The sequence below is a fragment of the Caretta caretta genome, chromosome 4 (assembly GCF_965140235.1).
Source record: "Caretta caretta isolate rCarCar2 chromosome 4, rCarCar1.hap1, whole genome shotgun sequence".
Taxonomy (NCBI): Eukaryota; Metazoa; Chordata; order Testudines; family Cheloniidae; genus Caretta; species Caretta caretta.
Window position 1 is genome coordinate 56,128,783 of NC_134209.1, and position 144,179 is coordinate 56,272,961.

The 144,179-nt window shown below is 38.8% G+C and overlaps 1 long non-coding RNA gene across 1 annotated transcript; it reads left to right on the top strand.

Moving 5' to 3' along the window:
* The first annotated feature begins 9,814 nt into the window (after nucleotides 1–9,814).
* LOC142071756 (uncharacterized) lies at nucleotides 9,815–117,582 on the top strand. Its single transcript, XR_012667947.1, has 3 exons — nucleotides 9,815–9,939; nucleotides 114,503–114,675; nucleotides 117,479–117,582. It is a non-coding gene; the product is annotated as an uncharacterized LOC142071756 (long non-coding RNA).
* The last annotated feature ends 26,597 nt before the right edge of the window (nucleotides 117,583–144,179 follow it).

The window sequence follows — 144,179 nt, forward strand, 5'->3', positions numbered from 1 at the left end:
ACCCAGGGGTGGTCAACCTGAGCCTGAGAAGGAGCCAGGAGTCAAAAAGCCACAGTAATACATCAGCAGCCCCCCATCAGCTCCCCACCCCGCTCCCAGAACGTCCCACCCACCGGCAGCCCTGCCAATCCATGCCTCTCCCTGCACCTCCCGATGAGCTGTTTTGTGGTGTGTAGGAGGCTCTGTGGGGGAGGAGCGAAGGCATGGCAGGCTCAGGGGAGGGGGCTGGAAGGGGTGGAGTGGGGACAGGGCCTGAAGAAGAGCCAGGCATTGAGCAAGATTACAAGATTAGAGACTACAGGTTAGACCAGGGGTGACTAACCTGTGGCTCTTCAGAAGTTAATATGCGGCTCCTTGTATAGGCACCCGCTGGCACATTGGAAAGTTGGCGCCTGTAGCTCCAGCCCCGGAGTCGGTGCCTATACAAGGAGCCTCATATTAACTTCTGAAGAGCCGCATGTGTCTCCGGAGCCACAGGTTAGTCACCCCTGGTCTAACCTGTAGCCTCTAAGCTTGTAAAAGTTAGGATTGTGGTATATAATCATGGGAGAGATGGGAGAAGCTTGGTTTGCTGGAACTTGTGCTGTGTCTGTTCAGTAGCTAAATAAAGAATTACATATTCCAATGATGTTGGATTGATAACAAGGAAGAGCATAGTATTTCATTTAACCTCAGAACAAGTAATGCTCAAGGCATCCTTGAAACATTTTGTAATAAAAAACATATTTTGAAGTCAACTTTATTTTAATGCATAGCCTGGAAGGTCATACAATTAAATCTTTTGTAAGTTGTTTATCTGGCTACTTCCTACCTTTTCATTCTAGCATACTGATGCTGTAAGCCATGGGGAAGAATAGCCATCCAATCAAATAATAGAACATTGAAAAGGGTCAAAAAAGTACAGTTTATGCCACATTTTGCATAATGTATGAGGTTCATGAATTTCCTCAAGGGTTTGATCCTGAGCTGTTCAGATCAATGGAAACTTTGCCACTGACTTCAATGAATGAAGGATCAGACCATAAATGCATGCATGAATCTGCACTTAATATGGGGGGAGGGATAGCTCGGTGGTTTGAGCATTGGCCTGCTAAACCCCGGGCTGTGAGTTGAATCCTTGAGGGGGCCATTTAAGGATCTGGGGCAAAAATCGGGGATTGGTCCTGCTTTGAGCAGGGATTTGGACTAGATGAACTCCTGAGGTCCTTTCCAACCCTGATATTCTATGATTTCAATTCAAATCCTTACAGAGATTCTAGGTATTTTTAGTACCTAAATAGCATGTCCTAGCTACAGTGGGTAGCAAACATTTTATATCCCCAGCATTACGTTGTATTCCCTGCTTCTCAAATTAAAAGTAGAAAGTTTGTGCCATCACTAATGAAAACAGACAGTTATAAATATTGTGCAGTTGAATCATTAATATCTTTAGTCTTTTAACAAGATTGTCTGATGAGCACTAAAACTAAAGTCAAATTGTCCTTTTTGTGCTAGGCTTGTTTTCCATAAATTGCCAGAAAACAATTTATTCAATCCGTCTTTCTTCTGGTAATTGATTATGCGGGTATTATTTATCGTACTGCTGCAAGCACATCTTTGCATAAATTAGATGTGCTTTATCATTCTGTGTTACATTGTATTTACAAATGCTCCATTTTCTGCTCATCATTGATGACTTTATTGCATGGTAAACTGGTCTTCATTAGACAGTGTTAAGCATTAGTATTCATTTATCAGTGAGGGAATTTTGAGAAAAGCCCCACCATGTTTTCTATCTTTATCAAATTCTTTTCCCCAACAAATGTGCTCTCAAATCCCCAGGCAGTCTTACATTTGTTTTTCCATTTATTATATTTTTATGTGGAGAAAGCATGAATTTTCTTCTCCTTATCCCCACCCCGAGAGAGTTCTTTTAACTAGCATTAAAGTTTACAAGCTATTCCAGTTTTACTAATTAATATAAAAGAACATAGCTTATATGTATATGGCTGCAGCCTGCTTGCCAATTTGTCTTGAGTCTTGATAACGGCTTTCATCAGGTTATCCTTGTTAGAGAGAAATGAAGTTCTCAGTGTAGCAATTTACTTCCTTAAAGGAAGATTTGATTGGGTATCTAAAATGTTTAATCTTCTTTTGATAGTCATGAATACAGACCACACAGAATGCATCAGAGTTTGGCTAAGTCTAGGGAATGTGCGAATGTGAATCATTCTTGGACATTGGAAAATGTTTTTCTGCTTGTAGGCTTTTACTACTTTGCTAGGAAAGCAGTATTTTGTCATGGCTTTAGTGGTATGTGATTACAGTAAGTCATCTATATTTGGAAAATCACAGGTTTGAAAATGACATGTGTGATTGTATGGGAATAAATGTTTCATTAAACATTGTTAGTGTAAACAAAGGGCTTGACCCTGAAAACGTTTCCTATGAGGTACTGAACATCTTTAACCCCCACTGGAGACATTGGGAGCTGAAGATGCTCAGCTCCTCACAGGAACAGACCAATAATAGCCAAATCTTGCTCCTTCCTCCATGGTAATGGAGGGCTCCAGTGCAGAGGATCATCTGCTACACTAACACACTGCAATTATTTCCTGTGCAGGGTTGCTGTAGTCCTAAGGACTCAGATTGGGTATTGGGTGGTTTGGGGAGGGGATGTTTTCTCCCCCAATTTCCTCACCCCGAGTCTGACCATTCAAGTCTGGTGTGTGTGCGTGTGCTCAGTACATCTTCACTCGAAAAGATTGTACCCATACTGCAGTAACAGCCAGCAACATGAAAGCTGCACTAGCAGTAACATGTTATGTAGACAAGGCTCAGGTATTTTCCATGGCACAGTGGTAAAAACACTTGAGACTTATCTATACTAGTATTTACACCACTACTACCGCTGGTACAACTGCACTGTTGTTGGAAGTTGCTATGATGTGGTTGTTTCTTTTTCAACAGTAGTTAGAGCCTAAGGTCTAGATTTTTTAAGGTATTTAGTCATAACTTTACTCAGTTTCACAAGGCCTAAGTGACTTGGATGGTTTAGAGCTTCTTTATATAAACATGTAGTGCACACTTGCGCTATCCTGCTAGATAAAAACACACTAGAGGCCTTGTAGTGTATGGCAGCAGGGTCACACAGACAGTTAGTGCTGCACACTAACTGCCTGTGTGGACTCTGCTGCAGTAGAAAGTCCCATTTCAAAAGTGATGTTGGCAGTTCAGGCTAGATCCATAAAGGGGACTTAGACTTAGAATCATAGAATATCAGGGTTGGAAGGGACCTCAGGAGGTCATCTAGTCCAACCCCCTGCTCAAAGCAGGACCAATCCCCAACTAAATCATCCCAGCCAGAGCTTTGTCAAGCCTGACCTTAAAAACCTCTAAGGAAGGAGATTCTACCACCTCCCTAGGTAACGCATTCCAGTGTTTCACCACCATTCCTAGTGAAAAAGTTTTTCCTAATATCCAACCTAAATCTCCCCCACTGCAACTTGAGACCATTACTCCTTGTTCTGTCATCTGCTACCACTGAGAATAGTCTAGAACCATCCTCTTTGGAACCACCTCTCAGGTAGTTGAAAGCAGCTATCAAATCCCCCCTCATTCTTCTCTTCTGCAGGCTAAACAATCCCAGTTCCCTCAACCTCTCCTCATAACTCATGTGTTCCAGACCCCTAATCATTTTTGTTGCCCTTCGCTGGACTCTCTCCAATTTATCCACATCCTTCTTGTAGTGCGAGGCCCAAAACTGGACACAGTACTCCAGATGAGGCCTCACCAATGTCGAATAGAGGGGAAGGATCATGTCCCTTGATCTGCTGGCTGTGCCCCTACTTATACATCCCAAAATGCCATTGGCCTTCTTGGCAACAAGAGCACACTGCTGACTCATATCCAGCTTCTCATCCACTGTCACCCCTAGGTCCTTTTCCGCTGAACTGCTGCCTAGCCATTCGGTCCCTAGTCTGTAGCTGTGCATTGGGTTCTTCCGTCCTAAGTGCAGGACCCTGCACTTATCCTTGTTGAACCTCATCAGATTTCTTTTGGCCCAATCCTCCAATTTGTCTAGCTCCCTCTGTATCCTATCCCTGCCCTCCAGCGTATCTACCACTCCTCCTAGTTTAGTATTATCAGCAAATTTGCTGAGAGTGCAATCCACACCATCCTCCAGATCATTTATGAAGATATTGAACAAAACCGGCCCCAGGACCGACCCTTGGGGCACTCCACTTGATACCGGCTGCCAACTAGACATGGAGCCATTAATCACTACCCGTTGACCCCGACAATCTAGCCAACTTTCTACCCACCTTATAGTGCATTCATCCAGCCCATACTTCTTTAACTTGCTGACAAGAATACTGTGGGAGACTGTGTCAAAAGCTTTGCTAAAGTCAAGAAACAATACATCCACTGCTTTCCCTTCATCCACAGAACCAGTAATCTCATCATAGAAGGCGATTAGATTAGTCAGGCATGACCTTCCCTTGGTGAATCCATGCTGACTGTTCCTGATCACTTTCCTCTCGTGTAAGTGCTTCAGGATTGATTCCTTGAGGACCTGCTCCATGATTTTTCCAGGGACTGAGGTGAGACTGACTGGCCTGTAGTTCCCAGGATCCTCCTTCTTCCCTTTTTTAAAGATGGGCACTACATTAGCCTTTTTCCAGTCATCCAGGACTTCCCCCGTTCGCCATGAGTCTTCAAAGATAATGGCCAATGGCTCTGCAATCACAGCCACCAATTCCTTTAGCACTCTCGGATGCAACAAGTCCGGCCCCATGGACTTGTGCACCTCCAGCTTTTCTAAATAGTCCCTAACCACTTCTTTCTCCACAGAGGCTGTCCACCAACTCCCCATGCTGTGATGCCCAGCGCAGCAGTCTGGGAGCTGACCTTGTTCATGAAGACAGAGGCAAAAAAAGCATTGAGTACATTAGCTTTTTCCACATCCTCTGTCACTAGGTTGCCTCCCTCATTCAGTAAGGGGCCCACACTTTCCTTGGCTTTCTTCTTGTTGCCAACATACCTGAAGAAACCCTTCTTGTTACTCTTAACATCTCTTGCTAGCTGCAGCTTCAGGTGTGATTTGGCCCTCCTGATTTCATTCCTACATGCCCGAGCAATATTTTTATACTCTTCCCTGGTCATTTGTCCAATCTTCCACTTCTTGTAAGCTTCTTTTTTATGTTTAAGATCCGCAAGGATTTCACCGTTAAGCCAAGCTGGTTGCCTGCCATATTTACTATTCTTTCGACACATTGGGATGGTTTGTCACTGCAATGCCTAACTTTAGTTCCTGGTGGAATCCACAGCCATGAGTTAGGTGCCCATATAATGGGGAGAGTTAGACACCTAAGAATTGGCTTCACAAAAGCGAGCATGCTGAGTGAGGAGCTGCCTAAGCTAGTCAATTGGGAAATGCTGAGGAGAGGACTGGGTTCTCAGCTCCGCCTCTCAAAGGGTGGTAGGTGCCTAACAGGAGTGAACAATGTGCAAGAATTAGGGAGCTAAATATTTGTTCAATAGCAGTAGCCCAAAATTCTATAATATCACTATAGTATACAGTACTGTTCAGAGCCAGCACTGTAGAATGATATGGTGTAGTTTTATAGGGAAGTATATGTGGAAATGATCCTATTCTGTTTTTGGGTCTTATTCTCCTCCTTTATTTCAGCCTACTGCTTTTTATTTTCTTTCACGTGAGCCTTTCACATTCATGTTGGCCGTTTTCCTCACATATAATGGTATTTAGTCCTAATCCTGGCTTCTGTGTCTATCAGGTTGCTGTGAATTCAAGATCAGTTTCAGGTCTTCTTTTTACATCATAAAGAAGTAAAGAAGTTCACAAGTCCAACAAAGTATTTTGCAGGTCACTATTAAACAACTGTAAGACTTATTGGATGGATGCAGAGTGCATACTTAATTTTTTCTCCATGATTTCACACAAAGGAAGTGTTTATGCACGTGCATTCCTAATGCGAAGGACACAATCCTTGTTTGGCATGTTTTAATGGCTACCAAGGCTCTGACGAGGAGTTTTAGCAAACCTGGTACCCTACTGTCAAGTAGTTGACTGTCTCATATAAAATCCAGCCTTCTGACATGAATACCAAGCTTGTGTGAGTTAAAAGTCACTTTTGACTAGCACTCAGGCAAGCAACAATTGCTTGCTTGACTGTTTACAGAGAGCAAGTGAGTATAAAAGGAGCCCAAGAATGACTGTGATTAATTTAATTTTAAATTTCTGCAGGTATTCACAGAAGGTTTTTGTAGTATTCATCTCTCCTGACAAGGGATTCACCTAGCTCATGATTTGTTAAGGGCTTTATTGCCAATTGTAATGTAACTGTGCAGAGTCCCCAGCGGGGGAAGGAAAAATAAAGGCCCAACTACACATTTTCTTTTCACATCCCTTTTCTTTATTTCCAAAAATTCAAACTCGAAACCAGAACAAATCAACTCAAACTGCTGGGTAGTAGCCATCCCAAAGCCTCCCCCTATGACAGCATCCTCTGCACCAGCTTTCCCTTTCCTTTTGTAACCCCACCCAGATCAGCAAGTAACCCTTTATGTGCTGGAGTTCCTTTACCTTTGTCACGCTATTCTTATGAAATAGCTGTGCATGGGTATTTACGTAGATAGGAAAGACATAGTACCTTCCTGTAGGAGCTCGCAATCTAAGATGACACTTCCTAAAGGACATTAGGCAAGGGATGAGGAGAGAGGGAGGAATATTAAAAACCACAACTGAGGATTCATAAATAAAGTTACAGCCTTGGTTATCCAAAAATGTATGTGTCTCATTGGTGAAAGATGCATAGATTCAGGAAGTTAGAATTTTTAAACTCTCTTGGGTGGCATTGCTCACCCGACACAATCGGGAAACTCCTCTGGTCCTGGAGGATGCTCCAGGTTTGTGGAGGCACATCCTGTGTGGTGGGGGCAAATACTTCCCAGACAGAATGATTGGGAAGGAACTCTTCAAAGAGACCAGTTGCACCTTACCTCTTTTTGCAGGGTTCCCTATGGGAGGGGGTAGTCTGGCCCAGTGTTTTGAAACTTCTTGGGAATGATGGGTGATATGAATGCTACAGAAGTCTGTATTGTTGGTCAGGAGGCAGGTGTGAGCAATATACAGCCTTCACAAATCAAATTTCCCTAAAGCTACTTCTGTAGCAGCTGAACAAATATCAGAGAGATCAAATGTGTATTACTATAAGTGGTTGTCTAATTTCTTCCAACAAGATCTTTTCACTGAGTGAGAATGTACCCATTCAGTATAGAGCAAGTTTATGATGATGTATTATGAGTTTATTGTAAATAAAAACACCATAACTTTCAAGAAATGGAAACTGCAGTGGGGTGTTCTGTGGTGCTCTATTGCCAAACTATCATGTTAAAAACCTGCTAACATTCTCCTTATCAGCACTTTATAACTGGAAGAGGTAAAAATCCACCAAACAAGAAAGCCTTCTCTTTAAAATAAAAACATAAAATAAAATAATGGAAATCTAGGGAGCGATTAATCGCAACAGAGAAATTAAACATGAGAAAAACTATTAGAACAACAAGAAAACATTAAACTCTGTTTGAAGGAATAATTAGATTGTATTAGCTGGCCAAGAAGCAAACTGCAAAAAATACCCCACACCACAAACAAGTTAAACAAAACATTCAGAGCCCAATCCTGACCCAACTGAGAACACTGATGAAACTAACTGACTGAATGGGAACCAAATAGGGTCCTTCACTTCACTTTAAGATCTACAAAATGTTTGTTTTCCCCTTTCTCCTTCTGTCTTCAATTATTGGGATAATTCCCAAGTCAGCCTGAGCATTGTTTAGTGCAGCATTTGATGGTATGAAAAAGATATCTTTGTGGCACATTTACACCTCCCCAATGTACAGGGATAGTTCATCTCCTGACGCAACTTAGAAAAGATTCAGAGCTGGTCTATTTGCTACCTATGGGACTATTCTGGCAACTGGGGATAGCTGGAGTATAATAGTGTTCTGACTATGCCCTGTGTAGCAACCTGCACGTATCTTGGAAGGAGGATCACAGGTTACAGGAGTGAAGAGTGTGGTGAAGGTACCAGGAAGTCGGTTTGTGTGCACATGGCTAGAATGCTAGCTGCAGTTGCAGCATGTCTGTAAATAGTTTTCTTAATAAAGAGTCTGTTTTGATTTACAAGCATGGAATCCCTTCATGCTATTACCCACTACGTTACGAATGTGGTGTAGAGTTAGGTTAACTGGCCGAGTCAGCTACATATTACCTGATGTTGGAGGAATCATCAGCTGGTAAACCAAGTGGGCTTTATGGTCTCTTGGTAATCGTGAAACAAAGGGCCCAGAGGTTTCCAAAGATCAAAGTAGCATATAGAGGGTACTAGGAGGTTAGGTGGCTAGCTTAACCATTGACTCCAATGGGAGAGGGATTAGGTCACTGGTAACATACTAAAGACACATTGATCTATAACAAAAGATAAGCAAAGATTAAATGTCAAATCTGCAGTTCTGTCCCGTAAGGGCAATGCAACTTTTTTGTTTGGCTTGTGTTTCTTCTCTGCCCTTTTTAATGAACAGTATCTGATTGAAATGCATCTAGAGTTTTGGAGTTGATCATTTATATTGAGGGAACAAATGCTGAGTGTCCACCACAGAAGAAAGGCTTTACCCTCGAAAGGAGAAGCACAAACATAAAGATCACCAACCCAGTAGTGTCAAAGTCTCTTGAAAACCTGAGAGCGGTTACAGTCCTTTTCTTTCCCACCCCTTAAGAGAAGGAAGATCATACTGGGGGAGAGAGGCCTTGACTTTAGGATCAGCAGGAGACAGCAGCTTGATAACCCATTGATACTGAATTTAAGGTGGCATTGTTCATATTTCAGCTTGAGCTCCTATTTTCAAAATGAGGTTTTTTTTATGGGTTATTTACTTTGCACAGTGGCTGCCTCCACTATTCCACTCACTAGTTTAGTGACTCCATGAACACTAGATTAAAACACACAGTTATAAATGTTCCAAAACTAAACCAGGGGAGATGGGGTGGTGTAATGGAAAGTCCCCCTTCATTCTCTCCTTTTCTGTGTCTGCTCCAGGCCTAGAACTCAAGTACAGGTATTAGAAAGGGAGGGTTCAAGGTGTGACTTCTATTTCTGAGCCCAACATTGAACAGAAAAAAAACTTCAGCCTGGCTTTTGAGTAGACTGAACGTGGGCTTGTGCAGCAGAGACAGAGTCTCTGGTGAACAGCTTGCTGCAGTTATAATTTTAATGAAAATTGAAAGCTTAAGCGCCATCGTTTCCCATATTACTTCTACCCCTAAAATGATTTATTGACCACTTATACTTGATACATTCTCCTGTCATGAATAACACACTATATATTTATTTTCCTGAATAATGGCCACCATTTTAATTGATAGTTTCAGACAGAGTAGTAGATTTATTCCTACAATGAATAAAACTACTTGCAATATACAGACTGCATAAATTATTTTAGCACTTATTCTAGTATCCCTTTGCAACCCAATATGCCCTTAATATTAACAGAAATCAATCAAACAAGATCTAATATATCACTATTCAGCAGCTTCTACAAAGTACACTAAAACATTTTTTCTATAATGTTTTTGAAATGTGTTAAATGATGTTGCCAAAAGCTTTTGCTGAACCAAGAAGCTTTTGACTTGTCTGATGTATCTGTCTGTAAGATGGCTGTTTCATTTTCCTTTCGCTTATTTGTCTTTCCGTCGCATCCTACCTGGATATGTAAGACATCTCTTTTACTTTCATTTATTATACAGGCTTTCAGAAAATCTTCCCATTAAAAACATAAATGAAGTTTGTCCCACATGGATTTTTAGATGGAAAGTTAAATTCAACTGAGATGATGATCAAATATGGATTCCTGAAATGTATATCCCTGCTTGGACAGGTGAGTTCTGCATTCATTCCTGTGTGTGATATACCAAACACAATAAGCCAAGTCTGTGAGGGCTTCTCTTAATGCTGAAAATGATCATGGTTCAATACTAAAATTCCCATTTCTTGCAAATGATTTCATTCTGTATTTAATGTTCAAGGATACATGTGATATGCTGTGTGCCCCAGTTGCGTGCTGCAGCACAACAGAACTATAAAAGAATGAAATTGCACATGTTCCTCTATATAACATAAAATCACAAAGCTCACAGTGAATCACTTCAAAACAGAATTAAAATGCTACAGAGCATACAGGAAGAGGTTTCATTAAAATACAAACAAACACACACAAAGCTTCTTGAACAAATTGCATTGTGATGCATTGACTCAAATATCATTACAATGTGTTCACCTACCAATAATTTTAGAGATGTATTGTTTCTTTTTGAAGTCAGGAATAAGAGTCTTTTCATTTCTTCTTCTTTAATAAAATCTTTTTTTAAATTGTATTAAGGTCAACATTTTCAAATATGGGTGCCTCAAGTTCAGCACTTAAATCCATATTTAGGCACTCAATAAGGTGTTTCTAAGTATCCATCATTCCCAACTTTAGTTTCCTTAATTGGAAAATTGTGACCTACATGTAAATAAAACACTTGAATATTTTTATGAACCAACAGATAGTTGACAAGAGAAGAACATGAGGAGGTATGATGGGGGAGGGGCTAAGGAGAAGCGACAGCAGTGGGTCATAAATCAAATGGCCGAAATACAGATCCAAGAATGTGTGTTAAAACATTATGGAGGTCTTGTCAAAGACAGAGTAGAAGGATTAATGTAAGGAGAGCACATGGGGTTAGAGTTAAATATTCTTTGTTCTATTCTTGGCTCTGCTACTCGATGTATGGTGTTGGGCAAGTCACTTTTACTATCTGGTTGCCTTAGTTCATTAATTTATAAAATAGCAATAATTCTTAAAGGCAGTTCCTACTTTCCATTGATGTTTGTAAAGCACTTTGAGATGCTTGAATGAAAGAGACTAGAACAGTGCAGAATATTATTAGTATAATGTGTCAAAGTATAGATGCAATCACATGAGCTATCCCTTTCAAATAAGGCAATCATAGTAGATGTATAGTACAGTAGATGCACTGCAGTTCTGTGTTTATTTTATTTAAAGTGTCACACTACATTTGCTGCTATGTATATTTTACTTGGCTAAAGCTAGGTTATTTGAAAAAATGAAATACAAGATCGTAAAAGGATTTGAATTGCTTAGTTCTATATCTGTATTAATGTTTCTTTTCTCTTGCTTTAAACTATGCAAGCAATTTCCATGACAAAACACAAACCATGTGATTGCTAGACACTATAGTTTGGTACCAGAGCTATGAAGTCAAGAGCTGTTCTAATAAAATACTGTAGTCAATTAAACTCAGTTTCTAAAGAAGGGAAAGTAAAGACTGCTGAAAGTCAATCAAAAGACACTACTCTCTGCAGGGGCGCAAGTTAAGCAGAAAAGAACTAGACCTAAAGTGATAGTTATTTCTATTAGGCAGCAGCAAAGTCATTTACATTCTTCATTGCACCTTGGAAAAAAATATTCATGAATAGTTTGAAAGGAATAGATGGAACCTAACAGACAAAGATTGCAGACATAAAGGAAGGGAGGGAATAAAAAGCAAAAGCAAAATACAATAATACTACCTAGGGGAGGCAAAAGAAATATGAAAGGGTTCTAGAAATACAGAGAGAATAGGAAATAAGAAACCACTACAAAAAACCAAGAAAAAAGAACATGCAAGTGAGGACTCCAAGATGGCTGAAAAATATTAAACTAATTTTTGCATAATTTTAAATGTAACGGAAAAATGAAGAAAGATAATGTTATGTGGGAGAGGAGACCACAGGCCAAAGTTTAGTTTACTTGTACATAGCGAGTTTATTCTTCCCCCTTTCTGACATGGAATAGTGCTTTACTTTGAGAACAGTCCCACTGAAGTCCATAGCGGGGGTGGTGGTATAAGGTTGGGCTCACAGAGAAGGAACTGTAAGGCAGGCAGAGTCAGACTTTTATGAGCAAGCCACAATATCTATAGGTTAAAATATTATGGGAATTCATTAGAGTTAATAAAGCTAAACATCTGTATAGCTTGATTAACATACATGAATTAAGAAAAAAGATCATTTTAAAAAGAAGAGAAATCATGCATTGCTGTTGTAGTACATGGTGAAAGATGTCCTCCACAGTTTTAGGTATGAATTGGTCTAACTTCAAGCCATTAGATCTTATGTCTTTGTTTCCTCAATTAAAGAGACCTCTGACATTAGAAATCTCTTCCCCATATAAGTACTTATAGAGCATGATCAAGTTATCTCTAAACCTTTTATTTGTTAGGATTAATAGATTGCAGTTCTTTACTTTTAAAGTAGGTTTCCAGACCCAGGGTCGTTCTTGAGGCTTTTTCTAAACCCTTTCCAGTTTGTCAATTTCCCTAATTGGTCTCCAGAGGAAACTGACTAGGGAATTACCACTAGTCAATAAATGGGGTAAATTGGATTCAAGAACAGAATGTCTGAACGGGGCCTCCAAAGACGAGTTTGTAGTTTAAGGCTACTGTGTGAAAAGCAAATGCTATTCTCTGATGTAAATACTGTTGGCCTGATTCAAAGCACATTGAAGTCAATGAGAATCTTTCAGTGGACTTCAATAGGCTTTGGATGTGGCCCTATAGAAGAGGATCATATGTAAAATTTCTGAGATAAAAGGGCTGCTTTAGAAAGCTTTGGTGCAGCCAGAACAAGAATATGCAGTTTTTCCCCCCTTCATGAAAGCTATAGAAACTACAGAGAAGGTGATAAAAGGAATAAAATGGGGATAAGATATACCTGGAGAAGCAGGTAACTAAAATTATACAGGTTTCAGAGTGGTAGCCATGTTAGTCTGTATCATCAAAAACAACAAGGAGTCCTTGTGGCACCTTAGAGACGAACAAATTTATTTTGGCATAAGCTTTCATGGGCTAAAACCCACTTCATCAGATGCCTGGAATGGAAAATACAGAGGCAGGTATCTATACATACCACATGAAAAGATGGGAGTTGCCTTACCAAGTGGGGGGTCAGTGCTAATGAGCCAATTCAAGGAAGGTGGAAGTGGGCTATTCTCAACAGTTGACAAAAAGGGGTGAATACCAAGGGAAGAAAAATCACGTTTGTAGTGGTAATGAGGCCAGTGTAATCAAGGTGGCCCATTTCAAACCATTGACAAGAAGGTGTGAGTATGAGCAGGGGGAAATTAGTTTTTGTAGTGACCCATCCACTCCCAGTCTTAGGACCTAACCACACCATCATAGGACCTAACCACGTCAGCCATACCATTAGGGGCTCGTTCACCTGCATATCTATCAATGTAATGTATGCCATCATGTGCCAGCAGTGCCCTCTGTCATGTAAATGGGCCAAACAGGACAGTCTTTACGTAAAAGAATAAATGAACACAAATCAGACATCAAGAATTATAACATTCAAAAACCAGTAGGAGAACACTTTAGTCTCCCTGGATACTCAATAACAGACTTAAAAGTGTCAATTCTTCAACAAAAAAACCTTCAAAAACAGACTCCAACAAGAAACTGCAGAACTGGAATTAATTTGCAAACTGGACACCATCAAATTAGGCCTGAATAAAGACTGGGAGTGGATGGGTCACTACAAAAACTAATTTCCCCCTGCTGATCCCCTTACCTTCTTGTTAACAGGGCTGTTCCATTGCTGTGTAGACATCTGGGCTTGGGCTGGAACCTGGGTTATAATTGCCAGCCACCTCGCAGGGTCCTAGAACCCAAGCTCCAGCCTGAGCCCGGAACTCTATACAGCAATGAAACAGCCCGGCAGCCTGAGTCAGCTAGCATGGACCAGCCATGGGTTTTTCTTTGCTGTAGAGACAGACACTTAGTGGCTACACTTGCATATTAAGCAAACACAGATGAATGGCTATGGTGGTGACAAGTGAATAGGCAAATTCTACATTGAATATGCAAATTATATATGATAACTTTGTTAAAGCTTATGTTCAATGTTTGCAAACTTGGGTATTTAAAGTTAGTCACTGAAATCTGAATTTAGGTGAAATGGCATTTTTTTCCCCTGGGGTGCTAAGCATATGCAGCCCCATGGAAGTCAGTGGGACACCACTTCTAGGAAGAAAACTATTTTTTGGTGGGAAGAATACTTTCTCTTCCTCTTTCTATTCTCCCCTACTACAAGACTGTTACAGCAAAGAGTAAAATCCAGCTCTCCTGACCCCCGGTCCTTTGTCCATGCTGCGTCTACAAGTATAATAATAAAAAGAAAAGGAGTACTTGTGGCACCTTAGAGACTAACCAATTTATTTGAGCATGAGCTTTCGTGAGCTACAGCTCACTTCAGCTGTAGCTCACGAAAGCTCATGCTCAAATAAATTGGTTAGTCTCTAAGGTGCCACAAGTACTCCTTTTCTTTTTGCGAATACAGACTAACACGGCTGTTCCTCTGAAAAGTATAATAATGTCATCTGTGGGCAGAACATCTTAATCTAGTTTCTATTTAATTTTTTTCTGGAATGTTTGATGATGAGCACGTGTGTTTGATAAATGTAATTGTCATATAATTAAAATAAAGATGAAGAGCAAATGAAATGAGAATTAAAAAAAAAACCTTTCCCTTATCTTTTATTACAGGTAAAAATATAAAGTTAAGGTGGGTTTTCAACAATTATTAATACAAGGTCCCATTAGTAAGACAGAAACTTCATATACTGTAGAAATATGTAAAATATTCAAGTCAAAATGCAAAATAAATTAAAATCAGCCTTCGCTTACAAAATGGCAGTGATTTCCCTATAATTTTTGTGTGTGGCTCTGAACATTCCATCAAAACCTTCTGCAAATGTTTGATCCACTTAGAATATTCCTGAAAATGTTGAAGCTGCAGTCGGCTCATCAACTTCAACTTGAAATGATGTTCCCTCGGAAAAATCATGTGAGTTCAATTGCACAGCATTGCTTATATGACAGCTACTACTTCCACTTCACTATGCCGTTGACTGGAATCCTCAGCATCTTCAGAGCAAATTGCCAAATCTTCTTCACAGTAGCCTGCTTATAATAACACCGCTGGAGAAATGAATACACTCTGTAAGTGGTTAATTTTGGCATATTGGTTTCAACCTCTGACTAAGAAGTTCCTGCAATTCAAGGAGTACTGTAGAGACTGCTTCCGAAAGCTGGTCAGTCTCTCTTGGTGCTGCTCACAGTGCAGGGAGGTATTCATTTTGCACAAGCTATGAGGATTGGCCAGGGAAAAGGGAAAACATGATCCAGCCTCCTTTTCCTCATTCTCTACACCATCCATCATCATCATCCATCATTCTCATCATCCAGCTCTAAGCAGCGAGCAGTATATGTGCTGCATAGAGTGCAGGGATGGATTTCATGAGTAGAACTAATCAAAACTCAGAATATCTGTTCCGCAAAAAATTGTGACATTTTGCACAAAATTTAGAACAAAATTTTAAAATGTCATAATTTTCCATGGAAAGGAAATTCTGGGGATTTTTTTAAAAGAGAAAATACATAAGAAACAAATTAGAGCAGCAGGTTTCCCCAATTCCTGGAGTCTCTCCGAACTGTCATAACTACCAAGGACTTTGAGGGATACCCTGGGTTGCTCTAGGAGTAGTCCAGGGAGTCTCCCTGAGTCAAGAGCAGCCCAGGTGGTCCCTTGAATCCTGGGACTCCCCCACTGTGGAGCCTAGGAGCCCTGAGAACCTTGTCTCCTCCTGGGACTTCCAGGAATTCCATGGTCTGGCTATGAGCCAGTCCACATGGTGAGGCTGCTCTGGACCCTGGAAGTCCTTAGGTCCCTGTCTCTGAAGCAGTCTACATGGTAGGACTACCCAGGTGCCATGATCCCTGAAAGTCTGGGTTCCCCGACTCTGAAACAGTCTGTATGGCAGGACTGCCTCGGCTCCCTGGCAGCCCACAAAGCCAACTGGCTAGAAACCAGTCAGGGTTCCGCCAGAACCTTGCCTGTTTTTTGGTGGAAGTTTGTTGGCACCATAACATTTCCATGAAATGACTCAGTTCCAATGAACTTATATATTCTGGTATCTAAAACCTATAAAAACCTCATAGTCAGAAAATTCCTGACCAGCTCAAAGCATGGTCCATGCTCAGCTGCACAAGAGTTGGGGAAAGTTTCTAACTCCCCCTTCAAACCGTGTGTCTCTGGGCCAGGCCCACTTAGAATCCAAGTAGCGATGTTCAGTGTTGGCAGACTAAAAGTATACGTAATATAGAAAGTGCTGAGGAGGATAAGTGAGTGAAGACAATGATGGTCTTGTTTATTAAAATAGAAGTATGAAGCCTTAGGTGGGACTGCCTGGATACCAATCAGTTCAGAGTTCAGTTCTTAACTCTGCTGTAGATTTTCTTTCTAATGAAAGGTTTTTTTCCTCCCAGCCAGTCTACATAAAGCAAATTACATTACTGCAAGATGGATGGCACTGATGTACGCCTTTATTTTTCCCTTATTACTAGCACAAATCACGTTGGTTTCCCGATACCTTATAGGATTTTCCCTTTTCAATTTTTTTCTCCTAAAAAATAAAAGGCTGTTGATTAATCCTCTGTGCTACCAAGCCCAATTCCAAGCCAAGTCTTATAGAAGAAAACAATGTAGTTATTTTGCAAAGTAAACTAGCTTTATTTCCATAGCACAATTATGTGAAATTAAGGTGTGAGTGAATGTTGTAGTTCACCTTCGATTGTAATCTTCTCTCTTTCTTTCACTTATCTCTTAATGATAAAAGAATTCTTTAGGATCAAACTTTCTAGGATTGGTCTCTAGTTTGTTCGGATTTTCTTTTCTTTTTAAAATGCTTGAGCAAAAAGAGTTCAGCTCTTCCCAAGTTAGATGGTCAGGAAGAAGATTGGTAGAGCCCCCTCAGACTGTGTTATGGGTGCCTGCAAACGTTTTAGAGAGGGAGAAGAATGAGGAAGGGTCCCTGTAGATTTTTATAAGCAGCTCTGCAGCTGGCGAAAGCATTTTGCGCACCTTCTCCTGGGGTGCATGGCAATGGAGCCTTCACTTCCATGTTCCTATGGTGCTATGGAAGTAGACCAGCTCTAGGTGATCCCTGAACAATTTGGGTCAAATGCTCAGCTGATATATAGCCATAGGCATTCATGGTCCTATGCTCATTCACAGCAACTGAAGAGCTTCCCCTTAGTCCTTACAATTAGATCTAACCCTATTTAACAAGAAATATGTTTGTTTGCCCTTAACACCACACATTATATTTAGTGGATGCTGCAATTTCATATGATACTGAAAAAATGTAGATACCATGTATGCAAAGGATGGTGATGGGTGAGTGACAGCTTTTTCTGTATTTTAGGATAGGTTATGTTCTATTAACATACATGTTTAGATATATATTTAGATGTATCAAAACCTATTCTCTTTGAATAGATAGGGCCTGACGTTTCACTGCCTTGCACTTTGTGTAGTCTCTTACAAATGCACAATGTGGGTGTAGGATGCCAGCATTCTGTTTTGGTAGCCTTTTACACCACCAGCTTTGTACAAATGAAAATGCCTATACATTGTACAAGGCAGTGAAGAATCAGGTTTATATTATTTAGAAAGGCAGGCCTGTGATGTGATATTTTTTTATCCTCATCTCCATTTCTTCATTCCCTACCCAGTTCTTTCCAGTTTTATCGTAGTGTTGGGATTTTTGGAGTTTTTTTCAGGGTACTTCACTCAGTCAGATGCAGGACAATATCACTTCTTAGGTGAAAGGGGGGCCATACAATGTCCTCTATGCTGCTCAAATCACATTTTGGGTGAAATTAGTTTGCTTTGCTTGCTGGTGAAGTGCAAGGGGGCTAGACAAGTGGACATGGTGTAAGCTGCAGGAAAGCACCCTCATAGCCGTGATTCCAACTTATTAGCTTGGGTAGAAGGTCATAGCTCCTCTGCCACTTGTGTGGTGTGTTGGTACAAATAAAACGTGTAAGCACGGACACTGTGTTCCTGTCTTGGCCATTCCCAGGCCTATTCCCATTGCTGCCTTTTACGCTGGCTTTCAGGGGGTTGGTGTAGAGACTCCTTTTTCCCACAAAGGGATGCAGCAGCTGTTCTGTGCTGCAGCTCATCCCATAACCTCAGTGCAGGTCTTAAATGTTTGGAAGGATGTGGTAGTGATGCTTTCTGCTATGCGTGAATTTCACTGTAAATGCAAATAGCTGATTTTGTCACCTATCTGTATCTCTATTTAGTACTTGCTTAAACTTATAGATCTATCGGCACTACTCTCCAACTATAAGATCAGCTGTTCAAAAATATGAGCTGTTACCAATGAACACTTATTTACAGCAAGAATTAGTCTAAAACCTTCCACTTGCAAAAAGCATCAAAACCCAGAATACCTCAGAGTAGATCATTTATATGATCCTAATGCAACTGCCATATTCAATCAGGAGAAACTGATTCAGAATATTAATGAACATCTGTAAACTGATTTCCCTTTTGAATGCCTCCCAGTGGCATAAACTGGCATCCATTAAATGATTGCTTCCCAGATATATTTCATATTAAGAGCTACATTTTCCCACTCTTTCTCATGTGGAGTATTCTTTACTCCACAAGTAATACCATTCAAGTAAATGAATGCTATTTAACATGAGGAAAGTCGGCATAATTTGGCCCCAATTGTTATCCAGTGGAATCAACCTTATATAAACAGTTTATTAATTGATCTAATAAATTATAAACATTTCTTTGGCAAAATAAAATGCCTCACAAGTGTTAAGAAACTTGAACACAAAGTAAAGTGGAATTCTCCAAACTATTAGCTATGATATACCCCACTTACACGTAATCATAGCAGATGATCTAGCTGCATTTGAAATCCTAGTGAAAATGTAATCCGACTCCAAGCTACCTTTATAACTACTTACAATTAAAATATTTCTTTAATATTTTCTCAGAGAGCACATCAGTATCATTAATTCTCACATCTAAGGAACTTTTGCAAGACCCGAAAAAGCAAGAAAAGTCTTTATCAAGTATTACAGTGAATGAATAATGACTAATAAACTGGCAAAGAATTATCAGTATAATTAGACTAGGGAAAGTATTTGGGAAGGTATATGCAATACCACATTTTTACATTGTATTTTTTGTTGATTGCTGCCAACATGTGCTTCACTTTACAAACAAATATCACACATTCCCTGCCAAAGGATTTATGCTGCTGTTATATATTACCATCTTTCATCTAAGGGAAAGTCTGCAGAGTCATTATGATAGGTCTCCCCACTCCACATTCTCCCCAGTCTCCACTCCACATTATGATAGGTCTCCCCACTCTCCCTGGAGGGAGAACCAGATTTGTCAGTCAAGACAAGCTGAAAGTGACCACACCCCTGAAGACCCTGCCTGTTTGTTCTGCCCACAGCAGCTCCAGGCAGGCTTCATCCTGCTCACTACCTATTCTTCCTATTTCATTGTTTAAGTAGTAATGTGGGTACACATTAGATGGCCCAGGTCCAGTCTCAGCACTTCAGATTGTATACTAATATGTATGTTGGCTCAATACCCAGTATTTAAAGAAGTACGTTCATAGGAAGAAAATCTTATGTGAGTGAGTGTAACTTCACTTGTTGCAATATCTCCCTCCATAAAGGTCCCAGCTCACAAACAATATTTTAAATGGGGGGGGGGGGGGGCAGGGGAGGCAGTGAAGCAAAATATCAGACCATTTACATAGATGAACAAACTAACTGTGAATAACTGGAGATCACTCTCAGGGCTCACGATAAGCAAGGCTGAATATTTTTTTGTGTGGTCATAAATTATGAAAAAGCTGCATTACAAAAAAAGAAGGAAACTTCACAAACTTCACAAAGAAAAAAGAGATATAGGATATTTTATTTTATTTTATTGAACATGTTGAGTTAAATATTTATTGCCTCTAATGTGCCATGATAGCTTTCCAAGAACGGAGAATCAGCTATCTCAATGGAAGCTCTTTGTTAGCATAAAACTTACTGTAATATATTAGTGATCTACATATCATTGCAATGCTCCACTAATAATGTCTGTCAATATCTGATAAATAAAGGAAAGGGGGGAAGCCCGATTGCTTTAGTCATTTAAAACTGGATCACACAAGTACATGAGGGAACTTGAAAGCATACCTAATAGATCCAGGTCCTCTCTAATTTTGATGTTTCTCTAATGCTTCCTAAATGTTGTTTTATTGCATACAAAAAATGTTATGTAGGTTGCCAAGTCAAGCAATCAAAAATCAGGAAATGCCACTTACCCATGCAGCCTTAATTCTGCCCCCTTGTGTATCCATCCTGAGCACAGTCCTGCAGAAAACAGTATTATGTGATCATGTAACTAAATATTCTATCATAATGCAGGCACAAGGGGGCTGAATTAAGGTTGCACAACCAGCTATAAATCTGTCATTTCTGAACATTTGAGTGACTTTCTTTTAACATAATTTTTGTATGTAATATTCGGGGGGTTATGTGTCAGGAAAAAGGTGAAAACAAATTCTTTGCAGTAGAACTTCGCCACCGTTTATGGATCAAAAGTAGAGACTGACCCTTCAGCACATCTTAAGCTACAGATGAGAGCTGTTAAACACACTTAGCTGACCGCATAAGAAGGCTGTTATGAAAAAAGGGGAGATGGACTTCTGGTGCTCGGTGCTGGGTCCTAAGGATGGTTGGTGTGGGGGAGCTCAACTCATCCTGGCCCAGTTGTCTTTCTCTCCCCAAGACAGGGTGTTGGGGAACTCCAGCCTGTGTGGTGCCCTATGAGATGGAGTGTTAATGTGCTGATGAGGAGAGGCCAGCTATTGGGTTGCGAGAATGAAGAAACTTGTCCTGGTTCTTGTCCCCATGTGGTGCCCAAAGAGGGTCACAGACACCTGGATCAATGCACCATGGCAAGGGGATCCCAGTGTGGCTCTCACCCCTCCTTCCAACAACTACAGCTGCTCTGGAAGCTCCCAGGTGTTCCCAGTACAGTGGTGGCCAGTGCTAATTGGGCTTTGGTACCAGTATAAGCCTGGCCTTAAAATGTTTGGGAGATCAGTTGTTATATTTGAACACTATCAATAGTTTCCTGAGGAATGTAATTCAGAGAAGGGAAATGCCATTTCTTGAACAGTTTAGATATCAGTAAACTTTAAAGGAATTTAATGAAACAAACAAAAAAGATGCCCCTCTAGCCCAAGCACATACCTCTACCAAATATCAAAAGCCTGTGGCAAACAAACAATGAAGATGGAAGAGCTTTGCAAAGAAAAGGTCACAAGGTTCCTTTGTAAGGGAAAGTGTTAGGCAACCTAAAGACAGAGGTTGCTACCAATGCCTCCTATAATTATGGGACAAATCCTGCTCCATCACTCAGTCCTTACTTGGTCAAAGCTCCCATTGAAGACTATGGGAATTTTACTTAAGTATGAACTGAAGTCCAAAGGTCTAATCCACATCTCATTTAAATCTTTCCATTGACTTCAGTGATCTGACCTCTGATTCACCTTTCACAGGTATGTAGGGCCAGAAAGACATAGAATAAGTACAGTTCTGCTGCACAGGTTGCCAGACACAGAGAGCCCAAGCAAGTGGACTTCTTCACTTCCTGCACAGCAGAGCACTCCTCTGCAAGGGTTCAATTGGCATCATCTCACAGGTGGAAGTTGGAGTAAAGGCTTGCCCAGCGGGTCCATGAATGCAAAACCACTAGCCAAAATTGGGCGCCCTCCCCCCAACCCCCACAGACCTCTCATTTATTTAGGCTTTGTTTAGGCTTTGTGCAGGGCGAGAGCATTAATATTGAACTCCTGTGTTTTCTGGTATGTGGCACTTCATCAGTTATTTCAGCCATTTTATTTGTTAAAGTTTATAACTGTGAGTAAATAAACATATATAATCAGAAAACAGAAATATTAAAGCATACTGTAAATGCTATTACTCTATGGTATTTGGCAATGTTGTTGTAGTCTTGTTGGTCCTAGGATATAAGAGATGCAAGGTGGGTGAGGGTAAGATGTTTTACTAGACCAACTTCTGTTGGTGGAAGGGGCAAGCTTTCAGTCTTCACAGAACACTTCCTTAGGTCACTATGTGTGGTATTTAGCATTTATTTTTCTTTTCTTTGCTTCACTGCAATATTATCACAATATAAGTTTTAATAAAATAAAATAGTTACAGTAGTTACAGTATTTGATGACAAGCACATTGCCAGGCACCATAAAATATCTGAGGTCAATGATAATTCAGAAGGAGGGGGGTGTTACCAGCTGAGTGCACCAATTAGTGAACTACGGCATCCGATGCCTAAATAGCCGTTTGAAGATATCAGTAGCTAGACTGAAGCAGGCACCCCCAAGATGGTCTAAATACCACATACTGTGTTCATTAGGGAAACCACTCAGAGCATTGTGTTTGGATTCACTGGTTCTGTGCTCAATTTGATCATCTTCAGAAGCACACAAGATCACAGGCCAGATTCATCAAAGCAAGAGATAAAAGAGAGATTTTCCTTTGTACAACTTGGTGGTGGAGTTATTTTAAATTAAACATTTTACCCAAATTGGTTCTCAATTATTAAAAGTTCTGAATTTTGCACTGGCCTGCTTCTAAAGCAGGAAAAAATTCAGGAAAGTTCTATGAGTACAATTTTATATATAGCAGTAGTTCTCAACCAGGGGTCTGGGGCTCCCTGAGGGGCTGTGAGCAGGTTTCAGGGGGTCCACCAAGCAGGGCCAGTATTAGACTTGCTGAGGCCTAGGGCAGAAAGCTGAAGCCCCACCATGTGGGGCTGAAGCCCAGGGCCCTGACCCCTGCCACCTGAGGCTGAAGCTGTAGCCTGAGCAACTTAACTTTGCGGGCCCCCTGTGGAATGGGGCCCCAGGCAATTGCCGTGTTTGCTACTCCCTAACACCAGCCCTGGTTTTTATATGCAAAAAAAACAAAAAACAAAAAAAACAGTTGTTGTGGCACAGTTGGGCAGTGGAGTTTTTATAACATGTTGAGGGGGTGGGGAGGGGACTCGGAAAGAAAAAGGTTGAGAACCCCTGATATATAGTACAAAATGATGCTAAATTGAGGCTGATCCAGTATTTGATAGCAGGGCCTTTCCTTGCAGGGTGTGTGTGGTGGTTTATTTTTTCTTGCATACAAAATTCACTATGATTACAAAATAAGTTTCACAGGGAGAAAAACTAAAAGTTTGCACTCTTAAATTGATAAAAGGATGGATAGAGCCTTGTAGTCAGAACTGACCTTTAGGATAATGAAGCTTGTGTCATTTGGTTCTTCTGGCCCGGAAGAACTAAAATAGATGAAGGAGCATGGTAACTTTTTTCCCTTTCTTTGTAAGGTAAATTTCTAGCCATTTTCCTTGCAAAGATAGCTTGGGAAAAGTAAACTTGAAGGCACCTCACGATTTGGAGATAAGCCAGACTTGTTATTGTCAGGACCCACTGACATCTGGGACTGTGCAGTTTGAAGTCTGCTAACTTCTTCCTTGGAACGCCTTAGCTAGGTGGTGACTAGAGCTGGCCTGAAAAAGTTGACTTTTCAGTGAAAAATTGGAAATGCTGGAAACTGAAAATTATGATTTGGAAGTTGTTTGGGTGCCTCATATCCTCATTTTCCCCTCTGGGCTGTATTCCTCAGCCAGACTACATCTCATATAAGGCATTATAGTCTTCTTCTTGCTGAGTGAATACAGTGCCTCTGTGGAGTCTGTGATCATGGTGCATGAAAGGCAAGTGTAGTCCATGAAGGAAGTGGGGGCACAAGGTAGCCAAACTACAACTCAAAATTAGACATTATGGTGATATTTCTGTATCTTCTTTTTTGGGGGGAGGAGGATGGATTTTGGCAAAAAGCAAAAGGAAAAAAAAAGGGTTGACTGAATTTTTTTTGTGTGAAAAGTCAATTTTTCCCCAAAAATTCATTTTGTTTGAAAACCCAATTTTCTGTCGAAAAACTCTCAACAGAATCTTTTGATGAGCTCTAGTGATGACAGCAGGTCTGGTTTCCATCAAGCCTTGAAATGGGTAAAAAAAACCTCATCATAGCATAGTTAGACACTAAAGATAGGAGAAAATGAATTAATCGGAAAGGAAGTTTTCTTTATATAACTTCATAGCCGTGTATAATTAGACATATCCTGATGAACCACTGTATGCTCCCAACTTTGCTGATGTTCAAATTACTGCCCGGCACAGCAGTATCCTGAATATCACATTAAAATTCCTACCTAAATCTCAGTTAATAGACATCTAATCTAGAAATTTTTCAGGTAAGTTCAACAAGTATCAGGGAGAAGCAATTAATTGTAAATGCTTTTGGACAGATTGTTGCCACTGAAGATATTTGTGTTTTAGTTGACGTGATCTTAGAGGCAAATGCTCACCCACATGCATCGCTACCCTTGAAATTATATAAATTATTCTATCACAACTCTGATAGATAGGTACTTTTGCACACAAAGATATCCCCCAGGAGTAAACATCTTCTAAAATTTTAAATGGAAAGGGACAGATTACCAGGTATACAATAGGCTTCAGAGGAAAACATTCCTGGGTGTTTATATTATTCTAATGGAGATAGAAAATAGACTGAGAGAGCATCTTTATGGAGGAAAGCTCAGAGGGCAGGATACAACTTCATTTAAGAGGCTTTGTATAGTAGCTCCATTCTGTGTCCTTCCAGGACCTAGCTGCTAACCTTTAATTTTGAAAGCATCTCTCTCTCTCAGCTCATTATCTGAAAGAAATTTACAGCAGATACAAAAATTAAGATGAAGGACAATCTGCTTTAAAAAGGCAGAATTTGGGAGATCTCAACAGTTTAATTCCGTTCCTTTGAATACATTTGGGACCTGATTCACTGGCACAAAACTGGAGTGAGACAGTTGGAAACCAGTACCAAGAAGGTTTAAGAGCCTTCCTTTGCCAGGGGCTTTTAGTTCAAAGATACAAAAGATATAGTCTCCTAAGGTATATACATTTCAGAAGGCCACATTTTGCTTTCTTTCCAGCGAAAACTATTTAAGGGAGAGGTAAGCAGGTAAGGAAACCCTGCTCCATGGTCATAAGTAGAAGAGATACTTAGGGATTTGGGGATGCATAGAAAGAAATTTTCCATGGCCCCCATCCTAAGGAGCACAACACCTGATTGTAGCTCCTCTCTGCCTCTGCCTGCCACCTTTTCCTCCCTTTAGGGTTCATACAAGCTGTGTAATTGCAGCAGTGGGGAGAGGAGGCTACCTGAGAGAGTTTCGTAATATGGTATTTGTAAAGTTGTAGATATTTTTGTTATGCTTATTGTCACCTGGTAGCCAATGTGAGAGTATCTAATTACTGTTAGAAGCCCTAAGACTGAACTGATCATGCTGCAGGGTGTATGTGTGATGAAATTTTCCAAGATAGAGGCTGATTAGTGGTCTATTTGAACCTGTATTGGCAAAAAAGATCTACTTTTTCAGTTCAAATCTGTTTTGGGTTACCATATGTTACACAATTTTATCTTCTTTGAAATCAAATTCCTTTATTTAAGTAAAAAGGGCCACATTTGCCCATGATTGGTGTGCCTGTCCTTAAGTAACTGTGGCGAAAGCCCATAAGCCCAGTACTGATCCAGTCAGTTGGGAAGCTCCTTCTCTATCTTCTGCTTCTCCCACCAATGGGAGAGAGAATTTTCAGTCCAATGGGCAGGCACATTATATCTACACAAATGAAATCAATGCCTTCTTCAATAGAATTGCCTACAGCTTTATTTCCATAAATGGCAATAAGGTGGGACAGAGTTACTGACTCCAACAAAGAGAGGGGCAAAAGCAATTGGGTTATAAGAATAAAATCAGCACCAAAACAGAGAGAAGTTGCCATGATTGTAGAAACCAGGAGGCTTGTGGAACCTCTTCAGGTCTGGAGACAATATGGGTGGGAGAGAGATACTGGGGCCTGTTTCTGACTTTATGTATGCAGGTACAAATCGTGAGTAACTCCAAGGTTAGTAAATCAGTGGAGTTACACAAATGTAATCTGGTTTACATGACATCAGAATCAGACACTTAGTAATGAGTGTTTCCTTATTAATATAATACCAGCAATTGTAAGATACAGCTGAAATTTTATGATTACTATAGGCAGGACTGGTAGTGCCACCTATCATTAAGATTGACTGATAACTCCCATTATAAGAGCCTTATTCAGTGGTTTATAACTTTTCCAAATGTTTCAGGTTGACATTTTCCATTCTGTGTGTCTGCTTTAGGCTGGTTGGTTTGTTTGTTTGTTTGTTTAATTTCAGCCAAAACTGTTCAACTGTTTCAGAGAATGAGGCTAGAAAAAAATTCATTGTTTTGTCCATGGGCTGGTTGAGACTTGTCGTGGAGAGGGGAAGGAAACGGGAAATACAGGCGGCGATAGGGACTCGGACAGCCAGTCCAGAGGGGGAGACTAGAAATGTCTGGGCAAGAAGACTGGGATATAACTGAAGACTGTATCATAATGCGTAGGCACAAGAGGGCTGAATTAAGGTTGCATGGACCACCTTAATTCTGGTATTTTCTACTTTTGAATGCTTGACTTTGCAACCTTAATAATGTTCTTTTAACATATTTTTGTGTGCAATTTTATGTATTAGGTGCATCCGATGAAGTGAGCTGTAGCTCACGAAAGCTTATGCTCAAATAAATTTGTTAGTCTCTAAGGTGCCACAAGTACCCCTTTTCTTTTTGTGAATACAGACTAACACGGCTGCTACTCTGAAACCTATGTATTATGTGGTTACAGTCATTTTTTTCATGCCACAAATTATGTGCTATAATTCAAGAACTAAACACTTTGTAAAAAACATTTTGTTATACACAGCTAATTAGCTGACAAGTGGAGGGCAAATGTCGAAGTCCTGAGTGGAAAATTCTCCTCCCTAGTCCATGCTGCAGATCTCTGATCCATGCTGTAGATCTCACTTCTATATTTTGTGTGCTCATTCTACATTAGGTCAATGGAAGTTCTGCACATTGGATGAGTGCAGAATATGGAGCAGCAATCTGCATTGCAAACAGGAGATCTGCCCTGTGAGGCGGAGGAAGATGAGGAAATCTATTATGCAGATGAGTGTAGAATTTTGCTATAATTCTGCATATGCCATAAACATGCACATACTTCTAGGTAAATATATGCATATCTGTGGTGTCCTGGAAATATCACCTGTAATAAACTTCACTGAATTTCAGTTACCACAGCTGGGCAAATCTATTAAAGTGTATCAAAAGAATCTTCTGGAAATTGTCTGAGATTGACTTTTAACGAAGAATATCAGAAGGTTCTCCCTACAGAGAATATATCCTTCTACAGTGCCAGAAGAGCAAATGATTCCAGGAGCCAATGAATTCAGGGGGAAAAATCCCACTTAATTACATTCTGGACCTTTTTGTTTCAATATGGAATCGTTTTAAGCATAAAACATATATATTGCCCCTAGAATTCTAGGTTTAATGTTCAAGCCTATAATTTTATTCAGCTGGAAAAAGGATAAAATATCCCCTCAAAGCAAAGAAAATTCAGACTTAAAATTGAAACTCAATTCTGAGAACCAGAGAATTAGGAGGAGCTGGCCAGGCATTTAGATTGTCTGACTGGTTTCCACCCGAGGGCCTCAAAGACTCCGTTTATTGAAAGAACTATGACTCAGTATCATTTCTATTTTGTACATTTTATTAAAACTCTTAAAGAAACTAAAATAAAATCAAGGAAACCTATCACCAGAATTAAAATAAAACTGTCAAATCAGAATCAAATTGTGATCCAATCAACAAATTAGTCTCAGTATTGGCTTGAGTTAAATCATCAAATTAGTACCCAAAATAATAAATCCTTATATCAGTTCTAAGAAGGAGTCTAAGAATGTGGCTGGCCATATGATTATAAATCCCAGCTAAAAAATATTATTAAAGTCAATCAAATCTATAATTTGAATCTGGTCAAATAGCTTAATGCTTAAAGTGTTAGCTAATTATTACCTAATGTCTACCTCAGCAATCTCAGAGCCACTAATAAAGAAATATTTTAGACTTCAGTTGCTCTGTGTTAATTAAAACTCTCTCCTCCCCCAAGATATTATAATACTAGCTATAACATAACCCTCTTAAGCAAAAGTTTAACAGCTCACAGAGCAGCAAATTCAGATAAAGAGACAGATAGTGATGTTCTGCTGGCAGAGCACCTACAGCTGCAGGAAGAGACTGATCAAAGGCTGGATTTGCCTGTTTGTTGGTGTCATGACTTCACAAGGTCATCAATCCCAGAGATTTTGGAATATTAGTCTTCTCTGTTTTCTTGCTGACCTGAAAGACAAGGCTTATCTGTTTTTCCTATGATTCTTATGGCTTATGAATTTAGCTTTCTCCATCTTCCAGTACTTCCTTCCAATGTCTTCAGACAAATCAGGTGTGAAACCTACCTTGGAACGATGGAACTTGGGTCAATAAAGTTTGAATTAGTTCACTGTGAGAAAGTAAACTTGGAAAAGTCCCATTTAAGCCAGGAACTTTAAAATTAGGTAGATTCCCTATCGAAGTTTTTTTGGTATATGGACCCACACGTATACATTCTCAAATATGAAAAAGCCAGGCACACCACAAGACCACTATTGAGGTATGGTTTTATTGGGATCAAATGTCTCAAAGACACTGTCACCAATTTACAGAAAATTCAATATACCCCCCCCCATAAAAATAACCGATGGGAAAAACTCTAGGACAAAAAAAAAAGTTGCTTGACATTCATCCATCAGCAAAACAAAAATTAAGTCAGACTTATGATAAATTTGATCATTTCTACTTTCTCATCGGCTAATCTAAAAACAGATAAATGTTCTCAGTCTTCTTGCAAATAAGGCAATTACAGTAATTTTCCTATTTTGGAACAGGGATATAGGTCAGCTGCTGATCCTTAGATAGCTAAAATGACAAAAGTTACTTTAACAATCATGCCAATGAAACCCATTTAAAATATTAATTTTAAATTGTATATGAGGTCTGTATAATTGGGGCTGGCCAGAAAATAAAAACTCATTATGCATCAGAACAAGAGCAAGACCTTTTGAAATTTATTTTGTGAAAAAAAGTGAGGGACTGGCCCATCTGCCCAAGAATAGCCAATATCATGATGGTTGGGGCACTGACTCAACTGCCTGATTTGGAGGAGGGACTTGAAGCTGGATATCTCACATCCCAGATGAATGCCCTAACCACTTGATTATTCTTGGGTTGGGAGTCTCTCACTCTGATTTTGACTAGAAATTCCATCCTGGACATGAGAAACATGACTAAGCTTTAATTGAAGCTGACCCATCTCCTCAGAACATTTTGATTTTGATGAAACAGAATTTTTGACAGAAATAGATGGGGGCTTTACTCTCCAAGTGGTCACGTTAAGTTTGTTCCAGACCTGTCCCTTTAGATGCTTAAAGTATTCTTCAGAGCCAGACAAGACAAAGAATGTTGAATAATTAGTCTGAAAAAATCACAATATTCATCAAATAAATTAATTGTTAATAGTACTTGTGCTGGTTGAATGACATTTGACAAGAGACTCTACCTCTTTCTTCCTTGTTTGTTAATGAATTTGTGGTACATCAACCAAAGCCATCTTTCCCTTACTGGGAGAGCTACCATAGGCTCAAGGACAAATATAATGGGCTAGCTAGTAGGTTTTGGAGCCAGCTATTTAGGTTTTTTGTTTATAAACTAGCTTACAAGCTCAGAACCACCATGCCAAAGTATAGGAGACTTGTATTTTATTTGAAGGAGAAACTCTTTAAAATGTCCATGTCTTCTTTGAAAATTCTTGTCTAGTGGAGGCAGTATTTCTTATGGAGCCTATTGTCACGGTTCTATTGGGTCTGACAAACATACTAAAAGTTAACTTTAAAAGTGGTATTTTGCCATTTAAAAAAAAGGAAGTTTTAGTTAGATTCTGCACTATATTTATTTATTCTCACTTGTCTCCTCCAAAGAAAGAACAAGAAAAGAACTATTGTCACTCCTGGGTGCTCTCTTTTTCCGATAAACATTTGCAGTATTTTTTTCTTCCTCATCTTTATTCTCTGAATAACAGAAAAGGTCTGATCTTCACATCCCAGAGTCCCTTTCCCAGCTTGTTTGCTTCTTTCAGGGTTGTTGAGCGTTTTTTGGTGGTTGTTTCAGATTGATTTACAAGTACTAGAATGTTAAGCCTTGAATTCAAAACTGGTCCCAAAATTCATGACAAACACAAATCTCTGTGCATCTTTTCTCCAGTATTTCCCCCTGTCTCTCACTGCTAGATAGCTAGAAAATGCCACTGCTCTATTTTATTTATAATATGGTTACACATTTGAAGAGGCTCCAACCTATTGGGCAAGCTGACAAACTGTGGTAACACCCATTGTTTCATGTTCTCTGTGTATATAAATCTGCCCACTGTATTTTCCACTGAATGCATCCAATGAAGTGAGCTGTAGCTCATGAAAGCTTATGCTCAAATAAATTTGTTAGTCTCTAAGGTGCCACAAGTACTCCTTTTTGTGGATACAGACTAACATGGCTGCTACTCTGAAACCTGTAATAAAAAGTGTTTTCTCATTAGCCAAGGAGTTTCTAAGATATAAATATTCCCAGTATGTTTAGGAAGAATTAATCATAATGGATTTGTAAAGAAATATTTCTTGTAAATTTCATGTGCATAAAAGCAACATGTAACTGTTGAATAATAAGCCATAGGAGTCTAACAAAAATATAATTACATATCTAATGCAAGTTTCTGTATTTGAAGAAAATCTGGGTGGTGTTTTAAATCTCTATTTTAATATTTCTTTTTACATATCTTGTGCAAACAGTTCGTTTGATTGCTTGTTCCTCCCAGTGTTTCCCAAATAAAAAAATATCAGACTTTCATTTAGGGCCAGTACATTAATACTCATTTGAATTCAGGATAACTCTACTGAGGTCAGTGCAGTTATCAGAGATTCACAAGAGAGTAAATGCACCTCGGCTTTAATAACACCTAGCTCTCTATAATGGTTTCCCTCAATTTACAGTCACAGTCACCCAGCAGGTCAGCGGCAGATAAAAGTTATTCTAACACGCAGCCTATTGCCCTGTCTACTGGATCATACTACCATCCTCCAGCTCAGGTTTCCATAGAAGCACCACTTTTCAAGCCTTAAGGATAATGACACCTATGATGAGGCATGTAACCTCCATCCTTGACTGGAAAGGATTAACCAGCAGCCTGAGGCTTAATTAGCTACACCCTATTACATTTGGGTTGGCTGATAAGCTTGAAATGAGAGTTTAGAAAGGGGGAAGCCCAGCAGTTGAAGACTGGTTAGGGAAGCAGAGCAGACAGGCTGTTTTGTGGTGGGCAAGGAGACTAGCTGGAGACAAGAGGTAATCAGGGACTTCAGCCTTCCTGAAACTCTGTGTAGAGAAAAGTGTGCCACTGGGCAGTGAAGTTGAACCTAGGCCCTTTGGTTGGCTTTTTGGGCAGTTTTTGCAGCAGGATCTGGCCTGAAAAGGAGAAGGCTAACAGCTGAGTCCAGCTTGACTGAACATTTGGTTGTTTTGATATTTTCTCTTGGACATTACCTAAAGGACTCTGAGGCTTTGAAAGGGCATGTCCTGTGTTATGTGGCTTGGCTGGAGGGTCAGGTCAATCCTATGGCCAGAAAAGGCACTGGTGAAACTGAGGCAGAGCTGCTGCAATACCACTTCCAGCTATGAGAGGGAACGCTGAGGTGGCACTTCTGTGATAACACCTCAGTCAGAAAAATCACCTTCCAATTTTGATTTCTGCTGATGCAAAGATAGGTGGCCAACTAAATCAACCTTGTTCCCAAAAGAGGATTTTCAAGGAAAAAAGAAATTCTACTATATAGTGGATTTATGTTGTGCATTGTTACAGTGTAGGAATACATTATAAATGGAGGAAATATCGACGACATGTTTTTTTTAAAACCAACATGTATTATTTTCTTAGTGGTGGTATTATTGCAGGGTCTTCAGTCAAGGACAGTGGGGATCACACTGTTTTCAATGCTCCTACTTTTCACTTCTTTCCTTCAAGATCTATGTGGGAAACTTTCTCTTGGTCCCACGAGGACTGAAATGGACTTCTGTCACATCTTAGCGTTGTTGTTCCTTGGCCAGCAAGAGAAACACAGAAGAATGAAAAAAAGAAAAGGAGTACTTGTGGCACCTTAGAGACTAACTAATTTATTTGAGCATAAGCTTTTGTTTGATTGATAGAGCCAGAAGAGTTCCCAGAAGTCACCTACTACAGGACAGGCCTAACAAAGAAAATAACAGAACGCCACTAGCCGTCACCTTCAGCCCCCAACTAAAACCTCTCCAACGCATTATCAAGGATCTACAACCTATCCTGAAGGATGACTCAACACTCTCACACATCTTGGGAGATAGGCCAGTCCTTGCCTACAGACAGCCCCCCAACCTGAAGCAAATACTCACCAACAACCACATACCACACAACAGAACCACAAACCCAGGAACCTATCCTTGTAACAAAGCCCATTGCCAACTGTGCCCACATATCTATTCAGGGGACACCATCACAGGGCCTAATAACATCAGCCACACTATCAGAGGCTCGTTCACCTGCACATCCACCAATGTGATATATGCCATCATGTGCCAGCAATGCCCCTCTGCCATGTACATTGGTCAAACTGGACAATCTCTACGTAAAAGAATAAATGGACACAAATCAGATGTCAAGAATTATAACATTCATAAACCAGTCGGAGAACACTTCAATCTCTCTGGTCACGCAATCACAGACATGAAGGTCGCTATCTTACAACAAAAAACTTCAAATCCAGACTCCAGCGAGAAACTGCTGAATTGGAATTCATTTGCAAATTGGATACTATTAATTTAGGCTTAACTAGAGACTGGGAGTGGCTAAGTCATTATGCAAGGTAGCCTATTTCCCCTTGTTTTTTCCTACCCCCCCCCCCCCCAAGACGTTCTGGTTAAACTTGGATTTATGCTGGAAATGGCCCACCTTGATTATCATGAACATTGTAGGGAGAGTGGTCACTTTGGATGAACTATTACTAGCAGGAGAGTGAGTTTGTGTGTGTGTTTTTTGGAAAAAGGGGGGGGGGGGTGAGAAAACCTGGATTTGTGCTGGAAATGGCCCGCCTTGATTATCATACACATTGTAAGGAGAGTGATCACTTTAGATAAGCTATTACCAGCAGGAGAGTGGGGTGGGAGGAGGTATTGTTTCATGGTCTCTGTGTATATAATGTCTTCTGCAGTTTCCACAGTATGCATCCGATGAAGTGAGCTGTAGCTCACGAAAGCTCATGCTCAAATAAATTGGTTAGTCTCTAAGGTGCCACAAGTACTCCTTTTCTTTTTGCGAATACAGACTAACATGGCTGTTACTCTGAAAGAAGAATGAAAGAAAGCATTGCCCTCTCCACAAGGAACTGAAGCACTCCAACCATCTGCTAGCCCAGGGAATGACTAAAATGTTAAGATGCAGATTTTCAAAGGAGCTCAGCTCCCACCTAAATGCCTAGCAACACCAATTATTGGGCTGCTCTGTTCTCTCTCTTTCCTCTCAATTTAAAGAGTCAGAGTTGCTGGGAAGAGGAGAAACTAATTCTTTATATGAGGTTCCTGGCTGCATGGCTGGTGGACTAGGACTTCCTCTGGAAAAGGGGCAAAAAGGAGTGAGGAAGCCACCATCGTTGAGCTATTGGCTGGGACTCCAGTCTCTGGGACCAGTATTCAAAACCCAGTCCTGTCCCATCCAAACAGGGCAGCTAGCTCTAGAAAATGTACTCATGTGAACAACATTGCATTTTCAGAGAGACAATTGGTTCATCTAATAGGTCTCTCCTCATCTCCAATAATTATATATATATATATATATATATGTCCATGAAAAATTTAAAGTTTCAGACTTAAGCCATTTTTGTGAAGGGTGAAGGTTTCTTTTTTTTTTTCCATCCTCTCCAAGCTCAAAAATAACTGGAAATATTTTGCTCAAACTTAAAAAAAAATCACCTTGAGGCACAGACCAAGCATGGAAATGTTCAGCTTAAAAGGTGAATATTTCAGAATGTTATAAGCATGGGAAAATGGAATTATAACTAAAGGTGTTTTGTAACTTAACCATAACAGGTGCTACTGAGAAATTGCTGTACTATCCTTTCCCTGTATTTCTTCTTGTATTTAGGGCTATAAGACATAACTACAAGTCTTAATGCCAAGGAAAAATACCACATTTTTTTAAACAATGCAAGCACTTAGAGGAGCTGATAGACTTTACTGTATTCTAAAGTAAGTCTATAGTCCATCTTTTTATCATACACTTTTTATAGATGCACAAATTCACATGAACCAGATAGAAATATTAATGTTAGACAGCCTATCAAAAATGCATATCTGTTTCTACCATTGACAAAATAGAGAATTGTAGCTTCATCCTAAATTGGACATAAACACCATTATTTATAGCTACATTTTAAAATTGTAATTGTGAAGCCCTTGTAACATCTTTTGATTATTGTACTGTTAAAATATGTATCATGTAATCTGCAACTGGTATGTTTATTAGAAAACATACAACTGTTGAAACTAAAACTACTAAGGCTGTAGCTAATTTATGAAAAAACAAAACAAAAAAGCCCACAGGGAAAAATCAACATAGATTTTCCAGCAAGTCTGTGTGTGTCTGTTTCTCTGTCTCTCCTCTCTCTCACACACACATAGAGTTAGCTTTATCAACAAATGCTGCCACTTATTTTTATTTTTGATTTATTTTTCTGTTCTCTAAACTCTTGAATTTTTCACATACTTCATAAATTCCTTTCCTTCTATGTTCTATCCATGGGGTCTGCTATTCCTCCCTGGTGTCAGTGGGGTGACACTGATGTATAAATGATGTAAGTGAGAAAAGAATCCATCCCAGGATTGTTTCCAGACAATATGGGCTAGTTTCCAATGCCCTTGCTTATGCTGATGTATAATACTGTACTGCCCATATAGTCCTGTTGTTTTTGGTGGAAGTATTTGTGGAGTACATGTATCAAAATTTGGCCTATTGAAAGCAAGCAATGGAACTTGGCCACGCACACTGAAGTTATGGCAAGACAGGAAACATCAGTTCAGTTTTATCTTGTGTCTCTCACTATTTTCCTTTATCATCTGCTACCCAGATGCCAGAATGACATCTTTATCCCTATCTCAACTGACCTAAATATTTTTTTTATTTCAATTAACAAGGACCTCAGTTCAGGATAGCACATAAGAAAATCCTTAAGCTTGACTGAAATCACATGCTTAAACTCAAGAATGTGCTTAAGTGCTGCCCTGAACAGGGAAGCAGTGCTGAGTCAGGGCTACGTATAACGGCAAATGTACAGCTGCAATTTTTTGTGTGCAGAACCTTAATTATGGCATGGAAATCAGAAAATGTGCATCCAGCTACCCCTGAACATGTGCTAATGAATGGCCATTAGTAAATTTGCACTTGGGACTTTGTGAGTGCAAATTTAGAAGATAGTTTTGAAAATTAGGCCTCTACGCTATTAAGAAACACTGCATTAAACTGAGACAGACAGTGCAGAAAGACCGCTTATTTTTCAGACACCAGGTTGAGAGTACAGTGGTGGCAGTTATAAAAATCTTGTTTTGACTTGTAAAGTGAGAACGCTGCTATGGATGTCAGTGGGATAGAATAAATATAGAACACTAAGATGTCAGAGAAGTGGCAATAACCGCACATGACCATAACCGCACATTAAAATGAGATTTCAAGATAAAGAACATTCAACAAATTACATGAAGTAAAACATCTACTAAAGATTACATGGCAAAAATTGACTTATTGGAAAGATGAGCTCTCTGATCAGTGTTAATGAACTGTACGTGAAAGCTGTGGATTTCAAAGAAATGATGAAAACCACAATGCTGAACAAATGTAATAAAGTGTCAGACTTACTGCCGTACTACTCACTTTAGCAGAAAACGAATGACTTCTGTGGCTAGAAACTGTTATTTTAAGATTATTTTTGAGGAGCTGTTAACTATTTCTGATAAAGTTATTTTGTTGCAGACATGAAAAAAAATACCCTCTCCCTTCCGCCTCTATATGTATATATGCATTGCTGAGTTCTGAAACCTGCCCTCTGTAAAATCAGTACAGGATTCCCAAAGGGCCAAGTTAAATAAGCCTTCCTACTCACTTGTATGAATTGAGCAATCAGATTACAGAACAATCAAATGCTTTCCAGACCAGCATAGTGTTCAGAAATGAAATAAGAATTCTGAGAATCCTGGGCCAGATTCCCTCCCTGAGGGAACAAGCGTGGGTGGTGCAATTTTGCAGAGAACGTTGTCACCTGCAAGATGGACAGGCAGAGGATACCAATTGTAAATCCATCTGGAGTTCTATCACAGTGGGGGCTGCCTGGGATGATAGGTATTGAATCACATACACAGTTTCAGAATTCAGCTTCGGTTCAGATTCCACCAACATCTACAACTTTGGATGCTAATCTCTTATTCAAACCTCTGCAGCCCCATTCTCTCCAAATCTTTTGACCCATTCTCCACTATCTACATGATCCTCTTCCTATAATCCTCTCCATCAAAATACAAGGTCTTCCTATTGCTGGTACCTTGCAGCATGGGAACTGAGGTGTGCAGGGGTGGGAGGCGGGGGGGGGGGGGGGTTGGTGGAGGAGGGGAGGCGATCTAGTAGTCTTCTACCTGTTCCAATATCTTCAGGGGAAGACTAGCTGTATTGTTCCCTTTCCAACTTGTTTCAGGGGGTCAGATGATATCCCACTGCCTCCCAATTCCCCTCTTCCACCTTTTTGCCTTCCCACAACTCTCCATTTTTCTTTGATGGAACCTGGAAATGCCCCAGAGTTCTCTGGGCTATTCACAAATCCCCATGAGATGGGGCTGGCCAACATTTGCCCCAAAGGAGATGCTAGTGCTGGTGGATTTGGGAGATTGGGCTAACCAGCTTGCACTTAATGAAGAGGGAGGCAGAGCTGGCTAGTTGCTTACTCTCTGAATGTATGGGAAGGAGTGTTTATAATTCAGGGCTACTTCACCTGTATCTCCCCTCAGTGGTCCAGCAAAGACATGCACTCTGAGCTTCCAGCTGCCCCAAGCTATTGTCTTTCTGGGTGGAGACCCATAGCTCTCTCCCTTCTGACAGGGTATTATCAGCTGCAGAGTTCTCTATCTTCCCTCTATTTCCCAGCAAAGGCAGTCTGCCAAAACAGGCCTGCTTGCTTTCTCTTCAGAGACTGATAACAGAATGATTGCTCACTGATATATTACCACACAGTTCTTTCTAACTAAGCTGACTTTATTCTTATGGTACAAAACATTACAGGGAAAAAGCTTTTTTTTAAAAAAAGCAATAAAAAACATATATGTTAATAAATTTACCAGGGTATCACCCCCACCCTAGGGATTTCTTTGCAGTTACAAGTTTATTAGATTTCAAAGTGGTAGCCATGTTAGTCTGTATCAGCAAAAACAAATAGAAGTCCTTGTAGCACCTTAGAGACTAACACATTTATTTGGGGATAAGCTTTCATGGGCTAAAACCCACTTCATAAAATGCATGGAGTGAAAAATATAGTAAGCAGTATATATATTACATCATGAAAAGATGGGAGTTGCCTTACCAAGTGGGGGGTCAGTACTAACGAGGCCAATTCAATTAAGGTGGAAGTGGGCTATTCTCAACAGTTGACAAGAAGGTGTGAGTATCTACAGAAGGAAAATTACTTTTTGTAGTGACCCATCCACTCCCAGGCTTTATTCAGGCCTAATTTGATGGTGACCAGTATAAAAATTAATTCCAGTTCTGCAGTTTCTCGTTGAAGTCTGCTTTTGAAGACTTTTTTTTTGTTGAAGAATTGCCTCTTTTAAGTCTGTTATTGAGTGTCCAGGGAGATTGAAGTGCTCTCCTACTGGTTTTTGAATGTTACAATTCTTGATGTCTGATTTGGGTTTGTCAGGGTTCCTCCCCCACTCTGAACTCTAGGGTACAGCTGTGGGGACCTGCATGAAAAACCTCCTAAGCTTATCTTTACCAGCTTAGGTCAAAAACTTCCCCAAGGTACAAAATATTACACCCGTTATCCTTGGAATGGCCGCTACCACCACCAAACTAATACTGGTTACTGGGGAAGAGCTGTTTGGACGCGTCTTTCCCCCCAAAATACTTCCCAAAACCTTGCACCCCACTTCCTGGACAAGGTTTAGTAAAAAGCCTCACCAATTTGCCTAGGTGACTACAGACCCAGACCCTTGGATCTTAAGAACAATGAACAATCCTCCCAACACTTGCACCCCCCCTTTCCTGGGAAATGTTGGATAAAAAGCCTCACCAATTTGCATAGGTGACCACAGACCCAAACCCTTGGATCTGAGAACAATGAAAAAGCATTCAGTTTTACAAGAAGACTTTTAATAAAAAATAGAAGTAAATAGAAATAAAGAAATCCCCCCTGTAAAATCAGGATGTAGATATCTTACAGGGTAATTAGATTCAAAAACATAGAGAACCCCTCTAGGCAAAACCTTAAGTTACAAAAAAGATACACAGACAGAAATAGTTATTCTATTCAGCACAATTCTTTTCTCAGCCATTTAAAGAAATCATAATCTAACACATACCTAGCTAGATTACTTACTAAAAGTTCTAAGACTCCATTCCTGTTCTGTCCCTGGCAAGAGCAGCATACAGAGAGACAGACTCTTTGTTCCTCTCCCTCCTCCCAGCTTTTGAAAGTATCTTGTCTCCTCATTGGTCATTTTGGTCAGGTGCCAGCGAGGTTACCTTTAGCTTCTTAACCCTTTACAGGTGAGAGGAGCTTTCCCCTGGCCAGGAGGGATTTCAAAGGGGTTTACCCTTCCCTTTATATTTATGACAGGGTTCGTTTATTCTTTTGTGTAGAGACTGTCTGGTTTGGCTAATGTACATGGCAGAGGGGCATTACTGGCACATGATGGCATATATCACATGGGTAGATGTGCAGGTGAATGAGCCCCTGATGGTGTGGCTGATGTGGTTAGGTCCTATGATGGTGTCTCTTAAATAGATATGCGGACAGAGTTGGCAGCGGGGTTTGTTGCAGGTATTGGTTCCTAGTTTAAATTAATTAGAGCTTCAGCTCAGAATAACTGCACAGTTATATGGTACTGCAGTAGGCCAAATCCTTCCAATCATCTCCTAAGGATTGAGGGCCTCTGTGGACTAGGGTCCTGTCTATTTGCTGGATCAGGAAGAAGGCCCTGGGCCAACTTAAAGCCAGGATTTTTATCTAGAAGTTTTCTCTTTGTTGGTCTCTGGAGAATCCAGTTTGAACTAGATAGACATATCTTACCCAGAGAGGATGCGTCAAAGGCAAATAACGGAGAAATTTCATAAGCATCCCCACCACTGCCTTCTAGAGAAGTTACATAGGGTGCCACCACAACAATACATACACAATTGCATTTTAATACAATTTGCCCCAAAGGCATTAACCTAATTCAATAAAGTTCATCTTAATTCCACAAAGTTTGTTCAGGATATTGTCATTCTGTTACAGGGGATACTTAGAAGGTCCCTGTAAGAACTAGGTTTCATGATCAGAAGCCAATATGAATTGGATCTCTTTAATGAAGTTTTTTCCTTTTTACTTAAGTTGATCTACACAATTCAGGTTTCCAATTAATAGTTAATCCACAAAATTTCTTCTGCAACTTGATGTATGCTCATACCCACATGAACTAAGTAGGAAAACATTAAAAGATTTTCCTAAGTCATCCTGAAAGTTTCATTTTCATTTTCCCTCCCCCCATTCAAGAGGTTCAGAATTGTTGTTGTTGTTTTGTTGTTATTATTATTATTTTATTATTGTATTTATTATTTATTTTATTTTGTTGAAATAGTTGTTTTAACTTTCCCATTTCTTGGCATCTCAGGTGGTAGTTCATCAATTTCTCCAACGGTTTTACCACCATTTAAACAAACCATCATAAGGGTTTCTCTTTGGCCTCAGTAAAGTTACAATTAGAAAGCTCCTGGCTGTGGTCCTACCAGACCAGAGATATAGAGGGGTGGGCTGTGATGTAGCAGACACTTCCAAGGTAGCTAGGATGACCCCTGAAAAATAAAAATGAATGAGAAGCCTATTTCTTTTTCTTTTAAAAGATATATGTAGCCATTAGACTACCAAGCTGAATTCCACATCATGATCTTATAAATGTGTAATCTAGAGGCCTTTTGTTTTTGTTTATCACCACAACATCGTATCAAATCTCTGGGGAATAGTTTGCTGAAGTGAAGAAGTTGACCTGCTCTTGACAATATGATCGCCAACATCCACCCCTGCCTGACTATCCATGACTTTGCAGGACAGGAGATTTTTAAACTGGGCCATTTGTATGTGATATTTTATGATCATTTTACATATTTTAGTTTACATGGTAGACTTGGAGATATCAGTTTTATAAGGTAAACAGTGCTCTTTAAGCAGGAGAAGTAGCTCTTGCTACCTTTTACTACTTATGTGTGTCAATGATTCTCACAGCAGGAATCAAAGAGCATAAATCCTGAGACTCAGCTACCACGGCTTGTTTTGCAATATGCTATAGAATTCACAAGCCTGTCATTTTTAATTGGTTGGTGCAGGCCACTCAGACACACTGAGTGGTGAGAAGAAAATATCAGCACCATTCATCGGGACTGGTACTGTGGTAGAAGAGTGCACATTTCTGATACTCTTTTTTACTGCCCTCAGGTAAATATGGCAAGTAGTGCTTTACAACCAGGATGCTATCTGTGGAAAGCGTAGGCTCCACTTTTACTAGATGATTACCGTAAACTGTAGATGGTAATCTGCTCTTTTATCTTCGTGCACTCTGTCCTTTAACTCTTTTTTTTCTCTTGTAAACTCTGTAGTGTATCAGAAAGAAGAAACAAACAATTTAGATTGTTTAACTGGCAACATAGACACTAAGGACAAACTTTTCAAACAGTATGCCTGAAGTCAGACACACACAAATTCAGGGCTAGTTCAGATAAACCTGCTGATGTATCTGCAGTTGTCAGAGGGTCCGCAGATCATAGGTGCACCATCAATGCTAATGGTGTTTCTACTGTTCAAAGTCCAAAGACACATGCTACAGAGAATGAGCTAGTTTGTTCAGAAAGAGTTCTGTGGTGAGGATAGTACTATCTAGTAACTAGGATGTGTCTGGCTCTATCATGGCCCTTGATAGCTCGCCTAACACAGCCATGTTTCACCCACATTTGTGGGCCCACACCTAGCATACTGCATAACTGTGCTTATATATGTGCCTTCTGTGAAAATCTGGGTAGCTATCCAATGTGCCTCAGCAGAGGATAGCATCCAGAGGACATACATAGAAAATGGTAAGAGGAGCATGGAACAATGCACTCTATGGCAGATAATTGCTACAGCTTGTACTTCAGACCACTTCAGAAGAATTGGGTAGATTGAAGGGCCACCAGAAGAAGTGGACACAAGTAGTAGAGGGGGGAGGAAGAATTGTTTTTATGTAAGCAATCACTTTTTATCTATGAATGTTTCGGTTCCTTGTTGTTTATGCAAACGTATCAGGAAGTTCTCAAAAGAAAATGAAAACATAGGGGGAAAATATTAAGTGGGGGTAGGTTTGTTTTGTTAACATAGTGCTTTTAACTTGACATTGGTTGGACTCTCTTGGTTCCATACACGGTAATAAACTTTTAACAGTTTGACATTTAGGAAAAAACACAGACATCCGTTTTTTTTTCTCTCCTTTAGAAGGAACTTGTTGAACAAAAGGTGGTTTTTAGGGTGTCACTTTGTTTCAGCTCACTGGGACAGTGAAAGAACAACTTTGTACAGGAATGTAAAACAAGGTGCTCTAATGGATGCCTGTAACTTAGGGGAGACAGATATTCTTAAGAAAGATGCAATTTTAGGAAAATAGATCTTTAATAATATTTATAGCTATGTCAGCTAAAATAATAAGAACAATCAAAGGTCATTCTTCAAGGAGTAAACTGATCATTTGCAGCAGCCAGGAAGGAATTTATTCCCCATAATTGAAGTCAGTGGGAGCTGTTCAGTGCTCAACACTCATTAATTTCAGGTGGCTTATTTAGGTGCCCAAAGGTGGATTTAGAAGCCTGACTTTAGGTGCCAATTTTTAAAAATCTTGGCCTGGGTAAGGGGTGTTTCCACATTCCTCTGAAGCATCAAGAATTTTTGGTTTCTGAAAGCAGGATATTACACTAGGTGAATAAATAATTAGGTTTTATTACAAATCGTACGACCCTAGTCATTTTTAATCAAAAAGAAAGAATTAAAGATCTCAAAATACTTTAAAAAGATTCAACAGAGAGACAACAGCCTCATTAACTACACAGCTCTGCTTCACTCCCTGAACACCATCCATGCTGTGTTCATCTCATTAAAGACTGTATTATAATGCATATGTACTGGGGGGTTAAATTTAATGTTGCACACACAATCTTATTTCTGGCATTTCCCAATATTAGAAGTCCTTGATTTTGCGACCTTAATGTTCTTTTGGTGTAGTTTTCTGTATTAATTAATATATAAAATGTAAACTAGTTATTACTGTTAAAGTTAATGAGATATAGGGCTTGATCCTGCTACCACTGAAATGAACAGATGTTTTGCCATTGACCTCAGTGACTACTGGATTCATCCCCATCTTACTTTATAAAGCATTCAAATTTTGGTAGCAAACATAGATATGGATTGCAAGGAATTAATGATCATGTACTAACACCATTTTAATAATACAAATGGATAATTTTTAAAGGAAAAGGTGCCAGTGCTCAGTATTCCATCATCTTGGGTGATAGTTGATGTTCAACAATTCCCAGTGCCCATCATCCTGTACTATCCAACTTCCCTTTGATGTTGATTAACTGCATGGCTACTTGACATGCCATGGTGACTTAGAATAATATGCTAGAAGTAATGTGTGGAAATTGGATTTGTTTGAAATTAACATGGGAGTCCACCATGGATATATCTTGCATTCTTTGATTTTGTTCAGATAATGAGCAATATAGCAGATGGTAAGAAATTTTGAGTTAATTGGACTGAGAAGGAACAATTGAATGACTTTGACTTTGTGGTTGACATTACTCTACTCTCCAGCAACTCTTGTAAACTGCATAAAGTGAATGATTAAATGGGGAGCTGGAAATATCTGTGGTGTCAGTAATATAAATCAATACTGTATGCATGTGGAAGTGTGTTTGACTTTCATCATGTAGTTCTTAATTGGGCACAATGTCTACTGATTTTAATGGGAGATTTGCCTGAGTAAGGGCCACAGGATCTAGTTCTTTTCTGCCAAGCTGTTTTGCAGTGACTCAAGAGCATAAGTATCAACCACAGGAGAGACTGTTAAGAAGCAGGGCACAAACCACAAATTGGTTGTGAGTTCTAGCCAACCATTTATTAAATGTAAACTCCTCAAGCACAATAACAGCCTTAACATAGAGTCACCGACTGTCCCCTTGGATACTCCAATCTATCTCGTTTTGTGATAGATGATCCCTTACATCAAAGATCACAGCAATATTCAGGTTAATCCCAGTCCCAAAGGAAAGTCACTTACCCCAGGTCCATTGCACCGTAGATCTCATATCCAAGACACTGCTTATAGCAGGGGTGGGCAAACTATAGCCTCTGGGCTGGATATAGCTCATCAGGGCTTTGAATCCAGCCTGTGAGATTGCCACCCCCGTGGCGCCATTGGCCCTGTGATGGTGCCGGAAGTGGCTGGCACACATCCCTGCGGCCTCTGTGGGAGGAGGGGCAGAGGGCTCCGCGTGCTGCCCTTTCCTGCGGTTACCTCCCCAAAAGCTCCCATTGGCCATGGTTCCCCATTCCCACAAGTGAGGGCAGCACACAGAGCCCTCTGCCCCCAATGGTCACAGGGACATGGTGCCGGCAGCGGTGCGGCACGGGGCCAGGGCAGGCAGGGAGCCTGTCTTAGCCCCGCTGCATGCTGCTGCCACCCTGGAGCCACTCCAGGTAAGCGGCGCCATGCTGGAGCCCCCACCCTGAGCCCCTCCTGCACCGTGCACCCCAACCTCCTGCCCTGAGTCCCCTCCCACACTCTGCATCCCTCCTGCATCCCAACCCCCTGCCCTGGGCCCCAAATGATGATTGTGTTTCATGTGCTCACCCCAAATGTGCTCACCCTAACGTGACTATCCACCACAAGGAGAACAAGGTCAGCAAAACCACGTTATTTTAGCTTCAAATTATAGCTATTCTTTATAGCTAATTTTTAGCCTGCTACTTTATTACTGCTTTTAACATTGGTCAAGAAGACTTTCTGTTAAAATGCTATAAATTGGTATTAGTAATATTAATGAAGAGAAACAATTACAAAGAGAAACAGTATCTTGTCTGCAACACATTCTGAGTAAAGTACCAATACTGCAAATGTAAAAGCGTAGTGCTTTCTATATTCAATGCTACATTAAAAGAATTTGTATTATCTAATGCAGAGAAGAAACTAGATGAATGTCTCCTTCCAAATTATAATATCTTTTGTTACAGTAGTATCTGGTAATATAAAGTCCTTCTGGCAATATTTATCTGCATATAATGCATACATTTTTAAAGCTATAAATTGGTCTGCACTGGGAGCAGTTGTTCTATCAATTCCAAGAATATTATAACAATCCCCCTGCCACTATTTAAAAACCTAATAGTTCTTTAGTTTCTTTTAATCTTGTTCCAGGCATTGCTATAATGCATGGGGCAGATCCTTAGCTGGTGTAAAATTGCCACAGCTCCACTGACTTTAATAACAATTGAACAAAAGTGATCAATGTGTTTAAATCACCACTGTAATCTACATAATTTGCCCTAAATTTTTTGTTCACATTTGCCATTTTTTTACAACTACATTTAGAATATGACATTCCATTCTGTTTCCATTATTTATGTTGCTGAAGAAGTGAAAAATTTAGATTCTGAAAAAAAGGTATTATGTTTCTTTAATGAATTAAGTTGCCAACAAACACATTATGAATGGCATGCTAGAATTACAAACATATTCTCCCTTCAGTGGTTCAACATTTGTTATTATTTAATTTTCACTTTACAATAATGTCCACAGACTTCCAATAGAATGAAGCTGTATTGTGATAGGTATTGTACAAACATATAGCCCTGCTCTAAAGGATTTACAGTTAGGGCTGGGCAAAATTTTTCAGACAAAAAAAGAGGCTAATTTGCCTCAAAATGCAGTTTTGGTCAACCCCAAACTGTCTGTGAATTTGACACAAATTTGCTGAATAGTTTTGGCCAGAAACTAAATAAATACATAAATTAATAAACAGAATACAAATGTGGGGGCTATATTTGTAAAACAGCCAGAGGGGAGGAGGGGGTGTCACCACCATTCACTTTACAACTTTTAGCCCTGTTGTTACTGCATTCATGTGGGATCTAAATCTAGCTCTTTTTAAACTGGGTGTGAAACAAATGTTTGAGGTCATGCGACATACTAAATTCAATCCAAAACAGACTTTTTTAATTAGCTGAAATTTGTAGGGTTCTTTCTTTGTTTTGACCCACACTGAATTATTTTTTGCTTAAGTGTTGGGGGATAGGGATGGACTTCAAGACATGCTTAAAGTTAAGGATGTACTTAAGTGCTTTTCTGAATCAGGCCCTTTGAGAGGTGGGAGTCTTTTCAAAGGTGATGAACTGGACATTCCTCAGAACTTCTATAGTGACTGGTTTGAGGAAAGCTTCTGTTCTGGAAATTGGTCCAAATGCCATCAAAGTATAATTACCTTCATTTGATTTTGTCTGCAAAGCAGAATGAATGCCTTTTATAGACATTAAGATATGAGAGGATAAACCAGAGCACTAATTTGACCTTCTTTATACCATCATTATGTTATATTTGTTTCATGCCTCCCTTTATTCATCTCTATAAACTGTGCTTTACCTGTGATTCACTGTATAAATCACACAGATTTCATAAGTACTGAATGCAGCTGTATACCTCCTGAATGGTTATAAGAGCACATCACACTGGTGCTATGATTCTTCAGCTGGTGCCAGTAGCTATTGGGTAAAATACCAAGTGTTAGTCAATATGATCCAGATTTCTAAATGTTTTGTAGTCATGCTGGTCCCAGGATATTACAGAGACAAGGTGGATGAGGTAATATCTTTTACTAGACTAATTACTTCACCCACTTTGTTTCTCTAATATCCTGGGACCAACATGGCCTATAATAACATTGCAAACAACAGTGGAAGATATTGAATTTTGCTATCAGAAATAGAAACACCACAACATGAAGAAACAGGAAGCAAAACTTAACAGCACTATCTATTTTCTGAGCAATTGCAAGAAACAATTCTTGGAAGTTGGTGCAATGAAAAATGTTACCTTGTCTACCTTGTCTCTCAGATTTTTAAAGGTATTTAGGTATGGCAGCACTGAGTTCAGCAACACCTAACTGATGTAGGAGCTTAAATCTCAGTTTCAAGCCATTTTCATTGGCTTACTTAAAAGCCAAATCCTATGGATAGTTGATCGGATTTAGGCTCCTAAGTGCCTAAATATCTTTTGAAAATGAGACTTAGGCTCCTACATCAGTTAGGTGTTGCAATTCTGAGCTCAGGAATGACTAAATACCTTGAAAAATCTGAATCTATGTACAAAGTCCTACATGGCTTAGAGCAGTAACTGTAGAATCTCTCTGCCCTGCCCCACAATCTGAACACAACTGGTGCACTTCAGCTAATTTTCCCAAGGACAAAGCTTGTTGCAACTCATGGTAGTAAGTCTCTGCCTTTAGAGTTGTTTCCATCAGAATTCACATAAGCCCAAGCTTTGCTGCCCTCAGAAATGCTATTCAATACACCTGTATGATTTGGTGGACCCTCTGGCTTTAAACTCTGATACCTGTTTGATCAGGCCTTTTCATAAATGCTGACTCATTTTTTCCTACCGTTGTTAGTCGTGGCAGATACCTAAGGTCATGCTTTTGTCATGCGTAAAAGTACAAAACTCACAGTTGTTGTTTTTTAAACGTACAAAAACATGAAATAAAATATTTCATTTTCAAATACAAACTTGTTATAGTGCTCATGATCATATAATTGCTCAGTCAATAATAGTTTTAAAGCATTTAGCAACACCAAAACAATTACATACATACAAAAGTCTGGGAATGTAAAACAATAGTAACTGGCTTGTATTTATTGTTTTGATAAACATGTTGTTCTTGCCTAAATTACGTGGTTTTATAGCTCTCCTGTCATCTTTAAGCACATCTTATGCAAAAGAAAGGAAACTTCTTATAGAAACACTGTCTGTTAATAGAGAAATGCATTTTAAATGCATCTCTCTGAGCATTTTTTTGTCTTCCAACATTGGAACTTATTTTTTTTTTAAAGGTCTGTTTTCATCTGTGATAGGATATACAACCTTTCTGGGTCGAGAGAGGACCCCAGAGCTGGGCTAGCTGAGAAGAGTCAAACTCAATAATTGTTCCTTTTGTGCTTGTTGCTAGGATTTATGGACCATGCAAGAAAGGAGTAAGTCTGAGATATTAAGATAGTTGGAGCTCATCAGGCAGCCTCATCTGAATGATTTATATACTGAGGAGGAAAAAGAAACCAAGGGCTAGAGTTGGGAGAAGGCTGTCCTGATACTAGGAGAAGTAGATTATGTATCAGGAGCTGTGTGTGTAACATCTGTTTACTTTTTGAGGCTATGCTTGTACTTTAGAAAAGAAGAAATGTATGTGTTCTAGAGAGGAGAATTAAGAAGGGCTAGTGAAGTAGCCTAGAAGACACCATGCAGTGATAAACCACATGCTTTATACTGCAGCATTTGATTTTTAAGTCCAAAGAAAGGGAGAAGAGCAATGGAGAGGGGACATGGGTTTTTGTTTGAATCACAAGTGCATAGAGCAGAGCAGGCAACTCAGCTAAAAGAGCCCAGAAACATCCAGAAGGAGGGTGTGACAATTACTAGACATGCTCAGTAGTGGTTTCCGAAGCTATATAGAAAGATTCCATTAAGGGCAAGCAATCTTGGAGGCCCCATATCTATTCATTGTCTGGTAACTGAACTAATTAGAGCTCAAGAGGAAAAAGGTTATAAATATAGACATTAAAGACAATTCTGTGGATTCTGTGGCTGACAGATAGAGGAAGAGGAACTGTTTCTGCTGTAAGAATTGGTCCCAATACTTGTAATACTTGGAAACAGGCTGCAGATTTTCTGTCTCTCCAGGAAATTGAGGAAAACAGTCAATTATTAGCTCAACGATTAGAATGCTGCTAGCTGTAAGGATCCCCAGACTTGATTTGCTGAAAAGGCTGAAGTGTCTGAGGAGGTAAAAAAAGAACTGAGCTGCTACCTTTCTTCATAAGTTATGAAGAATCTAGTATGTTTTGAGGCCCCGCTAGAGAGATTGAGACCAGGTCTACACTACAGACCTATATCAGTATGATTACCTCACTCGGGGGTGTGAAAAATCCATACTCCTGAGCAATGCAGTTCTACCTACTGTGATACATGGCCAGAAAGCGTTAAGCAGCTCGCAGGCTAAGTGACTCAGAATCAACCTTTAGAGATATGTTAGAAAAAATATGTAAATGGTAATTAGGGTCATCCCATGTTAGATGGGCTAGAACAGTGGATCTCAAACTTTTTTACTGGTGACCCCTTTCACATTGCAAGCCTCTGAGTGCGACCCCCATAATAAATTAAACACACTGTTTAATATATTTAACACCATTATAAATGCTGGAGGCAAGCGGGGTTTGGGTGGAGGTTGACAGCTCGCGATCCCCCATGTAATGACCTCGCAACCCCCTGGGGAGTCCCAACCCCCCGTTTGAGAACCCCTGGGCTAGAACTTTGAAATGCAAACTTGTATTGTTAGAGAATTAGAGGCTAATAATATGTGTTTACTTATATCTTGTCAGATGTTAGCCATGTAAACAAACATTTCCTGTCTATTACTACAGCTATTGATTTGGAGATCAAAAGGGAATATTAACATTTAAATTAATCTTGGGCAAAATAATGTCATTGTCTATATGTCTCTTTTAAAGTTTATGGTAAACTGACTGGTGATGTTTGGGAAATAGAAGGTTACTTCAAAGTGTATTGTTCACCCAGGACTGTATGTTCAAGAGCCTGCTAGAAAACAGTATAAAAGACTCTTGGGGCCTGATCCTTTCATCTCGGATCTACTTGATGCTTCATGCAGGGGAAGCTTAAGTCATAAGACGGAGATCTCCAGTCCCATCTGGATCACCCTGAATATGAACATTGGACTATAACCTATGGACTAATTCTGAAATAAGTCTTTGCAACTGCAAAGCTGACCGTCTCTACTATGAATCTGATCTCAGAACTGTACTCATGTCTGTATGTATAAAGATCTTTTAACCAACTCTCTCTCTCTCTCTTTTCTTTTTAAATAAATTTTAGTTTAGTTAATAAGAATTGTCTGTAAGTGTGTATTTGGGTAAGATTTGAAATATTCATTAACCTGGGAGGTAATGTGTCTGATCCTTTGCGATTGGTAGAACTTTCTTCTGTGATGAATAAGATTTTCAGTAATCATCATCATACAATCATAGAACCGGAAGGGACCTTGAGAGGTCATCTAGTCCAGTCTCCTGCACTTATGGCAGGACTAATTATCTAGACTATTCCTGACAGGTGTTCGTTTAACCTGCTCTTAAAAATCTCCAATGATGGAGATTCCACAACCTCCCTGGGCAATTTATTCCTGTGCTTAACCACTCTGACAGTTAGGAAGATTCCACAACCTCCCTTGCTGCAAATTAAGCCCATTGCTTCTTGTCCTATCCTCAGAGGTTAAGAAAAACAATTTTTATTCCTCCTCCTTGTAACGACCTTTTATGTAATTCAAAACTGTTATCATGTCCCCTCTCAGTCTTTTCTTTTCCAGACTAAACAAACCCAATTTTTTCAATTGTCCCTCATAGGTCATGTTTTCTAGACCTTTAATCATTTTTGTTGCTCTTCTCTGCACTCTCTCCAATTTGTCCACATCCTTCCTGAAATGTGGCGCCCAGAACTGGACACAATACTCCAGCTGAAGCCTAATCAGAGTGGAGTAGAGTGGACTTGGGTGTTTGGGTGGAGGTCTAAGGCTGGGTTGCTTTAAGGGAACTGTGTTTTGGCTTCTGGGTAACCAGTAAGGTATTAAAGAAGCTGTTTGAGGCTAGCTTTGTAGACCTAAGTAATGGAATAACCACCAGCTTTGGGAATTGTCCACCCCATTCTTTGCAGTTTGCCCTAATTAAGTAACCTCAGTGTGGCTCCCCTGGGTCCCTAGTCACACCTACGTAACCTTCCATGTAGAGAGCATTATGTAGATGGGAGAGCTTCTCCTGGCAACATAACTACCACCTCTTGGGGAGGTGGATTAACTATGCTGATGGGAAAAGCTCTCCCATCAGCATAGGAGCATCTTCACTTAAGCGCTAAAGTGGTACTGATACAGCATTTTAAATGTAGACCTGGTCTGAGAAATCATCTCTGAAGGAAGATCAGAAGTGTTTATAAGTGTGTGCTAAAGTGTAAAGTATTTTGAAACCTAACATTGATATATATCAAAAAGGTGAAAGTGTGTATAAGAAAACACTAGTAGATTTATGACCTAATAGCTTTCGTTTAAAAGTTATTTAATAAATATTCCAAATACTGTTTTAAATGTTTGTGCATAAATGTTTGTTTACAATGAATTGTGTAGAACTCTTTCGTTGAACCTGACTGGGAGCTGTTATCACCTACATTCACGGTTATGCAAACAATAGCCTTGAGGTTTAAAGCTGTGTGATGCTTTCTGAAAATGCAGAACTCTAGCCTATGCTTCAGCAAGCAGTTAAGCTGAGGTACAGGAAAAGGGTGTGTAATAGAGGCATGCATAATAAAACACATGCCTGAATAGGCCCTACTACTTGTTACCCTGTGACAAGGTAAGAGTATCTTTTGTCTTAATTTAAGACACATTCTGTGTGCCCAGATACCATATGATGGCTGTAATTAATAAAGAATAAGTAGTAGATCAGAAGGAGATATTGTCATTTAAAATACAGGAACAAAAATAGATCAAAAACAGAAACTGAAAATAAAACGCAAAACATGACTGTGGATCTGATAGTGTGACGGAGACCTGAAAGGAATTGCATGGCTACATTTTGTTCTTAATTTTGTATCTCTGTAGTCCAAATCCCACTCTCTGCTTGAGAGAATGAGCTGAAAGTCAGTTTTATCTCCCCTGGTAAACCTGGGGGGGGGGGGGTTATATTGAATTTATCACTCTTTTTGTATGCAAGTTTATATTGCCATTAGTAATTGGCTTCTCCCAGGTCTTGAGGGGACGAACTTCAGTCATAGATTTTCCTCTCTCACAAATTGCTGGGGAATCTAAAGGCAAAGGCCCATATTTTGCATTGGAACCACAGAGGCACAGGGTCTCATCCTCACAATTTTGAGTGCAGAATGGGGCGTGGACTTGTGGCCATGTCCAGTTAAAGAAACACTGTTAACTAAAAATCTAGTTAATTAAAAAACACACCACAGTTACATTTAGTTTCTGGTTCAACACCTATCCCCTGCAAATTTTATAATAATGTATGCCTATTTAAAAATAAAAAGAAAAGGAGTACTTGTGGCACCTTAGAGACTAACCAATTTATTTGAGCATGAGCTTTCGTGAGCTACAGCTCACTTCATCAGATGTTTACCGTGGAAACTGCAGCAGACTTTATATACACACAGAGAATATGAAACAATACCTCCTCCCACCCCACTGTCCTGCTGGTAATAGCTTATCTAAAGTGATCAACAGGTGGGCCATTTCCAGCACAAATCCAGGTTTTCTCACCCTCCACCCCCCCCCACAAATTCACTCTCCTGCTTGTGCTAGCCCATCCAAAGTGACAACTCTTTACATAATCAAGTCGGGCTATTTCCTGCATAGATCAAGGTTTTCTCACATCTCCTCCACCCCCATACACACACAAACTCACTCTCCTGCTGGTAATAGCTCATCTAAACTGACCACTCTCCAAGTTTAAATCCAAGTTAAACCAGAACATCTGGGGAGGGGGGTAGGAAAAAACAAGAAGAAACAGGCTACCTTGCATAATGACTTAGCCACTCCCAGTCTCTATTTAAGCCTAAATTAATAGTATCCAATTTGCAAATGAATTCCAATTCAGCAGGAAATAGCCCGACTTGATTATGTAAAGAGTTGTCACTTTGGATGGGCTAGCACCAGCAGGAGAGTGAATTTGTGTGGGGGGTGGAGGGTGAGAAAACCTGGATTTGTGCTGGAAATGGCCCACCTGTTGATCACTTTAGATAAGCTATTACCAGCAGGACAGTGGGGTGGGAGGAGGTATTGTTTCATATTCTCTGTGTGTATATAAAGTCTGCTGCAGTTTCCACGGTAAACATCTGATGAAGTGAGCTGTAGCTCACGAAAGCTCATGCTCAAATAAATTGGTTAGTCTCTAAGGTGCCACAAGTACTCCTTTTCTTTTTGCGAATACAGACTAACACGGCTGTTCCTCTGAAACCTATTTAAAAATATGTTTTCTCTCTTCTGCTGAACGGACCTTGTTCAATTGAGAAGTAGGCAGGGACACAGAATATGACGTGATTTTCACCATGTCATTTGCCTTATGTGACCTAGAGCTAGATAGACTTCAACTCAAAATATGCAGGGAACATGAACCTCTTACAAAAGTAGAGTGGGGGAAGGAAGAGGCACCAGAAGCTTAAATGCATCTATGGCTAGTTCATCAGCACTAATAAATGTTTTGGATTTTTTTTGTGGACACAGTGTGAACTAAAACCAAAGGCTGGTTTGATACTCCTGTGGTTCAAGTCTAACACTTTTCTTAGCTCTATTCTACATTCCCCAACTTTCATCTTATTCTTATGTTCTCTTTTAGTTTATATTGAATGCAAAGATTCTTAGGAGAATTTGGACTAGATCTTGAGGTTTAGCTGAGCAGTGCTTGTCTCAATGAAAGAGATAAGTGCAAAGATGGCTTTAAATCACCTTTACACTCCTGAAGCCTGGAGCTGTTCTGCACTTGTCCAGTGACCCAGTGCTAGTCAGAGCATTTTGGAAGTTGCTCTAATTTTCCTCTGCTACCAGTGAATCCAAGGGGCCATTACAGCAGCTGAGGATTGAAGGGACACAGGGACACCCTGATGGAGTGACCATATTTTTCCAATGGGAAAATGGAACACTGCATGGGGCTGGCCACCAGTGCACAGGGCTGGCCCGAGCTCAAGCCATTCTCCTAAGCCTTCCCTGCCATGAGGGGCTGACATTGCCGATTGTGCTGCCCTGCTCCCCACATGTTCCTCTGTACCTCACTAGGGTCGCAGCCCACTTTTTTGACAAAACTGCATTTGTTCAGTTGGCAAGAGCAAATGGGACAAATGCCCAGTTTTGACAAAAAAGTTGGGGTGGCCAGAACAGGGTTTAAAAAGGGGACTGCCCTGGCCAAAATGGGACGTATGGTCACCCTACAGCCTGGACACATTGCCCATGTCAATAACATGATTGGGGAAGTAGGAGCTGGGTGGCATAGGAACTAACACAATGCACCAGAGATTCCAGGGCTTTCAGAGTAACTCTAAAAAATGTATACCATAATCCTTTCAATGAAGTCAGAAATCTCCATATAAAAATTCTTGCTGATAATGCTGACCAGCCTTATTTTGGTTAATATATTCAAAGATATTGCTGATGTGAAACTCACAAACACACCCACTGTTAGAGCAAGGTCTAGTTTCTTATTTAGCTTTATTAATGCCATTGAAAAAAGAACACAAGTCCTTTCTCTGTATTAATAGTGGAACAAACCTCTTGTGTAGCAAAGAACAGAATGTGGTAAATTGTATTACAAAAATGTGGCCACAGATTGCAAAGGGAGAGTGATTAAAACAACAAATAGGGCTGTACATACAAAGAAGATATATAAAAAGATATACAGTTTTAATAATCAGCTTAAGATAGAAATGCTAGGCCTTTTCAGCTTTATCATCCCCCATAGTTAACCCAAGCAGCCTGCTTCCAAAGGCAGAGGAATATATCTAAAATCCTTGCTCTGCCCAATCCCTAATTAATATATTTATCTTTGGGGGGTGGGGTTTATTAAATAAGTACACTGTCTGCCATTTTGAATTCTTTTTTTTCCTAACAGACAGCTATCTTCCTCTAAAGGGAGCAGCCAGAAAGAGGTAAGGTTAGGCTACTATGTTATACTGCCCTGTCTATTCTGTCCATTTTTCCCCCCAGCCCTTGCAAACCCAAACTCCAAATTGTATTTTTATATTTCTCCTTAGTTTCCATAATGCAATAAAACATAACAGTGGTTTACCTTAAACACCTGCCTGTTTTCCTCTAGATAATGTTGCCTTTATATTTGCATTACTCCATATACTTAGGGGAACTAAACTGTGGGGCCTGTGTTTAGAAGACACTCTTGTTGAAAAGTAAACTTTTTACTCTTAATGTTTGTCAAACAGTGAATTTTATTTTTTTTGGTATCAACAACCTTAAGTGCCTGGTTTTTCATAGGAAGGGATAATGATTTCCCTTTGTAAGCTTGAGAGTTCCTTATTTTAATGTTACTGGGCTTTATTTTTTTTACTGTTGAACTGCATTTGGTTTGGCGCTATTAGTCAAGTGCCATGAGAATAACTTTGGACTGAACAGTACAAAAGAGCCCCATCTTTGTAGAGGATAATCCTCTTTGTAGAAGATGCGAAGAGCAGAGTCTCAACTTCATTTTTATTCATGAGAATTTGGTTATGAGAACTGAGGCATTAATACTGCAGTGGGTTCAGGGTGGGTGGACTGTTGTGCCTGTGGAGATCTCCAGTGAAGTACCTGTTCCTCTCAGCCCAACTGCAGGAAATGGGGCCTACATCCATTTTTCCCACTTCCAAGCCTCAGTCTTATCATAGCAAAGGATGTTTTAGATATTCTCAAATTAACAATATTTCCTGCAAGATTTAAAAATTACAAAGCTTAGAAGCATGAATGAAGAGTAATTGGTGAGATAAACTGGAGATTATTGAAAAGTGTCATATTTTATTACTTGTATTTTGGAAATATACTGAAATGTGGCTGGAGACCCAATGTGTGATTTAATGGGGTAAGGACTGTAGAATTAGACCCCACACTTGAAGGACTTGGTAGTGGAAGCTGACTAGATTTTAAGCAAGATTTAAGTGGTGCATAGGCCTCATGTTGCATGGATATGATTTTCACAGAGAATGAGATGTAATCAAGTAAGAGGTCTGACAATCAGGAACTCCTGACAGTGACAACTGTCTCCCTTTGTGGCCTTAGATAAGTTACTCAGCCTTTTTGCCACTGCTTCCTATCTGTAAAGTTGGGGTTGGTGATGATTATTTATCTACGTCACAGGGAGTTCTTAAAGTAAAGGTCAGAAGAGCTTTATAAATGAAAGTTTTTCATATGTCTTGGACTCTGGCCCACTGCATGGAGGTAAATGTTACCCTTTAATGGCCCTACATAAATATAATACAAGAGAAATATTTTTATAAACTTACAGGAAAAATGCAAATAAAGAAATATAATTACCATGTATCATCTATTATTCATTTTTTCATAGTTATTTCCCCAAGTTTCTTGGTTCTAAAGGTTGTGGCCTTGCCCTGCCATCTTTTCTATTGTATTCATCATAACTATGCCACCTCCAGCAGCACATGTCTCTGACAGAGATTGTTTGTTTCCTAAAATTCAGTTCACACTGAAGAAGGTTGAATCAGAGATTTCTCAGGAATTTTGATCCAGTTTATCTAAAAACAAACAACTGAGCCCCAACAAGAACTGTTGTCCTGATTAGAACTTCCTTAATTAAAACAAGGAAATCCAGCCACCACCCACAACTTTCATCTCTGCTCCCCTTGTGTTTGTAACCCAAATCTACTTTTAAAACACACATCCTCCCCTAATAGCTGAATCTGCATTTTATATGCCATACACCTATACCGGAGTAAGAACTAGATTTTTTTTATCCAGCCAATATAATTCCTATTGATCAGCAATTCAATACAATGTTTTTAATTCATTTTTTTCAATCTGCTCATATAATATATGTTTAAAAGAGCCATCTTTCACCACCACTGAGACACAGAATATCCAGATTAAGGAAGAAGCATCAATATGATGATGATCTTTCACTTGCCGGGAATAATTAATCATGTCTAATTAACTAAGACCTGATTTGAAAATGAAACCATAAACCCTTGTTTGCATGATAACCTAATGAGGCTATTGCTCTGATTAGGTCACAATCAGCCGATCTGGTTTTAGCTTCTTGAACCTTTATGTCTGTAATCGGGTGATTGTTTTCTTTTTAATGAAGCCAGAGTTCTGTGTGTAATTTAAAGCTTTGTGTTTGACTTCTAGTGTATTCTTTCTCCCAGGAGTTCATCAAGTTGTTTTTCAGCACTTCATGTAAGACCTCAAGCAAACTTTTGCCCCATATTGAACCTCTAATAGATAATTGTCTTGTTTGTCCCAACTGTCCCAAAGGGTCTGCAAATCACGAGTGAAACAAACAATTGATTCACTGAATAGCATGAATATCTTGCATTCTGGTGATCTGAATATTCCTCAAGATATCCAGGCAACATTTGAATGGGGAATGTTATTTTTCCATTCCTGCTAATGCAGATAGCGACTGGAATGTGTTTTTATCAGAAGTAGTAGTGGGCAAGAAACTTTTTATCAGGGTTCTTAGCTCAACCTTAGGTCTGGGCATGCCCCCTCTTCTCCTAATCTGGGTGTCTGAATGTGTGGGAAAGATGAAACACTTGAGTCTCTTGGACTCAGAATGGAGGGGGAAATTATGGGTCCTGTTGATGCCTCCTGAACCATCACAGCAAGAATGTTTCACACCCTGCTATTGAGAGCAGGGTTACCACATAAATGGTGAATTCTCAGGTATCTCTCATCCCTACAATGCTTTAAAGGACAGGAAAGCAGCTGCTGAGACTCAAAGGCGTTTCTGATTTTGTTTCATGATGGCATGAGTAGGCAGGTTGTACCCCCCAAGAAGATGATAACATGTGGCATTAGAGAGGGAGTTGGTTTAGTGTCCTCTTACTCAAATGAATGGGAGGAGAAAACTGCCTCCTGAAGTTCCAGGAAGGAATTACTTGGCAGGAAAGGGGGCAAATAAAAGGACATCAAGTTACCCTCAAGACAATTAAATGTAATGGTTTGCAGGGGAGGACAATGGGGAGGGTGGAATTGAATTACTGTGGATCAGAAGGTGGTTGTTCATTTTCAAATGCTATTTTTATTTTTGGGCCAAAACATTGACATAACACTAAGACTCTAGAATATTAATGTGATCTGAATAAAAATAATGGGTTATTGTGGCTGAGAAGTGTAACCCACATACCACCTGGTTATGGTGCTTTGTCCCCCTCTAGTGGCACCGAGACCACTTGGAGATTAATGAGTCTGCTACAGCCTTAGCTAAGATCCATGTGGCTTTTAGCTCATGCAGTAGCGGCTCATACACTAAGTTCCAGAGGTCCCAGCTTCAATCCAAGCAACCGGGGCCTGTCAGCGTTTCAGACGTATGTAGTGTTCCTCTTCCTATAAAGCTATTGTAGTGTCACTGAATATCCAGTGCATGGCATCCACATCCAACCCAGTTTGACACCTTCATAATGATGAGTAATGACATATTTGTAAAGCTTCAAGTGGAAGTCCCCAATTTGGATACTTATTCAGAACTTGAAACTTCAGCGGGTCAGAGTTTGAGATGGGGATGGTAAAACTGGTTCCAGTGTGGCCTTTCTGTATTGTAAACAGAGATGGGTAAAAAGGCTACAGGCTGGTTTTGGCTTTACAAATCTTTATTGGTAAAGTTTTAGTTTAAGTAAAACCCGAACTATGAGAGCCTCATCAATGTTTGCAGGTCATAGGGGGATTAGATAAATGTTTCTGGTTTTGGTCCATCTGAAATTGCACTGCCCCATGTTTGAGATTTTCGAAACTGTTCAGCACTAGTCTCACTCTGCTCCCATTAAAGCAGTGGCTCTCAGCTGTGGTCCACCGCTTGGTTCAGGGAAAGCCCCGGCTGCGCCGGGCTGGTTTGTTTACGTGCTGCGTCCGCAGGTTCAGCCAATCGTAGCTCCCACTGGCCGCGGTTCGCCTCTCCAGGCCAATGGGGGCTGCGGGAAGGGCGGCCAGCAAGTCCCTCAGCCCGTGCCGCTTTCTGCAGCCCCCATTGGCCTGCAGTGGCAAACCGCAGCCAGTGGGAGCTGCGATCGGCCGAACCTGCGGATGTGGCAGGTAAACAACCAGCCCAGTGCACCAGGGGCTTTCCCTGAACAAGCGGTGGACCACAGCTGAGAACTACTGCATTAAAGCCAATGACAGTTTTACTGCTGATTTCAATCTGAGAAGGGTTAGGCCAAGGTGAAGTGCTTTCAAAAATCCCATCCCATGCAAATGGAATTTTTTTTCCCTTCATCCAAGTCATTGATTCATTCTCTTGGGAATTTCACCACAAATACTTTCCTTTTATTTATTTTTAATGCACCTAAATCATGTTGTGATGTCCTATAAGAAAGAAGCTATAGGAAAAGATTGTACTTTATGGTACCCTATTTGCTCAATTCAAGGCCTTCACGACTTAGGGATCAGATTTTAAAAAGTCCATGCCCATGGGTTGCTTGCATAAAATACCCATTTTACATATGCCTGCTGGAAATGCACAAGCACAAAGGTGTGTGTGTGTGCTTTTTAAAGTGCAAGTCTTAATGTCCTGTTTATGTTTTCATTGATTTTATTTCTTGTGTAGTCGATAACTTTTAATTTTCTCTCCTTCCAAATTAACTTGTTCAGTTCTATCTAGATAAGATCCTTATTTGTCCCTCATTAAATTAGTATTTCAGCATATAATCATTGTATTTATCTTCACAATACCCCTGTGAGATAGGGAGGTATTAGTCCTATTTTTACAGATAGGGGAACTAAGCAACTTGCTCAAGGTCATATTGGAGGTATGTGGTGGAACAGGAAACTGAACCCAGGTCTCCCATATCCCAGTTTAAGGCCCTAACCACTAGACCCTCTTTCTGCTCTAGTTCCATAGTTCTTGTTCACTTATGAGCTTTGTGTGCAGTCATTTTATTTCTTTCTATTTTTCAAACAGTTTTATAGATAGCTGCTTTTGTTTCTTTTGGGTCCCAAAGGGTAAAATTTCAGTCCTGTACTAATGCTAAATGCTGGTAAAACGAATGTGATAAGTACTTAAGACTTAATTGAAACTTTTAAAATTCAGGGCAGGGATATTTTTAAAATGCAGTTGATTACAAGGCCAAATAAATTGGCTCATTAGGCACTTCAGATGGAAAGGCCAATCTAATTCCAGGCCAGTGCTTCTGAAGGAATTAAATGATACTCATTTCCCCCCCAAACCTCTTGTCAGCTCCTCTGCTTTAGTCATCTGACAACCATAACTAAACCCCTCCCCCAGCAAGACTCCTTAAAAAAATACAAGCGAGTTTAATTCCATAGTATCTAATGTCAGCAAAATAAATCAAAAAGTTGAATTACTTTGTTCGCAATACTCCAGGTTTCCACTTCTCTTTGAGGGGCAGAGGGAGAAGTACAAGAAGTCTCTTATTTGAGTAAAAGAGCTAATAGCTAATCGCATAATGAACTGTCTTGTCAGTTTGGCCCAAAAGCAGTAGCTTTTTTCAAAATCTAAAGTAATGAAAACAAAAAATGTCAAGTGCCCTGAGTTAATGGAAAAAGATTTGTCTATTTAAAACTGACTGTAAAACAGAATTATTGTATAATGGGTAATCCTACGGAAAGATATGTGGATTAATTTTCTTTTGAGACATAAATACTTGCCTGCCTTTGAGAATTATGCAATCCTCCCTGTGGCTTCACTGATTAAAACCTCTCTGAACTGACCCCCTGCCTCACCCTAAATGACAAAGGGGTGGTGTTGTGACAGATAGGGCAATTCCTGCAATATCCTTGAAATAATGTACTAGCTCAAGTTTATGTATTATTGTGGGATGGGATTGTATGGTAACTTCTCCATGGAGGAAATGCAATGTGACGCCTGGGAGTTCAAAGGACTATATTGAAAATGTGCTAAAAAGAGTGGGACTTCTGTGACAATAAGTGTTCGGTGGATTTCCTAGGGAATACTTAGGGACAAGTTAATGAAAATTCTCTGTCTCCAGTTATGCAAAAACCCAGCCTTATGAAGTTTGGTCCCTGAGGAGTGAGTTTTTGTCTGCTTATCACCTGTTCCCAGAGAATGGTGATCATAGAATCATAGAATATAAGGGTTGGAAGGGACCCCAGAAGGTCATCTAGTCCAACCCCCTGCTCGAAGCAGGACCAATTCCCAGTTAAATCATCCCAGCCAGGGCTTTGTCAAGCCTGACCTTAAAAACCTCTAAGGAAGGAGATTCTACCACCTCCCTAGGTAACGCATTCCAGTGTTTCACCACCCTCTTAGTGAAAAAGTTTTTCCTAATATCCAATCTAAACCTCCCCCACTGCAGCTTGAGACCATTACTCCTCGTTCTGTCATCTGATACCATTGAGAACAGTCTAGAGCCATCCTCTTTGGAACCCCCTTTCAGGTAGTTGAAAGCAGCTATCAAATCCCCCCTCATTCTTCTCTTCTGCAGGCTAAACAATCCCAGCTCCCTCAGCCTCTCCTCATAACTCATGTGTTCCAGACCCCTAATCATTTTTGTTGCCCTTCGCTGGACTCTCTCCAGTTTATCCACATCCTTCTTGAAGTGTGGGGCCCAAAACTGGACACAGTACTCTAGATGAGGCCTCACCAATGTCGAATAGAGGGGAACGATCACGTCCCTCGATCTGCTGGCTGTGCCCCTACTTATACATCCCAAAATGCCATTGGCCTTCTTGGCAACAAGGGCACACTGCTGACTCATATCCAGCTTCTCGTCCACTGTCACCCCTAGGTCCTTTTCCGCAGAACTGCTGCCTAGCCATTCGGTCCCTAGTCTGTAGCTGTGCATTGGGTTCTTCCGTCCTAAGTGCAGGACCCTGCACTTATCCTTATTGAACCTCATCAGATTTCTTTTGGCCCAATCCTCCAATTTGTCTAGGTCCTTCTGTATCCTATCCCTCCCCTCCAGCGTATCTACCACTCCTCCCAGTTTAGTATCATCCGCAAATTTGCTGAGAGTGCAATCCACACCATCCTCCAGATCATTTATGAAGATATTGAACAAAACCGGCCCCAGGACCGACCCTTGGGGCACTCCACTTGATACCGGCTGCCAACTAGACATGGAGCCATTGATAACTACCCGTTGAGCCCGACAATCTAGCCAGCTTTCTACCCACCTTGTAGTGCATTCTTCCAGCCCGTACTTCCTTAACTTGCTGACAAGAATACTGTGGGAGACCGTGTCAAAAGCTTTGCTAAAGTCAAGAAACAATACATCCACTGCTTTCCCTTCATCCACAGAACCAGTAATCTCATCATAAAAGGCGATTAGATTAGTCAGGCATGACCTTCCCTTGGTGAATCCATGCTGGCTGTTCCTGATCACTTTCCTCTCATGCAAGTGCTTCAGGATTGATTCTTTGAGGACCTGCTCCATGATTTTTCCAGGGACTGAGGTGAGGCTGACTGGCCTGTAGTTCCCAGGATCCTCCTTCTTCCCTTTTTTAAAGATTGGCACTACATTAGCCTTTTTCCAGTCATCTGGGACTTCCCCGGTTCGCCATGAGTTTTCAAAGATAATGGCCAATGGCTCTGCAATCACAGCCGCCAATTCCTTCAGCACTCTCGGATGCAACTCGTCCGGCCCCATGGACTTGTGCACGTCCAGCTTTTCTAAATAGTCCCTAACCACCTCTATCTCCACAGAGGGCTGGCCATCTCTTCCCCATTTTGCGATGCCCAGCGCAGCAGTCTGGGAGCTGACCTTGTTAGTGAAAACAGAGGCAAAAAAAGCATTGAGTACATTAGCTTTTTCCACATCCTCTGTCACTAGGTTGCCTCCGTCATTCAGTAAGGGGCCCACACTTTCCTTGTCTTTCTTCTTGTTGCCAACATACCTGAAGAAACCCTTCTTGTTACTCTTGACATCTCTGGCTAGCTGCAGCTCTAGGTGCGATTTGGCCCTCCTGATATCATTCCTACATGCCCGAGCAATATTTTTATACTCTTCCCTGGTCATATGTCCAACCTTCCACTTCTTGTAAGCCTCTTTTTTATGTTTAAGATCCGCTAGGATTTCACCATTAAGCCAAGCTGGTCGCCTGCCATATTTACTATTCTTTCGACTCATTGGGATGGTTTGTCCCTGTAACCTCAACAGGGATTCCTTGAAATACAGCCAGCTCTCCTGGACTCCTTTCCCCTTCAAGTTAGTCCCCCAGGGGATCCTGGCCATCAAAGGCATGGGCACAATAATGAAATGGATGGACTTCCCAAGCTGAGTTCTCGTTCTGAATCTGAGACAGTTATGAACTTGTAACTACAGGGGAAACTCTTTTGTGAAGGACTGATACCTGAAGGGCTGATACCTACCAGAGCCCAAGGTTGGAGCTGAGGATGACCTCTGGTCAGCTTTTTAGCACGTGTGCAGGTTCTTCTATTGTTTTTTTTTCTGTAATGCTTTCACCTTAAGAGTAAATGTGCTTGCTTAGAAAGGGTTGTGTGGTAACTTAGAACTGCTCGCAAATACACTATTCATAATCTATGTAGAGAAAGTAAAGTGTAGGAGCTGCCTTTTAGGCAATCTGGCTTGCTGGGGATATCACAAAATATGTAGGGAACTGTGCAGCCTTAAAGAACCCCCAGTGAGAAAGAGAGACATGGGTCTTTGCCCAAGAGAGGTAATTGCTAGAAGCGGGAAACCTTTAACCGGATTCCCTCTGACAATGTGCCTTTCCCAGTGGAATTGGTAGTCAGTCCTGTTACTTTTCCTCTGAGTTTCTTTGGCACACTTCTGTGGACTTTTATTATGTGATCTCATCTCTCATGCTCCCTCTGAGCACAATAAACTCTCTCCACTTCTCTTATAACTATTTACTCTGCACTTTTCCAGTCCCTATTAGGTCCAACTCTTCCAGGGACAATTTAGGTGAGTAGTCCAAACAATTAATCCTGTAAACAATGGGTGTGGCTAGACCAGAGCCTATAATGGTGCCAACAAGTTTTGTGTTGTGTTCTTTTAACCTGGGAACAAACTAGTAGCAGCTATATCAAAAAGATAAATGGTCCTAGCAGACAAATTTTGCATCATAATTCTGTATTTAATGCCCAGATACTGAAGTGATGCCAAAATTCCCCCTGGTTTCAGATCAGACTCCGACTATCACCACCATGTTAACTTGAGTTCTGTAACTAGTGCTGATGATTCTTAGCTGCTTGAGGAGGTGGCCTAGTTGTCTGAGAAAATTAAGTTTTTTGATTTCCAGTCTGGTCCAAACTGAGGATTTTGAACCTTTCACCAGCCACTAGATCTCTGTTAACCACTCTGATAAACTGGCTTCCAAATGGGATCTCACACTGAAAGTGAGATGCTGTATCAGAGAATAGCTTTCCTGACAGCATTGTTTTTAAATAAAACCCCTCCAAATAAATATAAAGGCCCACTTCATTGGAGTTTAGCATTTAATTACTGTGTCCATAAAGATCTTTCATAATCTAAGTAATATAAATCTTAAAGATATCACCATGAAAAAAAGGATTTGCTGTTTTCACCAGGAGTGACATATTAATTGCCTGAAGACATTCTGCTGGTCTAATGAGTAAAATAACCTAATAACTAATTGAAACATCATTGAAATACAAAGTCATTAGGCAAGTAGTATCATATCTAAGTAAATTAACTCAATTTTCTTTACTGAATTATCTAGCTGTTGTGCTTTGATCACAGCTGAATTGGATCATTAACTAATTAAAAGTGAAGCTAATTAAAATTGCAAAGTCTTATGTAAAGATACTGTATTTCTCTTTCACAAAGACATTTTAATAAGAAGTCTTGAAAGTTTTCCTCTGAAAGTGCTTAGGAACTTAGCAATTGCTATACTAGATCACACCAGGGGTCCATCAGTATCAGTATCCTGTCACTAACAGTAGTGGGCGCCAGATGCTTGAGAGAAAAGAGTAGGAAGCCCTACAGTAGGTTGATATAGAGTAATCTGCCTTCAGTGAAGTGTCCTCCCAGCCCCCTGAGCACAGAAGTACTTTGGTACCTCTTAACTATTATATATCAAGGTTTAGCCTACCCATGGTCATTGTCCTGGACTCACTGAAACAAAGACAAGAGGCAAAGGATGTGGTTTAGTTAGGCTGGAACATTATTAACTCATCTGGGAGCTGCCCAGAAATAATTCATACAGTGCAGGCCATCATTCCTTCCTTAATCATTTCCACCTGGTGAATGGCTGACATCAAAGCCAGTACCCCCGCTCCTTGTCCCATCCTGTTGCTGGAATTCCATTGTGCTCCTGTATGAGGGTTACGGGACTGGGGAAAGAGGGTTGTCTCACTTTAGGAGCCTCAGCTGAATTACCCAGCATCTTTAGGGGATGTCTTTCTCCTGAATCCACTTCCAACTCTGGTTTTTCAGTGAATCAGACCCTCTATGAAATGAGAACTGCTACTGGACACCTGTCACAGAGAGGCACCAGCAGTTAGCTTGGCTCAGGATGGAGGGACAGGGATTATACACAGTCTATTGGGTGCATAGGTTTACCTGAACCTCACCGGTCTGCCTTCCAGCTCAAGTGAGGCCTCCCTCCTTTCCCAATACCGGATAAAAGGTGGGAATCTTTAAAGGACCACTACATTTTTTCCAGGGGTTCAGACAAAGACCCTCTACCAGCAGCCCACCTTTGAGGTTCTAGAAGGTGCATTGGGTGTTTTTCTAAAAGATATTTGATTGGAATTAATTTGAGGAAGTTCAATCAGAAGGTCAGTGCTATACAGGAGGTCACATTAGATGATTACAATGGTTCATTTTGGCCTTGGAATCTACAAGTATATTAATTGGGTTGCATTAAGATTGGTCTGTGGTCCTTGTTCTCAAATACCATATATTATTTACAAACAACAACAAAAAATGGAAACAAATTGGCCATTACTTAACATAGGAACTAACGTAAAGCATACATATTCCTAAATCAAGCTAACATACAATCATAAATCTGTAACCCTTCATTAATGACCAGTTGTTGCCTCTTGTTTTTTAAGGGAGGGAGAAGGTGGCACGCTGTTCCTATTGGATCAATGGGCATCAATCACTGTTCACCTGATAGATGAATATATTGATTCGTTATTTGGACTTTACAAGACACATTTTCTGCCTCCCTTAAAAAACTATTGATGAAGTAGATCCCAAGATTTGCCCAATTTCCTATTTACATTTCTGTGAGTTTTAAACACTGATTCCTATGCTCTATTCATCTTTAAAATGGTTCAAACACATACTAACAGTTTACAATCAAGTTATTACAAGGTTTTGGATTATTACTATTACTTTAGTGTTTTTGAAATTTTCTTTTCACTTCACTAGTTCCATTTACTCTTGGATTTTGGCTTGGGCAAGGGGGAGAAATGCTTGAAATTGTTTGAAGAAACAGAAAACTTGGTAATAAAAATCATACTTTTAAATTTTTACAAGTCAGGATTTGCCGTCATAATTTTTTTGCATCTGAGTTATGTTGCCCAGTGGAGTAGGTATTTTATATTTTGGACTTCACCTGAAGTGAATCATTTGAATCGAAGGGAAGTCAATACATACTGGTGAGGACATAAGCGTATGTTTTGGGATAGTTCATATAATTGAATTTCTGGAAGAATTTAATTATAATAATTATTTAGTGCAAAGAAGTCTTGTTTTTGTAGATTTATGTCTATTGCATGCAGTGTCAGAACTTCGTGGTTGGTCACAAAATATTACTTGAATTCTTGTCAGCATGTTAGTGGACAGACCTATGTTATGAAACTAGAAAGCTAGAAAATCACACACTAACCATCCAACTAACAAACCCACAGTATGTATCATAACAGAGAGGAAAGTTTTGAGTCTTCTTGGAAAGGTATCTTGGAAATACTCTAAATGCTGAGATGAAGACCATCCCACAGTCACATGTTCTCTGCATAGAAGGCTCAGTTTCCTATCTTTTCTAGTTTATAACAGGGGGAGTTCAGCAGTTTTAGTTCTGTCAAATGTATGATAAATACCCTCTTCCCCCCAGGAATAAAATGAGGCGGAGGAAAGTCTAAACCTCCATATTGCACACTTAGCTAGTCCATAGAAATATATGCTTGTATTACTGTTAGTCTACTTTCTCTCCTCCCACTACCTGTTAGTTTAAGACAAGAAGTAACAGGTGGTTGAAACACACAAAGGCCCTAATCCCACAATCCTCATTGAAGTCAGCAAAACTTGGGCAAATATATGCTCATGCATGGCACATTATGGGAATGGACCCTACAACTGTGAAGTCTTTTACTGTATGTTTGCACAGCACTTGGCACAATGGGACTCCCATCTCAGTTGGGGCACTTTGTTGATACTGTAATATAAATAATAAATGTGACCCAGGATTATGTGATTCAAACCCAAAAGCTAATGGCAAGGAATCATGGATCCAAAACCATTGCAAATATTGCCTCAATAAACTGAGACTGAATCAATATTCAGCAATAATGTTCAATTATTCAGCAATAATATCTGGTACTTACATGGGACTTTACCTGTTCAAAGACCTGTACAAACATTAATTAATTAAACTGAAAGCTATTAAGGACTAAAACAAATAAAAGACAGAAAAGAGAGTTATTCTTTGATAACTAAATCCCAATACTTAAAGAGTTGTGGGCCACTTCAGACCTGTGGTAAAACATACAGAAATGACCCAGAGAAAGGAAATTTATGTAATAACCTTCTTATGGCATTCTACCCCAATCCTTCCCACCAGAGAGTTTGTTCTTCCTTGGAATAAGTTGCAGCATCCGTCCCTTAAACTGTACAATCTTCAGGGATGTAGGTGTATCATGGGGGTCTACAGTTATTTGAATGAGGGTCTTTTTCTTCTATGCCTGTTACATCCATCAACATTCTCCTTGCTTCTTCTTGGCAGTATGGCTTTGGTGCTAATCCAGATGGCAATCTCCACTGTGAGGGAGATATATAACCTCACTCTACTGATTTTCTTGGAATAAATGGGGAAGAGATGGACAGCCCTCTGTGGAGATAGAGGTGGTTAGGGACTATTTAGAAAAGCTGGACGTGCACAAGTCCATGGGGCCGGACGAGTTGCATCCGAGAGTGCTGAAGGAACTGGCAGCTGTGATTGCAGAGCCATTGGCCATTATCTTTGAAAACTCATGGCGAACCGGGGAAGTCCCGGATGACTGGAAAAAGGCTAATGTAGTGCCAATCTTTAAAAAAGGGAAGAAGGAGGATCCTGGGAACTACAGGCCAGTCAGCCTCACTTCAGTCCCTGGAAAAATCATGGAGCAGGTCCTCAAAGAATCAATCCTGAAGCACTTGCATGAGAGGAAAGTGATCAGGAACAGCCAGCATGGATTCACCAAGGGAAGGTCATGCCTGACTAATCTAATCGCCTTCTATGATGAGATTACTGGTTCTGTGGATGAAGGGAAAGCAGTGGATGTATTGTTTCTTGACTTTAGCAAAGCTTTTGACATGGTCTCCCACAGTATTCTTGTCAGCAAGTTAAGGAAGTATGGGCTGGATGAATGCACTACAAGGTGGGTAGAAAGCTGGCTAGATTGTCGGGCTCAACGGGTAGTTATCAATGGCTCCATGTCTAGTTGGCAGCCGGTATCAAGTGGAGTGCCCCAAGGGTCGGTCCTGGGGCCGGTTTTGTTCAATATCTTCATAAATGATCTGGAGGATGGTGTGGATTGCACTCTCAGCAAATTTGCGGATGATACTAAACTGGGAGGAGTGGTAGATACGCTGGAGGGGAGGGATAGGATACAGAAGGACCTAGACAAATTGGAGGATTGGGCCAAAAGAAATCTGATGAGGTTCAATAAGGATAAGTGCAGGGTCCTGCACTTAGGACGGAAGAACCCAATGCACAGCTACAGACTAGGGACCGAATGGCTAGGCAGCAGTTCTGCGGAAAAGGACCTAGGGGTGACAGTGGACGAGAAGCTGGATATGAGTCAGCAGTGTGCCCTTGTTGCCAAGAAGGCCAATGGCATTTTGGGATGCATAAGTAGGGGCATAGCGAGCAGATCGAGGGACGTGATCGTTCCCCTCTATTCGACATTGGTGAGGCCTCATCTGGAGTACTGTGTCCAGTTTTGGGCCCCACACTTCAAGAAGGATGTGGATAAATTGGAGAGAGTCCAGCAAAGGGCAACAAAAATGATTAGGGGTCTGGAACACATGAGTTATGAGGAGAGGCTGAGGGAGCTGGGATTGTTTAGCCTGCAGAAGAGAAGAATGAGGGGGGATTTGATAGCTGCTTTCAACTACCTGAAAGGGGGTTCCAAAGAGGATGGCTCTAGACTGTTCTCAATGGTATCAGATGACAGAACGAGGAGTAATGGTCTCAAGCTGCAGTGGGGGAGGTTTAGATTGGATATTAGGAAAAACTTTTTCACTAAGAGGGTGGTGAAACACTGGAATGCGTTACCTAGGGAGGTGGTAGAATCTCCTTCCTTAGAGGTTTTTAAGGTCAGGCTTGACAAAGCCCTGGCTGGGATGATTTAACTGGGAATTGGTCCTGCTTCGAGCAGGGGGTTGGACTAGATGACCTTCTGGGGTCCCTTCCAACCCTTATATTCTATGATTCTATGATTCTATGATCTGTATGGTGTGGGTGAGATGCTATGTGTGTCTCCTGCTCCCACCCAGGCCAGGGCCCTACAAAGTCTCCTCCCACCTTCTAGATGCTTTCTTCGGAAAATGCCTTCCCATACGACTGTGGGCTGGGGAATGGTGTGACAAATGATGATAATTCCCCTTCTTCTGTAGGTAAGGGTTGAGATCTACACATCGAGGAGAATGAGCTGGCCCTATAACATTAAAATCAATCCCAATAGGTGTATGCTGTATACAACAAAGGAGTGAAGGCATATTACATAAGCAGAAAACAAGGTCTCAAAGTAAAATTAAACTGGTATCCATAAAAAGTTAAATTGTGCAAAGGCATATGTGCCACATAAATCTCACTTAAACCTTCAAAGTAAGGCTTAAGAGGGATTTAAATGGTGCATAAGATTTCTTCCGGCCTTCTGTAATTCCCACTTAGGTGTTAACTTGGCTTAATTGGTAGCTCAGTAAACTTGGACCCAATCTTGCTCCCATCACAGTCATAGTCTAAATGCCATTTGGTTTAAGTGGTGCAGGATCAGACTCTGTCTCCATGAAGTGCAGAAATGAATACCAGCCAAAAACAAACAAACAAAAAAGTTGTGCAATTATTTCTCCATCAGATTTATTACTTCTTGATTTTCTGTGAACAATTTCATACCACATTAGTTGTTCCCTTTAAAAGAATGTCTAACATAATGACCTTTGTGGAAGAAACACACTGTTGCACATGGAGCTCTTATAATATAGTTAGGCAATTTAGCATTTAACAAATGTGAAAAGTAACCTACATTTATCAGGGAAAAAAAAGGTAATTTAATGAGAAAAGATTTTTGTACGGCCCGTAAAATTTCTTCAGTATAAAACGTTTTACAGGAGCACACTAGAGTTAAACTGGCACGTATTTCTTCCATAACTCCAAAATAATTTCCCAAGGCAGCAATTTATGTTGCGTGTTTAAAATGCAGCATGAATGATTATGAGGTGACAAAGACTAACGAGACTTCATTGTTACTCAATTGGGACTTAAGATTGTGCATTATGTGAAAGACTATTTAAAGGAAATACTGTTCAAGAAAATTGGGGAAAAATCAACGAAGGAAAGCTCATTAATTTTAAATCTGAATTAGCTATTAATTCACATGGTTCTGCTTTCAAAGCTGTAGGGACAAAATGCTGTTATCTTGTTAATAAAACTGTTGGAATGATAAAATATAAAGTTGAATTTGTTTTGGCAAGAAATAATTATTTGTACTTCCATTTACTGCTGAGAACCATGCTGTTTCCACAGCAGATAAAATTATTATAATTATATACAATTATTTTGTACCTGTCAGTTTATTTCACAAATATTCTATAGTACTGAGGAAATTAAAATATATTTTATGCGCACATACAATCTGTGTGGAGATATTTCCATGTGCTCTTTTTCCTGGGTTATATGTATTGTCATCTCATTAATCCTCCGTAACAATTCAAAAGTTATTACAAGTTTTAAAGAACTTAATTGATGTTTGCCATTTGTAATTTTTTTAAGCTGCACTCTTTTTAATAACTCTCTTGCAAACTTGGTGCTGAAATCTCTTTCTTTACAGATATGTTTTCTCTTTCACATATAATACTGACTTGTTATTGTAGGGTTGTGCATAAATGCCAGGTTGTTGATACAGATTTAAGTACTCATTTGAAAGTCTATCTAAATAATAATAAACAACTCTCTCTCTCTCTCTCTCTCTCTCTCACTTCTCCCATATGCACACATCTTCAGAAAAAAATAGGATTTTTTTTAGAGATTGTATGCTTATTTCACCCACTAACCCTATGAATTCATAATCCTTAATTTGACATCATACTGTTTTACTGTGGAAATGGTAACAAGTGACAGGATTATAACTAGACCCTACTAAGAAAAACTTTGATAGGACAATTTTCCATCATAACTGAAACACTTGGCAAATGGTGTAAAGCTTGCCAAAATTTCATTTTGGAGAACAATCAGAGGGAAAAAAAACAACTAAACAATTCCAACAATGCTGAATTGTCCCATTTTGACATTTGTGCAGTAAAATGTTTCTATTTTTGTTTTGTATTGACTTCATGTCCAAATGTTTTTATTTTGTATTTATATTATAATATGAAATAAAAGCAAAGTTTAAATTGAAATTAAATATTTTGATCCAAAACTATATTTTTTTCAGAATTTTCTTTGGTGGAGAACTTTAATTCTGACTTTAAGTGGGGAATATGTAGGAAAAGTTTTTAGAGAGAAAAAAGATCATTATTAATAAAGAGTGAAGGAAAAGGAATAGGATTAGAAATCTAAACAAAATATTTTTCAAAGTTTTCCATAAATGTAAGCAGCTCTTTAAGCATACACAAAATCTTCTGTTCCTGCAATTTGCAAGCACTTTCAGCATTTTACATTTGTCATCTAAAGCAATTTGAAACCTAAGAGCATTGAGAGGAAAAAATATGCATTGCATATGCTCAGCATACTGTACTGGCTAAATTTCTGGCTACTGACTGGAAACAGAACTAATGGCTTCCCAGACACATAGACACAAACATCCTGTAAAAACAGTGCTAAGATGCCCACGTATACTAGTTTACTCAATCCTCTGCACACACCCCTTGCACAGACTACTGCCCTTAAGAGCAGAAAACATCTGTACATGAAAGATGTGGAGGCCATTGACAGAAAAAGGAACGTATAAATAAAGGTGTAAACCACATCCCGAAACCCCTCCATGGCTCTGTTGCAGAGGACCCGTGGAATAGTGTCTCTGTTGCTTCTTAAAGAGGCCAGAACAGTTGTGGACAACCACACCCTCCTGCTTCTGGTCTTGAATTAGGTATCTTGAATCAGGTGAATCAGTTTCACTTTTCAAAAGATATAACTTCCTTTGTCCCATATGAAGAAAACCACAGCAGTGATCAGCTATATATTGCATTTATGCATGCACCTGTGTGGTATAAGCCTATAATTTTTACTGTCAATCCTCAATAAAAAACAGATTGAACAAAATGTTCCTCAGAAAACTAAGTTAGCTTTCTGCAATTTGGCTCTTTTAGGATATGCTGCAGACATCAGCGTGCTTCCCAGCTCAGGTGGACAGCCATGCTAGCTCCACTCAAGCTCGTGCAATAAAAATGGTAGCGCTGGCTATATTGCTATTTTTTATCCATTAGCTTGAGCAGAGATAACATGGGCTTGTCTCTCTGAGCTGGGAAGCATGCTCGCTCCCAGTGGACATATAGATATACCCTTGGAGTTTGTGTAACATCTGTGCAATTGAAGCAGAATTCTGAAATTTGGGAATATCTCTAAGAAATACCATGCACAATATTTTTCACTAGCAGGATGTTTATGGGAAGGCAGGGGGAGAGAAAAATCTATTTTTGCTTGAAAATTCACACTTTGTATGGTGGCAATGGTGGAGGTAGCGACAGGTGCCCTACGATCTACTGGAATAAGCATAGAGTTAGGAGCCGGAGATTCTGTGTTGTTTCCAATTCTGCCAACAATTGGTCATACTAGTACTTGAAGTGTCATTGCACTGCATACACATTATTCAGTAGAATCTTTATCCCATTTCAACCAGAAGGCAACAGAGGCTTTGAAAAGTTGTGATGTGCTCAAATCATACCAGCATTAGAACCCAATTCTCCTAACTCCCAGTATTCTACCAAAGCCACTAGATCACAGTACATCCCAGGAAACGTACTTAACTGGTCTGGACAATTTGAGGCAAATATTTCTGAACACATTAAGGCATTAGGAGACTCCAAAATCAATGAGGCAATACAATCCCGCTGCATGGAGAAGGGCAGGGCATACAGAGACCATTCAGGGAAACTTCTGTGAACAGTCTCTTCCCTTTTTTCAGCAAGCCACTGGAGGGAAGATCTTTGGAGCAGACCAGGGGCATATCCAATGAGTTGGCAAGTATGTTGGTGATCTGGCTAACCTCTAGAGGCTATGTATTGGGCTATAAGGTGCATTAGTAGTTGAAAAGAGACTACATGAAAAGTCTATGTACTGCCAATGTGTTGGTGGGAAGATTCCTTCCAACTCAAGCATGACAAAGAAATGAGGGAAAGAGAGTCAAAACAAGTGATAACTGAACTTCTGAACTCGAGAAATGGCCTGCCTGATGCATTGGTGGGTAGTAGCATAGCCAGAGACACAAAAGATGATACCCCTAACTGGTGTATGATGATTGTTGTTTATAAAGGTATCTGTTGAAATGCTTATGGCATTTAACACTACATGAAGTTGATGCAAAAACTCTAAATGAAACAGAGGAGTTGGTTGCTGACTATATCCATTACACTTAATTCCAGCATAGTGGTTCTCTTTCAGGATAACTTCCAGTAAAATAAAAATGTCTATAATCATTGTATTTTATATTTATTGCAATTATCCTCTTATTAAATGGGACTGTTTAAGCTGTGCAGATGGCTGTTTTGGTCTTGTCTTTTATAAAAGGAGAATGGTAACTAGACAGCGATCTGAACCACAACTCTAGATCCAAGTGCTCCAAAATGTTATGGAAGGTTGACCTGAACTTCACATTTCTCCCAACCTGTAAAATGAGCCAAGCTAATTCAGTAGACCTCAACATTAACTCCTCGAGATTCAGAGAAGTTTGGATCTGAACTTTATGGCTTGGGCTAGCTCTAGTTTTAAACTGCATAAATTAACCCATTATGCCCTGCCCACGCGTCTGTCTCTGGCTGTCTTCCACACTGCCTCCAACATCTGGAGATCACTCTCTGACTCAGTCTGATATGCCTTCACCCTCTCCTACTTAAAGTCCTCTATGAAAACACAATTCTTCAAAAATATCTTTAAATTGTATTCTGCCCCAACTCCCTTTATCTGTTTATCCATGGTCCACTCCAGCAGTGCCCAGTCAGTCTCAGGTATCCAGCTATCACCTTTCTCTGGGCCAAGACCCTTGTCCCACTCCCTTCTAACCATGGTTAAGTGGTGGGGTTAAGGCTACACAGCTTACAGCCTTATGCTGTCATATCTCCAGCAAGCCTGTCTGCCTAAAGTCCAGCCCCGCCCTTGTTTTGCTTTCTTTTCAAAGGCTATGACCAGTGTATTACCAGCAGTTGGAAATTACCACTTTCTAAGCAAGCACATTTATTCTTAAGGTAAAAGCATGACAGAGAAAACATTTAAAAAATTCTATACGTTAAAAGCTTACCAGCAGTCACCCTAGTAGACCAGTATTCTTCCAGCCCTGCTGAAAGGGATGGGGCTCTCCTTGGATAGAAGTTCTTGATTGTTTTCTGGATCAAAAATAAAGTCCTGAGTCAGTTTAAATGCAGTCTTTTTATGCCAAAAGCCCCTGGAGTTGCATACAATCTGTGGCCCACAGTGACACACAAATTTAATATCATATGGTCCCCAAAGATATTGCTTTGGATTGCAATATCCTGTCTCACATTTTACATTAAAAATTGCACATTACACAGTAAATAAAAGGCCTTTGTTCTTCAGGCAGAAGGTCCTATGGAATTGTATAATTTTTTTCATCTTACAAATTTCATGGTTTTTTTTTCCATTAAACTATACTGTTAATCTTTAACTGGTATGTGTTCATAGGTTGGTGGGTGTGGACGCTTGGTGTGGATGTGTCTGTGTATTTTTATTTTTTAAATACACATTTTAAATGTCACATGTAGGATAAGTAAAATTATGAAAATGGTGCATTCCATTACTTGAGTACTGTAGAAATTAAGCCAAATATTTTACTGCAAAATGGTAAATTAATTAATTTACTGACATTTCCAAGTTTCCTTTACAGAATGTTTATTGAGTGAAAATAGCCAAATGTCAATTATCTTCCTGTTGATATATTTTTTTTTCCGTTATATGGTAAAACAGGTAGGGTTGGATTTTACCACTGAAGTAGATCATGGCTTTTGGTACTATTGCTGTTTTACCTTTGGTATTCAATTTGTTTCTCTAAGAATATTAATTAGCAATATTGTAAAAGTCATAATATGAAAGACTTTGGACACATTATTATGTTAAAAACCTTATCTCTAGTGGATTTTAAACATCAATTCTATGTAACTGCAATCACAGTCATTGGGCATATTAGTAACACTTTACTTTAATCATTGTAGTAGCTCTGATTGTAATATACTCATTTGGGATTCATGTACAACTAACATTTATGTCCATAAAGTGTTTCAAAGTAATTTAGCATTTGTTCAGTTATGAATACTGGATTGCTGTCTGTTCGTCCATCCATCATTTTCTGCTCCCTTACTGTTAAGTTTATAAAACCATTTTCCTGTTTCATTATGAATGTGACCATTAAATTTGGTGCCAGACGCTCAGGTGGTGTAAATTGGTGTAGCTCCATGTTGAAGGGTTTTTTTTTTTTTATTTTTACAATTTTTTTAATTGTATTTTAGGAAAAACATAGACTACTTATTCCAGCAATAGCTTATGTGATCAAGTAATTTATTATTTGTGTACTTTTGAGTATGTAAATACAATGGTTTTGTTCATATCATTCATAAACACATAAAACAAGCTTTTTCTTTATGTGCACTCTTGTGATAATGTTGTGGATAATGTTAGATATTTTCAAGAGAATTCAATATAGAGTAAATTCTTTTGTGGAAATTTGGGGTAATACAGTACTATCACGTGATGAGTAACATTCAGGCATGATATTACTTCGGTAATAAAATTACTGCACTGTGATATTTTAGTGACCACTAGTTATCTCCCATTTTCCATTTTTCCTGGAAACAAGAAATGAGTCAACCAGAGTGCAAAGAATTAGTCAATTCTTGTTGTAATTCAGTTGTCAATGTAAAGACTAAAATTTAAACAGTTTGACATGTGAGGAACACATTTGTAGATGTGTCCTAGTCAATATGAATGTATTGCATAATTTCTCTCAGAAAGGCTGCTATCTTGATACTTATGAAAGTGAACAATGGCTCTTCGAAAGCTTTCAGAAGATTGGAGATTTATATTTATGTAGTTTGCATGCATAACTACTGTATATCAAAATCTATGTTCTACAAAAGGTGCTAGATTTTCAAGAATATTGGTACTGAAAAGTGGATCTCATTATTGCAACACTATTCATCACAAAGATAAAAGACAAATGATTCAGTCCCATCCATGTAATTGGATTTATGTCTTAGTGATCAGTATAGTCAGGTCATAAAGAATGGATCCAAGGTATCAAACCAATTATTCACAATCTCATTGTTTCTAAATACATAATGATTTCATATGTGGCATAAATATATTAAAGAAATAGAAATGCTGTAAATAGTTTTTTGCATAGAGTAGCTCATGTATCAGCTAAATTTATGCTGTACGTTTGGACATGAGAAATAACAAAATGGAAGCATCAACAAACAACTGCTGTAGCCTGCATAAACTGAAACAACAGACATCAATGACCCACACTGTTCAGGTGCATGTTGAGGCTCACTACAGTGCTATGTCAATAAAATAACAATAAAGAATTGATGATGCTGTGAAGAAGTTTTTAAATGGGCAAAGTTAGTTTGGATGTGCTTTTGCACAACAAGGGCTCAGTCTTTGTATCCAGTAAACACATGAATCTCCATTGTTGTTGAAGCCATGTTGGTCCCAGGATACTAGAGAGACAAGATGGATGAGGTAATAGATGTTACTTGACCAACTTCTGTTGGTGTGAGAGAGAAGCTTTTGAGCTTACACAGAGCTCTTCTTCAGATGAAGTTTGCCCAATAAAAGATATTATCTCACTCATCTTGTCTCTCGCTTTTCCACTGACTTGAATGGAAGCAGAACTGGACCCTAGATATACAACTATTTTAATTTCATAAAGGAAAAAGGAACCAAAAAACCTATATCTCTTTTCTGATAACAACACAATCCTATGGCCAGGATAGATTCTGTTGCAAATTCCACAGATTTGTCAAAAATACAATATTTATTAAACAACATGCTCCTATGTCTAAATTCTGAAGGTACTGAGAAATCAGTTGCAGTTTCTCGACATCTCGCAAGATTTGATCTGTACTCATATTAACATGTCTTTTTCCACTGGATACACAAATATGTTGCAATCAATTTTTAAAAAGACCATTTGAGTTCATATAAACCTTTAACCAATTAAACGGATCAAAAAGCCTCTATGAACCAGCTATGGACCTGAACCATGAAATTAGGTTCTGGAGTATCCCAGATTTTGCAGCTCAGAGCTAGGGTCCCAGTTCAGGTCCATCTCAAAATATAACCACCTCTTCACAAATATTAACTATCTACACCACAATGAAATTGAGGATAAAGTTGGTGATTATTTTTGAGAACTCATGGAGAAGAGGTGAGGTCCCAGAGGACAGGAGAAGGAAAAACATTCTACCTAACTTTTTTTTTTGAAGAGAGCCACTGGAATTATAGATCAGTCTTCCTAACTTAGATACCTGGAAATATATTGTAACAAATTATTAAACAGTCAATTTGTAAACACTGAGAGGATAATAGGATTATGATGAATAGGCAACATGGATTTGTCAAGAACAAATCATGTCAAACCAACCTAATTTCCTTCTTCGACAGGATTACTTGATTAGTGGATGGGTGTGGTGGGGGGGGGGAGGTGGAAGTAGTAGACATGATGTATCTTGATTTTAATAAAGCTTTTGACACAGTCCCACACGACACACTCAAAAGTAAACTAGGGAAATGTGGTTTAGATGAAATTACTAGAAGGGGGGGGGGGTGCACAACTGATTGAAAAAAATATTCCAAAGATAGTTATCAGTGGTTAGCTTTTGAACTGGGGGTCATACCTAGTGGGGTCCTGCAGGGATCTCTCCTGGATCCAGTACTATTCAATATTTTCATTAATGATTTGGATAATGGAGTGGAGAGCATAAATATAAAATTTGCAGATGACACCAAGCTGGGAGGGGTTGCAGGCCCTTTGGAAGACAGGATGAGAATTCAGAATATCTATTCAACAAGATGCAGTTTAATAAAGACAAGTGTAAAGTACTATATTTAGGAGAAAAAAAATCAAATTCAAAAATACTATATGGGGGTTAACTGGCTAGTACTACAGAGAAAGATTTAAAAGTTATAGTGGATCACAAATTGTATATGAGTCAACAATGGGATGCAGCTGTAAAAAAGGCTAATATTTTTCTGGTATATAGCAACAGAAGTGTCCTAAGTAAGCTCCGGTAGGTAATTGTTCCACTCCACTCATGAGGCCTCAGCTGGAGTATTGTGTTCAGTTTTGGGCTCTACTCTTTAAGAAAGATCCGGACAAACTGTAGAAATACTGGAAGAAAGTGACAAAAATGATAAAAAAAAGGTTTAAAAAGAAGAAAGGTGTAACAAAACAAAAAATTGGGCATGTTTAGGGTTGAAAAAGAAGATTCAAGGGGGACCTGATAGCCTTCAACTATGTTAAGGGCTGTTATAAAAGGGGCAGTGATCAATTGTTCTCTGAAGATAGGTCAAGAAGTAGTGGACTTAATGTGTAGCAAGGGAGATTTAGAGTAGAAATAATGAAAAAAAAATGTAACTATAAGGATAGTTAAACACTGGAATAGGCTACCAAGGGAGGTTGTGGAATCACTGTCATTGGAGTTTTTTAAAAACAGGGTGGACAAACACCTGTCAGGTATGGTTTACTCTTGGCCAACTAACAACTAAGGGGAGACATTAAAACAATCTATGAATATTTGAGAATAAACCACAAGAATAGAGGGGCCAATCATATCAGAATATGGGACTAAACTAAAAATGAAAAAGGTAATTTCTCCTGAATACTGGGAAAATCTGTTTGACAATAACATCTACTAATCTGTGGAATAAATTCCCAGTGGAAGCCTGTGCAACAAAACAGTAATAAATGGGGAGCAATCCTTTACTATGAGAGGGCTGGATTAGATAATCATATAGGACTTTTCTTTCTCTAGACTTTAAAATTCATAGGAAGGGTTAAAATTGTCTAACACTGACTGAACTGATGCATCAAAAAGACCTCATGTATCTTCAAATTAGTGCAACTCGTTTAATCTGACCACAGTTCTTTGTCCTTTAATATCAAGTTCTCGGGGAAATTAAAATGTTTCAGAGGTTTAAGATCATAAAGCTGCTTTGCCATAAAGATGACAACATAAAAAGCAATTAGCAAACTGTCAAATGAATATACGTTCGCTAAAGTTTTGATGCACTTAAAAGAACTAATTACAAAGAAAACTCCAGTGCTGAATGTAATGATTAGCAATATGCAAATCACACAAATTCAGGCAGACAAAGCTCTACAGAGACTGAAAGTTTGCCAAAAGACTTCTAAATTTAGTCCACGATGGTTTAATAAGGTTTGTGACTGTTTTTCCTGGAGCTAATTGAGATAATGGTCATTATTCAAGGGTAGTGAGAAACAGTAATGTAGATTACATCACTGTGAAGTCTACCCAAGCAAAGCAGCCATTTCATACTGTTTCTAGGCTCTGCAAAAGAACCTCTAAGACATAAGATGCCATTTCTATAAATAATAAGTGACTGAGGATGACAGAAGTTCTCACAACTAGCTTCAAATTTATGATCTGCCTTTGCCTGCAAGAAATAATTAAAAGTCACAATGAAGTTTTCTACACCTAAAAATGTGGTTGAAGTATTAAACCTCTCATTTTCTACAGAGAGAAATTAGATATTGTTAGATATGTCCTTTCATAGTGTTATATTTTAGCCCAATTTTAAAAAGGAGATAGTGTACACACCTGGACTAAGCTGGAGTCCAAAATAATTGTACTGTTTCTGTTGGCCAGAAGGGCCAGAACATAGAGAATGTGATCCCTTGTTGCAACTAATGTTCAATCTTCCTTCTTTGTCTAAATCTGGAGACAGAACTAGAACAGGGGACTGAAGGATCACCTGGTACTCTGTGCTCATCGCCATGTGAAGAAGCAAATTATTTGAGAAGAAAAATATTGACCAATGGGGAGGGGAAGAGGAGGTTAGGAAGTTAGTAGGGTGTAGAAGAGAGATGATAGTAGTTAACTGCAGGAGGAACTGAGGAGGGTGTGATGACTATTTCAGTGTTTGGGAATGGAACTGGAGGCTGAAATATTGGTGCTGGAGGAGGAGCCTAGAGTGAGATTTCTCATGGCCTGATTTTGAGGTACATTAGGTTTTTAAGGAACCTTCAGGATAGATGTTTATTTCTCAGTGAGTCTTTATTCTCTCACGGCAGAGGGAAGGCATTTCATCCTTATTGACAGGAGTATGTTTAAAATATCTAGCTGAGATTTGGAGTAAATAGCTTGGCTGAAGAACAACAGCTAGTTTGTGACCTCCTGCCAGAAGCCAGTGATTAATACCCAATAAACTGAGCTCTTAAAAAACCCCACAAGCATTGATTTAGCCTTAGTTATGCCAGTGGTGTAACCCTGGGAAAATGTCTCCCAGCAGTGGAAATTCCAGTACTTGTGGACCCCTTGCACCACAATCTCTGCTTCATTAAGGGTCTTTCAGCTGCCCTGAATAGACCCAAATTGAGTGACACAGACTGATGAGAGGTTGTGGCCTGGAAGCATCTGGGAAGAGGGTATTCCTTGAGTCATGGCTCAGGATACTCATGGTCTGACACTACCTTGTGAATTCCCTGCTTCTGTGGGGATGAATTAAATCCAGCAACATGAACACAGGTCAATTTACTATCCAAATAGTGAAACACTATTGCACACTTTATTTCAATGGCTTTTGCACATGTGATCAGGTTAATATGCTGAAATAGCAAACTGGGATTGTCATTCAGGCAGCATAGAAACTAATAATTGTATGGTTTTGAGAATATTTAAATAGGAACTGAGGGGGAGACCCCTGGTAGCCAAAGGAAATGTTAACCAGATCAGCATGGTCAGTGCACTTCAATATAAATGCTCCTGGACATGATAGTTCCTATATCTCATGCAGATTACTTCCGCCTCTGGCAGGAATAAATTTTCCATGGAATCACAGCCAGTTTATAATACCGGTCTACATAAATGTATGTTTTGTAACATGAATGTAATGCCATCTACATACCAAAATGGAATAACACTTCTTTAACCTAATTTATGGGAAATATATGGAAATGAACTGAACTGAAGGAGATATAGAAATGTTCCCATTAAATTCAAAATTTAGAAAAGAATAAAGAATCGGGTTAGTCATGAAACATGAAATTGTGCCACCAAACACTTTCCTATTAATTTTAACTTATAACAAATACTTTTATCAGAAGTGTTCATGAGACATTCCCTATCGGTATGTTTGATTCCTTAAACCATATAAAAAAGATATGGTACCAGTCATTAAATCTAAAGGTGAAAAGTATGGATCACTTGTCTTAATAAATGCATACCTGGCATTTTAAAAATGAAGAAGCAACAAGTAAACGGCAGATTTGTGTTCAGTTAATGTATTCACAACATTTCTCCCCAACTCCCACCAATCCCCTCCAGAAATTCTATACTCTAATAGGGGAGATCTATTTGTTGTCATTATGATGGATACTTTGATACATGCACATTGTTCTTTCTTTAGAAGACTGTTACATATTGTACTGATTTAGGGCCCTACTCTGTATTCCTTGTTGAACCCGTGATTCCTAAACTCCAGGATTTCAGTATTGGGACCCAAATTATATGCTGTAAATTGCACTACATATGAGTATGAGAGGAAATTGCGTATTTCACTTTCTGAATAACAACATTTAACATGATCGAATTGTATCATTTTATGAATTAAAATAATTATTGTTAACCAAACTGCTTAATATATTTTGCTGGCAGAGATTGTGTACAATTAATAGAGCAAGATACATAGTTTACTGATCAAACTGTATTCTTTAACATTAGTACTGTATAATTGTATACTTTGTAGAATGAAATACATGCATTACTGGCAGCTTATTATTTTAACATGCTTTAGAGATTAAATTGCATCTTAGCCACTGAGTTGCTTTTCTTTCTAATGAAGGTAAAAATTACATGCTTTGTTAGCTACCCACTGATGATTATACACATTTAGCATACTGAGCTTCACTGCTTATATTTTTCAGCTAACTAAGTTCAGTGGCATGTTAGAGCAAGATCATAAACACTTTTTGAGATTTACTAGATAATTTGGATGAAGAAGATAACACTTTGTATATAAAGAAACAGAAGAACTTTCTTGACAGTTTACACAAGACCTATAGTAGAACCTCAGAGTTATGAACACCTTTGGAATGGAGGGTGTTCATAACTCTGACATGTTCATAACTCTGAACCAAACTTTTTGGTTGTTCTTTCAAAAGTTTACAGCTGAACATTGAGTTAATACAGCTTTGAAACTTTACTATACAGAAGATAAATGCAGCTTTCACTTTGTTAGTTTCTGTTTACACAGTACTGTTCTGTATTTGCTTTTTTTATTATTATTATTATTGGTCTCAACTGCTGCCCGATTGTGTACTTCCAGTTCCAAATGAAGTGTTTGGTTGACTGGTCAGTTCGTAACTGTGGTGTTTGTAGGTTCTACTGTATTGGGCTTGCAAATGCCAACTTGGAAAGTAAACTCTGTGTGCATATACATCTGATGAAGTGAGCTGTAGCTCACGAAAGCTCATGCTCAAATAAATTGGTTAGTCTCTAAGGTGCCACAAGTACTCCTTTTCTTTCTGTGTGCTTTGGACACCCATTGAAATTATGGGGCTTGTTGAAGGTTCACGGTCTGCCTGTGTGAAAATCAGTGAATGTCTGGAGCCTTATACTTTATTTAATCTTGCCTGCTCATTCTCCTACATCCTTGTTCATCCTCTTATGCCCAGCCAATATTAACTCTCTTCCAGATCCTCAGTTTCCTTCTCAGCTGTCAGAAATTTAACTAGATTTGTAGAATATCTATGGATTCTTTGTTTACTTTTTATCCCCGTAGTCTGTTTCAGTATCGGCCTCTAATGGTAGTGGCTGGCTCAAGTCACATTAGAAAAAGGCAGCAAGTTAGGATACAAAGAGTGATGGAGATTATGGGTATTGCTCTGACAGTACCAACCAATGGAATTTCCTTCTCTATTTTCTAGTTTTCGTATGGACCTATTTACTCTAACATCATTTACAAAGTGCTAGTGGATGTTCTGATGATTTTGTAATTCTGAATATCTCATAATGGGTTTTGCTTAAAAAAGAACTGCATGATCAGATTTGTAGAATTTTTTTTCTTGATTAGTTTTATTTTTAAGTACACTTTACCAGGCGTATGCTAACAAGTGAAGATTTATTTCCACGATAAACAAATTTACTCTATATACTTTGTTTGAAACAATGGGGGGGGGAGAGGAGATGGGGAAAAAGCACCCCCATAAAAATAAAGAAAATCTTCCAATGTTGTTGTTTCAAGAGATGCGTAGATTTTACCTTATGAGCATGTAAATATAATGTATCCTGTTGTTCTTCATGAGAGTAAAGAAGTGGAAATAAAGTAAAGGATAGTGATAGAGATGGGCAGAGGGATTGAAGAGCACAGTAGTGGAAGGGTCAGATGTAAAGGAGGGGTAAGGGTGATGACTACCAAGTGTGGATCCAGTGGACCAAAGATCCTGGGCTTATTTCATCAAGTGATGCTTAAGTGGACATCCTTGAGCCATCCTCTGAGATCTAGGACCTGATCTAAGGGCGTGTGTACATGGGGAAAAAAAACTTGCACTAGCTTGTGCACCTTAGCTATTTTGTGCTAACTTTTTTTGCACCTTAGCTATTTTGTGGACACCTTAGCTATTTTGTGGACACCATTACTGTGCGCTGTGTGCCTTTGTGCATGTTAGACTAATGCACTTTGGAAGTGTACTAAGCTAAACTGCTTCAGGGCACTCTTAGTGCAAAGTAGGTGTGTCCACACAGGGAGTTAAATTACTATGCACTAACTTTCCCCTATACACAAGTCCTATATCTTATAGAGGTCCATGTGAAGACACCCAGTGAATTTAATTGGCTTTGGATCAAGCCCTTGGTGAGTAGGCCTCAGTTGCCCTTTCTTGATAAGGTGATTTCTTCCATTAAAGTGTAGATGCAAGTTTTATTTTCCATTCTGTGATTGGAAGAAAGCCAGGCTATTTCACCTTTCTTAGGATACTTTTTGTTTGTTTGTGTAGGGCTGCAAATCTATTTTCTGAGGTACATTGGTATAAAAATGTTCCTGCCAAAGCTAAGGCGAGTATAAGTTATACAAAGAAGGATTATGGGAGAGTTTAGTATTTCTGACTATTGAAATCAGATAAGAGAGGTTTTTTGTTAAGAGAGTGGGGAGAAGCAACAGAGGGAGTGATCACAGGGGAGTTCGGATGGAGCTGGAGTTCCTTCAGGTAAGTTGTCCTTACTTTGGCTTGAAGCTTACACTCAAGATGAGAGTTTATTTTGGAGGATAAAAGCTACAGTCTGGTTTAGAGGCAATAACTATTTGCCAGGGCCACAACTGTTATAGGAGTAGTTAAATAACAATCAAGCAGTCAAACTCCAATTATAAAATTGGTTTAAGTTTAATATTAAAGGACTTTAATACCTTTACAGTTACTCTTTGAGCTAGGCATTGACTCTTTGGAGTCAGATTTCAGGAGATTAATTTACCAGCGATTAAGCGGGTGGAGGGAAATAATTCCTTTGGGTTTGGTTCCATGTACCTATACATACACAGCTAGTCAGCAAGAGGACCCTCTCGAGTGAGAAAGGCCCCAATAAATTGAGAAGGTAACTGAGTGAGTCAGCCCAGCTAAGTTAGGATGGAGTTGGAGCTGGGCACTGAGGGGAAGTAGGTGCTACATTTAACTATTGCAGCCTGGAAAACTATGACATTAAACTCCTTATAATAAAAAAAAACCTTGTACCTGGAGAGAGGAAATGTACGGGAAATATCCTGGAAGCTAGTTTTATTACTAGAAAAGAGAAAGGCCAGGGTAGAATCTCCCTAACAATTTCAGTGATGAAGACTGATACAAAGACTGGTTCCTAAATCAGGGGACTAGCTGGCTCTCCAGCAGGCTTTGGAGTCTGCAACCTTTAATCTTGCTAGTGTGCAAAGAACCTGGTGAGTGTTTGATTTGAGCTAGACACGGTTATGTAATAACTCTAGTTGTCCAGTTACATGGCATTTTACATAAATAGAGATTATGGTATGAAGTAGGGAATGCAATATGAATTTTATATCCCTAATACTAATTAAAAAAAAATCTTTCAGGTATTTTCCATAAATTTAGATTGCATTAATAGGAAGTGCAGGTATTCTGAGGAGGCTAAAATAACACTTCTCAGCTTCCATCTAGCTGGAGTATTTTATGTTGCATAGGAAATAGCTGATGCAAAGAAATATTGTTTTGTTTTTGTTTTTTCAGTTTGCTTGTAATAAATGACAGAACAGTGTTTGAACAAAACCTTCAAAGCCTGATTTATTTATTTTATTTGCCATGTGATTGTTTTGAGAAGAGTTAAGCAGAAATGAGTCACTTTGGGGCTTTTCAAAATGTCATCAAATGTAGGTAATGATTTATGAGGAACTTGAAGTAGACATTAAAATTGACCTGAATGTTACCAGGCTTAAGGAAGATTATTTGTTAGAAAGATGCAACAAGCTTTTTTGAACTTTACAGAAAAAATCCTGCATGACTGAATGTACTGGATTAAGACATTGGTCAGTGGAATTCTAGACAAACACCTAAGATTTTACTACAGATGTTGAATCTCACTTGGACATGCTGAAAAATGGCAGCCACCAGGATGTTAAAGCTGGAAGGGGTGGGAAGATGGTACAACGAACATACAGAAATCGCATGATCCCAGCACAACGTGACTTCTTAGATGCCTATGTTTTAAATATACTTCCCCCCCAACCCAAAATGTGTGTGTGTGAGGGAAGGGAGTTATCAATGGGAGCTGAGAGTGTTCAGCACCTCTGAAACTCAGGCTACTTATATTTATGTGAATAACTTTGAGCAAGGAAGCTTGAAAATTTTGGCCAAGAATTCTAGTGCATTGGCTCCCTGAACATAGTTAAATTTAGAAGCTTTCAATTTCATTTTTCCAGAAGAAGACCTGTTCTTAAATGTCAGCAACTGTATCTGTGGATCTGATTATCATATTGGTGGTGGAAGACCTAGACTATCAGCCGGTTGTAGAAAGATATGTAACTGATAATATTATACACTTGCTTTGCTGTGCCTGCTTTTATGTTATGCACATGTTTGATCAAAAATCTCTTTGATTTTTGCTAAAAATAAGAAAAGAAAAAGCACTTCCCCCATATTCCCTGCTCCCTGACTTTGTGAAAACATAGGACCATTGAGAGAATCCACAACTGGCAGTAATAATAAATAATAAATTGGCAGAGGCACAATCTGAACCCGCAATTGTGTGGGCCAACCAAATTTTGCCCTCAGTTTACCTATGAAAACTCTCTAGTTCTGTTTCTGACGGCACACCAGGTTTACATCAGCATAAATCCACTTCATTCATTTGAGTTATCCTAATTTACAACTGTTGAAAGGAGAATCAAGCTTCTTACCTTCAAATTAGCATTTGGACACAACTGTGCAATCCCATTTCTGATGAGAGAAGCTCGCCCTTCAAATGGAATTTAGTTAACAAGTCTGCTGAGGATACGTAAATCAGGAAATAATCCATTTATTTCTCTCATAGTTGCATTGTGTCTGTTGTGCTGAGTAAAGTACTAAATCTGGATATCAGTTTCGTAAGCAGATCTTGTATGACTCTGAATGCACACAGAAAACAATTCTGTTCAGCATGAAGGTGCTATTTTTCTGTTATCATTTCTCATAGCAGAACTCCTTAAGGCTGGGAATAGCATCAGGAGTACAAAGGGAAACAGAAAAGAAAGGCACAATGGAAGATACAAAAAGTCTATTGTGAAACTTCATTAAAAATAGGCAATTAGCTGTAAGCAATCAATATTAATTTTAAAAGATGCATTAGTTAATGAACATATTAAGTATGATATTGAAAATTGTGCTAAAACTAACTTTTTCTAAGTGACTTCTTTCTACAAGGGCTTCTTGAAACAAATATTGGTTTATATGTAGGAAGTACCTTGACTGTTTAATTTATTTTGATTAATAGAAAGATGGGAACACAATGATTTATTTAATAAACCTTTAAGAATAGATTCTGCTGCCAATAAATTGAAGTATAAGATTTCCGTTTGATTACAAAGATATTCTCCTAGGAATAACAGTACAATCCCAGTTGTACCAATATTATTTTGCTACCCTTTGCCGGAAAAGGAGGAGATAGAATGTGGGATGAATGAATGCACTGAGGATGTGTGGAATATATTTTACTTTGCCATATCAAAGTAATAGAATACAGTAAATGAACTCAGCATGGCTTAGGACGGTGAAAATGGCTCTAAGCAGTCTTTCTGCCTTTCCTAATATTGAGGCTGGTGGAGGGGTTCAACCAGCCCGCATTACAAGTTAGAGCAGCCTAAGCTGCTATAACCTCTCCCAGCTTGTATTGGCTCCCTCAGAGCTATCACAGTTCAGGGCAACTGCAGCTGTATTTCTGCTAAGTGATCCAGGGAGAGCACCCATTCTCAGGCTTCCAGCTCTCCAGTTGTTGCCTCTCCTGGATGGAGACATATGTTCTTCTCCCTTTTGACTGGGATATTTACAGGCTGAACCGTTCCCTGCTCACACTGCGTTATCCCCAGCAGAGACAGGATGCCCCAGCAGAAACTGCTTGCTTTCTCTTTAGAGACAGTTAACATATTCAAGGCCACAGTTATAAGGTACCACAGAACACTTACTATGCGAGTCATACTTTATTCTTAAGGTAAAAAACATTACAGAGAAAATTTATTAAAAACAATAAAAGAACCTACACACATGCTAAGACGCTTACTAGAGTTAGCTTAGCATGAATTCTAGCAGGAGTAGAATCCCCTTCACCCAAGTGGATTCCTTGTGGTTACAAGTTTTTCACAGCTTCAGCCTGAACAAGCACCCTGTCTTACATGCTTTCATAGGCCCAGTCCTTTCAACCCTCCCCCAAGAGTCGGGCCCTCCATGGACCAGATGTTCTGTTCATTTGCTAGAATAGGAAGAAAGCCCTGAGCCAGTTTACACCCAGGCTTTTTATCCAAAACCCCTTCCTTTGTCTGTTGGTCCCTGGAGAATCCAGTTGGAACTAGTATATGAGTACCTCTCAAAGGCATGGCTTTCAAGGGCTGGTAACAGAGGAATTACATTAGTATCCTGTTCCCTGCTAGAGAAGGTATGTACAATTCTTCAATAATACATGCACAATTGCATGTTAATACAATATACTCCAAAGGTATTAACCTAAATCAATAAAGTTTAACCTAATTCAGTAGTTTATCTTAAATGCATACAGTTTGTTCAGCTATACAGACTATTTCCAGTCTGTCACAGTGCAATTACACCAGTGAGGATTGCTAGACTGCTGTGTATTCTGCCCCACTAACCTTCATGATGCCCTGTGTGCAATGGGGGGAACTAGGATCTAGCACAGAATCTGCACACGGATGTTATAGCAGCTGAACCTTCCCCTACGGTGAGAGAATTCTCAGTTACTCCTTTAGAACAATTATAAGGTTCCTTTATGCATGCTGGATGTCAAAGTAACTGTAGTAGGGTGCAGAATCTGGCCCAGTATCTGACAGCAAAACAAGACTAATCAAGATTAGTAGTAGTTCTTAGCCTTTTTCTGTTGCTGTGTAAATGATGTGATCTTTATTATTTTGTCTCTATCTTCATTTTTTAACTAACATAACATTTTAAAGAATGTTCATTAAATCAAACTTTGTACATAAGCGTTGGAATCATATCAATTACATTTACACATACCTTTAAGAGCCTGCCACATAAAAAAAATTCGGCTAGAGATGGGCCTGAACCAAAGAACAGGTCCAACCTCTTACACTCTCGTCTCTTCTCACGCAGCATGTTGCAGAACACACTGGTTTCACTCTGGCCAAAGAGAGGGAGCAGTATTTGCTTCCCCAGTATGTAAAACATTGTCTCGTTGTCAGAGATATGGTAGCTGCAGTAGGTACTCCCATCTAGTAAGAAAAAAGTAAGGAGAAGATAAGAGGAAAGTGGCATGACTGAAGCAGATGGATTAACAGACCGGACTTAGTCTCAGATAGTGAATCACAGTTTGTAGAGATTTATTTAATAAATTTGCTGCCTTTTTCTTTTTAATAAACCCTTTGTCACATTCTTCTTTCTGATCAATGTGCTTTTAATTCTGTATTAAGAAACAGTTTTAAACAAATCCTTGCTTTTGCTGTTTATTTCCTTATTTTTTCCAGCAAGGCATGTATCTTTCAGGGCAAGTGTCAGTGGGGTTTCTTTAGTAATTGCTTTTTTTTCTTGTCATTGAATAATAGCTTAATTAACATAGCAAATCCCCATCCTAACTATTCAGTAAACAAACCAGAGCTCTCCCTGGTCTGGTTTTTCACAGTTCCATCCCTTTTGTCCAGATTCCTCCATTTTTGAATAACATAATTTTGTGCTGTGAACAGGTCAATCCCTGTTTAGTCTGACATTGCCCCTTTGTGTGTTGCCTCATTTCTCCAGGCCATAACAGAGTGTGTGTCACTTCTTCACAGGGGAGAGGGCTTTAATGAATTGCAGAGGGTGTGTTCTAATTGACAGTAATGCATTCTGTAAGTTTTTTTAATTAAGTCTGTAAAACTCCCTCAGCTAAGGTGGATGATTGTTTTCTGACTTATGCCCTTCTATTTTTATTGATTTGTCTACTCTTAAGTGACCTACTTAATGTAAGTTTTATTTGACAATGAATGTAATTTCTTTAATCAGAGTATTATATTTAATGTTCTCTATCACTTCAAGAATAACTTGCCTATATAGAAAATATTGCTTTGATTTTATTTTACTGTTAACCAAAGAAATGTTTTAAGTAAAAATAGGTTTGAATGATTAATGTAACCTTCAAATTCATGTGTCATTATATTTTCAAACTGAAAATAAATTAATGTCTTTTCTTTACCCTTGGCCTATTTAATTTGTATCATGGTTTATTCAGCATAGCTGAAATTCACCCATGTTCAGAGGGTCAGTACAAGGCTAGGTATAAATTAAATCCTACTTAAGCCCAGTGGTTCTGCTTTAAAGCCCTTTGAAGTCAATGGGACATTTTAGTTTTGTTCAGTACAAATAATAATTAGTAATCTTACTCAAAGTATTTCCAGGGTGAAACAATAGAATAGGATAGAAATATAACCCAGATGGTTCTAGGGAGAGAGAAAACAATGTTTAAAGTGATACCTATCAGTTGGATAATGTCGGTCGTTAATTATCTAAAGGGGGTAGGCCATTAGTGCAGCAATTTTGTGAGTATGTTGTGTGATGCACACTGATGTGACATCAAAGGATCTTTCACCTTGTTTCTATGGGCATGTGAGTGGTCAGCTCTGATTTCTGCAACATGAAGGGCTTCCATCATCTGCAAAACCTTCTGCTCTGATTTCTGCAACATGAAGGGCTTCCATCATCTGCAAAACCCTTGTAAGGGTTCCAAGGTGCATCTTTCTCATGTACCTTTCTTACTAACCTTTAAATTAGATCTTAAAGAATAAAATCAGCTGAGATCACATATGTAAAACCCTATTGTTGGAGCCACTCCTGGCACTTTGAAGAAGCAGCACGAAGACTGAGTGGTCAAATTCAACATGGGTCTTTGCAATTCTGAAAGAAAGACGGGTGACTGATACACATTTTTAGAATTCCATGAAGTCTTTAATAACATAAAGTGCCCTTATCCTGAATAAAGATAACTTATTCCTGTAAGATTAAAAGAAAGCTGCACTACATCAGACCGATCAATTTATCTTGCTTTTGTTTTATGTATATTAGCAAATGAAAACTTAAAAACATCCTGACATCGATTATTTAGATTTGGGCCAAACCCAGAAAAGAATTATAAGACTTTAGAAACATTTCTGTAATGTATATTAATATAAATATATATTAATTAATGCAGCAAAGTCTATGGCTAAGCCTGCATTGGCCCCAGCGTGAAAATGAGCAGGAATTACTGGGGTTACAAGTGATATGAGTATATGCAATAAAAGGTGAATCTTTTGAGTCTCTTTAGCAATTAAAATTAAGTCCTCCCACTTTTAAATTAGTTCTGTAACATAGACAATGTACTGTTTACATAGGGCTTAGCACACTCATCTCACTGAAATTAGTTTATTAATACTGGTACTGTATGCTCTTCATGACATTTCAATATTTATACCACATATTTGGTAATAACCAACAGATGAACTGAACAATGCATTTCAAACTATTCCATCACCTGATTTTATCTGACACTGGTGGATTCCACTAAGCTTTGCTCATACAACTATTTCCTTAGTAACTAATGTATTTCAAAGAGGAAGAGCAGATTAGACTAAAAACTAACAAAATAGGTGGCATAAACAAAATATATGATAGTGAGAAATGCTATAAAATTTTATTCATATTACTTTACATATACATATTACGGAAAACATGCCATTTGTGAGTCATGCACTGATGCCAAACACAATCCGGGGAAGTGAGCTGTAGCTCACGAAAGCTTATGCTCAAATAAATTTGTTATCTCTAACGTGCCACAAGTCCTCCTTTTCTTTTTGTGGATACAGACTAACACAGCTGCTACTCTGAAACCTAACAATAAAATATGTATATTATATAAACTGTGACCACCTTGGAAAGTAATAGAAACAAAATCTATACTAGTGTAAGTATATGGTCCAAAGCCGTAAGGAGGGATAAAGTATTTTCAAAGGATGTATTGTTTAACCAATGACATTTTATATGTATGGATATATTCCCCAGAGACTGTTACTATTAGCTGTAGTATACCTTTTTTTATTTTTTTTTTTTTTAAATAATGTGCTGAAGTCCTTAGGAGCACATAAGGTGGAATTCTGGTCCAATTGAAGTCCATGGCAAAACTCCCACTGACTTCAGTGGGGCAAAGATTTCACTCATGTCTTTAGTGTGTGCAAGTGGCTTCCCCCATCTCATCTGCATAGTAAGATATTGTCCAGCTATACCAGAAGAAGGACAGGAGACATTTGATATGGATTTAATCAGGCTGCAACTTTATTATTAGATGTCTGGGACTACCCAGTGGATAAAAGTATACAGTACAGGCAAATCCATGAATGGAGGATTTCAGACACACATAAATTTTGAGTGATCATCCAAGCTTCACTGGGATTTGGGAAAGACAGTTCAGATACACTTATTGGAATAACATACATAGGACTAGGAGATCAACCTGTGCAAGAGACAAAGCCTTCTCTGGCGCCATTCCTAGACTGTGGGACAAACTAATAGGATTTAAGGAACATCACAAACCTCATCACCTTCTGCTCCAAGTGTAAGACACACTTCTCTCATATGAACACATAGCAGCATGTACATATTATTAAAAAAAAAACAAAGAAACAAAACCCTGCCAAAAGAAAACATGACACACAGTTCTTCCCCTCTAGAGAAGATAAGAGAGAAAATAACCCACACATGACAGATGTTGGTCAATTTGCTTAGAGCATTAATGAAAGGTGCTCAGTTGGACTAGTTGAAATATTTTGAATGAAACATTTTCCATTTGGATAATTGGGTTTTAGTCTGAATCAAAGTTTTCCACTCTAATGCTCAGATACCACAGTGATGAAGGCAGTATAAGTACCTCTATAGAATAGGATAGAGACCTATTTAGCAGCCAAATTCCTGATGCTGAAAGAAAAGCTGTTAATTGTAGCTAAATTATTTAACTAAATATTAATATTCCATTAGGAGTCCTATTAGTTTGGCTAGGGAGGAAACCCTGACTAGCATGCAAAATTCCTTGCGTGCACTGAACCCAGGGAAAATGGATGTGATTGCAGAACTATTGGTCATAATAGGTGCAGTAGATTTACCATCTGTCACATTTCTAGCCAAGTAATCCAGGTATAGATGCTTCACTCTTGAAAGGTGCTTTTAATGAGGTAAATTTGAATGTTGTTGACTTTGTCCTCTATATAAAGTCCTTATAACCTCTGTTGTGTGATTTATTTGTTATACTTTTCCATCCAGAAAGCAGAAGCTTGCCTGTCTTTTCTTGAAGTTATGTAATTAGCAAAGACTCCTTGACAGGAAACAAATGATCATCAGAGATTCCTGACTACAGCATTGGTCCTCCACTCTCCCTGCATATTGGATCAGTCTATCCAGATTCTTTAATATTACAGGGAAGTCAAACAGAAATTGAATTAAGTGAAACCATGTTCTAAATTCCTAGTGTGGTAAGATCAATTATAAGGTTCTGCCCAGTCTGTCACCTGAGTGTAATATGCACACTAGGAGGGAGTGTGGTGGAACAGGTAATAAATTCGATTGCTGCTCGTTGGATTAAGAATGCATCCTTCTTTATTGCAGCCTTGTAGGAGAATATCATGAAGAATTTCAGAGTTCTGTAAATCTGAAGGCTGGGAAACCAGTGAAGTTTGCCATAGGTGCACAATCCCATTGCACGTGCCTGAATAGGCATGCTGTTGTGATCTGTGGCCATAAAGAGTACTTGTTGCTCTGACATAATATTGAGAATTTTATAGCCAGGTTGGTCTTCTGCTCTTATGTTTTTTTTTAAATACATATTGGTCTCTAACTCACATCCTGGAATCTGAAGGAGCTTTTCCTTCTTGTCTTTGAGGCATCTGTGCCTAGACTTCCTGGAATTGGTAAATATAGAAATGATAGGGGCTTTCACTGCATTATGTTTCTTCTTCTGCACCTGAGGTCAGGTGGGGCTGTTTGTGACAAATAAAGTTTGTTCAGTGTATGGAGAATTAAGCATTGGAAAGACAGTAGGCCTACTACAAATCACTGCAGCTTTGCTAAATTGTTTTGGTGACAAAGATTGCAGATATCACCACTTGAAACACTTGTTGATTCTCTGTTGACCAGAAAAGTGAATCTCCAGAAGTGTAAACTGAGGAAAGAGGTCAACTGACAAACGTGAAGCCTTTTAGCAGCAGTATATGCAAGATACACAGCCTTAGCTGTCTTTCTGCACAGGACAAACATCATAAACCTCCAGTGGAATAGTACTCCTTCCCAGGAGAATCTTAGGAATGAATCTGTAGAATAGATGTACTGGAATACTGATGGTTTAATTTAGGTTTCTTTATGAGAAAATCTGTTTGTTTATGGTAATTTTTAACTCTTCCTTACTGCCTATACAGAATAGTTAGTCTGTCTTAAAAAAAAAAAGAAATTAGGGAACTGAGAGTTATGATAATAGAGTTTATTGCAGCAGGGTATGTACATGAGCCTTGTTTATGAGCTTTGTCTTTTACATCTCAAACCAAACTGCCTAAAAGCACAGTATGCAAAGCAACATTTTTAAATACAATACAGATTTCTTTTAATTACTACTTATCAAATTTACACTTTTGTGAGCTATGTTGTTCCTTCCAAAGAAATAAAGATGTTCATCAAATCTGAGTTCCATGTTAGCTGGACATTACAGTACCTTTATTTCAATATATAGGATAACTCACGTGTATCAGGAAACCAATCACTATCTGGGAAGCACGCTGAAACCTTCCACTTCAGTTTTTGTTTAGTGTTTGAGTTATGGGCTGAATTAATGGTATTTCTATACATTAAAAAATTATATCAACTCCACAGAAAAATGTAACTTTCTTTTTGTGAAATATTGTAGTGTAATATAATGATATGATTCCTGGAGGATCCTGGCTATGCAACTGAATGAAGCATTCTCTTTCTGTTATGCATTCCAGGCAGTATGCTTGTGAGAGATCCTATAATTCAATTAAATGTACCCTATAGAAAATATGAGAGAAGTCAAGAAGACAGTAGCTACCACTTCTCAGTGATGTCAAATAATGAGTCGCATGGCCTGCCTGCTTACCCTAGAACATGTCCACCATTCACAAGCTGTGGTCAGCATATCTTTTTTCAAAATTAAGAGTGATTATCTGTTCACACAGTCTGCTCAGTGCCCTTCGCCCCTTATTCATCAAGACAATCTGCTCATGTAACAAGAGGCCCTGCAGAGAGAGACAGACTAAAACAGATTGTCAATAATTCTAATGCCATTTCTTACAACCATATTTAATAACAAGATGATATTTACAGAGGATGGGAAGGAATTTATACACAACAGAGAAACTGCAATCCAGTGGAAAGATTTTTCTCTTTAAAATACTTTGTTAAAATTACCTTATTTACTGGATGATAATTCATCTTAAGCAAATGAAATAATTCAATAGTGAAACCACAAGAACGAGACCTCAGAATGAAAATGTAATGTTTTATCCTCCTGCATAGAATGGAATTTTAGGATATTTCTATTGACTATAGAATATTAAATGATACTTCTGTCAAATCTCTTAATTGCAACTGATTTTAAATGGTATCACTCCTTTTTGACCCAAATTTACCTCTATCACAAACTTATCTCACTGTTTGTTATTGTAAGTGGTTAACAAAAATGATGAATCAGGAAAATGAATGTATAGAAATATTACACATGAAAAACAAATAACATTTGCATCACTTTAAGCTTCTGCCTTTGTGTTGTGTAACTCTCTGTGGTTTTTGTTACATGTTTTAAAAAGCCTTAGTCACATATTTGAGACTTAGCTGACTGGGAGCCTGTATTAGCTGTCATCCGTTTTAATCTCTAATTCCTTAAACATCATGAGCTTCTGTCTATCTCTCATACCGCCCTCTTATTTTAAATCCTGTGAATTTTATATGATTTCATGTTAGTTAGCTGACTAAACAAGAGCATCCAGAATTAATACCTTAATAATAGAAAATTTGCTAAGGTATTCAATAACTATGTTCTAGCAGATTAATTTTGTTTTCCTTTGTATTTTTTTTACAGTGATCACCAGTTTAAAAAGTCAACATTTACAACTTTTATGAGGTAACTCAGATGCATTGGTTATTTCCTAGTAGACGACAGCATTCCTTCCTTTGGGAAGACATGGCTATCAATGTGGTTAGCTGATGTACGCTAACTCATGTTCAGTGGAATTATTAGTTTTATTATTTTGATCAAAAACAGCAGCCTGTGATCAATGAAAGGATAATTTTAATTTAATCATGATCACTCACACATGATTTTCAGGGTTAAAAGTAATACTGCTTTTGATTTTTCAATGTATGGAAAATAGAATGAAATAATGTTGCAATTATTTAATACACTGTAAAACTGGAAAGCAAATGGAGAAATCATTGGTTAAAGTAATGTTCAAGTTGACATCTCAACCAACAACAGTGGAAATAGTAGTCTTATAGTTTTATAAATTTCAATACAAGAACAGACCATTGTGATAATCCAATCTGACCGCCTCTATAAAACAAGCCAAAGGACTTCCCCAAAATAATTTCTAGGGAATATCATGTTTCCAGTCCTGCTCTCCCTCCCACTGTCCTGCTCTTCCTACTCTCAGATGAAATCCCACATTCCTATTTTGTTTTTAGAATAAGACGAACACTCAGAGGCTTGATCCTCTTGTGTGTCATGGAGGAGAGAGAGGATTTTCTACCACTACCCCAGTACCCGGTCTGCAGGATAATTTGGCACCTGGTCTTTTAGAGCTGCTGTAAATTGCATTGATTTATAATGGCCCAGGGACCATTAAACCAATTATGCATTGCCAGAATGTAGCGTGCTCCTGCCATTCTCCCTCCTGTTCTTGCCATACCCTTAGATTAGAGGTGATGTGGAGCTGGCCAGGTTTACTCTGCTTGAGGACTCCCACAAGCTGGGAAAATACTCAGTTGCTCTCATAAAGCAACTTTAAAATCCCCTTTTCACTTTTTGAGTAGCACAAAAGGAATGAGGACCCATCCGCTCTAATTATATTTTTATTAGATTGCTCCACATATGCTTATTGTTAATTGTATTCCATTTTTACCGCCTGTCTCATGTCAAATACTGCAATATCTTTCTAATCTTCTCTAATTACATGCAAATCAAATCCCTTAAAATACAAATCAGTTCTGTTCTAAAAAATCTAGTGGGGAACAGAACACACAGTACTAATTCATGGGTGCTTTGTTTGTAGACTGTAAATGTAAATAGCTCACGGTTTGTTTTTTGTCAAGGTCTCCTTGGGATTGAAAAATCCATCATCTCAGAAGTATATTAGTTAGTAAGACTCCATGTGAGTGCAAACTGCACTTGACTAAACCCTGTCTGATTGTAGATGTATTAAATGAGGGAGTGAAAAAGTTAAAAGCTGACGTTTCCATTTATCTTGCTGTTGATACAAATCAGTGTTCAGCTGATTATACCCCACAACCTCTAGATCTTTTTCAGAGTCTCTGCTTCCCAGGATAGAGTCCCCTATCATGGTCTACATTCTTTGTTCCTAGATGTACCCATTTGCATTTAGCTGTATTAAAACACACATTTTTTGCTTGAGTCCAGTTTACCAAGTAATTCAGATCACTTTGAATCATTGACCTGTTACAAATTAGGATTGGATCCTGGATTTGCTTAACTTCACAGGACTATTCTCAGGACTAAAGCTAAGCATGTAGATAAGCACTGGCAGAATGTGACTCCAATTTTTCATTAAACCTAGTCTCCGATCCTACACTGTGGTCTGTGCAGGTGGACCGCAGTGTCTGTATAAAGAACAAGGAGTACTTGTGATACCTTAAAGACTAACAAATTTATTTGAGCATAAGCTTTCGTGGGCTAAAGCCCACTTCATCGGATGCATGTCGTGGAAAATACAGTAGGAAGATATATATATATACAGAGAACATGAAAAAATGGGGGTTGCCATACCAACTCTAACAAGACCAATCGATTAAGGTGGGCTATTATCAGCAGGAGGAAAAAAAACTTTTGGAGTGATAATTAGGATGGCCCATTTCAAACAGTTGACAAGAAGGTGTGAGTAACAGTAGGGGGAAAATTAGCATGGGGAAATAGTTTTTAGTTAGTGTAATGACTCATCCACTCCCAGTCTTTACTCAAGCCTAATTTAATGGTGTCCAGTTTGCAGATTAATTCCAGTTCTGTTGTTTCTCGTTGGAGTCTGTTTTTGAAGCTTTTTGGTGAATAATTGCTACTTTTAGGTCTGTAGTTGAGTGTCCAGGGAGGTGGAAGTGTTCTCCAACTGGTTTTTGAATGTTATAATTCTTGACGTCTGATTTGTGTCCATTTATTCTTTTGCATAGAGACTGTCTGGTTTGGCCAATGTACATGGTGCAGTAGTCTACCATTCTGCATCACAGCGTAGGACTTAGGCCCAGATAATAATTTATATTTTGGTAAATATTGCAGTTAGGGAAGCTATCACAATATAAAATGTAAATAGTTTCTAAGATCTGCATTGGCAGGAAGAACCCGAGCTACTCAAATTTCATAACATATTTTGCAAAACTTCAGAGTTACTCATCATTGCATGACCCAAATACAAGTTTATTTAAAAAGTTCCTCAAAACTATCACATTCACATCGAAAATATATTTAATTTTCAAAGTTTCTCATATGTTTTATGTAAATTGATTTTTGTACAAATAAAATTTTCAAAAGTTCAGTTCCATTCAATTTGTCTTATTTTCAAGTGAAATGTGTGATTTTTTGGGAGGGAAGGTATTGCGGAGTCACATTTAAATATTCAAAATGAAAATCAAAATCCTCAGTTTTCAAAAAATTCATATTTTATTTAGAATTTTTCATATAGATGGATACCACGCATTATCTTAGCAACCTGGTAAGCCATCCTCAGACACCTGAGATAGATCAATAGATTGATTTTCTGTTGGGGAAAAATGAAATGATTACATATAAAAGATTTAACTAATATGCGTATGTACACACAGATGTGGCATGCCACTAAATTCTGATTCTTCTGACAGTAATGGATCACCTTGTTCTTGTACACTCATCAGGAATAATGCTTCCACTGTGTCTTTAAATGACATGACCCATGCTCCTAGACATAAAATCTTGGTCTTTCTCAAGTTCTTTTTACTTTTAGCTCTTCATTTCTTGTACTTCAGCAGAGGGGCAAAGCTGATTGGTTTACTTAATACATGATCTCTTGCCCTCTGAGAATGTAATGAGTTCTTAGGTGTTGAGGCTTTAGCAAGAGATATTTCCAGGATTGATTTAAATCTGAATTTGGCTCAGTTAACAGTCATTGCTGTATGACAGTTTCATTTACTTCATATTCTAATCTGTCACTTAACATGGCATCTGTCACTGCCCCCAGATTCACAGCATTTATTTATTAGTTTTACATTTGCAACAAATGCAAAAACAGATTCACCTTAATGCTGAACCCTGCTATTACATTTGAATCTCTTTATGACTGCTGATGGTTTGGGGGTGATTGTGCTCTTTTAAAAAATCTATAATTTCTAGAAGTAATTATCATTTGGTGATTTAGTTACAATTTAGCTGACTGTGTTTCACTTTCTCAAATAATTAATAAAATGATTCTTTGTTTTTGCCACATCCATAATATAATTTGCCAGGGAGAAAAAAACCCAACAACATCCAAGTATCTCTGTTTCTCAGTGTCTACGTATCTCACTCTTTTCATATGTTGTGTCATGGAAACGTACATATACTGTATATGCAAGATTCACTTCAGCAGAATTTTAACATCAGGTACATTGTTATAATAATACTTAGCTCTTATAGATCTTAAAGCACTTTACAAAGAAAGAAACTATTAGTTGGTCACATTTTCTGTTAATATTTTATTTGGATGTAAAATGCAGTTTCTGTAAACGATATTTTTTTTTCTAATTTCCATTTTGATTTTGCTGAATGTTTTGATTTTTCTAATGGTGAAATTGAAATGAAATATTTCATTTTGAGTCAGCTTGGACCTAGATTGAGACATTTGGGTTTCCCAAACCAAATACATTTTTTTTTGTCTCAAGTGAATTTTTCATTGACCTGCTTCTGCTGAGCTGCCTTGCTGCCTGTGCTGCATTTATGGCAGTCCCACGTCCACAGTGCACCATGAGAGTTAGAGGCATCCTGGGGGCCCAGCCCAAACACTCCCCTGAAGCACCATCACAGCTCAGAGGGACACAGTTCAGTGCTGAACCAGACTGAAAGAAAACATTTAAGGTGGGTAGAAAGCTGACTAGATTGTCTGGCTCAACGGGTAGTGATCAATGGCTCCATGTCTAATTGGCAGCCGGTATCAAGTGGAGTGCCCCAAGGGTCGGTCCTGGGGCCAGTTTTGTTCAATATCTTCATAAATGATCTGGAGGATGGTGTGGATTGCACTCTCAGCAAATTTGCGGATGATACTAAACTGGGAGGAGTGGTAGATACGCTGGAGGGGAGGGATAGGATACAGAAGGACCTAGACAAATTGGAGGATTGGGCCAAAAGAAATCTGATGAGGTTCAATAAGGATAAGTGCAGGGTCCTGCACTTAGGACGGAAGAACCCAATGCACAGCTACAGACTAGGCACCGAATGGCTAGGCAGCAGTTCTGCGGAAAGGGACCTAGGGGTGACAGTGGACGAGAAGCTGGATATGAGTCAGCAGTGTGCCCTTGTTGCCAAGAAGGCCAATGGCATTTTGGGATGTATAAGTAGGGGCATAGCGAGCAGATCGAGGGACGTGATCATTCCCCTCTATTCGACATTGGTGAGGCCTCATCTGGAGTACTGTGTCCAGTTTTGGGCCCCACACTTCAAGAAGGATGTGGATAAATTGGAGAGAGTCCAGCGAAGGGCAACAAAAATGATTAGGGGTCTGGAACACATGAGTTATGAGGAGAGGCTGAGGGAGCTGGGATTGTTTAGCCTGCAGAAGAGAAGAATGAGGGGGGATTTGATAGCTGCTTTCAACTACCTGAAAGGGGGTTCCAAAGAGGATGGCTCTAGACTGTTCTCAATGGTAGCAGATGACAGAACGAGGAGTAATGGTCTCAAGTTGCAGTGGGGGAGGTTTAGATTGGATATTAGGAAAAACTTTTTCACTAAGAGGGTGGTGAAACACTGGAATGCGTTACCTAGGGAGGTGGTAGAATCTCCTTCCTTAGAGGTTTTTAAGGTCAGGCTTGACAAAGCCCTGGCTGGGATGATTTAACTGGGAATTGGTCCTGCTTCGAGCAGGGGGTTGGACTAGATGACCTTCTGGGGTCCCTTCCAACCCTGATATTCTATGATTCTATGATTTGTTTGGGAATGTCAGAAAGTTTCATTTTGGTTGAAAATCTTGAAACATTTCAAGATTTCTGAATACATTTTTTGGCACTTTCTGTTCCATGAAACTATTCAATAGTTGGACTCTAAATCCAAATTTAGGTAAAAAACAAATTTAAAAATATCAGAATTTTCTGCAGGATGGACATTCTAATTTTACACTACTAGATATCATTATCCTCATTCTATAGGTGGGGAAACCAAGCCACAGAGAGGCCAAGTGACCCATTCTCATCTGGCAAGCTAGGAATAGAACTCAGGTCTCCTGAGTCCTAGGGTAGAGCTCTTCTCATAAGACTACACTATTTCTCATTATGTAGCTGGAGAGAAAGACATTTAGTAGCTTTCCACTGGGAGCATCAATGGACTGCACAGGAAACAAACATATTTTTTTAAAAAGGCCCCTTCCTCTTTCTCTCAGAATTTAATGAATAGGATGTATACAGCATTTGGAAATAATAGCTGAGGAACAATTGATAACAGCTTGGCTGCTGACACCTAAGGATATGTCTACAGTGCGTTTGGGAGAGAATCCTCCCAGCTGGGGTAGACAGACTCATGCTAGCTCAATTCCAGCTAGCATGCTAAAAATAGCTGTATGGCTGTTCTAGCTCAGGTGGTAGCTCGGGCTCTCAAGTCTATCTGATCTCCCATGTCCAAGCTCAGGTGGCTAGTTCAAGTTGCAACACCCACTCTACCATTTTTAGTGTACTTGTGGCACCTTAGAGACTAACCAATTTATTTGAGCATAAGCTTTCGTGCGAATACAGACTAACACGGCTGTTACTCTGAAACCTGTCATTTTTAGTGTGATACCCTGAGCCTGGTTAGCACAAGGCTGTGCTGCATTCTGATATGGAAGTGCTATCCACATACTTTTCACTCATTGTGCCCAGATGTGGATAACCACATGAAGTGCAGGGCAGTGGCGAATCAGGTCATCAGAGATCCACAGTCATGAGAAGAACCTTCTTGCACCTCTGGCTTGCCAGGAAGCTATTTCTCCACTTCCTGGATGTAATCTGTTTTATCACTCCCAGAATGGACAGCTCTTAGTCACTCTGCGTGGGGCTAAAGATGTGGTAGAGGGGAAGAGGAATGTAGACACTTCCACTTGATCGGATAAAGTAGGCTGCACTATTCAGAAATTTTTATATAAAGTGTTGGTTGTAGTAGTGTTGGTCCCAGAATATTAGAGACACAAGGTGGGTGAAGTAAAAAAAATACTTCACCTTGTCTCGCTCTCAATTTTTATAACATACCCTCTCCTTCTTCCCCAATCCACCACACTTTAGCTCTATATTGATGGTAAGGAGGCAGCTACTACAATTGCCACTATGCTGAGCAGCTTGGAGGCACTTGTTGAGTACTGTATTCCCTTTTTTTTTTGCTGCATCCTAAACAACAGAAGGAAGGACTGAGGCAGGGAGAGGGACATCAGTCACCAGCATGCTCAGCCGAGTAGTCCCTGGAGGCAAGAGCCTTTTGGAGAAGAAATTCAGGCAGCGGCTACCACAGTGCTGAGAATATACTACAGGGCCCCTTAATAACATGGGGCCCTGGGTGACTAAATAGGTTGCATAGGCCTAATGCCAGCCCTGCCTGGGAAAGGATCAGAATATTTCACAATAATGAAAAGTCTCTCAAATGTGACAAAGAGAAAATACATGGTGATGTAGTGAGGTCCAGGATCTTGTGAATAATTAGAAATAGGAATCTGGCTCAGTTCACAAACAAGGCTCAGGGTTTGAAGTTCATTTCATGTTATGGGCAAAAGGATACCACAGATAGCACCAACAAAACAGTTATAGCTGCACTAACATAAATAGAAGGCAGGTACAGAAACCATGAAGACAGGACATGGTTTAAAAGTTGTATTGGTAAACATTTTAGCTGGGCATAACGCAAATTGTTGCTTCACCGTTCATGAGAAAAGAGGTCATTTCAAAGTCAGATTGACAAAACCATTTTAACAAAGCTATGCCCAATATTCACTACTGACTCAAATATATGAGTTAAACTATTTCTTTGGGGGGAAAGTTTGATCCAACAATTGTGTCTGTACTGTAGGGAGGGCCCTTACAAGAATAAACATCTATATTATCTCTGTGGCACATGTGCATATTTTGGATTCATACAATACTTCCCTCTGTAATCTCTGACTTCAGAGTTCAAGTTCTGGGTCAAGATTTAGCCCCTGAAAATATGACTTACCTGGTGTAATTTTCCCTTTAAATTCCAAACTTGGTTTCCCTGCTTTGATAGCAATATTTTCTCTGAAGTCAACATTAATCAGTTTCCTTGGCAAAAATTATATTTTTATGGTGAATACAGAAAAAAATAACACCATATATTTTATATTCTTGTAATGTCTAAAACAAGATCAGGGTTTTATTTTCTAGGCACTTTACAGATACTTAGTATATTGACTCAGTCCCTACTCTACAGAGCTTACAGTCTACATCGACAAAAGGTGAGAGAGGAGAGGCACAATGATTTGCTCAAGGTCAGAGAGCAAGTCAGTGGCAAAACCAGGGATAGACCCCAGATCTCTAAACTCTCAGTCCAGTGCCCTAACTACTGACCACTCTTTGGGTGACTTCATTTAATCTTTATGTAAAAACTGGGAAGAGATAATTCATTGGTTTCCCATTACCTGTAAAGCTTTTAGAACAGCTTTGGTTGCAAATCATTGTAAACACTTTAGATATTTCACTTTCTACAGGAAGTGCCTTTTTTTAAAATCTGAAATGAAACACATCTAAATTCTACTACTACTAATATAGTAGTTATGACATTTAAAAGAGTATAAATGTGGATATTCCCTTGACTATTACAGTTATTATTGAGAATGGAAATGCTAAATGCTAATATAATGTGAAAAATTCACTCTGTCAGCGAAACTTTTCACTCTGTTGCTATTATTATATATTATACATTGAATATAATAAAAGGCTAATCAGGTATCATGAAGGAGCTGTCTTTTAAAATTATTATATTTGTATTGCTTTAGGCTAACATGGAACAGAATGATATAAGATGAAACTGAAAATATAGTAGTATGTTACATTGTGTGGCAAAGAAGGAGTTAGTGGGTAGAAAATGGATCTTATCTGGTCTTGTATCAGTTTTACACTAGAGTGACTCTGTGGACTTAATTGGATTTATGCCTCATTTGCAGTGGTGGATATAAAAACAGAATCAGGCCTATTGTGTGCATAGGTTTGTTTAGGCAGGATTGCTTGTCATACATTAATAATATGGGGGTGTTGTACACTTTCTATTTGATCGTCAGAAGGTCTTGTTGAGGTTAGTAAACAAATATCCTCACCTTTTGGTTGAGGAAACTGAAAGTTTATGTGATATATCAAAACTACCTAATCATTCAATGGCAGAACTAGGATTACCACTCAAGGGAATTTGCCCTAAGCTCCATTCTCTAGACCATGCTGTCTCTAATAAGAGCAAAAAGACATATACAGATTGCTAAACAATTGTAGAATGGAGTGATTAAACTAATGAAGCATGGCACAGTGTCTTTTTGCAACATACATTGCTAAATGAGAATAAGATGGGTTTTGAGCACCATACCATAGAGAAAGCTCAGTCATATCACTATGGAAATCAATTTGTTTTATTGGACATTAAAAAAGATGTGCAAACATTACCTGAACTTATCCTCAGTAGCTATTTCAAACAAGCTGCTCCATCCTAGCCCTCCTAGCAATTTGGATACAGTACTATCCCTCCAGTTGAACTTAAGTGAATCACTTTGGAGCCTAAAATTACAATCTATGGGGATACTAAGAATGAGTTTTCAGGAACTTCCACGCCACCATTAGCCAGAGCACAAAAATGCAATCTGTGACAAGGGGACTTTCCACTGCCCACTGCTCCTGATTTTGTTTGTGAGGCTGAAATTTCCCATTGGGAGAGCTGTGTAATGACATTATGGCACTGGCCTCCCTAAAAATCTTTATTTTGTTTGTTTGCTAGTGTGTTATCTAGCAATCTTATCAGAAGGAGCTGAGGGAGAAGCCTGCATCACTTGTATACTTTTGCTATTTAAAATAACATGGGCCGTATTAATTTAGATTTTTAATTCTGCACTGTAGCAATATTTTATCTTTTTACCAGGTCTATTTTCTCTTAGAACAGTTGATCGGTCATGATGTTGTAAATCTTGTATTTTCTTGGTCATTTCGTACGTTAAAAATCAACAAACCAGATGCCTGGAGAGCAGCATTACTTTATTTTTTTTAAAAACATAAAATAAATGATGACATCTTAGTTATTTTTATAACAATGTAAACATTGACGTCGCTATTAGGGCCTACCCTTGAGGCATGTAACTGTTGTATAATGTCACTTTTAAATTTTTTTCTCAATTCGCACATATGTAAGAAAATATGTGACTTGATGACCTTTCCAGTGATATTTATTCCTGAATTAAAATGTGGGAAGGTTAGAATTAAGACTTGCCATCTAGGAAACTGCTCCTGGATTCTCAAATTGCCTTTATCCCATTGTTCTTTTTTAGTATACTACAGATTACAATTGCAGTAGTTTTCTTTTTCACAAGAATAACCACTTCTAAAATCATGCCCAGCACAGTAATATGAAAAGTTATTCTCTTTTTAAAAAAGGAGTCAAGTTAACAGAAAGTACTGATACTTTCTGCGTAACAGGGAAAAAATGTAAATTAAATGCTATGAAAAAGGGTTCTAGTTATCAAAACAGATATCAGTGGATTAAGAGCCAGGGGAGTCTGTGTAATCACCTTCATTAACAGTATTCAAGCCTAGACTGGACAGTGTCTATTAGAAACCATTTAGGAATAACTGAATTAATTCTGCCACAGTGTGGAGAGCAAGGAAGTAGCCCAGATAACCCACTTCAGGATATTCCTTGCTGACCAAACTGATTCTACCATTCTGTCACTTTGTGGCTTGTGAAGTTACACAAGTTATGACATTGATATATTGCCTACTGAAGAAGAGAATTAAGGATAGATTTTTCAATTTAACTGTGTGCCCATGGAGAATAAATCATAGTAAGACTCCTCCCACTTGTCTGCCTAGGTTTCCCAAACCTTGGATCTGGTGTGCAGGACTATTTGGGACTGCACACCCCCTTGGTAGGTGGGTAGGAAAAGGAAGGGGAAGGGGATGGGTATAGGGATAAATGGAGCCTTGGACTCCGCCCACCCATGCAACATGTGGTGCCAGCCAGCATAGCTGAGCCACTGCACAGGGAGTAGCATTTGCTGCTAGAAATGGCTGCTAGTAAATTATTACCCCCCAAGGGATGGCGGGGGAGGGGAAAGAGGGAAGACAGAGAATTATCTCTCTCAGCCTCAATTCCCCGCACTGCTCCTAGGGTGGTATAACAAATGTTACTCCTTACTATGGGCTTTTCCTAAGGACACAATCTAGCCCTTAAAAACAAAACAATTTATTAAATTTATTCACTTTCTGGCTCTTGTCACAGACTACATATTACCTCTCTCAGTGTATTTTGGCTGCGTAACTTCTAACCAAATATTAATGTACTACATTTCAGAGTGTATTGGAAGCATTTGGGGAAGATGCTGAAAGGGAAGGAAAGGAAGTATTCAAAATGTTGCAACCTTAAAGTTATTTCACAGTAAACTGCAGATAGTAACTACTATGACTCACTTCCATTTATTATATTGTTCTCTAGTAACAGTACGTCCTCCATCCTGGTAATCTGTATTGATAAAGTAATATAACCCTTCTAGCAAGCTTCAGGGGAGTATTGTCTAAATATTTAATACTGAATGCAAGCAAGAATGTAGTCTTCAAATACTCATGCTGGGTTTTAGTTGAAGGGACCTTGGTAGTCAGTGGCAAGAGAAGAATATGAGAAGAATTACAGGCTCAAATTATTAAGTGAATTAAGTGAAACAGCAGAAGAACAATCACTTTATAAAGGCAATAGATGGGAAAAATATCTACTTTTAAGAAATGGTCAGTGTCACTTGGAGCCTGGTCCTGAAATACTTGGGCAAAACTGCCAAGACCTGCAGTTGCTCTAATCCTGCATTCTTTGAAACACCCAAACTCTCACAGATTTCACAGAGAATTTTGAGTGCACAAGGAATACAGGATCTGGGCCACTATTTCATCTGTCCAGTCACCTGGATCACAAAATCAGAAAGAAAATGACTTTAATCACCATTTTTACTGGCATTGTCCCTGTTCCTGTAAGTGACTCTGTTCAGGCTGATTGCTGCCCTCTTAATTTCAGCATGGAACATAAAAGACGGACTGGTTGGGATTTGAGTGTTCATGGAGGAGATCAGAAGAACATAGGATTTTGAAGTATCTCTAAAATTTGAAAGATACAAGAGAGCCATAGCACTCACTACCACAAAAAAGTACATTGAAATTTCTGGTTGGACAGCACAGTAGCAGAAGGGTTATCTTGTGTGTCTTACTCTTTATTTTCCTCTCTGGTACTAATAAAGCAGGACTTCCTTTGAATTTCTGATATACGATGTGGTTACAGGTTGATCAATCCAAATTTTATAAGCATCTGCCGAACTCTCTTGAAAATATTGCCACACTGTTGGATTCTGTTGTTTCTCAGGGCTACACAATAACTTGTTGATTATTTAGAGGTGAGTGAGAGGGACAAGAAGGAAATTTTTAATGTTTTCCTATTAAAAATTGAATCACAGCCCTGACTTTTTGAATTGGAGCCAGGCTGAAAATCTGCTAGAGTGGATGTCAGGATATTTGGCAAAGAGAGATTTTATTTATTTGTTTAATTCATGTATTTTTACTTGTGGAAATTAGATATGGATGAACAACTGGGAGCAGATTGTTGGAAAATGGCTGCTAGGGATTTTTGGCAAACATTTTAAAATCTATTTGTGAGGATGTGAATGATACCTGGATGGGGCAGACAGAGGAGTGTGAAAACTATACACTGCAAATGCTTAAAATTGTCAGGAGGTTAGCTCCTTTCTGCACTGTCCTTATGATCCTGAGAACTGTTAGGCCCATGGCCAGGGGAATACATCCTCTCTTAGTTGTCTGATTCCATAGATTTCAGAGTAACAGCCTTAGTAGTCTGTATTCGCAAAAAGAAAAGGAGTACTTGTGGCACCTTAGAGACTAACCAATTTATTTGAGCATGAGCTTTCGTGAGCTACAGCTCACTTCATCGGATGCATACCGTGAAGTGAGCTGTAGCTCACGAAAGCTCATGCTCAAATAAATTGGTTAGTCTCTAAGGTGCCACTCCTTTTCTTTTTGATTCCATAGAGCAGACTGAGGAAAGAGTGGGATAGCATGTAAATCAGGTTCCCATTCACTTTCCACTTTCTCCCTCTTTTCTTCCATAAAAGACACAGAAATTACTGCCCTGGGCCTGTTATCTTTTTCACAGCAGCCCTGGGGGGTGGGAGTGTGGAGAAACCTGGGTGGCTGGGTAGGCATATGACCGTCCTTTCCGTTTAGCAGGTTGCAGCACAAACTACCTGGTCACTCCAGAAGGAGGTTAGCAAATACTTCTCAGTGTTTCTAAGTTTTTGATGTTCTCCCATCACTAGCTGCAAGTATATTCCTGGCTCTGGACTGTTAGTTTTCGAAGACTGACAAAACAAGATGTAGATGAGATTAGCTGTGTCAGGTAGCAAAATAATTGATGGTATCATAACATTAGTTTGCCTACTGTAAGAATAGCAGTGATATTAAAGTTTCTTTTCTTAGCTCCTAAGACACTCAACATAGAGCGCCCAGAGTTTCCATTTCATAGCTATATTCTGACTGGGAGGCTTACAATAGAAATTTTCACCAGAGGCTTAAGGAAGTAATTCACAGCCAGCATTCACACGGCTCTTAAAATACATCTCCAGTGGATGTGACTAAACTTTGAAAGCTCAGTTTATATTCAGACTCTGAATTTTCTCTTTTGGAAAATGATTTTTTAAAGATATATTTTCTGGAGTCCTAGAGGAACTCTTAAATTGCTCACTGGGTTGTTTTCCTAATTATTGTGCACCATCATATTCCACATTTAGCCAAAAGAGAAATCAAATCATTTTGTCTACCTTGCTGTTGCATAATGTATTGTGTATAATCTTTCCATTTGGCACAGGTGTGCGATAACAATAAAAATATTGCACCTTAAATAATTGTACACTTTGATAGCGCTCTACTGAGACTTAATCTACATGCAACATTTCTGCAGCATGTAAAAGCTTTAATAAGAGAGAGTCAATGAGCCTCTTGTACCTTTTATAAAACATGACATAAGGCAATATAATTAAAACTAAACTTATTTCCTGTAGTGAAATTAACTTACAGAAATGAAGGTGTTTATTTATTAAATAGGATGTCTGGAGCTCTTGCCTTATTCTTTCCCCTCCTGGGAAGGTTTTGATTATTTGTTTCCTTTCTTTGGCCTGCTTGCTAGGTAATTTAAAACGGATACCTTCCTTTGGGAAACAAAATTTGATCGAAGAACAGCCTGCATCACCAGCTAAATGAATTACCAATGTTTTACTCACTTTTCTTCCCCAAATCTTTTTTTTTAACCATCAGAAGAAATGTGTGCGGAGGTTTACAAGTGCTGTAGTACAGTTCAGATTGAATTTTCAGCAGCAAGGACACATTGCTCCCTTTCTTGATAGAGATGTTTGATGGTTGTAAGATAAAGACAACAGGTTATTGTTCTCTTTGGCTATAGTTGGGTCTTTGCATATGGTTTATTTTTGGAGGGGGAGAGAGAACGAGGAAGGGAGGGTGAATTGTCATTGAGCACTCAATTTAAATTATACACTGTCTATCTGAGAATGAATGGAAAGATGTTTTGTGCAATAAATTAACCTATGATACTCACTTCCAGGTGATACTACTAAGGCAAACAGCTTAATACATTTTACAAACAGATACAGTTATATGAATAAGAATAGCATGTGAAATATCATTAGGTACTTAGATTAGAATGGCTATCAGTTGTCATGTTTCAGGGTATTACGTCATCATCAGATTGGATCAGGAAGAAATTTCTCCCTTTTACTGTAGTAAAATATAGGTAAGTTAATTAGTGGAATGTTTTTCTTCTTCCATTTTTTTAGGCCTGTGTGAGTGGGTGCAGAAATTTGGATTAAATTAATGTTATGGACATTTGTTTCTTAGAGCCTTCTGATTTCAGCAAATACGATTTATACAAATGTTAATATTTCACAATAAGTCAAGCATGCCAAGTGCAAGCCCCTAAATCTCTGGGAAAGTTTAATAAGATAGCATTTTGCAGTTGAGGATCTCAAAGCAATTCATGGCTTGGACAAAAGCCAGAACATCAAATCCAAACATCTCTGAACTTTGAGGAAATTTGTGTTTGGTTCAAAATCTGGCTCTGATATGCGTGGTATTTGAATTCCTTGATAATAATCAAGAATCCTATCCTCCTCTTCCATATAGCACTCTGAACAATTGAGAAGTTGAAAGTATATTACTGATTTAGTAGTACTTACAAAATTGGTCACAATTTATCCCTTCTTTGCGTGAAGAATATACAGATTTTCTTTGTTTCCATAAACTTGTCCTACAATGATTAAATATTATATTTTTTGTTTACAAATTCTGTATAGATTTCTGTATTATCTTTGAGATCTGAGAACTGATTTGAATGTTTATTATAAAAATTAAGTTCCATAAGAACGCCAAACCTTTGGTTAATTCATTTTTCTCCAATAATCATTGAAATTCTCTTAGAAAATTCACAAAGTAAAAAAGCAAATATTATTTTGTCAGGCAATATACAGTAGACATTTTGTCATCTGTAGATTTCAAATTCTATTGATATCTGGCCACTCTTTTAAGTTTGAGTGAGGAGTTCTCAGTTATAGCAAATGTTGCAGTATACTGCTATATTAGTACTGTAATGTGCCCATTGTAATGATTTGCTGGAAGTATTAACATTAAGAATTGTTACATTGCTCTCTGCAGCAATGCAATTCACTTTTGGTTTGGGACCGTTTCTAGCCTTGTGTCACTGTTGAAACATTCATTTGAAGGACTCGAGCTGTTTCAGAGGCGATATGAAAAAAAATAGACTAACTTGAGCCTTTATTATTATTTAATATTGTTATTTATTATTTGTATTATCATACTGCCTAAGAGCCCAGGACACCATCATGCTAAGGGCCGTGCAACCACTGAGCAAAAAGAAAGTCCTTTAAGGGGTGTTGGGAGCTGGGATTTATTCTGGGCCTCTCTCCAGAACAGTTTGTATGTATTTGTTGTAGGAGCTGTCTGAACACTCAAGAAGGGATGGTAGCTGCTCCAAGAAGCTCAGAGTCTAAAGACAGATAGAAAAGTTGATGAGGTTAAGGGAGGGAGCTTAAGAATAAGGAGTTAATATACAAGTCAGTTTGACACACTGTAAGCAGCAAGAATCCAAATCAGTATGTTAAGAGTGTTGGTGCTTTACTACTACGTTCCCCAGCAGCAGAACCAGGAAAACTCCTCAATGTGCTACTTGACTGGGCCTTTTATACTCGGAGGTCCAGATAGAAACAGTCCTAGACAGTTTGAGGCCAGCCAGCTGGGAGAAGTGCAAACAAACAAAGATGAAGGGCTGCCAAACAACAAGTGGTTTAGCAATGTGACACCCCTGGAAGTTGGCACCCAGAATAAATACCCTCCTCGCTTGCCCCTAGAACTGGCCCTAGGGTATAGCCACCCCAAATGCGCTAAGCTGATCGGAAAATGACCTCCTCTGCATTTGGAGAAATGAGCTAGCCGGATTCACTCTAAAGATGTTAGATGGGTTTAGAGGGAAGTCGCTAGAAGGCAGCTCAGGGATGATCTCAGTCCATTGAAGGAGGGTGAGCTCCAGTATTGAGGGGATATCACCACTATCCTTCATTCAAAAAGGACAAAGTGAGGGAGGGGACAGAATCTTCACTCTTCCAGGAAAGGAGAATTGTTGGGGCGATTTCTTGTTTCTCCCTTGCTCCTCCATGAGCTTAGAAGGAGAGCAAAGGCCTGTCAAGTCAGTTTCCAGGCACAGAGAAATGGAGCTGATAGGCACTCCTCCTCTACCACAGTTTTGCCTCATCCTCCAGCTTGGTAATTTTTTTCTCTTTAGCGCTGCAGGCCTCAAAACGGGAATAGATATTTTTAAGCCTATTAGCAGAAAAACCGTTGCTGTGATGCAGAGCTACTATGTGAGTCCCAGTAATCTTGCATTGGGGTTTGCATTTTTAATGAAATAACAGAAGCCAATAATACAAAAAAAAATTGCCATTTAATAGCCAAATTACAGTAACTAAAGGGAAACTAAATAATATACACAACTAGTTACCTAAATGCCTGGCATTCACTAAATTAAACCAAGCAAAATGGTGACTCACCCAAATAGAGTATTTTGATTTGCCCTGGCAAAGGAACATACTGCACTTTACTCTCTTAACTTCAAGAAGGCGTCTTGGTGCAATAGTGAACAGAAAGATGATATAGGTACTGATGTTGGTCAAAAGACTAAGGTAGTTTTTACCAACCAGTTTCAGAAAAAAAATATTGTTCGTGTGTCACACTATGAAAAAAGAATACATTGTTAACTCTCTATTCTTCTGGAAAGGGAGATGAACCAGTAGAGAGAGGATCCGACCTAACTGTTACCCAAAGAAATAAATCTTTTATAACAGTGATTCAAATTTGCTATGGTTGTGACTTGATGAAGAAGCACTTTGGCTTGACCTTTATATGAAGTATCAAGAGAACAAAAAATGACTCTAAAAGCTGCCCCAATGGAAGTTAAAAAAGCTCTTTAACCTTTAAAAAGCCTCTAAAATACTGTGCTTGTTTCCATGGCCTCAGTAGCATTTTATTTTACAGCTTTTTAACTTCATTTTTATTTTACTGTAGGTGGCAAGGGAAATGGGCTTTAAAAGATTTTTAAACTGAACAAAAATCCTCCTGGAAAAAATATTACTTGCACTTGCCTAAAAAGACATGTGTTTGTGTTTCACAAGTACTGCCTCTAATGTTTCCAATACAACTTCTAAAATTTCCTTCTGATATAATTTTTAATATCTTAATTCTAACTTGTTTCTCATTTATCTCCTAGTGAGAGAAACAATAATTCTATAGACTTTAAAAATTATCCTACTATGTACCCTCTTAAACTCTGGATATTTAATTGCTGAAGAAATTAATTTTTCTCCTTGTGGAGTTTCCCATTAACAGTTTCACAAAGTTATTTTAAAACAATTAGTCGTAAGAAATGAATATGTATTGAAAAAGAGACTTCAAAGAGGTATATTTCTTATCGTATGGATTCATAATCATACAGGTACACATTCCAGTGGCTTGTCCTGCTTCCATGGCTGGTCTTGGGAATCTGATTAGTATTAACTTAATCACATGATCACCCTCTATGGCTGGTTTCCAGTGTGGATTGCAGATCAACATGGCTCTATTTGGTGGGCCTTAGCTTAACCTAGGGAATTTTCAGGCATTCATATGGGAAATTTGGGGGAGTAAGGTTTAGTCTCTTGTGAAACTTGAGGTTCTCCTACCTCACATGAGGAAAGGTGTTAAATCCCTCTACGTGCAATGGATAGACTTCTCTTCCCAACCTCAAAAAACACTTTGTCATGTGATACTTCCTTGGGCACTGATCAGCTGAAATCTGCACTGGAACTTTCCTGTTGGGTATTTTGTTGTGGGTACGGTTTATCCCAAATTATTTTACTGGTCAAATTGAATGAAGTTGTGCCTTCTGCATTCAGGCAATTTTCTATATCTACATCTCATTGCTTCCATGTCTAAATCAATGGATATATGTTAACAAGGAAACTGAGTTTTCTCATTTATAATGTGGATTCTGTACTGTGAAGCCATAATCATATATTCATCCATTCAAGTGACTTGTCTTGCTTCCCAGTGCTGCTCATGGTAAATCTGATTACTATTGACTCAGTCATCTGATGTCCATGTACATTTCTAAAGTGGTTTAGGATGGAAAATTCTCCTCTTTTCAGCTTAATTCGGTCATGCCTCAAACTTGGGCCAGACTATGAGCTGGTGTAAGTCAGTAGACTTCAGTGGAACTATACTATCTTATACCAGCTTGGAACTGGCTAACTTTTTTTTGTATTATCATTTGTATTTATGCAGCTCCTAGGAATCCTAATTATGGACCAGGACCCCAGTGTGCTACATGACGTAGAAACAGAACAAAAAGACAGTTCCTGCCCCAAAGCGTTTACAGTCTAACTGTAAGATAAGACAGAACAGATGGATTCGGACAGACCTCTGGGGGAGCACAAGGAAACAATGAGCCAGTATTGGTAAGCACAAGGAAACAATGAGCCAGTTGATGCAGTGGTCTTCCTTTATTTTTGCCTAGTCCCTGAATGACCCTGGAATCTGATTTTTTGTCTTTCTCCAGTCATTTATAACAGGCACATTTATTACAGGATCATGTTATGGATCTGTAAGTTGTTTTCTTTAAAGTGCACTTTCTTGTCTTCAGTATCAGACTTATTCATACATGTTTACCTTAAAACTTAATGTAGCATGGACAAATACAATCCTTTCTGAAAGTCATAACATGATCACCGAATGCCTTTCTGGATAAATATTTCTTGTCTATCAAGGATTTCTTTAATCTCGTCATGAATATTTTTCAAAAATCAGCTCTCTCTCCACTGCTATTTAGAATGAAATGGGTCTAGCGATTTTAACTGTATGAATACATAGTGAATACCTACATTGTCATGTATTTTGAGAGTATGAATGATTCCATGAACTATTTCAAAGAATGGCTAGCAAGAAATGTAGCACTTTAAATAAAGTATTTTAAGTAGCATTGTAAATAATTTACTTAGGGATTATTTCTTCAGTACCACTCCACTATATTACTGGACCCTGGGCTGTATTTTAGAATTAGAAATGGAGATCAGTCCACTGTGTGTGTGTGAGTTTAACTAATGCTCACATGCCTTTTTTTTTAATGTTACACAGGTATCTTACTTTACTCAGTGTTGTGCCAGATCCTCAGCTGGTGTGAAATAGTGTAGCTCTATTGATTTCACTTTACACCAGCCAATTTACACCAGCTGAGGAGCTGTCCAATGTGTCTAATTTGAATATTTGCTGCAAGACCCATCACCATAGTACTGAAGTGCTGCTAGCATCTATAACTTTGATTTGGTATTATCCGTGTAAGGGCTTCAGAGTCTATTCCATTCTGTGCTTGCTGTTATTACAGCAGGGTAAAAAAGATGACAGTGTGTAAATGAAAAATAGATGGATCTTTCATCGTTTTTAGCATGTAGAGTTATGTCCATGCACTAAGTGCTGAGTCTAACCCTTCACCTTCAGTCCTGGGTGGGAACATGCAGTGGCGCATCAGAGTCCTTCAGGACAACGTTGAAAGAATACCTCGTACTGCATATAACAGGCTGGACTTATGCCATTTGATGCTTGCTTTGATCACATTTCTATTCTGAGAAGGTGGTTTTCATAACACTATCACACAGGAAATTTATTGAAAACATCTATAAAAGCAAAGCACATAAGTATAGTAATGGTCTTTTGATGTCCAAGTTATTTGTCAATAATTATTTCAGTGGTTTAGCTCAAAGGTAATTTTGTTTGCCAACAACAGTGTCTTAATTAAATTATTTTGACTAAATAACATAGTGTGAAGAAAGCCTTACTTTCCTTCTGGAAAAATTGAATTTGGGAGCAGGTTCCATATTCATGTTTTATTTACAATAGTAATGCACATTTTTATCAATATTGTCTGACAGGTTTGTATTGGATTCTGGCCCAGAAGGTTTTCTGCAATGCAAGGTTTCCAGAAGCTATTATTTTAGTGATTTTTCATAGTGTATTATAAATGGCTTGTTTTCTTTACTGATTTCTCTTCATTTCACTCTATCTGAACACATGCTCTGCAGATAAATGAATTCCTACTGGGTCCAGCCAGGTTTAGTGTGGCCCTTCGTGAACTGTTCTTATGTTTGATGTGGTTGGGGACTATGGCTTTGAGTCTTCATGTTTGGAACTAAAGGTTTATAATCTGTGCAGCCTTCATTCTCCTTTCTGACATAAACACATAGCATGATTCCTCCTCTCCTGCCGATAAACAACATTTAGGATATGGCACTTCATTTTCAAATGTTTCTTAGCAGTTTACAGTACATGATAGTTATATATGAATGTGGGTTTCCTAACTTTTGACTGATGATTATCTTTGATATCATTTATATACAAGGAGAATGATAATGATATCTGTGCTTTACCAAACACAGTAATATGACTTTTGTTAAATATATTATAACCTACAAGGGTAGTGGTGGGGTCCTGTGTGTGTGTGTGTGAGAGAGAGAGAGAGAGAGAGAGAGAGAAAGAAATGGCCTTTCAGCTTTGGCTTTTTATTAGGGAATTGAAACTTACCAATACTTGCAGTTAGTGCAAACACTTTAACTGTGTTAACCAAAGCTGACATAAAAGTTGAGATCTCAGTGAGGGACTTCAAAAGTGCTCATGGTTGGCCTAACTCTCTTCTTATTGAAGTCAGTGTTAAATCTCCTATTGCAGTCGTGTGTTAAGTGCTTTTGAAAATTTAGATGTTGATGCTTCCAAGGGGATTAATATAGTACCTTTGGGGAAAGTTAATTGATTAATTGATAGGAAGGTTAGCCTTATAATTAAACCAAAAATCCCTGTGCGATCTTTAGCAAATTGTATATCTCTGTGCCTCATTTTCCAGCAGTAAAATGAACATAATCATACTGCAGTTCTTCCATCATCAATCAGTTTTACTTGTTTAACCAGTAAGCACCCTGAGGCATGGACTGTTGCTTATATACAGGCTCAAGAACAATGGAGCACTGGTTTTAATTTGCGCTTGTAGGCACTATTGTAATACAAATAATAAAATAATGGAAAGGGAAAGATGACATTTTGGCCAGCCATAATTGTTGTGGTTCAACTCCTGAGTGTGGTTGAAATGCAGTTTTTTTCTTTCTGTACTCCTGTCATTTTGCTGGTGGGCCACAGTGTTTTCTGAGATGGTAATTTAATAATACCAGAATTTCTACTTAAGGACTCAAATGTTTTCACTGTGCTTTGTCTCCCCAGAGAGTTTATGTGCTTCAGAATGAGCAGCTTAACTGCACTGTACTCAGAGGAAGAGCTACCAAATGGACCGTTTTACAAGGTATTCAGAAACAATAACAACAAAATAAATGGTAAGAACAAGAAGAAATTTCTAGCTGATATTGGAAAAATCCATCTGTGCCTTAAAGACATAGGAGCGAATTGTCTTCCTTTTGTAACTGTTTCACCTGGAATGCTGCCAGGGCCAGTGTTAGCAGTCATGTAACAGCCAGTGAGGCAGGTCAAGGTTTCCTGGAATAGTATAAGATTTAAACTTGTGCATTAAACTGTTTTTAAAAGTTACATATAGATAGAAATAGATAAATAGAGAGATAATTATACAACCAGGTTGGGCACTGTGGCTTGGCTGCAAAATATTAAAATGACCCCAGTCAAGTTACACTAATTATTACATATTAAATAACTGGTATAAATTGATCACTCATTCTAATATTTTGCAGCCAAATCACAGAGTACTACCTTATCCACACGGTCAATATTTATGGAATCTGTTCCAATACCTTGCTTAATCTCACATTTCTTGTGACTATAGGTGACTATGGTAGACTGATTCCTACAGCAGGTTTAGAGGAAATATGTGTTCCTTAACAAAGATTTCCTTATCAGCACAAGAGCCATCAAACTGACTTGAAGAGAATATGACTACAATATTTTTCTTAGCATTTCAAATTAGTTCTACATATTCAAACTTGGGAAAGTCTTAAGGTTTATAAGGAAATAATTCAGACATAAAATAAGATGAACAGTTGTATCAGTACGTGTAATTCTGATTTTAATTAAGTATTGTCAATAATTTTTTGGATAATTTAAACACAGGGAATAGGAGAGCAAATTATTCATAAAGAGTTACCACTCTTATTCATGCTGAGTGCTTTCTTCCTCACTGCCTAGTCCCATTGAATTTAATGGGACTATGTGACCAGTAAATTATCACTCAATGTGAGTCAGGGTGGTAGAACTCTACTCTATGGAGATCAAATCCAATTACTTTGAACTGCAAGAATTGCATAATTACCTGGTTTCTGTTGTTGACTTTACTCTACAAAATGTTGTTACTTTTGGTTTATGACAAAAATTGTCATTAAAGAATAGCTGTGGGTAATTAAGCTAATACTTTAGTTCAGTACACCCCCTTTCCTTGCTAATATCAATTATGCAGAAGGTCCAAAACAATGTGCATAGCTCTTACATACATGACTCATGATGTAATTTAACAAAGGGAAAAGGTGAGGGAAGGATCAGAAAAAGGTTTTTTTTTCCCTTGAAATGTGAGCTTATTGCATTTTGTTTTAATTTAACTGCATGTTTTGAAGATAACTGCAGATGTTTACCCTCCACATTTTCTTTAAGGTAAGCCAGAGGTCCATGAACAAAAATGTATGTGTAAATACATGCATACAATTGCCTGATTTGCATGCACAGTAATATTAATTCTATACACAGATGTTTTCAATTTTGTACGTGGATCTTAGTGCCTTACTGAAAATATGTACTGAATAATCCAGTAATGTGTAATGTTGTGGGCAAGTATTCTGAAAACCAACAAAATGAAAATCCACAGTACATTCCAAAAGGAAGACTGAATCTGTTCTTCATCTGTTTTTTATTCCTTAAACTCATTGCCTTTCCTAACCCACTTTCCCTCTTCCAAATTTGAAACAAGGTTTACTAGACACCAAACACCTTGTTTTATAAACTCAAAGGAATTGCAATATGTGGGTGTCACAGTTTGGTACTAGCTGTACCTTTGACCTCTCTGTGTCTCTCCGAGAGTTCCCTTTCCAGTGACAAGCCTTGTCCCTTCACTTCTCTCAGGGTGCATTCTCACTACTTTTAGACTTGTGTATGGAATTGTGTTGAAATGTCAGTTTTCAGGGCCAGGGGAGAGAGAGGGGATGGTCTCTCCCTCTAAGTGACTGGATGGTCTGCCTGGACCTCAGAAACCTTCCTGGTGAAAACTTAGTCAAAAATCTCTGCATCTCCATGAATGATTTTGGCTTTGACAGAACAACATATTGTGATGCAAATCTATTTAGCTGAAAATTTTCCAACCAGCTCGGCTTTGGTGCCTAATGAGAATTTAAATGTCAGTATTAACCCTGCTGAGCATTTAAGCAGAAGCTTTGAGCAATTGTGCTCATTTATCAATGTTCAGGGAGACACTGAGATGGGGAAGAGTGGGGTAGCTAGTTACTATCCAGCATTCCAGGAATGAGGAATTGAAAGAACTGAACCCTTCCAAAACTAGAGTTTTCAGCTCTTCCCCAAAGAGAAGAGGGGAAAATTGAGATTCATTCCCTCCCCAGAACCAAAAGCCTCAGCTACCTCCTGAATAGTAGAAATCAAAACCACCTCCCACATTTTCCTAAGTGCTGAAAGCCTCAGCTCTCTCTTACCCACTTGTCACAACCTCCAGCTTTCCTCTGACAACTTATGAAATGTTCAGTGGTCATAGTCAATACAAAAATCTGCAGCAATATTTGGTGCATAAAATAAATTGCCTTTAACATTAAAATAAATGACACAAGAAATACCAGATTGGGGGGGGGGGGAATGACAGGGAGAGGATCTGTGGGAGGACAGGAGGACAGTGCTACATCACTTTGTGGTCTCTGCCGCATAATTTAGGTCTAAAGTACTGGACAGAACATGGGGTTTTGATGATTGTTCTTTGGGTCTGAAGGTGCGGTCATGTAATGCGACTACACTGTACCACTTAGTTCAAAATGAAATTAGCTGTTCTGATAGTGGCTAGTTTCCTAGAAAACATCCTAGTTGATTCTCCTGTATCTTCAGCAGCCTGCCATCCTAACTGTCCTTCACAGCGTGAGTCCTAATTTTACTCCGTTGAGCCAGGCTTTGTCTCAGCAGGGATGAGAAAATGTGCATGTGTGGCTGCAAAAAAAGAAAAGAAAAAAAATGCAGACTAGAGTCCCAAATCACTCCAGTCTCTGTAGGGTCCACCTTTATGCTTCAGTTATTTTTCTATCAGTTGCAATACATACATTGATATAAAAGAGACTTAATATACAGATTCAGAAAATGAAGTTTGAAATTAGGACAGAAAAGTGAGGAGTTTGGTGAAGGAGTGCAAAGCAAAGGGTTGCAGGACAGGTTATTTGTGACACTTCAAATTAAATGACTTCCAGTCAGCATATGATACATCTATACTGCAGCTATACAACAGTGTCATGCATACAGCTGTTTCATAAGAGGAAATATTTCTTTTGTTGTTAAAACTAGAGGTGGGTGTATCTGGAAAAGCATAGGTTTAAAAAAGAAATATTCAACAAATTCAAACTTTTCCTGGGTACTAGAGTATATAGGCCTGTAACAAATGACTTTTCTGAGCTTAACATGATCATTCATCTGTAATTGTCAACCCTAGGCATTCAGAAATCATGAGTCCAGCCTCAAAAAAAATCACGTTAATATATTTTGGATTCTTTGTCTTTGCTGTCTGATTTGGGAACCTTTCGAGTGTACTCAGGCCATATTTATCAGTTTTTCTCCACAAGAAATTTCCTCTAGAAGCTTAGTCTGTTTTTTTTTAAATGAAAGCTTGAGAGTCTCACTTGACTTTAGAAGCTGAGGCTTTCACAGGAAACACCAAATATTTTGAGAATTGTGATATAATCACAAGAGTTGGCAACACTGGACAAATTGTGTAACTACTATTGCACTCCCTTTTCTTGTGCCTCACCTTCACGATTTGCTGCCGCATAAGCCACAGTCCTGTCTTTTTTAGGACTTTTCAGAAAGCATTAAACACACTCAAATTGAGGACTATTTTATTTAAAGCCCCCTATTCAGGGGTTTTTAGCAGCTGTTAGTCAGATTCAGAGAGAGAATATCACACACTTGCTCAGAACGCTAATTTATATTTACTACAAATAAAAACCCAATGTTTTAATTAATGGCCATGGTAAAACATTCTATTTGAGAAGTTTGGTCCTGAGAGAAACTGACCAGGAATTTTCACCCCACCCTGGCCTACCAGACTCCACACCCTTCCGCCAAAGAGAGATTGAGGCCTAGCAGAGGAGGAGGAAAGGTACTGGAGAGGTGACCCTACTGTGTGGTGGTAGGCAGATCTGCAAGTGGATGTTTCTCCTTCATGTGTGAATCTAGGGGTCATGATCTGGGTCACTGTGATGCACAGTTGTTTTGTATTTCATGTAGCTATTTATCCACAAGGCAAACCTTCCACATAGTTTTCTATTACCGTTTTGACTATATCATGGAACAGTCAAAAGGGAAAACTTGTCAGGCTTTGCTTTATATACAGACAGTGTGGTACTCATCTGCAGTACAAGTGAAATGGTTTTATTGTGAGTAAGCCTGTCCTCAATTCATTTTGTTTCTCCCTCTGTACACCTACATTTAATATATAAAATACTGGCATTATGTTATGCTGAATGCAGTTCTCCTGAGTGCTTTAAGTTGAGCAAAATATTAGACAATCACCTTCAAAGTGTAATGAAATCCAAAAAAATGGTAATACAGGTCTTATCACCTGGACCTGTTCTGAAAGAGGCAACATAAACACTTGAAATGTCACTATTTATGGTGCTCTGGTGATATTGAAGAAGATTTTATATTCCTAAAACTTTTATTTTAAAGAAAAATTCATAATGAAGTAGGCAGCTTTCAATGTTTTTGGAAAAAAAACATTATTTTGAGAGGAAATGTATCCAGATAAAATGCCAACTTGAAGTAAGTTGTGCTACTGAACAGTAGTAGCATGTGTTCAGACATAAAACATGGCTATCTGATGGACAAAAACGATGAATACATATTTCTTCTGGGAAAAAAAGTTCTCGTGTACAGTGGCCAACATTAAAGCATCTATATTTACCCAAAGTGATTTTAGAGATATTGCAGCAATTCTCTGTCCTTAGAACACAAAATGACTGTAGTTTCTCAGATGACATAGGGTGATAATTGTGGGTATAAATGTTTATTATGGAAACATGACTTATTTAGGCTCAATCCTATAGTCATTTTGTACAAGATGTGTCCAGTGAAGTCAGTAGGACTTTTAATGGTAAGGACTGCAGGAGTGATGAATAATAGGCAGTAATACCAGTGGATGAGGGAGGGTACTGTAAAGATCAGTTATGACTGGGTTGATTGTACTATAATATGTCAATGAACTGAGCCATATAGTTTAAGTACATGTACTTGTTAGAACTAAATTAGGGTGGCGCCCAAAATAAGTGGTGGTGGTGAGTCACCCCAACCCAAGGGGGATCCCAGGGAGAGCACTGAAACTTTCTCCAAGAATATATGCGTGTTCCTCTGTTGGTGCAAAGGAGGGGCAGAGTCCTGATAATGCCTCCTCTCTTCTTCCAAATCCCCCTGTGGTCTACTGTGTGGGACTGCATTCTGCCTGGCCTTTGCACAAGATAGCTCTTTGTGTCTGTTCCCACACACAGACTGCACATCCCCCCACCCCTGAGGTTTCAGAGCCTGAGTCACAACTTCAAAATGCTCTCCTTACAGCTAATTTTAGGGCACTAGCATGAGTGGCACTAGCCCGAGTCTGTCTACCTGGGGTTGGGGCTCTCTCCAGCTTAGTCCAAAATGGCAGGTCCTTAATTGTGTGTTTGTACGGTGATTAGCACAAGGGGTGAAGTCTGGCTGTGGTCTTTATATGCTACCACAATCTAAATGTTAAATAATTACATGGATCAGAGCCACCAGAGAGCGCGAGCTGAGACCTGCAGGTGAGCCAGGAAGCAAGAGTATGCTTCACTTTCCATCTGCTGAGTGGACCTGTAGCTACTGTGGTTTGCTGCTCGTGCATTGGGCTCTTTCCCCATACTATTGCTAAGTACCACTGACAGACTGACTTTGTCACGTCTCCTTTCATCTGTCAAGATTTTGGGCGGCCATATGCATACTACCAGAAAGATACCTAGTGGAGAAAAATTAGGAAGTGTTAAAAGTGATAGAGTTAAACACAACTGAAGTAGAACATAGAGATATATGGAAAACAGACCCATAATGAAGGTAGAGATTAAAAAGAAATGTGGTGAGTTGAAATAAAATATGGCCTTTATGCTCATTGTTCACAAACACCCTTCTTACAAACTGAAAGTTCAAATGACAGTCTGCACTATGGGTCTGTTCACAAAGTCCTTTATCCAGTTCTTGTTCAACAAAGCTTTTTGATAGAATATTGAACCCTACTATATATTAGAAATGCAGAGGATGTTTGTCGTATTATTAAAATGTAGTGTCTGTGTATGTATATCTTGTCAAAACGGAATGGATTATAAATTATCCTCACCACAGAAGCCTGGAATGGAGATTTCTGTTTTCTATTAGTGGACAGACACCTCAGCAAGAAATTTTAGAGATGCCCATTTCATCAGCTAGCCTTTCTATTGTATTTCTTTACTTATTTATCTTCTTAAAAACCAACCATACTTATTTCTCATAATATGAAGGAGTACGTGAGGACAATAACACCAGGTATCAGTTTTGAACACTGAATCAGAAAGCAGTGAACAAAGAAAATATGCTCAGAGCTACTTATTTAGAAGATGATAAAGATTAGTGGAAGAAATCAGAAAAGAGAAGCAAAACAACATTTTGTAATTTAAAAAAAATCAGCTAACTACTAAAATACCCTCTACTAGACAATAATTATCTGATCCTAAACACTTCTTTTCTAATAGTCTTATTAAATAAAGACTAAGTCATCCATATATGGATGTAATATCTGTTTAAGAACAGCAATATTAGTAAAAGGTCAATTTGATTCATAATTAGGGATAACTGAGCAATATCTTTAATAAAGATACACACACAGAAATAAAGACCAAGTCTGCCCAAACTACTATAAGAATTTCAGATGTGCAAGGAATGAAGGAGTTACATAGCCTATTTAAGCAAAACCCAGCAAGGGCAGACTTGGTCTTTATTTCTATGTATTCCTTCATTCCTTGCACATCTGAAATTCTTATAGTAGTTTGCAAAACCTCACACTCCATGAGATTTGCTCATTCCTGCTTTAATATATTACTGTTTATGTAGATAAATGTACAGTATGCTATAAGATAGAAGATGTGAAACACAGGCAAATTAACATTGTGATACATTGGGATTTTCTGGCTTTCGGATGTTTGATTTTTGAACGTTAACATCATATTTACATCAGTTGCATTTAATTTTATACAAAATTTGGTACACAGAATCTTGTAGTGAAATACTACTTTCAAAATCAGTGCAAAAATTTGCATACTCCTGTCTCTCAGTTCTCACTCATATCCCAGCGTAGAATCTTATATTTGCTTCCCCATGTAAAGCGGAATCTGGCATTTCAGTCTGTATGCTATTTCATTGTCCAATAGCTCATGACTTTTGGTGCAGAGTATTTGACGGGATTAATGTTATAACTAACCTCTCTGTGCTACTCTCATTATCAATACTTATCTTAAAATCCACATGTGAACAGCTAATATGGACTCTTGAACAAGAAAGCTACTGACTATGCTTTTATTTAACCACTGAGCTGAAAGCAGTTATGACACATGGGAAGGCTGCAGCTTTAATTAAATGCAGATCACTAGGTAAATCCAATCAATACTGAACACAGCTTTAAGAAGACTTATGCTCAGAAAAAATACTATGTAAACCAGCCTTACCTAATTTGAGTAATCAGTCTCTAAATACTATGACTACTAATTCTCTCTGACCTTCCAATTTTAATGTACGCTTTATTCTCAGTAAAGGAGAACAGGAGAACAGCATTGTGAAGCAATGCTATTTATATGTTAGAGAAGCTGTAATCAGCGTGATATTTATACTGTCGTCAGTTACTTAATAGCTTTTTTTTTCAGAATTATGTTTTATTGCCTTTATTACATTTTTTTCTGAAGACTATAATTTCAATAAAAACAGGAGAGCACAAATTTCAGAGAGATTTTTACAGTCAAGATCCAAATCTTGCAAGTGACCAAGGAAGTCCAATCCTAGTGTCAGGCTTATTGATATTCAGTGTAAAGATAACAAAAAGTGATGGTTTGGCTTTACAATGTTTTATGATGTGTATTACAACTCCCAGAGGCCTCATCTTCCAGGCATTAACCATGCAATAAGAGTTAATCACAATGATTGGCTACAAACCTTCTCCTTAACTACTTAGTATCATAAATACTGGAGGGAGGGGGAGAAGAGTGTACGTCAAAGAGACGAACAGTAAGCGCTCTCACACCATGCTCCTTTCCTTTTCTTTTCATGTCCATTATTCTTCATTGATCTCCAGCAGTCTACTACATGTAGCAATACAAACAATCCCTTTAAGCAGTTTATTATACCTTCCCATTTAACACATGCTCTCCTAAATCAACTTATTTAATATTTGTATGTGCTGGTCCAATATTTTGACTTTAGTGGAAGTCTGTGGAGTTGAAGTCAGAATTACTTCCAGCTGCGAAAACCTTAGCACAGATTTTATTGCTCTAAGGTCCAAGCAGTAGAGCTTCTTCCCTTATATTGTATGTATCCCAGCTGTTTACATCCTTGTCAGACAATTGTGCAGATTGCATAGATAACTTTTGAAAACACCCTTCTCTTATCCATGTGGAAACATCAGTTGTGTGTCTAACCAGACATACAAGTGGCATTTGCTCACTTTGTTTTTGAAAGATGCTATTATTATGTGTATTACAGTACCACCAATAAGCTATAGCTGACATTGGGGCTCCATTGTGCTATGCACAGATAGAGGGTAAAAGGCAATGTCTGCATTGAATTGCTCAAACAATCTAAGGGTACAAAACAGAGAAATGGTGAGAGAAAGGCAGTATTATCCTCACTGAGGCACTGAGAGATTGCGATTTACCCAAAGTGTCAAAAGGAGCCTGTGGCAGGACTGGAAATCAAACCCAGATTTCCTAGCCCAGTGCCTCATCCACAAACTCTCCTCCTTCTCTGCTGTAGGTCACAAAAATGGGTATCTGTTCTACAGAGGAGACCCAGTTTCCTTTCATGGACCTAGTCTTCTGCTAGCAGGCAAGAGCAGTAGCTCTTTCTCCCCAACCCCAGAGAACCTCACTGTGGCAGAGGATTGTATGTAATAGTGACAGAGGATATAAATGTTTACTCTTCATGTTCCTGGGTTACGATAGCATCAGAATGATCCAGTGGATCATCAGCCCTTAGGCCAGGTTAGAGTATCTATTACATAAAGAGACTACACCATTCAGCAGCAAAGAATATGTTGAACTAAATAAAAGATCCAAAGACACCTCAGTTGGGGGATGTCAGATTTCATTTTTAAGGAATGTAGCTACAACTTTCAGCCTCCTGAGCTGATACTGTAGATCACAATTTAATCAATATGTACACATTCAATTAATTACCTATAACAACTTCCTGTACGTAAGGCTTTGTTCTGCATTTTCTCCAATTGAAATTACTCAGTGGTGGGTGGATTTGATCTTGAAACTTTTTGTTTAACATTTTCTGCCACATGTATGAGTTATTCTGGAGATGGCATTTTTACCCAGTTATTGGGATACACATGCTAAAACATATAGGGTTAACAGTTTGTCAGAGAGAGACCAGAACGACAGTGAATTTGGGAAAGAAGCAAACTTAGTTTTCCATAGAATGCATGGCCAGGGACTTATGCCTGAAGTACCTTATATATAGAGAAGTATGTCTTTTCAATAAAGACACCAAAGACTTAAAATTGACAAAAATGTGACCACAAAGCATTGTGAGCATTAAATCTAACTCCTAAATCTTGAAAATTTAATTTTGTAGAGCCAGTAGCCAAGGATCAGCCTAATGTGATTACGTTCTGAAATGCTTTGTGCAAGTGGACATTAGGAATATTGAAGTTGTAAGAAAATGTAAAAATATACTCTAGTAAAAGTCAACAATTAAAATGCGGGGAAAGCATATTGAGTGAACATAGCACATATCTGTCACAGTCAGAAAACACAATTAAAGTTAAACTACAGGGGAAGAAAATAGAGTATTTTTTATCAACAGTCAAGTTAAGCAATAAAGTTTAATAAATACAATAAAGTTAAAAAAAAAAAGAAATAGACCAAAGTTAAACTAATGGGGGATCTTTCTCAGCACTTAACTTTATTTGTTCATATGTAGATGCAATTTAGCGAACCGGAAAAAGGGAAAAAATGTGCATAGCAATGATAAGTTAAAATACACTAACTTGCAGATAATTGGAATTGTTGCTCATCTCCTTTCACCTAAGTTTGATAAATTCCAATTCATGATCAAACAAAACAGTGCAAGAATAGGAGAAACATTTCCGTTAAGTATAACAAAAGTTATTGTAAATTTGTCAATCAAATTACTTCCAGGATCTCTATGGTAGCACTCTCTGAAATGCTTCCAGTTCCATATGCACTGCCAGTTACACGGACAGAATTGCAGGGTCTCAATGCATGGATGAGATGATAGTGTACGGAGGAGGGGTTTAGATTGGGGAAGCTTGTGGAAGAGGGGGAGCCTATACAGGAAGGATGGGCTCCATCCATGCAAGTATTTCTTTTTTGGTAAAACTAAATTGTATTTCTGCAGTGCTAGATTAGGTCACATCTTGTTAGCTGATGACATGATACAAAGTAACTATATGTAAAAAGCATAACACAATCTGACATGTCAGAAACTTACTTTTAAAAAATAGATACCTGTTATAAATTCACAGATTTGAATACCATTTTTTCAGGCAAATTGAAAGGGGTGAATGGAAAATACTGAATGAAAAATGTGTACAGAATTTTTTGACACATCATTCTGTATAATTCTACTTGTTTCAAAACAAGAAAATTATTTTATCTTACATCACAGTATTTTTCTCCTTTCTTGTGACAAAAGAATCAAATTGTCTTTGATCAAAAATAATACAATAGTGTCCAGTCATTTAATTAATAAACTGTGAAAGACTGGAATGTGAGTGGTAAGGACTAGTGATTAGAGCTGAGATCAGGTCTAGTGGTTAGAGCCAGAGTCAGAGGTCAGGAATGAGGGCTGAGGGTCAGAACCAGAGTCAGAACTTAGGAACTGGAGCTGAGGGTCAGACCTGGGTTACCTGGAGTTTGGCAAGGCTGGGAACAAGCAAGAGCTACCACAGCCATGGGTGAATACTCTGAGCAGCTGCTGACCTTCTACTCCTGCTGGGCTTAAGAGCTGGTCTCCGGACTTCCTACCAGTCAGGCAGAGAAGCTAGCCAGGCAGCTTTCTATAGACCACCTGTGCTTGTTAGGTTGCACAGAGACTGCTTGTGCTGTAGGCTCTGATTCCTGACACAAATTAAATCGCTGATTTATACTGTACATAGATTTCGAACTTTTTTGAATCTTCAAGTTCACTCACTTAATGTTCAGTAGCTCTTAACATAAAAACATTTTAGGGCCAGATACCAAATAAGTAAAACTCTTCAAGCATGATAGCCACTTAAAAAATTCACTGACTGTACCATTTAGGCACAACCCCCACTCAGTAGGGGTTAGCAGGATGTCTTGTGGCTACACTAATATCTATATATATGTATTACCTCCCTGATCTCCTCAGTGCACAGATGAAAGGAACCTGTTCACCATCCCTTAAGAAGGCATAGGTAGTGATCTCCTTGGCTGGTCATCTCTGCCCAACAGAAAATGTGATGAAAAATGTAAAATGAAAAATGTAAGGTGTAAAACTGTGACGGGCCACAGCATAGGGGCTCAAGAGTAAGAAGGCTCTTAAACACCCATGCTACTGCCTGTCCCTTTAGCTGCTGAAAAACATTAAATGTAAATGGCAAGTAGAATCAAAATAATATTGCTGTGTTATAAATTACTACAGTTCTTTGGCTGGCTTCTCACCTTCTCTAGCTCTGAGGTTTGGGTTACTAAGACTTTCAGTCTTGATTTAAACAAAGACAATAAAGACCTGGTCCAATTCCTGGGAAAGTCAATGAGAATCTTTCTATTGACTTTAATGGGAGTTAGATGGGGTCATAAATGTTTCCTGTTCTTGATACAAATATAAATTTCTTGCAGATATGTATGGCAACTATATTTGTATGGCAACTATAATATAATAACATTAGTACTGTACTAATTGTACTGTAAAACTAACTAGGCCAACCAGGAGAAGGGCTTTCTGAAGTCTGTGAAAATAATGAAGTGGCAACAAGCCATCTGGCTATGTTACATGAAAATGGGATGAAGGAATTGGTGGATAAGCACGGATGAAACTACTTCTTCTTAGGCATGCACAATGTGCCACAGGTGGCATGTGACCAAGATTCATCACCAGATTTGGTCTGCTGATGAAATTACTTGCAAGGTAAGGAAGATGGAAAGTTTTGCAGGTTTAACTTCAGACCAGGATGACTAGTTAAGTATGAATTTATTTGAGCATAAGCTTTCGTGAGCTACAGCTCACTTCATCGGATGCTTATGTTCAAATAAATTGGTTAGTCTCTAAGGTGCCACAAGTACTCCTTTTCTTTTTGCGAATATAGAGTAACATGGCTGCTACTCTGAAACCTGTAGTTAAGTATGATGAGTGGCTTATAGTATAATGTAATTCTGTTATCGTAATACATCATAATGCAGTTGTGCCATTATGGCTCCCCTTATAGTAGCTGCAGATAAAGTACAGGTTTTTTCCCCGATGGGTCCCATTTATTTGTCAGGTGCAGGATCCCACATTTTCCCTCATTTCATACCATTTCCCTCTTCAGTCGTGGTTAATATCTGTACTAGGTAGGACTGAATAAACTCCCTTTATCATCTTTAAGTGCTACTTTTACATTAGTCAGCTGAACAGAGCTAGTCTTATCTGTGCTATCCCAAACAAAACCTGAAATGTTGCTTTCCCTGTGGCCTCCAGCCTTGGAATCAAGACCTGGACGATGAGTTTGGTAGTACCCTGGATTTGTTCTTAGTTCAACTGCATATTACATTTATGAGTGAATTTCAAAGCAGAACAGTCCTGGACAAATGATGTTAGCGCAAGCGTTTAATCTATCAGCCTGTGACAAGCAGGTCTAATTTGGACAGTTATGAACTGCATGATATGTGTTATGTAATTTCTACTTGACACCCTAAGTAATCTGTAAAATGTTTTACTCTTAGAGTTGGTGAAATCAGTTAAGGAATGTTAAGATGATTGTTTTGGAATCGTTTAGAGTGGGTGATGGATTAATGAGATACAAAGGGAAGAAGAACAGGAGTACTTGTGGCACCTTAGAGACTAACTAATTTTTTAAAGAAGGGAATTTAGTGTTGGAGTTGACTGGGGGAAACAACCCCTACACAATATTGCCTATATTTAATGCATGTTTAGGTCAGAGAAAAATGTTAACTAGCTCGAATGGATATTCAGCAAGAGAGAGATTTTTTCTTGTTCTCACGGAAGAAAAACAGAGCATTTCCATATGAAAAAAGAGTCTTTATAATTGACATTGAGGGCTTATCTGTGTACTCTAGAAGATATTGAAAAACAGAAGCTGACATGAAAAGGGACTGGCACTTAGAAGGCTCCACTCTCTATAGACTCTAAGTACCGAGAAAGATATGAGTGAGAAGAGGACTTCTGTGAGGTTCCAGATATTTCAGTATTCTGTAACTAAATTTAGTGCCTGTCAAACAATACTTTTCACAGTGGTGGTGACCTTAAAAATAAGCAGGCTTATCTTTTATCTTTCTTTTTCTGTAGAGTATCAAATAAATGCTATAGTTCGGTATAGAACTGGAATTAGATCTGGACACTCTTATGAGAGAGTTCCCGGCTGGTACAATTGTAGAAAGTACAAATTACAGTACTTTGGCATCCCAGGTGAGACAGAGAAATGAGAAGGCAACTGGGTGGGAACAAGGGCATGGAAAAGGCTGTAGTCTTACTCTCCAAACACTGTCTCAAGAGGGCTGATGAGGACTATTGTGGACACATGGGGAGGAAAGCAAACTGAATAGTACCCAGACACTAATATGATACATAGATGTTTTTGAATATCACAAAGACTCAGTATGGCATATTGGTAGAAGTTTGTGTTAAAACAACATGAACAATCCGTAGTTGCAATCACAGCTTCATAAAACTAGTAACTATAACTAGGGAATGGATGGATGATTTAACTGGGACGTACAGCACAATAGCCACCTTTAATTGATTTAATTTTCAAGGCCACTATATGGGGAAAACATCTTCTCATACTGGTACTTTTCAGCAACTCAGTAAGCAAAAAGCATTTATTGTTATGGGTTCTTTAGCATGTGTGTAATATTTTGGGAAATTGTTAGATAAATGTTGAAGATGATAGTTCTACTATTTTTCAATAGTTTCAGTTTGTAGAACACATAGTATCTTGTTGGAATTCCTTATTTTGCCATCAAAGTAGCTAATAGCTATCACCTGGAACTACTGTAATCAGTGGTAGCAACTCCTAAAAATTAATGAACTGTGAATGAAATGAATACAGAGTCTACAAAGACAGTAGTAGCATTGCTCTTACAGCTGTATTCATCTGCAGAGATCTCAGGAGGAGCACTTTAACATATCAAATAGTCTTAAATGGTTTTATTAAGATTAATGAGACACTGACATTTATTAAAGGAAAAAAATAAAATTGTGAAAGCATGTTTTTAATGAAACTTTGTCAACATGTTGCAAGAAAGGTAAAACCATGACTTTTTTTTTTTAATTCCAGGGTGATAAAGTTAAAATACATATCAGCTGGTTTAAACTTCAGTTATACTTTTGAGGAATGTTGTGTCATGTGCCTCAAACTGAGATGAGGACAGTCATGCCTAGTGGTTGGAGCAAGGTAGTCAGAGGCGGGTCACAGAACCAAGGTTCAGAGCTGGAGTCAGGGACTGAGCAGGGCTGGAGCAGAATGGGCAGGACAGGAGCCAGGCTGGGAACAAGGCAGGATCAGGACTGAAGCTAGGCTAGGAAGAGGGCAGGCGCAGGAGAGATTGCAGCAGTGGCTATATGTGATGAACAGCCAGAAATCAAGAACAGGGCTTGCTTACTTCCTCAGGCAATCAGGCAGCACTTCTGTGGCTCAGATGTGCTGCTAGGCTGCCAGGAGACTGGGCAAGTACAGCTGCATATCCTCATTCCTGACAATATCCCCTTCATGAAGGGCATCTCCTTGGTGTGCCTGGACACTGCTTTTCAGGATGAGCTCAGGGGAATGCTCATACCATTTTGGGTGAATGAACACTTTCTGTCTGTTCCCATGACCAGTCATCAGGGCCAATCCCACCCTGTTCACCAAGTAGTGGCACTTTCCCCAAACTCATTTGGAATTGATAATCTGGTGGATGATGTATTCCTCTTGTCTCTGGATCATGATGGTTGTTGGCAGTGGGTGGATAAACCCAGATAGGGTTTCAGGAGGGACTTGTGGAACATAGGGTAGATGTTCATTGATTCAGGCAGAGGAAGCCTGAATGTCGCTGGATTCACCTGCTCAGTGATCTTGAACGTCCCCATGTATTTGTGATCTAACTTGACCACAGGCTGTGGAAACTGGACGTTTCAAAAAGACATTCAGACCTTGTCCCTGATAGCGTAGCTTAATGGTCTTATCCTAATCCTTCTGATAGACTTTTTAGTCACTTTTAGATGTTCTATGAGCTCTTGTATGTGTTGTAGGTGGTTGACCAGGTGCTGCAGGGACCACTGGGCTCAGAGGCAGCACTGGTGGAAATGAGGGTAGAAATCATAATTGGCATAGAACCCAGGCTCTGCCGAATAGGGGCATGTATCATGTTATAAACAAATTTGGCATATGGGAGCAGGGATACCCAGTCATTCTGGAGGTAATTCAAGAAGCACCAGAGATACTGTGTGAGAATCTGGTTTACCTGATCCATCTGCCATTGGTTTATGAATGATATATGGAACAGTTCTACCTAATCAGTCCAACACAATTACAGTCAGTAGTCTATGGATCCAGAAGATGTATTCAAGAATGTGTCTAGCAGTTTTGGGGGTGCTGTGTGTGACAAATCCTGCAGTATCCTGGACAAAGCTTATGGATTTAAGAAAGGCATTACTGAACTAATTTAAATGTTTTGGGGTCCATCGTATGAAAAATGCAGTTCATGTTTTATTGTAAAACTGTGTGTCATTTTGGGTATGCTAATATAATTTCTCCAGTTATCAGCCTTTTGAAGCTAGCACCTGGATAGATTTGCATATAATAGTTCAAATTGCATTCTCCAGGGACCATCAACAAAGAAAGGATTTTTGGATAAGAAGCCTGGCAAGCTCATCTTTGAGGGACAGGTCATCTTGTCTTCCCGTTTCTTGCACCTGGGAGATATGTCAAAATAAAATAAAATTGGCTCCCCAAAAAGGGACAAACAGATCTGGCGTGGTTTAAGTTTCTGGGTGTACATAGGTACTCTAGGTTTTGGTGGTCCAAAAAGAGCTGAACTAGGATTTGGGCTCCCTCAAGGAGATGACTCTATTCCTGAAAAATCTCCTTAATTGCAAACACCACTGTTAGTCTGTATTCGCAAAGTGAGCTGTAGCTCACGAAAGCTCATGCTCAAATAAATTGGTTAGTCTCTAAGGTGCCACAAGTACTCCTTTTCTTTTTGCAAACACCACTGTGTTGCAAATGTCATTGTTCCACTTGGCCAGGTTTGGCTTTCTGGAGTAGAAGACACAATGGTAGAGTTGGTTATGGGGTCCTAATTGTTGGGATAATGTAGCTCCTCTAGCAAGTTCAATGGATTGGCCCGCATGATTAAAGGCTAATTGGACAGTACAATATACAATAGGAAGTGGTTTTGTAAATACATTAGGAGTAAGAGAAAGATGAAGGAACCCATATGTCTTCTGCTTAGTGAGGAAAGAGAGCTAATAACTGATAACATCAAGAAGGCTGAGGTGTTTAATGCCTATTTTGCTTCAGTCTTCACTCAAAAGGTTAATGGTGATCAGATATTTAACACATTTAATATTAATTCATCTTAGAGTATTAGCTGAAGCAGTATTGGAACCATTAACAATTATCTTCAAGAATTCATGGAGGACGGGCGAGGTCCCAGAGTACTGGAGAAGGGCAAACATAGTACCTATCTTTAAAAACGGAAAAGAAAATTACTCTGGGAATTATAGACCAGTTTCATCTTTGTATATTCATTGGGCCAGACAGACACAGAGAGTGAGAGTGAGTATGAATGAGATTTTAATGCACTCACTTTTGGAGACCCAGCTTCCAGTCCCTGCTCCAATGAATATTTAAGTAATTATACAAAGTGGAAGAGCTTCAACAGGAGAAACTGAGAGTGCTCCATCTTAGAATATCCTGTGGTTAGGGCACTTAGCTGGCAGGTGGAGGATTTGGGTTTAAATCTCTGCTCCTAACCATTTTTTTTTTCAAGAAAGGCTGGACCTAGCTTAGGCACCTAATTCCAGGAATGTGTTTACTGCCTTGAATCTCAAGTGGAGATAGGGGGCCTCCCTCCGGCTGGGACTATGGGGCCCAACTCCCTGTAAAGGACAGGTCTTAGCCACACCCTTCTCTGCATCATTTCCTGCTCTGCTTGTAAACCTATGTAATCGCATTCTTGTGTGCCTAACTCTCCGCATGAATTAAATAGGGAGCCTGGGAGTCTAAAATGGAGCTGTGCATTCCACTGAAGAGCAGGCACCTAAAGGTAAGCACTGCAACAGAGTCTGTCTCTTTCATGGATCTAGCCTTTAATCTTTGTGTGCCTCAGTTCGCTATGTATAAAATGGGGATAACAGTATTGCAGATGTCACTAACGTGTTGTGAAGATAAACTCATTAAAGACTGGTTTCAGAGTAACAGCCGTGTTAGTCTGTATTCGCAAAAAGAAAAGGAGTACTTGTGGCACCTTAGAGACTAACCATTTTAGTCTCTAAGGTGCCACAAGTACTCCTTTTCTTTTTTCATTAAAGACTAAATGTTGCTCAGATACTAGCAGGGCCATATACTTACCAAAGGTAAATATGATATTTTTTTTAAAAAAGACCCACGCTATAAAAGTTTCCTGGTTTGGAATGTTTTCACCCACACTCACAAAACAAAACAAAAACCCAACACCCTCTTGTGGAAAATATGTGCATACAAATGTAGAATAAACTGGATTTTTTTCTAACTTATATTTAACTGTGTTTCTCCATGAACTTTTCAGCTTTATGAAAATAAATCACAGCATCTTTTTGTGGAGAGAAACCTCATCTACCCATTTAGATTGCATTTTTATTTGTTTTTGAATACCAACAAACCTTGAATACAGCAAAATGCAATTTACAAATGACTGAATAAATCCATTTGTTCAGACTGTATTAATTTAATGTACGGTGGAGAAATACACTGAAATAATTAAAATGATCAACATGTTGGTATTGCATGCAATCTAGAATGCAGTTTTGCATAAAAAGGGCACATAGGAAAAAAAAGTCCATACTTTATGGATTTAATTGGCAGTTTCTGCTTATTTGAATAGAGGATAATTTTCATTCCTAAGGTACTTAAAAAGTGAATTTATCATTTGTGAAAGGTTGAAAGTTGAAAGATTAGGTAAAAGGTTGACTGTGAAAGGTTTAGCTCTTGTGGATTGACAGCTCTGGGAAACTGACATTCTTTATTCACAGAACCAAATGTAGTGCAGACAGTCCCAGTCTGAGCTCCTTTACATAGCCTCACCATTATGCATCACTCCTAATCTGGAAAGACCATTTGTAGCTATTTATTTGTATTCCCATTTCCCAATCAGCCCTGGCATCTTTACTGAAATTTCAGGGGTGCTAAATATAATACTGTCAATGGCAGCAGTGGATGTTTAAAGACATCTGCCTACTGGAAACTGGATTATGAGGCCACCAGGTCATTTCATATAGGCCACTGCAGTGCCATCAACTGATAACTACTTCAGTTCATGATCAATCCGAGCCAAATTCATTTGCTAGCCCCGCAGAAAGCTGTCTGGTTGACAACATCCACTCCATTTGATTTCCTAAAAGTCTACCCTAGATGTGAATGTGAATATTCTGGTTCTCTGCTCCCTTAAAATCCATTTTAAAAACAAAACAAAATCCCAGCCACACACCTTGTCCCAGAAAAGTATTTATTTCTCAGTGATTGGACCACTTCTGTATCTTTCATTCTAATACAAATATGGTGCTGGAAAATGGGCACTTTCCCTCTAAGACTTGCTTAAGAAGGCTAATAAAATCTAGTTTGAATGGTAATTCATCAAGTGTACGACTCTTATTTATAAATATATTTCTCTTTCCATTATTACCTTTCTGAAAGAGCAAAACTTCAATAAACATAACAGAACTTGTTTATGATAATCCTGCTCTTAATAAAATGACCTTTAAATACTGTTTCCTAGGGCTTATGTCTTCATGGCAAACAAAAGTATAATAGAGTAGCTGAAGCCTAGTGGCACTTATTTCTCATGAGACTGAGATCTCCAGCAAAATGAAGAAACTTCTCCCTTAGCTTCACTGAACAGAAAATTATTTAATTTCTAATATTTTCCTAAATCAAAATAGGATACTCCAATATTATAAGCATATATGCAAGAGTTGCATGTTTGACTTAGTTACACTTTCCACTTTTGAAACTAAGATAATAATTTGCCCCCCATAAATTAATGCACAGATACAGTGATGAACATCTTTTAAAAGCTAGATAGGTTTGAGCCTGGGAAAATTTTTGGTGAGATGATCATGCACTTTTTCCTTGTAAATCCATGACAACTAATTAGCCACCACAGTCATAGGCGCTCTCCGTGCCTCAGTTCCTAATCTGTAAAATGGGGATCACAGTACTGTTGTGAGGATAAAATGCCTATGTTGAAGTCATTTACTTTTGCCAGGATTTCACACCATGCTGTAGCCTTCCTGTTGCTGACCTAGTTTTTTATAGGGAACAAGACACAGCTCACTTTAACCCAGGAGCTCCTTTCAGCTAAAACATTAATATTGAGATATATAACTCTGACAACATTCTGGTGGTGTTCAGGAATTATGATTACTAATCATTGTAAAAATTTGTGGCACAATTAATGGTTAATAAGCACTAGGTTCACTAATGTATTCAGAATTCAGCCTTAAAGAGATTGATTTTTTTCCTATTTTCTCCATTATTCTCTTTTCTGTGCGTATCCAGTGTAAACTGTTCAAAATATTTAGTGATCGTTCTTTACCGATACACATTTTAAGACTTATAAAGTTGTTGTGTGGCACCATAGAAATATTAACACCAAATCAACTACACTGCAGTTAGAAAAGGGGGAGATACTATAAATAGTGTGTGAAGACTTTTTTCAAAGCATAAAGGGTGAAAACCTGATGCCACTGACTACCAAAATTTCCCATTGACTCTACTGAAGTCAAAATTTCATTCAGAATAATTAAGGGAAATGTTCAGTGAATCAGAGAATAATCAGAGAAAAACGGTGTAGAAGATATGAGAAGACTTCATTTGTTTCAATTCATACCAGTGAGTTAATAAGTACAAAAGATCGAGTCCCTTCGGAGTTTAGTGCTCTACATATGAGCAGCATCATTAATGTGACACAGATAATAGATTAGATTAAATTAAATGTCAAAAGGGGAAAATATGTTGACAGCATAATGCTTGGCATCTACCTGTGGTAGGGAATTTGAGGGAGAAATTACTAATATGAAAAGTGGAGCATGAGGAATTGAAGCAAAAGATAGCAATTGGTGCAATTGTAGTAGAGAGAGCCACTGAAAAACTAGATGTAATCTGATCAGGACTTGTGAGAGAATGGCTACGTAGACACATGAATGAGCAGCCTGACACTTTGTTATCTTAAATATTAAATGGGGGGGGGAGGAGCCTGCCCCTGCCCCCCAAAACCTTTCCACTTGATTCATAATTCAGACAACGGCTGACTTCCATCTCTCCATGTGAGGATACAGATGAGGGGTAGCTTAATCTTCAAAGACTTATGATCTCCTTTTGCCTCACAGCTCACTGGACAGCAGGCACATCGTGTGACAATATTTGACATTTATTCCCTTGTCCTCATTATTTTAAAGGGTACTGTATTTTCTCCTTATCATCTCCACCTAACAGGCTCCTAGGATGCTGTGAGGAAGGAAAAAAATTACCAGATGCTCTGCCAATCTTATCTAGATGGAAAAAAAATCTTTCAGTGGGTTAGATCCACAGCAAGCCTAGAAAGTCGCCTTTAATAAGTACACTACCTATAGAGTAGGATGGAAAGGGCAGCTTTCAACAGGCTGCTGTGTGTCTAAGAATGCTTAAAGACACAAAGATGGGGGGTGGAGTTCACTGGATCCAATTAGTGGCTACGGTAGGTGGAGCCTTGCTCCACTTTCTACAGGCAACACCCCTATCCCATGTGCACTCTGGGCAGAGGAAGGGGGATGGAGAAGGTTCCTGATGCTAGAGTTATGTTTTTTCTGCAACCAGGGGAGTGGCCATTCCTCTAAAGGGAAGAACCCCGTCCTGCTAAGATTGAAAGGGGCATGACAAGAACTAAAACTTCTAAGATCTGGCTCACATAATTATAATTTTTTTACTTGAAACATTCTAAGGGGTAATTTAAGTGGGCCTTAAATTCCATCTCTGTCCTAGTTAGAAATGAAAGGAATGAAAGGATTTTATAACAACACCTCTGGTGTGTCCATATCTGGTACACAAGAACATGACAAAATGTATGATCAGCAATATTTTAGATAAGAAGGAATGTATACAAGAATTTTGTTTTAAAAGAAATCTTTTGCTGATACTAAAGCTGTTGTTAAATATCTACTTCAAATGAAAATTTTGCTTCAGGCAAAGATCTCAGGATTTGGCCTGCTAATTAACATATTATTAAGCCACCTTTAAATAATAAATCTGTATGATTTTCACGTACACATTAGTCTCATCCTACTAACAAGAACATAAGGTTAGAGATAGATCAAAGTTCTGGTTTTTCTTTGCCCACTCAGAATTAGAATAATTATATCTGAATGTTGGCAAGCATCACCTTTTTGAAGCAATTCATGATGCAAAGATGTGTAATATCTCCTTTCAGCAAAAAATAGACACTCCAGGTTAATGACACAACTATCTGCAATGCAACAAATTTGAGAGACTTAGGATTGGTAGAAGATAGTTAACAGCAGAAACTATTACAAGTTCAATGTCTGTCAGTCTTTATCATACAGATATCATCTTTTCTAGCTGTAGGGAAAAACTGTGGTAATCTTAGATACCAAAAAGTAGTGCTACTACAATCACTCCTGGAATATTCTTTGGCATTGAAAGTTAATGGGATTTTGGTGCCTAACTCCCATGGTTCACTTTGAAAATCTTGGTTCAGCAAAAGGAGACAAGGCTGAAGGACCTAGAAATAAAAAGAGAAAACAAAGAGAAGGCAAGATTGTAATCTAAAGTACCTTTGAGATAACAATATATTTCAAGGAAGGAACTATATACAGTTCTTAGGGCAAAGAGCAGTAGTTGGATATAGGATAAATCATTACCAGTAAGTATTTAGGCAGTAGAACACACTACCAAAGGAATTGTTTGAGGAACCATCCCTGCGATGACTAAAGAAGAGATTGGGCAAGATGTTACTGGGAATGATGTAGTGTTAATTCTGCTAATGCCAGAGGTTTAATAGAATGGCCCATGTGGTTTATTTTGGCTCTACTATGTGTAATTCTCTGAGTTTGGTTTCTTTAGAAATCCCTAAAATTTTATTCAAGTAATGTACCTTAACAGGACATTGACTTTTCTAGAGGCAAGTATCAATATATAGTGAATGGAGACGTAAATATTGACTGAGGTAAAGCCAAAGTCAATTTTTGCCTCAGAGAACTATAAACCTTGATGTTCACCAAAACGTAAAGTCAATGAACGGTGTTCACCATTCAAACGTTGATAAACAGTTTTACCTCTGCAAGTAGATAACATTGTCATGGTACTCTTACACTTAGTAGAGAAAACTGTTCAACTGCTGATGTAGCATTAAATATGTTCAAAAGTGTTTGTAAAGGTTTAAATGCTGACTAATGCATATATTAATATTATTAAAAATGTTAAAATTGTGTTTCTCTGAGATTTCTTAAGAGTAACAGGGAGTTTTGGGGATTTTTTTTTAACTAACATTTTAGAGAGGACATGAAAGTTAGAGTTTAAGGGCTTTTCATTTTTGAGATTGTCTTACCTATGTGATAGTACTTGCTGCAGCATGAGTTCAAGGTGAAGAGGCAATGACTTCTGAGACCATTAAGATTAAATGTACATGGATAAACATAATTCACGTGTACTTTTTCAAATATCAGGGTTGAGTTTGGTTCACTCGCTATCGGGTCATATTGTTCCCAAGTATTCAGTGTTTACAAAAATGTTGGCAAATTTTTTCCCAGTTTTATCATAAATTATTATTTGTTTGAACATTCATGCTAGCCCCATTGGCTTTTTTTAAACTGTTGTTAGTCATTCAAGCCCCAGTTCATCAAAATTTGTAAGCATGTGTTTAAAGTTAAATGCCTGCGTAAGTCCCACTGAAATCGGAGTCAGGGCTTCAGTCACAAAAAAGCAACAATACTGTTGTTTAAACCCCAGTCATACAGGCTGATTTATATGGGTCCATAGAATTCAGTGCGTCTCCATGTTGACATAAGGGTCTACCTGTGTGGATCAGCCTGGAGGATCACAACCTCACATGATTAGTCTCTAATCATGAACAATGAACAGGTAAATAACTTATGAGCAAGCCAGTTGACATGATCTCAGAAGCAATTTGGGGAATACTTCAAAATAAAATACATATTCAGTGTAATCTGGATTGATGCATGAGCCATTTGAAACCAGAAGAAAATGGCTGAATACACAATAATTATTATATGCAAGAATGGTTGGCCCTAAGTCAGATACAGGACTTTACAAGTTGTTCTTACTGATCACACTTGTCCCCAAATTGGTAGTGTTACTATTTAATAGCCCTCAGCATACTCTCTCTACCAAACTATGTGGACCAGGAGCTCCCCTCCTTCCAGGGGCAGACTTTCTGGCTCATTGGCAAATTTGAGAAGTTGAAAAACAATTGTTTCAGGTGGACATTTTCAAAAATTTTCAGCAAATTGAACAGTTTTGTACAACCTGAAACAAAACATTTTTTTTTATTTCTAGCATTTTTTGTTTTTTATTTTTAATAAAATCAAAGGTAATTTCTAAACAAAAACTCATTTTGCACCAAAGTCATTTTGGGGTTGTTCAAATTTCATTTTTCACGGAAAAAAAAGTTTTGGTCAAAAATTTTGCCCAGCTCTAGGTCTGAGCAAAAAATAGTAGAAAGCAGCAAAGAGTGGGAGAAAACTGAAATAAAATGATTGAGGTAATGGGATTCTAAAATTCTCCCTATTCCATAAGACTCTTAGGAGTAAAGGGACTACCTTCTCTTTCTCCCATCCCTCCTTCCTTTTTCTTCCTCACCACCTTCCTTTTTCAATTTAGGAAAGCACCCTCAACATTAAGATCAGTCACCCCTCTCCATGACACCATCCATGCCCAGACCTGAATCCCAAGAGGGAGACCCTATATGGGTCTTGGGATCTCTTTTTCTTGCACACAATCTTCCCTCAAAAATAAACACAACTTTGCACGGTGGGTGAACTATCTATATGCAGGACTTTTCATATTCTTCTTTCTTCTATCCATGATGCAACACAGCATGACTCGTCTGAACTCTAGTGTGATCTGTAAGCTGGAATGGTACATTCTGATGCAATGAGAGAGTTTCAAAATTTGAAATAGAATGTAGTTGTTTAATTTTAAATAATTCTAGTTTAAAAGCAGAAAAACTGTAATGGCTCCCTTATGTAAAACTATATCTCAAAGAAATAATACCACTTCCCTATAATGTTGTCACAGGATAACGGTCTCCTGCTGGTAGGTAAATGCTGAAGGGAGATGTCTTGTATTTTCAAAGCAAGCGATGCTGCCTCTAAAATAATCTTGTAGATATTATACGACAGAATGCTAAATAGGAGACTGATTCAAGATCTTTTGACAATGTTCTATTATAATGACTTTACTGCTATTATACCAAATGATTGATGTAGATGTAATCATTCTGTCCGATGGATGCTAGCATAGCAGAGTGACATTTGCTTTCTGTACCATCTGAATTCTGATTTGCTTGGAGAATAGATTTGTGCAGTGCTGTTTTTAAAAAAGTTTGCTATACTTGTGTGAATAAACTAGTGACTGACATTTATTTATTTTTACCCGTATGGAGGGGTCAGCAATCCTAGCTCTTTCAAAGTTTAAAGTGAATTTTAATGCTTATGAAAGGTACCAGATTGACAGGAGAATAGATTGAAGTCCTCTCTTTATCTATACAATAGATATAGCATAGATAGGAGGCTGTGCAAGAACCAACTATGAGAGTTCAGTTTCCATTCCAGTTCCATCTTATGTGGTTTTCATTATTATTTATATTATAGTAATGCCAAAAACCAAACAATTTGGACTGGGGAACTACTGTTATAATCATTTTGTGACCACACCAGGATACATTGTGGCTTGGCCTGTGTGGCCATACAGGAGTAAAAGGTAGAGTAAAACCACCCTAAATCTTCCACGTAGCATCCCTGATTTTTTTGCTGTGTGGGGGAAGTAGGCAGGGGCTGCTGCTCTGTACTTCCACCTTGCAAGCAGTTGGGTGTGGAGTGGACAGAGAGGGATGGGCAATAGGTGGACCTTTGGCTACATTCCCCATAGAGTACTAGCTTTTGCATCTAAACTGGCATGGGAAGCGGTAGCTGTCTGTTACTGGTTCGGTCAAGGAGCAAATTATTACCCCTGGGCAGAGGTGCTGGAACTAGTGGTGCTAGGATTTCTGCCACACTGCCTGGCTTGAAGTGGTTTCCATCATATACTGGGTTTACTGTTTGGTTCAGTAGCTTTCAGCACCCTCATTATAAAAATTATTCCAGCACCTCTTCTCCCAGGAAGAAACCTTTTCCTATACCCTTTCATTATATACCTTTTATTATTACCCTTGCCTGTTCCCTTTTTTTATTTCAGTCTCTTGCTGGGACTTCTAACAAGTGTTTGAACTCGGATGGTATTTTCTATAATGTGGGCATTTGTCCAATACACATTGATTTGAGAGCACCTGTCCATTGTGCAGAGACCACCAAATAGCTATGAAATGATAACAATAAAGGATGTTTAGGGAAACGCTTTCAAAAGTTTGCTAAGGTTCAAATCCTCATATGAACACTTAACTCAGTATGTAAGCAGGAGATATAAAAACATAGGATTTTCATATGGAATGTCTGGGCAACACATGTGCAGGATGGGTGCATGCTGAAGAATGGATTTTCACAAATAGGGTGGGTTATGGACATAACCTTGGGGGCAGGCTTGCAATACTTCTTTTCAGAAATGTGTGGGGGTCACCAAGGCTCATATAGGTGTTAATCCTAGGTCAGATGGAGGAAGCCCTCACTGGCTGCTCTTCTAGCCACCGGTCCAAAAGAGTAAACAGTTAAAGGGAAAGAGAAGGCCTGCATATTAAAATCTCTCAGACATGCAGATTCAAAAGATCACAGTGCAGTCCAGTCATTTCTGGCACATGGCAATTCAGGGAGTGAAGTAAATTGAATAGAAAAAAATAATCTGCCTGTT